General features: G+C 38.8%; 1 protein-coding gene across 1 annotated transcript; it reads right to left on the bottom strand.

The window, feature by feature from the left end:
• Positions 1-2663: 2663 nt before the first annotated feature.
• Positions 2664-109056, bottom strand: CASQ2 (calsequestrin 2). The gene is made up of 11 exons (XM_072644453.1): positions 108560-109056; positions 68812-68896; positions 62232-62332; positions 59617-59728; positions 56247-56320; positions 50200-50330; positions 39643-39688; positions 29931-29985; positions 10145-10245; positions 6192-6266; positions 2664-5036 (listed from the first exon to the last, which is right to left on the bottom strand). The coding sequence occupies exons 1-11, from the start codon at positions 108791-108793 to the stop codon at positions 4821-4823; spliced, it is 1230 nt and encodes a 409-aa protein (XP_072500554.1). The 5' UTR covers positions 108794-109056; the 3' UTR covers positions 2664-4820.
• Positions 109057-144179: the final 35123 nt, after the last annotated feature.

Raw genomic sequence — 144179 nt, forward strand, 5'->3', positions numbered from 1 at the left:
GAAGGACCCAGGTATCCTGTCCTGTAATTCTGATATAAGTTCTCCCAACAGTACTGGAGACATTTCTCTAGATCCCTATAGAATCTAGTGGATAGTGTTTGTAGGGCTTTCAAATGTGATGGTTTTCTCTCTTATACATCGGTCTTATGCGTAGGATACTCTAGAGATCCCTTATTTACCCCACCAAAAATAGAGCCTGGATACTTAGCACTGTTCCCCAATGGTAGTGCCAGCTTGTTTTAAAAGCACTAAGCCCTACAGATAATTACACAAGTTGTGTTTATATGATAAAGGATCCAGAAAAACTCAAATTTAAGAGATCCTCTTTCTTATTTCTTCCCTATCTCCATCTTAAAGACCTCTGTAGTTCCCATAAGCTGCAGTATTAGCCTGAGAACTGCTTCTTAGTGGAGCTAAATCTAGGGAAAAGGTCAGAATTTGTTTTTACTCATTGCTCACTGCTCTAGAAAGGTATCCACCCTCGCATAGCTTCTGTCTTCTGTTGCTGGCAACCAAACTAGTTACTAGTTGGAACTAGTCTCTTTCCACCTTCTACTTTGGGACAAATGAGCCAGATTATGGAAATGGCTCCAGGCTACTCCTTGAGGAAAGGAAACAAGTCAGAAGTAGGTTCAAGGCTGGTAAATGTGACTTCTATGGTGAGAGGCAAACCCTGGTCAGGAAGGTTCAAGTTCCCACAACAAAAATGGAAAAGGACAGTCTTTGCATTCAGAAAGCTTCCAGTGCAATGTGAGGACACTGAACCATAAGGTAGAACATGATGTGGCCTATAAAATTCAGAAGAGCTGGAATCACATTGTTGGGGTGGGGGTAGGGGATCAGGGAAGCCTGTGGCATGGGAGTTGGATCTTGAAGGAGAGGTTCACTGCACCAGTTAGGGGAGAATTAAAAGATAGACAATGCAGCTGCAGAGATGTGCTAGAGGAGAAAGGTGTCCTACGCTTGGGTCTTTTCACAAGGCTCATTGGTGGGGGATGTTGTAGGTGGGTTTAGTTTTGATGACTGGGATGTTTACATTGGGAAAAGCTGAAGGCAAACTGCTCCATCAAGGAAGCTCACCTATTCCCCATGCTTACCTTGCACGCCTACAGTTCTTATCTACTGATCATTTTATGTCTGCGATGCAGACAACAGACAAGCAGATTCCTTCTTAGCAAGGGTTAGGACCAGAGAAAGCACTTCATTAACATTTAAGTACTCTTTTCTATAGTTCTTGAAATTTGTAAAATGCTTTCTTCACAGCAACCCTGAGAAGTGGGTAATGTTAGCATTTATTATCCTTATGGCACAGATAAGGATCCTGAGGTTCAGAGAGGATGGGATTTATGTTTGTTTACACTGTGATGTGAGTCTCACCTAAGGCACTTATTAGATATGTGACCTTGTTAAAGCCAATTAGCCTCTGGGGGAGGCGACCTTATCTGATAATACAGTTGATGGAGCTTTAGGCCCAGAGTTAGAAAGACCTGAGTTCAAATCCAACCTCAGATCCTTACTAGGTATGTGACCTTGAAGAAGTCACTTAACCTCTGTCTACCTCCGTTTCCTCCGTTGTAAAATGGGAATAATATTAGCACCTACTTCTTAGAGTTGCTGTGATGATTAAATGAGATAGTCTTTATAAAAATGGCTTAGCACAATGCCTGACACATAGTGGGTTTTATATAAATGCTAATTCCTTTCTCCTTCCCTTTCCTCAGTTTCCTTATCTGTAAAATAAAGGGCTTGACCTTGATGGCCTCGGAGGTCCCTTTCAGCTCTGAATCTATGCTCAATGTCTGATACAGGATTTGAACCCATGTTTCTCTCCTGCCTTGTAGCATGTCACCTCTCAGATAGCTTTATGGAGAAAGTTCTTCATAGAAACAAATCACTACTACCAAAAGGTATCTCTTGGGCCAGATAAATATCATTATTCCACAGAACCTACTTTGTAGTAGGGAGTATTCGTATGGTCTTTATATGTGACCGTTTTTTCTCTTATACCTAGGTTGGACACTTCTCTGACAGGGCCACCAGCATTCAGGAAGGGTTCATGTGAATTTATTGGGCTATTATTCAAAGAAGAAAGAAGTATATTTGAGGGTGACATTGAGGAAAGAAACTGCCATGCTTTCCCACCAAATGCTCCAGGAGCTCAGATCAGAAACAGAATCCTTTAATGGAAGGTCTTACCCAGCGCCATTTCTAGGCAGAGCTAAAGATATGTCAGTGACTAACATGACTCCAAACAATATGAATTACTTCATAAATGGATCCCACGGGGAATAAAATTCCAGTAAGAAAACTGCAACAAGAGGGGCAACCTGTACCTAAAGGGTTTTATGTTCAAGTGAGCAATAGGCTTGTCTCTTTTTGTTTGTTTTCCTAAAAAACAAAAACAATAGCTTAAGTATGATTATTCTCATTTTATAGACGAGGAGACTAAATCATAGGGCAGGCCACAGGTACACAGAAGGTATCAGAGATGATATTAAAATCCAGGATATCTGCCTCCAAATCCAATCTTTTCCCATTACACCACAAGTAAGTGTGTAATTAACACTCCCTTAATGATTTCAGCTAAAAGATGACCTCAGCGATTCAAAGAAAATGAAGTAATGATCAAAGCATAGTCTCAGAACAAAAATGACAAAAGTCAATTTAAAGTTTTAAAATAGGATTATTATTCTTACAGACAAGTTTAAAAGTTTTACCCATTCTTGACAATAAAACAATGAACCATTTTCCAAAAAGTGATGGGTAGCCCTATCTTCCTAATGCTTATCATCCTGGCTATCTCTTCCAAAAGGAGACTAGAGGAATCACACTGATCTAGGCTGCACTGGGTGAAATAGGTGGGAAAAAAATTACTGGAACCCCATCCCTGAACACAGACATACTATAAGGGACAATAGGAAGAAAATTGCCTTGCTTTGATTGAAAAGCTTTTACACTCAGCCCTTGAGAATAATCAGGACTAATTATTGATCTGAGGTCCCAACAGAAGACAAAACAAAACAAAAAAGAATTGGGACATGACTTTGTTGATCCTTTGATGGGTCCATGAGCTCACCAATGCAGATTACAACCCCTCCATGTCTTTGTATCCTGTGAAATTCTCTTCCCTAAATCTTCCAAAAAGGATCCACTCAATGGCCTGGAAGTCATTCTTTGATTCTTTTCATGTCCACGAGGCACACAAATGGTCCTTTCCCAGTCATACATGTACTGGATGCTACTTTTTATATCATTCTCACTTGTTCCTCCTCAGTCATCTTACAAGCCCCAGAATTCTGACACAGTGATGCAATTAAAAGGTGCTATGTTTATGGAGGGGTCCACAGCTTAACAGATCCTCTTGAAAATTAAAGTCCAAGGATCAAGAGTAGCCAGTATCATCTTGGACATAGGGACCAAATAGGCCCATGGACCAAAGCCCAGTTAGAAATAACAGCTTCAACAACTACTTTGTTGATTCATTTCCCAAGGGGTCCAAGTGACATTCTGTTGACAGTCAGATAGTTTTAGAAGCCTCCCAGGATGCCCAAACTACATTGAAAATGTACCTTGAAAAGTATCCACATCGTATTGTGGGACAGTTCACCAGAATCATATATAGCAGAGAAGTGTATAAGAAAATAGGGCTAACTCTGTTTTCCCAGAATCATTGGGTAAGGAACAACTCTCATTAGTAAGATATTTTGGCTAGTAGTCTTCATGTATGCGTTGCTGATGCTCAAAGAATTAGAAGAGGCTTAAAACACACAACACTACAACTATACTGAACATAATTTAAGCTTTCTTTGATGATTCAGAAGGTACTTCAGGATCTCACAGTGTTTCAGGGACATGATTATAAATCTTGATTCTAATTGCACTAGAGATGTGTAGAAGTGTTAATTAATGGAAAGTTCAGTTTGATAAGATGTCAAAAAAAAAAAACTCAGCTTTTTCCATGAAGGCAAAAATATGGATGGAGAAGAAACTACAGGCATATAAAGGTACATTATTTGCCATAAGATTATATCTGGTTAATCCACAGAGCTTTTGAATTGAGAGGAAAGACATAGAAAAGGGGGTGGGATGAGGAAAGTGGCAATATTGCTATTTGATAAAGTAGATGGTTTGATATTGAAAAAAGAACTATCATAAATTAATTATTTAGCAAAGTTACAAGTTTAAGGGTTTCACCCATTTCCATGAGCATATACTATACTGGGCCTGTCTTGAGTTTGGATTCTAAATTAATAGAGAGTATTTCTCTAATTTAGGAGTATACTCCTAAATTAATTAAGGAATATTTCCCAAGGCATCTGATTTTAAAATTACTCTGGATTGGTGGTTTTTTCAAAACCTGATTTCTGTTGCTGTCATAGTCAACTAATAAAAAGTACAATTAAGAATAGATATGAGAGGATCATTTTTCTCAAGATAGCCAGATGTTGGCACTGTCATGATCCCTGCATTTTGGGGATAAGAGAAACAAGTTGCTAACTGCTGTAAGATGTGAGTGGTTTTTCTTGTCTTATTGGGACATCTGGTCTTAAGACATGAGTTAGGACATTAAAACCAGACATATTCCCTATCCTCCCCTTTCTCACTCTCTTGTTCCCAACCTATATCTACCAGCAACCCTTCACATTATATTAGGAAGGAATTGCTGAGATTTTTTATTCTTGGTAATAAGGAAGTAGAAAAGGAGATCTTAAAAATAAAGAAAGGAACTCTTTGGGGACTGCCTGCTCCTATCTCCCATTCTGTCTTTAAAGGATAATGAAAAAAATGGTTTGGTGTCTGTGAGAATTTCAGCATGAGAACTAATCATCTTCATCGTCACTGTCATCATCATCATTGTCGTCATCTTCTTCAGAGTTGTCATCATCATCCTCGTCATCATCATCATCATCCTCAGCATCATTGTCATCATCCTCTGTATTTATTTTCCCAGAAAGTACATCTTCTATCCAATCTTCTAGCTCTTCAGGTGTAGGTAAGTCATCATCATCTCTTATGTTCATCCAGATACTGTCTGCCTACAATAGAGAAATAATGGGAGTTAATGGATAGTAGAGTGGAAGCTACTGAGGACAGACTGGGCTAAGTGGTCCTGGTCCAGAGAATAGAAAACATATTCAAGGAAGATATCTGAAGCTTCTGGCTAACTAAATACCATCTCCTCTGGCAGATGGTAAGAGAATTAGATAATCTCGGAGTCTGTTGGAACATCAGAAGACTTCTAGTCCAACCTATATCTGTCCATGAATCTCTTTTACAATACTCTTGAAAAGAGTCATCCAACCTCTTCTTGGAGCATCAAGTTACCCCAACTCACAAGGCTACTGCCTCAAAAAAGGTCCATTCTGTCTGTATCCTTTTCAATAACTATCAACTTTAATTCTTTGGGCCTCTTGTAACTTTGTCTGTGCTTCCATACTTCCAGTGAATACTCTTTCTGCTTTCCAGACTTTCTTTTTCTTTGTTTCTGTGATTCACTTAAAAGTGTTTGTGAGTTTTTCAAGAGACCTGAATTATCCAGATGATTTCCCTCATCTTACACTTGGAAGAGGAGCTTTGTACATTTGAAGACTCAGGGTTTTCCAAACCATCCAGATCATAATTCATACAAGAAGGATTTGAATTATGGATAATTTCTGGGCCCAGAAGAGCAGAATTATGCTTCCCACCTGCTCCAGGGGGAAGAGTGAATAGGGGAAGGTCCCTTCCCCCTGTCTCAGCTATTTCTATTTAGTTTAAGGCAGAAAAGACAACATTCTCTTGGGGATCAAGACTGCATTTACACCCACTGGTGCTGCTGATGCTAGAAAGGAAAGTTTAGCCAGGTACAAGTGGTATGACCCAGGGAGTTCTGGTACTGGGGAGGAGGGAGAAAAAGCAGTAATGATTCCATCTGTCTCTGTCTCTCTCTGTCTCTGATTCTCTCTCTGTCTCTCTCTTTCTTTCTCTCCTCTTTCCTTATCTGCCAAAGCTTAAATTCAAATTCTACCTTATTAGCTGAATGATCCAGGGCAAGTCAAAATGTAGAGTCTATAGTCAATGGCCTCTAAGGTCCTTTTCAGTTCTAACTCTATGCTATATGATCTCTGGACCAAACTTCTCCAGGCAACATCCAGATACAGAACAATATAAGCAGGAGGTTCTTACATTGTCCTCTGGTGTATGGTACTTACATCTGTTACATTCACTACTCCAATCTGTGGCTTGAACAGGTCGATCTTAAAAGTCTTCTCCCAGTAGGCAATGAGCTGTGACAACAAAGAATACACTTAGGGAACAGAATAAATTTCCCATCACCAAAACCACCCAACATAGCTAAACAAGTCTGCTGTTCTCAAGTTCTTCTCATATGGTTTCCCAGTAACCAGTTAAACCCATTCAAAGATTCTCTCCCACCAACTCTGGGTATAAATGGAATAGTCAAAGGAGATACATGACACAATTCCAGCCCTTGAGGCATTTCTACTATATGAGGAAATGGGAGGAACATATTTAAAAGTATAAGTATACATGTAATACAGGAACAGATTAATATAATTATGGTATATAGTTGACATAGCCCAATGTTCATTCATGTGGGATATGTGGCACTGAGAATTAAAGGATAGTGAAAAGAGATATGTGTCTCTGTCTCTTCTTTAATGTGACATTTGAAAGTTCCTTATTCTATATATAGGGAAATAACAAAAGTTCAGTATCCAGAGAAATTGGCAGCGTTTCGGCATGAAAGAAGCTAAAAGAGAAAATCTGGGTCCCTTAGACTAGCTTTGGGGAAATACTTGTTTGCTTGCTTTATTTGCAGTCTAGTGGTAGAATATGGGAATCGGGAAACGATAGGAGATGAGGGAACAGAGGAAGAAGCAGGATCTGAAGGGAGAGTCAAGGCCACTCTGTGTGACTCACAGATTTTAAGTTCATGCATAACACTGGACTAGAACGGTGCTATGAAAATGCATGAAAATGTGAATGGCTTAGAAAGATGTCTCGGAACCATCCCCTGTTGAGTACTGACCAAATCTGGAATGTGAGTATTGCTGAAGAGGGGTGACCTCCAGACAGAACAGTTCAGTTATACCAGAACTAGAACTAAAAGTAGTTAAATAAAATTTTATTGCATTTGGAAGAAAAGAGTGTTTTTATACATATATATATATACATATACTATATATATATATATTTTATATTAATCATGATTAATACCCATCACCAGGTCACTGATGTCAAGACTCTGAAAACTCTCTCTCTGGAGGCCTCTTGGTGTTGCCAGCAATTGTCCCTTTCTGTTTGCTTCTGCTTCTTTTTAAATCAACTTGACCAAATGAACTTTGGATCTAGCTATTGTTCAGACTTGGAAGAATGAACTAAATTTGTTAGCACCCTTCAAGACTTGCTGTTTTTAATATCTCAAGTGCATGGGGGACACACCCAGGGAAAGAGAAAACCCAACCTACTCATTACTAGATTGAATGTTAGCCAGCAAAGCTGGCTGCTGTTACAGTAGTCAGTATTTGCACTAGGGCTGTGACTTACACTCCAATACACAGAGAGGCAAAGATATAGGCCCTCCTGTTCTAGGCTGAAGGCTTCTTATAATTTGTTTGCAGTCTCCTCTCTGTCTAAGGCAAAGGTACTAGAGGTGCTAGAAATAGTGGAGTTGACTCATATAGAACCTGGGTGCTTTTGCTAACTCTGGTATGGCCATGTCCTCTAGAGTCTCCCTACTCTTTCACCAGAGGAGAAAAAGAACCTGGGGAATGGAAAAGGGGGAGGTAGCAAGAGAAAATGTCAGGTGTTGGCCTATCATGGTGGGGTACTTATTCTACTTTTCATGGTGAGAAAGCAGAGAATAGGGTGAAAGGACCACTGGAAAGGTTTTCCTTTGTATCCATCCTGGTTGGACAAGGCTGAAGGATGAATAGGATGAGGAGGGAGAAAGAAGGCAGTGAGACTCAATTATCCACAGGGGAAAGAATGCAGGATTTAGAGACAGAGGAGGACCTGGGTTTAAGTCCCAGACATTGGGGTTACACAGTAACAATGACAACATTAAGTAGCATTAATATAGCATTTCAAGATTTGCAAAATACATTTAATCCTCACAACAAACCTTTATTCAGCTATCATTATCCTCATTTTACAGATGAAACAGAGGGTAAGGGTTAAATGACTTACATAGGGCCACACAACTAAACAACCATGGATTCTGACAAGGCAATTAACCTCCCTGTGCTTCAGTTTCTTTTTTTTTGAAAATATATTTTTATTTGTTTCATAAAATATTTTCCAACTACATTAGAAATGAGAAAATCAGACATTTTAAATGTCTATTTAAAATTAAAATTTCTATTTGCATTTTAAATTTCTGCTTAAAATTGAAATTAGAAAAATTTTAGCATTCATTTTTAAAATTTTTGAGTTTCAAATTCCCTGTCCCTTGTCTGCCCCTCCCTGACACTGGAGACTGCAAGCAATCTGATATCAGTTATACGTGTGAAGTCATGCAAAACCTATTTCCATATTAGACATGTTGCAAAAGAAAAAAAAACAAAAATAAAGAAAGTGAAGAAAGTCAGTTTCATTCCTTCAGTTTCCTCTTCTGTAAAATGAAGAACCTGAACCAAATGGCCTTTGAGGTCCTCCCAGGGCTGAATCTAAAAATCTTGTAAACCTCACTTCACAGACAATTCTTATTCCCTAGGTTTCATGACTAAAGTTTCTCTGTGGGCCTAGGAGGTCAGCTGCCTAGAAAGGATGACCCCAAAGGAACTCTAGTTCTCCCTTTCCCATCCCCCCACTCTCCAGATTCCACTGAAAGGTAGCTAGGAGGAAATAACACCCCAGCCTATTGTGTCTGGGATGGAAGTGGGAGTGGGGGAAATTGGGTGGAGACCATAAGGCCCCAGGGATAATGATGGAAAGCTGTGGCTGCTACCTCAGACTCCCCCGTTCCATATCTGACTTGGCAGGTCTCTTTTCACACAGATACTTAGTAGGGACGCTGAAAAAGACTTTCAAGTTAATGACAAAACGCTCTGATGTCTGTTCCTAAGAACAATTGTCTAGAACAGTATCTCTGTTCCCCCTCACTCACCTGCTCAGTTTGCCTCAGTGTGAGACAATTCTACTCAAAAAATAATTTTGAAAAGAATCCCTGAGCTGCTGGGGAAAATGATTGTCTATCTGGTCTCTCTCCTCTGTCCCTGCCTTTCAAACTTATTCTTTAGGGTGGTAGGGACTGGGAGTCCCCAAGACCCTTTCAGAAGATCCTTAAGGTCAAAAGTATTTTCATAATAGTATTATTTACTATAATAACAAAACTATTTTCATCATAATTTCATAATAGTTTCATCTTGAATATGGTTAATTTCAACGGATATAACCCATACAAACAAAAGCTCTTGGAGGAGCAGTAGGTCTTTAATTAATTTTTAAGAGGTCCTGGAACTAAAAAGAAAAATTGAGATCTGCCACTTTACAGGCATAAAGTGTATCTCTAAGCTTCTGACATCCAGGAGTGTGAATGTTTCTGCCAACTCAATTTCTTGTGTTTCTGCAAGGTACTGAATTCAGAATTGTCCTGGATAACTAAGACACCACTCCATCTCAGGTTATCTGAGATCCAACAGTCCCATTCAAGTCTACACAAATGATCTTTCTTGTTTTACTCTCCTTATGCTTCATGTTTGTGTACCCCTTCTCCCCTTACCCACTAAGAAAAAGAACTGTAACTAAGGCAGGGTAACAAGGGTCTTGCCAGGGACACCAAAATTTAGAGAGTACTCATAACCTGTATACTCTTAAAGCAGAAGTGTAGGGAAAAAAACAACTAAATTTAGCAACTAGTTAACAAGACTAATTAGTTAAAATAGGAAGCAATTAGTTGATATGCTTCCTCACCACAGGTGAGTTTCTCCTGAGCCCTGCCCTTCCCTCTTACCCTCTCACCCCACAATTTCCCATGCCTAGTAGCTGCCTCATAGTGTCCTGGAGTCTTGCCTACTCCTCCACCCCTACCAATTGAAGTTCTCTTTTAAAATTTTTATTTGAGGGTGTATTTCATGGCACTTGCCTCAGGCACCAAAATTGCTAAGAAATATTTAACTACAAAGGAGAATAAAGGTCTTACCATTGGGAAATCATCTGGGTCAATCCATACTATACTCAGGTCAGGATTGTTGGTATTGTCCCGGGCAACTTCTTTCAGGATCTCCAGGAACTCAAAGCCATCTGAAACAATGTTTATAACATTAAGTAGCACATCTATCCATGCTGCTTCTAAGATGAAAGCAAGAGAAGGGAAACCCACAGGCATAGATGTATTTCAAAGACCACTGGGCAAATGGTACAAATTGTAGGATATTCATGTAAAATTCTACCAAAATTCAGTTATTTGGGAACCATAGTCATGCAACAGCAGCTCTACACTTTGATGAACATGTAATATTAATGTAGCTACTCCATCCATTTGCGAAAATGGGTTCCATTCATGCCTTTTCTCTGTGATTCTTGACTATGTCCTCCAATTGATCTCCTAGAGTAAATTAGATACTTTTCTCTAAGTCAGGGCTTCTTAACTTGTTTTTTTGCATCATAAAGCCCTTTGCTAGTTTCATGAAGCCTACAGATGCTTTCTCAGGAAAATGTCTTGAAATTCATAAAGCAAAATACTATTACAAAGGCAACCAATGATATTGAAATATAGTTGTCAATATATACACATACACATACATATATGCATATTTGTATACATATATACATACACACATACATATATGTATATATACTTTTGTGATACATATATACACATATACATACATGTATATTTTAAACATATATATTATATATATATATATATATATATATATATATATATATATATATATATACATGTTCAAAAATTTGCAGACCCAGTTGCAGCTAAGTGGCATAGTGGATAGAAAGCACTGGCCTTGAAGACACAAGGATCTGAATTCAAATAGAGTCTCAAACACTTACTAGATTTGTGGCCCTGGACAAGTCACTTAACTCCAATTGCCTCAAAAAAAAAAAAAAGGGTTACAGACCCCCAAGTAAATAACCCCTGCTCTAAGTCTTTAAGAGACTAGCATAGTGCAACTGGATAGAGTACTGTGTTTGGAGTATGCGAGACTTGTGCTCCACCCCAGCCTCTGACACTCATTGTGTGACCCAGGTGTTCAAGGCACATAATCTCTTTGCCTCTCAGTTTTCTTTTTGGTAAAATGAAGGGATTGGACACAGTAACCTCTGAAGTCCCTCCCAGTTCTAAAACTATAATTCTTGAAGAAAGTTCTTAGCCAGAGTTATAAACAACACTGAAGAATCCATACATCAGAACTTAAAAAAACAAAACAAAACAAAGCCTAATTCAACAACCACTTATTGAGTGACTACCACATGCCTACCACAGTGCTAGGTATTGATTCATAGAAGAGAAACATTCAGCCACGGGTCCATCCTAGATACGAGGTAGGTAACGATGAGTTTGCTCCAACTTACACAAGGACAATACTCTGCTATTGAGAAGCTACCTAAAGTTAGTTGGACCAGCCTGAGGGCACAGGGACCACCATTATTTTTCTCCCTACCCCCACCCCCTCCACCCCATCTTGTTTCTGCTGTAATACTTAGCCAGATACCTTGGTGCCTTTTCTATCTAGAAAGAAAGCTCTCTACTCAGATGGAAGCTGACCTTGAACTTTTTAATTTGGGCAACTGGATATCCTGTGAGACCAGTTCAACAGCTCCAACTCTACTTTGCTATGTAAAGTTGAGAGTCCTATTCAAATTGCTTTACCTTCAGGTCCTGAGGGGGTGAGAAACTGACTAGCTCATAAGCATTTAGATGAGAATCTCTTAGAAGACTGCAATTAAAACTTGAACTGTAACTTGAAGGGAGAGTGGATCTAAGTATCAGTCAGGATGACAGTCCCTCGGACCATCTATCACAGCATCACAAAATCACAGCATAACGAGATCTTAGAAGTCATCTTGACTGGTCTCTACCTAGAACATGAATCCCTTGCCAATTATCCCTAAAAGATGGTCTTCCAACCAGAGCTCTAGGGCTGAGAAATTCATTAACTCCCAAGGTAGCCTATTTCATTTTGGGGTACTGGGCAAATTAGAAAGTTCTTTATTGTAATCATGGAAATACAGTGAAGGAATTTTGCTATCATGTTCTGCCATGCACTATTTATTTGTGTATAATTTTTCTGCCTCCTAATGGATTATAAAACTCTTTGAAGGCCGGAATATGCCTTGTATAACTTTGTAATCTTCAGCGTGTTTGCATTTCTCTGTACTGTGTGTTCTTTGTACTCACAGTGCTTAATTCAGTCCATATCACAGGGGCTTAATATTTGTTTAATGAATGAATGAACCTCCAGAGATCATCTGGCTCAATCCTCTATCTTACAAAGTAGACATACAGGCAGGTGAATGTTTAATCCAGGGATGGGAAACCTGGAGTCCTCTAGGTCCTTGGGAGCGGCCTTTTGATTGAGTCTGAATTTTACAGAATAAATCCTTCTATTAAAGAGATTTTCTCTGTCAAGTTTGGATTCAGTCAAAGGGTGGCACCCGAGGACCTAGAGGGCCATATGTGACCTCAAGGTTACAGGTTCCCCACCCTGGTCTAACTATTATTGACTGGTGACCATTCTTAAAATTTTCAAGTGATTGATACCACTTGGGATAATAATGGAAGAAAACTGTCTATCAACATTCCTGCCTCATTTTCTGCTCCTCCATCTTCACAGATAGGAATGAGATATTCAGGTAGACATCTTCTACCTTCTACTGTTGCTGCCCTATTCCCCTCTACCTCCCACCCCCTAGCCCCACAGACTCTTCCTTCAGTAAGGTATACATGCAAGGTCTATGGAGAATATGACCACGCTCATAGCTTCCTTCCAGTAGCTCATTCTTTCACGTTTCCCTGACAATCAACAAACTATTCCCTATATCAGTTGAAACTCTTTCATTAATTTCTGGTTAGTCTCTGCTTTTAGCTCCCACTCTCCTCTTCTTTCATTCCCTACCTACCTTTATTGCACACATGATACAGTCTTCAGCTAAACGATTATTACTGGAAGTCAGTTAAACCATTTCATAGCTTTCTCTTCTAAAAGCTAAATAATCTCATTTCCTTAAACTTTTTCTGATAGAATTATTTTTTTTTATTGTTGCTGTCTTCTTTCTGTATCCATCTGCTCCTCTTTACATACCCCATTCTCTAGAAGCTCTTGAGTAGAGTCATATATTCTTTTAAAGTTTTGTGATTGAGATAAGACATAATATAATGCTCTTTCTGGTTTGACAGGATTACTTCTCCATCATTATATATCATGTTCTTTTAAAATATTTTTTTAATTGAACATTTTCTCTACTTCCTCTACTTCCTCCTTACATTGAAAGAAAAAAAAATCTAGTAACAAATATGCATAGACAAGCTATCACGTTTTTGTTTAGCAGACAAATCAATATCATGATTGTTTTCTTTTCTATGATACTGATTGCTAACTTGTGGTTCACTATGATCTCTAGGTCTTTTCCCTTTGTAGTTGTGTCTATGCTTTCCTGATCTCATACACAAATGAGGTTTTAGGTTTTTTTTGGCGTTATTGTTCACTCTCTGTATCACCTTGTACCCATCTTCTTGAATCTACTTCATTTTTTAAATTTATTTTTAAAATTATTTATTTATTTTTAGTTTTCAATTCACTTCCATGAGATTTCTGAGTTCTAAATTTTGTCCCCCTCTCTCTCTTCCCCCTTCCCCAAGGAAGCATGCAATCTGATATAGGCTCTACATAGGGTTGGTTGGTTGTTGTCTTTTGTCTTCAAAGAGGACCAAAATGACATCAAGATGATAAAGTGAAATTTTAGTGTGTCCAATTGTGGCTGATCAGACCAATACGAGCTTGGAATGCTCTGCCACAGGTTGGGCACAGATAGTCTGTGTGAATATTTGGGGTGGATATCCCAAATTTGTGCATCCTGCATTTACTTTGTGCTGTCTGAATTCTGCTTTGCTCAAAGAGTACAGTACCCTTTCTGATGTGGGCATGCCATGCTGAGCGGTCCTGTGCCAGTGTCTCCCATGTTGCACAATCAAATCCATCGTTCTTGAGAGAGACCTTGAGAGTGTCCTTGTATCGTTTCTTCTGGCCACTATATGATAGCCTGACCCATGTGAGTTCTCCATAAAATAGTCTTTTTGGCAAGCGAACATTTTGCATTTGAACAACATGGCCAGCCCATCAGAGTTGCTCTCTCTGAAGAATACTTGGAACACTTAAATACTTGGCAGTTCAGCTTGAGCAAGGACTTCAGGGTCTGGTACTTTATCCTTCCAGGTGATCCTCAGAATCTTCCTAAGACAGTTCAAATGGAAGCGATTCAGTTTCTTGACATGGCACTGGTAGACTGTTCATGTTTCACAAACATATAACAGTGAGGTCAGCACAATGGCTCTGTAGACCTTCAGTTTGGTAGTCAGTGTAATACCTCTTCTCTCCCAAATTTTTCTCCAGAACCTCCCAAACATTGAGCTAGCTCTGGCAATGTGAGCATCAACCTCATTGTCAATGTGTACATCCCTGGAAAGTACACTGCCAAGGTAAGTGAACTTATCTACAGCATTCAAAACTTCTTCATTTGTTGTAACTGATGGTTCCACATATGGATGGTGTGGTGGTGGCTGATGGAGCACCTGTGTTTTCTTGGTGTTAATTATTAGGCCAAAATTAGCACAGGCAGCAGAGAATTGATCCATACGTTGCTGCATCACAGCTTCAGAGGCTGCATTAAGTGCACAATCATCTGCAAACAGAAAATCATGCACCAGTGCTCCCTCCACTTTGGTCTTGGCTTGTAGCCTTTTCAAATTGAAGAACTTACCATCAGTATGGTAGTTGACCTTGATGCTGTGTTCATCCTCATTGAAAGCATTTGTCAACATGACTGAAAACATCATGCTAAAAATCATGGGAGCAAGCACACAGCCCTGTTTCCACTCCATTGGTGACTGGGAAGGCACAAGAGCATTGTCCATTATCCAGAACCTGGGCAAGCATGCCATCATGAAATTGACATACAATATTGATGAACTTCTCCGGGCAACCAAATTTTGACATAATTTTCCATAAGCTGTCATGACTAACAGTGTCAAAGGCCTTGGTCAGGTCTACAAATGCTATGTACTGTTCTGCTCCTGGCATTTCTCCTGGAGTTGTTAGGCAGCAAACACCATATTTACTGTTCCTCGGCTCTTTCTGAAGCCACACTGGCTCTCAGGTATATGACCATCAGTCTGTTACGGAGGACTCTAGCAAAAACTTTGCCAGCAATGACTAAGAGAGAGATTTCCCTGTGATTGTCATGGGACAATCTATTCCCTTTACCCTTACAGAAATGGACAATGGAGGCATCCTTGAACTCTTGGGAAATAACCTCCTCTTGCCATATAACCTGGAATATTTCAGTCAGCTTTTGTATGAGCAATAGTCCCCCTACCTTGTAAATCTCAGCTGGAATAGAATCAGCACCAAGTACTTTGCCACATGAAAGGAGTTTAATGGCCCTCAAAATCTCTTCCTCAGTTGAAAGTTCAGCTAAGGAGGGATTGACTTCAACCTGAGGTAAATGATCAATGGCCTCAGCATTGATTGATGATGGTCTGTTGAGAACACTATGGAAGTGTTCAGCCTATCTCTCTAGGATCATATCCTTATCTTTAATCAATGTGGCTCCATCAGCACTAAGTAGTTGTGATGCACCATAGGTTTTTGGTCCATAAATAGCTTTCAGGGAATCATAAAAGTGCTTTGGATTGTTACTATCAGCTGGCAAATTAAGGCCAGCTTACTGAAGCTGGAGCTGGATACACCTTTTCCTGGAGTGGGCGCAGTGAAGGGGAGTGCCGTGAAGCTGGTGTGGGTTTTGCAATCAAAACTAATTTAATCAGCAAGCTGGTATGCCTGCCAAAAGGAGTGAATGACAGGCTCATGACAATGCGATTACCACTCACAGGAAAATGCCATGCCACCATCATCAGTGCCTATACTCCCACCATGACAAACCCTGATGAAATCAAAGAAAAATTTTATGAAGACCTAGAGACCCTTATCGTCAAGATGCCAAAAGAGGATAAGCTTATAATTCTGGGTGATTTTAATGCTAGGGTAGGCTCAGACTACCAGACTTGGCAGGGAATCCTAGGGAGGAATGGACTTGGAAACAGCAACAGCAATGGTCATTTACTGCTGAAGATTTGTGCATCACATGACCTTCTCATCACCAGCACTGTCTTCTGCTTACTTAAATGCAATAAAATTTCATGGATGCACCCTCCCAGCAAACATTGGGATCTAATAGACTATGTGATTGTAAGGAGAAGACACAGACAAGATGTGAGAGTGACAAAGGCAATGTGTGATGCAGAGTGCTGGACTGATCATAGACTTATCCTTTCCAAGCTAAATATTCACATTCATCAAAAGCACCACCCCCAAGGCAAAATGACTACCAGAAGAATTAATGTCAACAAATTTGAGCTCTTCTCTGAGCATGAACAGTTTGTTGCTGACTTGGAGGGAAAGTTGAGCTAACATACAGTTAGCAACAGTGGAGCAGAAAAGGAGTGGGCATGTATAGCACTGCATTTGCTCATCTGGGTCAGAACACTCACAAACACCAAGACTGGTTTGATGAAAATGATGGGGAAATTCAGAAGCTGCTAAAATGAAAAATGAGAACTCCACAGGATTTACCAACAGGATAGTTCATCCATATCTAAGAAGGCAGCATTGAATTCCATCAAAAGCAAAGTACAAACAAAGCTTAGAGAGATGCAGGATTCCTGGCTCAGTAAGAAGTTGGATGAAATTCAGTTTTTAGGCTCTACATACACATTCATATTAAACATATTCTCACATTAGTCATGTTGTAAAGAAGAATTGGAACCAATGGGAGAAACCACAAGAAAGAAGAAAGAAACAAAAAGAGAGAGCTAATAGTATGCTTTGATCTGCATTCAGACTCCATCTTTTTTTCTGAATGTGGATAGCATTTTCCATCGTGAGTCTTTTGGAGTTGTCTTAGATCCTTGCATTCATTTTTAATAGTGGTGTTTCCTAATTTGGTAGAGACATTTTTGAATTTGACTCTTATTATACAGAATGACTTTGTCTGAGTTAATGTAGGTGTGCAGTGGCTAGAGCTCTGGACTTGGAATCAAGAGCACCTCAATCCAAATCTGTCTTCAGACCCTTACTAGTTGTGTGACCCTGAGCAAGTCACTTGTCTCAGTTTCCTCAATTGTAAAAATGGTGATAAGAATAGAAGGTGATAATAATAGGAGGTCCCAGGGATGTTGTGAGGATCAAATGAAATGGTACCTGTAAGGCACTTAGAGCAGTGCCTGGCACATAGTAGACACTATAAAAATGTTTGCTATTATTATTAAATATCATTGCTTGTTTCTTTATGGGTTGTAAGCAGTATCCAAATGAGTTGTGAAGGAATCCTCTCCTGTGATATTTGTGTTGTGCTACCTAAATCCTTGGGCTATTCAGGTCAGGGCAGCAACACCCTCTGATGTCCTCTGTCCTGTATGGAAGCTGTCCTGTTCCAGCTGTGTTTTCTGAACCTGAGTGACAGGTAACAAACAGTCATAGGGAGCAGCTACTGTACCACCATCAATGAGAAGGGAAACAGTACAGGTAATTCTAGAGGAATGACCTGCCACTCACATGTAGATATGCTCCAAAGATCACCCTTCACCTCCCACCCCATTAAAGGCAGTGCTAAATTAACAAATGACAAAGTACCCCATGCTATTAGACTCTCACACCTTTCATGTAATCTGACATGTACGATGTTTAGAAGCAAACATGGAAAAGTCACCTGGGTGATGCCTGCATTTCCTGCGAAGGGATGTGGCATGTAAAGGAAGGACTATTCTTTCTCCTAGTGATCTGTCTGAGTTCCAATCCACAGAACAAAGAGGACTTTTATTTTTGGAATATTTTTTCCCCAGAGGCCCCAAATATAAACCTCCTTTGCTGCTTTTCCCAGAATCAAGGGGGTACTAAAAAGACCACTTGTCTCATCGGTGATTTTAGAGTGATGAGGAAGTACAGAGAGCACCTTTTACATGTTGGCAAAAACAGCAAAACTACAGTTATCCCACCAACAGAGTGGAGGAGCTTCGTGAATAGAAAGAGAAGAAAGGGAATCAGGCTCAGTGAGATTGGGGGCAAATTCAAAGGCACTTTTTGAAACTAGGGAGCTATCCCTCTAAATTCTGAGTAATTGTTTGCAAAGGATGGAGATAGGGCCTCTGAAACTAAATGTAGATCTCTTATTCACTTTTCAGGCGTTTTTGAATCAAGTCTGACCCTTCGTGACCCCATTTTGGGTTTTCTTGGCAAAGATACTGGAGTGGTTTGCCATTTCCTTCTCAGATTAATTTTACAGTTGAGGAAACTGGGGCAAGCAGGGTTAAGTGACTTGCCCAGGATCACCCTGCTAGTAAGTCTCTGAGACCAGATTTGAACTCAGGAAGATGAATCTTCCTGACTCCAGGCCTGACACCCTAATTGCTCACTTCGCTTCATATTTTTCAGATCTCAGAGAGGCAGAGCATCTAAAAATACCCAGGCAGGCATCCCTTGGGCAAGAGTTTTCCCCTTTATCATTAGGTCCCACAGAGCAGGGATAAAATGAAAAAGGACAGATCTCAAAAGATCTTTATTTCCCATGACACACTGAGGCACTTCTGGCCTCAGGCAGGGACCCAGACTTTCAGTCTTGGAATCTCTGTAGCCAAGATTAAATGATGAGCACCCAACAAGGTGATTATTCCACTTGGCTACTACTTCTCCAGAACAAGCAAGTGGTTAGAGGTCTCCTTGGGAACTGGACTCCTCATGAAAAAGTAAACATATGATTACGGCCACAATGTGCCAAGGCAGAAGCTGGTGAGACTGAGGCTGTGTCAGTTTCCTGGGGACCTGTGCTGGGACAGCCTCATTCACTTCAGCAGAAGTCGAGGCCTCACTCGGCCAAGGAATGTCTGAGAAGCTGGCAGCCAGCCGAAAGCACAAACACACCTACAAAGCCTCAGCCGTCTTCCCCCCGCCCCCCCGCCCCCTGCATTCTTGCTTCACTTTTACCCTCTGTAAAAGCGAAGTGAGATCTCCCAGGGAAACTGTGCATGCTCATTATCTTAGTGTATAAGAAATGCCAGAGAAACAGCCTAGCTGGGTTTAAGTGACTTAATCTGACTTAATCTTGTTCTTCTGCCTTCTCTGAGACTGGGTTTTTTCTCCTCTTCCAAGTCATACCGTAGTTTAACCTTGATGCTGCTTGTTTGCATCTGCTTAGCTCAGTTAAGTTTGTAGACAAGCAAGAATCACACCTACTGGAGATTGTGTTTGGAGATTTGTTCTGCAAATCATCCGGTAGCCGGAGTATCCAGGAAGACTGCAGAAACTCTCAGAGAGAGTGACGCACTGACTGAATTCTGTTCTCTTTCTCCTCCCTCTCTTTCTAGCCAACCATTCCTCTTACACACTGCCCCCTTTTTAGTTTGCACTTAGGACCATAGATTTCTAGCCAGAAGGGAGTTCATGGTCTTTGAGTCTGACCCCCTTAATTTAAAAGGTGAGTAAACTGAAGCCCAGAGGCTGAATGGCTTGCCCAGGGTCACTCAGCAAGCAAATATCTGTGGTCCTACATTTTTGTGCTTCCAAGTCCAGGGCCCTACCCTGGACACCATACTGCCTTTTCAAGTATTGACTAACTAACTAACTAACTAATGTGTGCATACATATATATGTGTATATATATATATATGTATATATATGTACATATATACACACATACAAATTCATGTATATAAACACATATATACATGCATATACAATATAGTTATGCATATGTGCATTATATAGGATATACATACACATGTGTATATATAAGTATGTGTGCATGTATATTGTACATATACATTCACACACATATAAATGTGAACATATACATAAATATATGTATGTATATATGTGTGTATGTATGCATGGATCATTGAATATATGTATATATATGTGTGTGCATTGGGTATAAATGTGTGTATGTGTGTATATGTATACATGCATACATATCCCTATCTATCTATCTGTCTACCTATCTATCTATCTGTCTGTCTGTCTGTCTGTCCGTCCATCCATCCATCCATCCATCCATCCATCCATCCATCCATCCATCTATCTACCTACCTATCTACATTTTCCAGGATTAGATCAGGGTGCTATATAAGGATGTGGTGAGTCTCAAATGAGATAATATGTGTAAAACACTCTGTAAACCTTAAAGCACTGTCTAAATGCATGTGATTATAGTTATCGCTAGCTTTCAGTCAGCAGTCCCCCAGTCTGGTGATTCCTTCGTTCCCTGAGCCTTCTCCTGCATTTCTGCAGAGCCCAAACAGTGTTCAGAGAGCAAAGAAGGATATGCTGATAAATGTTGAACAATTGGGCTCTCTGGGGCGGGGGAGGGGGGGGAAGAAGGAGGGAAACAGGCACACACTCTTTAAAGTTTGAACCGCATTGATTTCTTAAGACTGAACAATCAACAAAGCAATAAATCAAGCTGATTTATAGGGCTCATAGATTTCTGAGCTGTAAATACTTTCAGATTTTAATAATTTTTGCCAACTCATTAGAGTTGGAACATAGCCCTGATGGTAGGGCCATAGACTTCACTGTTCCCATCTATAAAATGAATTGTCAGCTCCTAAAATCATGCAATTTCACAGTTGGAAGGGCCCTCAGGGAGCATCTAGTCCAACCAAAATCAAAACAAGAAGCCTGTGTACAACACGTCTGAGAAGCGGTTGTCAGCCTTTTTTTGAAACCATCCAAAGAGGAGGAGACCTTCTACCTCCTGAGGCAGCACGTTCACTATTAGCACAGTGCCAATTGTTAGCAATTTTTTTCCTAACATCCATCCCAAACCTGCATCTTTCCACTATTCATTCCTTGCTCCTTGTCCTGTCTTCTAAGGTCAGAGAGAACAATTATAATCTATCTTCCACATGACAACCGTTTAAATACTTGCAGACAGTTCTCGAGTCTCCCTCCCTCAAGTCTTAACTCCTTCAGGCTTTCTATGCTCAATTCCTTAAAGAGAACCTCCATATGACATGAGCTTGAGGCCTTCCACTACCATGGTGGTTGACATTCTCCAGTTTGTCAACAGCCTTTCTTTTGCAATCAATGTTGCTCAGAACTGAATAGAAGCCTGCAGATGTAATCTGGCCAGGGCAGAGTCCAAAGAAACCCTTACCTCCTCACTCATACAGCTTTTCCCCTTGATGCAGCCCAAGATCTCATTAGTCTCTTTGACTGTCATGTGACTCTGTTGCCCCATTTTGAGCTTGTGATCTACTAATACCCCTAGATTTTTTTTCCAGACAAAGGTATGCAGCTCCCAAAACAAAGATCACAATGGCCAACCCTGGCTTTTGGGAAGCTCTGAAGCACTACCATGGATTTCCTTATCTCTCAACCTCTCCTCACCCTCACCCCTTGGTTTGGGTTTCCAGTCACATGAGCTAGAACTGGTTTTATGGCAAATATTGCCTCTTCTAGTACTTTCAACTTCTGACTATCTTTTTATGCAGATATTTGAATAAAGGAGTTTACTGATGTGTCTTTTTCAGTCTTGGTCATCACTCAGTCTGATGCCTTTTTGAGATCATTGCTACAGTATATGTGGCAAAACAGGACTCCTTTCTAATGCTTCCATCTTAACCAGAAGTCCTTGAAGGATCTTAGTGCATAGATGAGGGACATTTTGCTTTACAAGAGCTTTACCAAATCAGTTTTTTTTGGCAATCAATCAACAATAAGTCATAGTTAGTGGGGTTTTATATTCTTTCAATTCATTGAAAGATCATAAAGATGGGGGCTATTGTTGATTATCACTTGGGAAAGCCTATTCCTTACTAAAACTCCCATCAAAGATGCGATAGTTTTGTGTGCAGATGACTCTCATAAACACTGTGTTTAGTTGGGTGAATTTAAGTTGTAATCATTAATGTTCTTTCAAGGAACTTTTTTTTTGCCATTATAGAAGTCTGAGATTTTTCCATGCCTTTAATATCTTACCATCCTTCAGATCCTTCAATGATTTAGCAGTTGTATCACTTCAAAGAGAAACCTCCTCTATCCATACATGATCCATTCTCCTTTCTTTAGCCATCTTTGCTCTCTTTCTAGCCATTTCTCTCTCCTCTATAAGCCTCCTTGGAGGAAATGATGTTAGAGTCTAAGTGTGGCCTCAGACACTTACCAGCTGGGTGACCCTGTGCATATGTCTTGCCTCTCTGTGCCTCAGTTTCTACGGTGATGATAATAACACCTAACCTTAGGCTCATTGCCAGGACCAAATGAAATAATATTTGTAAAGCACTTTCCAAAATTTAAAGGGCTATATGAGTGCTAGCTATTATTAGTGATGGAAAAAGTAGTTTGTTAATAATAACTTCTGCAGATCTTTTTCATATCTCTTCTGTTTGTCAGTCCTTCCATTTTCCTCCTTGGATGCTTTCGGGATGAATTTGTTTAATTGGATATCTTGTCACGCTTTTTTGTTTGGTTGGGTTTTTTTCGGGGTGGGGGGCAAACAATGTTAAGTAACTTGTCTAGGGTCACACAATTAGTAAGGGAGGGAGGCGGAATTTGAACTCAAATCCTGCTGACTCCAGGGCCAGTGCTCTTTCCACTGTACCACCCAGCCATCTCCACATTTTGTTTAAACTGGTCTTATCCTCCATTGTTTCTCTCTTCTTTATGAAGTGATCTAATCGTAAATGTCAGTTAATTAGCATTGATTAATCACCTACTATATTCCAGGCACTGGAGATACAAAGAAAGGCAAAAGATGGTTCCTGCTTCCAATCACCCATCATCCTTATTTTTAAGACTTTTTAGAGACATGTTTAGATTTTGACCTAGGTTGCCTCTGAAAATTATTTCTCTCCATTTGGCAATGAAGTGAGGTGTTTGCTGTCTGAGATGCTTCCTGGGTTTCACTCATCTTCCTGTTCTGGTAATTCGTATACACTAGCTAAACTTCTAGATGAAATAATTATAATTGATGCTGACATCAGCACTGAGCCTCAAATCAGGAAGACCTGACTTCAAATCCAGCCTCAGACACTAACCAGCTGGGTGACCCTGGATAGGTCACTTAAACCTGCCACTTCCCTCATCTGTAAAATGAGCTGGAGAAGGAAATGGCAAACTACTGCAGCATCTTTGCCAAGAAAACCCCAAATGGGGTCATGAAGAGCCTGAAGCGACTCAAACAACTGAACAACAGCACTCAATCCTGTCATCTATTTCCCACTTTTTACTTTTAATTATTTGTTTAAATGATTAAATTTTCAATCATTTTAATTGCTCATCATAGGTTTTATCTCAGAATTATTAATATAGTAGTCCTTAGAGAGCTATATAAATGTCAGTCATCATCATCATCATCATTAATTAGCTTAGAGGACTTATGAGGATTGATGGTGCCTCACTCTGCTGGGGTAGTGGGTAAAAGACCATGTGACTTGATTTGTGCTAGGAAACTCTACTGATGCAGATTTGTACCCGATCTGCAACTTCCAGTCTCAGAGATTTACCTGGGGCACCAGAAGATTAAATACTCCCAGCGTCACACAGTCAGTTTATATCAGCCATGGGACCCGAACCTAGGTCATCTCTATTCTGCCTCTCACACGTTTATAGCACTTTCAAGTTTACAAAGCTCCTTTTTTACAGCCTTCTCAGATAAGGGATATAAGTATTGTCATCAGCATTTTGCATTTAGGAAATTAGGCTTGGGTTGGGGAATCGACTCATCCCCCATCACAAGTTAATGTTGGGTCTATGTTTCAAGCCCCAGGCTTCTGGTTCGAAGTCTACACCTTTTTACAGATGCCATGCAAACAAGATAATGGATGCAAGTGTTTTGAAAAGTAGAAAGTTCTGTAAAAACGTAAGGCATTGTTAAGTTTGTGCTGAGAAACCAAACAATCATTAGCATTTGGATTTATCTTTGCAGTTTATCTCAAAAATAAATTAAAATTCCAGAAGCAGCAGCAGTTGCTCTGGTGGTACAGGTTTAGACATTCACCACTTATAGGCTCCTCACTTAATCTATGCTAGATATAGAGACTGGTGCATCTTTCCATTTCAAGATTGTTAGCACTCACATTCTGTGTTCCCAAGGAGGATATCCATCTAGGGGGCACTCATGTAGAAACACTACTTTGCAAAACCTTTCATCAAGTCCTATAAAGAAGATGTCAAATTTATTCAGACACATCTGGGGGTCGGCAGAGAAGAGATGCATTCATTTTCAAACCTGTCAAATGAGCGGCTATCCAAGCTGGCTCTTTAAGCAACCACACAGAAAACCAGAGAAGAGGGCTGGGGGGAGATCACTGGAGAAGAAACACAAGGCAGCTCAACCAGGAAATCTGGAAAAGTATCCAGAGACCTGGGAAAATATCCTTTCCTGGCTAGACCTTCTGGGGAGCTGGCAGAAGAAGATCCTATTAGCCAAAGATTTAGACCATCTTAGTACAACAAAGGTCCCTCGGAGCAATAGAAAATATTTCTCTAGCCTGGAAAGGGTTGAGGTAAACTGTGTTCTTGAATTACTGGAGGTCACTGGTAGGATTGGAATAGTAACAGCTTGCATTTATCAGGTCATTTCATATTTGTTATCTCATTTGAGTCTCCCAAAACCCTGTGGGGTGGGGAGAACCAGTATTATTATACCCATTTTACAGGTGAAGAAATTGGGGCTCAGAGAGTTGATATGATTCTCCTAAGATTCTATAACTGAGACTTGGACCAAAGTTTCTGATTCCAGTGTGGTTTCTTCTATATTCTCTAGGGAGGGTTGGGAGCCAGACTGATGGAGTTTATAGCACAAATACCATGTTTAAATAGCACTTGAAGGTTTTCAGAATTCTTCACATATATCATCCCATCCCTTTCTCAGGAAGATTCCATGAGACAGGAACTAGCTCTTATTTCCACCATTTTACAAGTTAGGAAACTGACTCTGAGGTTGCACACCTACTTAGTGCTGAGGTGGGATTTGAACCCATCTTCCCGACTACAGGGTTTTCCAGGCAGGATGGGAGAAGTGGAAGAAGCAAGGAAAATCCCAACTCTGCTGCTTAGTACTTGTGTGACTTTGGGACTCAATGTCCTCTTCTATAAAATGAAGGGATTGTGCTCTATGAAGGACTCTGTAAGCCTTTTTAGCTTTAAAGTTCAGGGCTTTTAAGACAAATTACTGCCAGCTAGAAGGCTTGAAGTTCTTCTCATCTAAGCAGAGAATCCACATCCTGAAAAGGGTTGAGGTGAGGAGACAGGAGAGAGGGAGTTCAATCATCTTTCCAAACTGAGATTGACTGGAAGCGCCCATGGTCTGTCTCCATGGAAAGATATCTTCTTGCTCCTTTGGTATCTTTGTTTACCTCATTCTCCCTTCTCCCTGGCCATTGCCTCTCTTCCATCTGGGTGTACTTAGATAGTATTTGTTTTTTCCAAGGAATCACACTGGGAAGGCTGTGAAATTGACCCCTGAATTGGGCATTGGGAGTCCTGGATTCTAGTTCTGCCACCAGCTAATTAGCTATGTGTGACCTTAAGGCATTTTGACTTTTCTGAACCTTGTCTGTCAAAAGAGAAGGTTAGATTAAATGACCCCCCAGATTCCCTCCAGCTTGAAAATTCTGTGATGGCATTGTGTTAGGCTGCTTTCCCAGATGCTCCTCCTCGGCCCCACTTCTGACCATGGTCTTTCTGTTTCAGAAGAGCTTACACATGCCTCTTTGTGTGAGTATGTGTGTGTGTGTGTGTGTGTGTGTGTGTGTGTGTGTGTGTGTGTGTGTGTGTGTGTGTGTGTGTGTGTGAAGCAGGCTGCTTGGGGGAGGGGGATCAGACCTACTAGCAGTAGTACTTAGCATTTCTTCAAGACCAACAAGACACACTGGGAAGGGGGAGGATGCATTGACAGAAAGGGGTCTTTCTGCCACCCACCTCCCTCGCAAGGAGAGAAATCACCAAATGTTGATGTCAATGATTGGCCAGTCTTGTAGCCAGCGTCTCCCCCAGAAAATCCTTTCTATTTCTAAACCAGAATCACTTCTTCCAATGTAGGGAGGGGCAGCCCGCCTTGCCAGCTGCCCCCATTCTAAGGCTAGCCTGCCCTGGCCCTGCCCTGGGCCCTCTTGGGAGCAGGCAGAATCTGGGCCCAGGGATATTTGTGTAGGGAGGTGAAAGGCGTTTCTCAGGAGCTTGATTCATTATAGCCCCAATCTCGGTCAAACAGGTTAGTGCAACTTTCTGGGAGGCCTCTCTGTTCTATTGTTCTAGGAGAGGAGGGCAGGCTCAGTCACAAACCTGGGAGGGGGGCTGGTGTGAGGGGCGGGGAGGGGGAGGGGGAGGGCATCCAGAGGAGGAAGTAGGAGCCTGCTGGAGACTGGCCAGGTGGCTGCTGTGAATTATGATTTCATCCCTGTTCACACAACACTAGGAGCCTCATTCTCTTTGGATATAGCTTGTAAACCTCAGGCAATTGGCTTCTTATGCTATTTTTCTCTTTCTTGGCCTAGAACAGTGCAAAGAACACCTAATAGGGAATTTTAGAGTAATTAGATTTGTCCCAGTCCATCCTTAACTCAGCTTCCAAAGACTTTTTCCTGAAGCTCTGGTCTGACCAAGTCACTTCCAGAATCAATAAAATCCAGTGGCTCCCTATTACCTCCAGGATCAAATACAAAATTCTGTTTGGCTTTTAAAGCCTTCCACAGCCTGACCCCTTCCTACCTTCCCAGGCTTCTGACATTTCATTTTTCCTTAAAAGTACTCTGCAATCCAGACGCTAACTGCTATTCGCAGGCATTTTCTCTGGCTGTCCCCAGTCCTCATCTCTACCTCCTGGCTTCTGACTTCCTTCAAGTCTCAGCTAAAATGTCACCTTCTGTAAGAAACCTTGCCTGGTCCCTTTTGACATGTGTGCCTTCCCAAAGTTTAGGCTTACCTCCAATTCACTTTGTCCATAGCTTACTTGTACATAGGTGTTGACCCATTGTCTCCCTCATTAGACTGAGCTCTTTGAGAGAAGGGGATGTTTTCGTATGTTTCTATCCCTAGTGCTTACAGTACCTGGCACGCAGTAGGTGCTAAATAAGTGTGCATTGACTGACTAATCCTTGACCTCTATAAACCCCAGCTTTCTCTTCTTTAAAAATCATCTTTGCACTAGGTAGTGTCTTGGCTTCCTTTCATTTCTAACTCTATAAGCCTAAAACCCTGTGCAGTCTCTGAGGTCCACAGCCTGTGGACAGAGACTGGAATCTCTCTGACATTTCATTACAACATCTGAGTTAATTTACTTAGAGCTTTGGTTGCCAGCTTGTCTAGATCAAGTGACATTGTTCCTTCCTCCCTCTTTTCTTAAATTATAACAACTCTCCTCTGAACCTGTCTTTAACACTTACTCATAACTGAAAGCAACCGAGATTTATAAAGAGCTCAGTGTGTGCCTGGCACTGTGGAAAATACAGAGGATTAAGGAAGTTTCTGCCCTCGTGAAGTTCTATGTTACTAGCATCTTCACTTACATTTTCCCACGTAAGATACCACACAAGTATCTCATAGGGTCAAGGAATTTAGAATGGGAAGGGATCTGAGAGATAATCAAGTCTAGTCCTCACATTATGCAAATGAAGAAACTGAGGCAGGATTTGAACTCAGGTCCTCTGATCTCAAATATAGGGCTTTTCTCCTACTACACAATACTGCTGCTCTTGGCACAAGTCTTGGCAAAGAGAAGGCCCTACAATTAATTCTTTCTGAATCTCTCTCTCTCTCTCTCTCTCTCTCTCTCTCTCTCTCTCTCTCTCTCTCGTCTCTCCTTTCCATTGCTATGCCACTTAAACACAAGTGAAATCAACATACCACTGGTTGGCTATGAAAATACCACTCATCTAACAGTAACTGATAGCCTAGGGATAAGTTGTACTGCCCATTTTCCATCCAATTTGGGGGCTAGATTAGATTTCTCCCCAGTCAACTTCCTAAGCAGAAAAAATACTTTATGTCGTAAATAGATATGCCCATCCAGTAAACTGCCACATTTAATATAAGCTACTCCATACAAATGATTTAATCAGACCACCATTTTAATGTCATTGTCAAAGACCCATGATTTTGTCATTGTGGATGTTTCTTTCACTGGTGCAGATTACAACCCCTCTGTGACTTATTAGATGCTCTTTGTGATTTGCTAAAGCCCCAAAGACTACATATCCCTGTAGCCACCTTTGTGAGAACCTCTTTGACTTAGGCAGGTTGTCAGAGCAACACACAGCTTTGACAGCTTGGAAGGACCTGCCAGAGGTAGTGAGCTGCTGAGAGGCTGACATTTGTGTCTGATGAGCCATCAGAATAGATTGTTAGTGGAGGGTTTAATGTTTTTCTTTTCTTCCTTACCCATGATTCCATTTGTAGAGAAAACTCCCTCTACAAGTGCAGGGGAGAACCCACTTTTCAACTTCTAGTTTGAAAGAGGCACCAGAAGCCACTATCTTAGTAACTTCTTAAAATTCTTGAATTGTAGATTTAGAGCTTGGATCATAGATTTAGGACTCAAACTCTTTCTAGTTATCCTTTTCACTATAATGGCAGGGCAACTGACATACTGGGAGATTTAATGATTTGCCCAGTGTCTAGGTGGTACAGTGGATAGAGACCTAGGCCTGGAGTTAGGAAGAACTATGTTCAAATCTAGACTCAGCCACTTACTAACTATGTGACCCTGGAGAAGTCTTTGCCTCACTTCCCTCAACTGTGAAATAATAATGACAGCATCTCCTTCACAAGATTGTCTTGAGGATCCAATGAGATAGCATTTGGAAAGTGTCTTGAACATAGTAGGTGCTTAACAAACGCTTGTCATTCCCCTTCCCCTCTAGCACACACAAATATAGTAAGGCTCAGAGCCCAGGTCACCTGACTCCAGAGCTAGATGAGTCACACAATGAATGTGCAACAGACAGGATCTGAATACAGGTCTTCTTGATTTTTTATCTGCTATGGCGCAGTGACTCTCTTTAATGCTCCATGGGACAGAGAACCCACACTTTTGTTGTCAATTCATGGGAATACCTGGATAAGTAAACTGCCTCTACTAATGTAGAAGGAGCACTTTCTCTGAAATTTATAGCCTCAGAGAGTAGCCTATTACACCGAGAAGGTAAATAACCAGCCCAGGCTCACACAGCCAGGAAGAAATAACAGAAGCAGAGTTTGAGCCCAGGTCTTCCTGGCTTGGAGGTCAGCCCCCTTTCCACTTCCCCAAGCTGTAATATATGTTAACATTAGTATAACAAAAATGATGAGTGGGGCCACACACACCCATTTTATCCTCTATGCTGGATTCTCAGTATCTCTCCCCATACATTTGGGTAGTTGAATATGTCATGTATTTTGATCAGCCATGGCTATGTCCCCTTTGCTGACACAGATCATTGAAAACTGACTCTATTTCAACTGCATGATCACTAGGGATATCTGGTATCTCCTAGATTTACTTCAGATACAGGGAGGGAGGGATAAGAAGAGCAGTCTTCATCTGGACTCCTGGAATTGACAGATTGCCTCTTCCCTGCCCCAACCCCTGCTCCTCATTGCCCACGTGCTTTGTGTTGAGAAGGCAACCCTTGGGGGGAGGATTCCCAGACTAAACCAAATCAACTGTTATGGAAGGTGGGATGCACACAGACCCCAGGGAGAAAGAAAGGCTCCTACCAGGGTCACTCTTCTCTGCAAAGGCCACGATGTGGATTCCATTCAGATCATCTTCCTGTAGACAACAAGAGTCAAGGATTATGCTCCAAACTGGACAGAAATAAAGAATATTCAATAAATAGAGAAAAGAATCAGAAATAGGAATTTTAAGGAAATGGGAATATGATGGATATGGGAAGGGGAGGGGCAGGAAAGAAAAGAAAATATTAGGATTTAAGCTCCAGGAGGACAGTTACTGTCTTTGATATTTCTATCTCTAGTATAGTGTCTGGTTCATAGCAGAAGATTAAGAATCTCTTCCTTCCCTCCCTCCCTCCTTCCTTCCTTCCTTCCTTTTTCTTTCTTCTCTCATTTTCTTTCTTTCTTTCTTTCACGCTTTCTTCCTTTCTTTCTTTCTTTTGTAATTCCTTTGTTCTTTCTTTCTCCCTTCCTTCTTTCTTTCCTTCCTTCCTCCCTCCTTCCTTCCCCTTCTTTTTTCTTCTGAACTTGATATATCAGCTTAGTTCACTTCAGTTCAGAACTCCTGAACTCAAGAGATCCACCAGTCTCAGTCTCCCCACTTGTATGGCTTGCAGGTGTGTACCATCATGCCTTTCTGGTGGTCTGAGATAATGAATTCAATTTAATTCAACAAACATCTTATTTAGTGTCTGTGCATCCAAGTGCTGGGGATACAAGGAGAAAACAAAAGCTGGTCCCTGCCATCAAGGAGTTAAAGTTCTTCTGGAAGGTTTAGATAACTCAGTTTGGTGGAGAAAGTCTAGGTGAGGAAACCTGAAAAGATGACTTCAGAGGAAGGCAATTGGATAAATGAATTGGTTAGATGGGGCAGCACCATTAAAGTACAAATTGATTGTCACTATTTTGTACTCGGACCAACCAGCTGAATTTATGAAAACAAACAGCTGAGGTCACATGAAATTGATCACAAATTTGGCTTAAATGTGCTGTTAAGCCATATTGGGCCTGAATCTCTCCAAAAAAATGATCTGTATGGGAATTAGAAATGATTGTTTCTGATAACATTTCATTATCAATTTCTACTTATAACTGTAATCATTATTATTAACACTTCTCTTTGTTATTGTCAATGATAATGGCATCTTTATAGTGTATACAAGTATTACAAAGAACTTTATGTAAATGATCTTGTTTGATTTTCTCCATTCTCCATTTTGCAGGTAGTACATGTATTCCCTGAATTTTACAGATGAGAAAACTAAGGCTCAGATAAGTTAAGTGACTTGCCCAAGGCACCATAGATACTAAATGGGAGAGTTATGGTCTTTTGATTCCAACTCCAAGGCTCTTCCTATAATGCCATACTGCTTTGCAATGGACTTTATGGGACCACAGGTAGAAACCTTAAAATTAGAATCAAAGGATTTAAAGTTGGAGGGGAACTTATGGGGTCCTATGTTCCAATTCTGTCGTTTTATGGAGGAGAAATCAGACCAGAAAAGAAAAGTGATTGGCCTTAGGTAGTGACTGAACTGGTATTCAAACCCAGGTCCTCTGGCTCTGAATCCAGGCCTCTTTTCCACTGTACCCTGCTTATCCATATATATGATCAGTGGTGCATGGCATTATAAACGTTTTAATGTCAGCCTTTAATTCACCCTCTCTCTCCTGGGAGAAGTCGGGACATGGAGGCTTGGTATGGCAACTTGGTCTATGAACTTGGAAAGATGGCTTACTCAGCAAAAAGACTGTGTATAACAAAAGTTTCTGCACTACCAAGTAAACACAGGTGTGATTAGTCAACACTTAGGAATGGAGGTAAGGGGACAAAGTTATAGCCAAGATGAAAAGAAAAGAAAATTCCTTCCTTAGATATCTGATCTCAGTTTGATGCCTCCTCCAGGGCCTAGGACAGTGCCCTGCATACAGTAAGTGCTTAATAATGGCTTTTCCCTGTTGTTCATCACTCTGGTTTGTCCTGCATTGCCTTGTGTCCTTTCTCCTAGCAATAAAAGTTACCAAAATGATTCCTGGTCAGCTAGTAAAATAAATTCATCAAATGGTTACCTCCTTTATCTTTACAAGTTTTAGTTAATAGAGACAACAGATGCAAAAGCAGCATCTTGTGGAGCCTTTACAAGTTTAGGAAAATGTCCTAGGAATCTTCCTTTTGGTATTAGCAAAAACTGCACAACCAGTTGGGAACCAAGATAGCATCCCCCTGCTTTGAGTTCTAGGATGCTCTCTTGGAACTCCATTAGATTCTTCACTCATCTTGCCATTCCACCCTCTAATCCTCCCCTCCAAGCCCCCTGACCCCAACCTTGCAGGAGACATTGAGAGATAGCTACTCAGGGCAGTACATTGAACAGAACACTGAAAAAGTGACGAGAGCACCTGGGTTTTAATCCCACCTCCAATATTATCTGTGTTATTTTGGGCCAGCCAGTCCCTCTTCTGGCCAAGCCAACCTCTCAGGGCCTTGGTTTTCTCATCTGTAAAATGAGACAGTTAGACCTCACAATTTCATTCTAGCTTTAAATCTCCTCCACTAAATCCTCATCCCTATGAGAAATCTTGGGTTATTGACCTACTGCCAAAAGGTTCCTAAAAGGTCACCTGGTCCAGAGGTATCGAATATGTGCGCCATTGTGCATCCTGACCTAGATAAAAATGTACCTGGGAAATATATACAAAACAAATTTTAAAAAGCAAGAGGGAGATAATATTATCACTGATTTTCTAAGTTAGTATGTATCTTACAGGGATTGTTAGACTTGTTTTAGTGGTCCCTGCTTCTATCTTGAATCCCCTGATTTAATAGATGAGGAAAGTGAGGACCATAGATGAGAAGGGACGGGCTTAAGGTCACATAGGCAGTACATGGCACAGCTATAATTTGAACCCAGGACTTTTTAACATAACAACAACAGTGACGATGACAAAAACCAAAACCAATAATGTATAATAACAACTAGTATGCATATGTAGCACTTTAAGGCTTATGTAGTATTTAAAAAATATTCTCCTTTTATCTTCACAACAATCCCTGAAGGTAGATACTATTACTATTCTCATTTTATAGATGAGACAAATGAGGCAGACAGAGGTGAAATGACTTGCCCAGGGTCACACAGCTACTAAGTGTCTGAGGTTGGATTTGAACAGAGGTCTTTCTGATGCCAGGCTGGGCACTCTGTGCAATATGGTGCCAGCTGCCTAACCTAGTGCTCTTTCCATAGGAAGATCCTGAGTTGAAGGGACCTTAAAGGCCATCTCTCTAGTCCAACACTACTCCTCTCCACCCAGTCTTACAGATAAGGAAATGATGACCCCAAAAGGTTAATTCCCTTGGTCAGAGATAGGATTTGAATACAGATCCTCCACCTCCAGATATCTTAGCGGTACATCCCTGAGATTGAGATTAAATTCAATTCACTTTTAAAAGCACTGTGCTAGGCTCTGGAGATATTAGGATGAAAAAACTGAAACAGCCTCTGCCTTCTCTCCTGAGAGACAGAGATCTAGGAAGCTCCAGGGAAGAGAGAGAAACTGAGGGGAAGGGGAAGGCAGAGGATTTCCTTGTAAAGCATGGCTCCATCTGTGAAGGATATGGTTGGGGTGGGGAGAGTAGAGGCTGGGGAGGGGGGGAATGAGGCAGAGAAGCCAGGGAGGGCATCTCCCCTCCGGAAGGCAAGGTTCATTTCATCTTGCATATCTTGAACAGAATCCAGAAAGGTGTTAGCATCTGCATTTATTAATGTTAGTGGTGAAGAGAGAAGAAAGCTTCAAGTGGACAGTATCATAAAAAATGTGTGCCTCAAGGGACTGACGGGGGCTCCGGTGTGAAAGCCCCGCACCCAGGGGACTGAGGAGAAAAAGGCAGAATGAATACTGATCACTGTTGACACTGGAAGACGTGTTCATTGGGCAACCTGAATGTCACAGCAGAATCAGTCTGTGGGGGGAAAAAAAGAAGGAAAAGAAAGAAAAAACTCCCAGAGCCTCAGCCCTCCCATGATTCCTGTTTCCATTTCAATTGATTTTTAATGTAGCACAATCCTATCTAAATGCTAATTTTTCCTTTGAGTTTGGAAGGGACAAAACTGCCAAAAATTCTAAAAGAGATTAAATGGAAAATATTATTATTAAAAACAAGAGGGTAGGTATGGCCTTGACCAGCTTCTCTGGGGAATTGAATTTTGACAGGGGCATTTGTTTTGGGTGCAGAATTATTATACAAATCAGACAGCAAACAGAAGGAAAGAGTGTGGAGTTTCACTCTTTTACATTTGCTATTATTGCTAGGCAGAATACCCTGATCAGATCTCATTAGGCCGCCTGGTTCTCTGTCTCCTGCCATCTATCACATACTGAAGTGAGAGGCATTAACCCCTGACAGCCTGGCTTCCTTTCTCTCTGCCATTTGGGAATGCACTCTGATATGAGTTTTAGAATCCTCCTGGATCCAAATCTTACTCCCTAATGGAGAGGAGAGGAGCAAAGTGCAGTGAAAAATAAAAAGCATGCCTGTCTATGTGGGCATATGTACATATACACATATGACCACAAACGTGTCTATTAGTCACATGTGTGTGGTCATGGATATGCATGTGTGCAATGGATGTGTCTTGGGCCACATGGAATGCATTTTATGTGTATGTATATGCACATAGACATGCATGCATTGTGTATGTGTCTATCTATATATGTGTGTTGTGTAGGCATATGTTGTATGGATTGTATCATGTGTCTATGCATGCATATATGTGTATGCGTATACATGTATACAGGTGCATATGTGCATACACATGTGCCTGTATGTGAGTAGGTATCCATGTGTGTCTGTGCATATGTATTTGTAGGTAGGCATTATATATGTGTGTGTATATATATATATATATACATGTACATATGCATGTGGGTATATATGTTGATGTGCATTGTATGCATTTGTATGTGTGTATATATGTGCATATATATGTGCTATGTGAGTACACTGAGGATGCATGTGTGTTTGTGTGTCTGTATCTCTGTGTGTCTGGGCATGTGTGCATGTTTGTATGTGTATATATTTGTATGTATATCACCTACCGTGTGCAAAAAGATTTGCTTGGTCCTCGGAGAGAAGCAAAGCATAGGTAAGCCATGCAGGGGAGCATGCCTCTGCCTGTTGCTTTCTTTTTGATTCCTAGGCTGTAAATCTCTCTCATCTCCCCTTTTTGCCAAGTCCTGAGTTGCTTCTGTTATCCTCCCTCCCCAGTATTGGGAAAGACCCCTGGATGAACTCAAGGCAAGCACTGAGGGAAGAGTATAGACCCTTTATGTGTCTCTGGGAAGGTGTTTTCCTTTCTCATGAGCCAACCCCATAGGCAGGTGTGTGTGTGTGTGTGTGTGTGTGTGTGTGTGTGTGTGTATGGGGGTGTCTAACCATGAAATCTATCTTCTACCCAGCCCTGTTACTGGTGAGGATGAACAAAGCCCACCCACTGAACCTTGGATGGACCCTAGCCATGGAGAACTTGCCCTCCTCCATGTCTACAGCACACTTAATCTCTCTATTGCTCATGTGGGACTTAGCACATGACTTTGTTCATTACGTCTTCTTGATACTTAATGTGGTTTTGGGAGAAGAGTTCTGGGCCTGGATTGGCAAAGATAGATTCAAATCTAGCCTCTGATACTTGTTAGCTGTGTGGCGCTGGACAAGTTACCTAACTTCTCTCAGACTATTTTAAATCCTTCATAAATTGGAGATGGTAACACCTATCTTCCAGAGGGATGAGTATCAAATGGAATTTCCTGCTCAAACTGGTGTTCAAACTTAAGAACATGATACATGTCATTTATTATTATTATTACTATTGCTATTATTATCATTATTATGATTATTCTTCCAACTAGATTGTAGACCTCTTGAAGGCTCTTTCATATGCATCTCTTATAAGGAATTGGGGGGGATGGCACTGGCAAGCCTTGATGTGTTCACTCATTGCCCAGTTCTGTATCTTATCTTCTGTTTCCTGAGTCCTTTCCAGGAAGTTAGATACAACTGCTCCATGAGGGTTTGAAATTAGAAGAAGAAGAAGGAGGAGGAGGAGGAGGAGGAGGAGGAGGAGGAGGAGGAGGAGGAGGAGGAGGAGGAGGAGGAGAAGAAGAAGAAGAAGAAGAAGAAGAAGAAGAAGAAGAAGAAGAAGAAGAAGAAGAAGAAGGAGGAGGAGGAGGAGGAGGAGGAGGAGGAGGAGGAGGAGGAGGAGGAGGAGGAGGAGGAGGAGGAGGAGGAGGAGGAGAAGGAGAAGGAGAAGGAGAAGGAGAAGGAGAAGGAGAAGAAGGAGAATAAGAACTAATTCTCAGTGGGAATTTGGATAAATGGGGGTTACTTTGCTGAACAAGGTCCTTCACAATCTGGCACCATCCAGCCTTTCCATATTTCTCTCAAGTTATTGCCTCCATGTACTCAAACCAAACTGCTTTTTGAGCCCTAAGTTCTCACAGTCTGGTGCTTCTGTTTGGATTGTTTCCAGTTCCTGGAATGTACTGCCTCCCCTTCTTCAACCATTGAATTTCCTCTCCTCTTTTAAAACTCAATAAATCTATCTCATTTCAAATGTCACCTCTTCCATGAAGCCTTCTGTGGACCTCACAGTTGGTCATGACCTTCCCTTTTAGATCTCACATAGCACTTTGTTTTATATTGTTCTGATATACCTTTAAGGATCTTTTACTTGGACCTTAGAGGTCATTAAATCCAACCTTTCCATTTTACAGATAAGAAAACTGAGGCCCAGAGAGGTTAAGTGACAACATTTATATTGAGTTACATTATGTACTATACATATGTATCCCATCCCATACTGTGGTGGGATGTGATTCCAGAACTTTGTGACTACAAGTCCTGTCCATATCACTATACCATGCTGTAATCTGGGTATTATAGCTACTTTCCATCTACTTTGTATGTATCTAGTATATACCTGTCTATGTACATGTTGACTTCTCCATAAAAATGTAAACTCCTTGAGTGCAGGGATTACATTTCATCCCCTCTGCCCCAACTTTATTCTTTATCTCTCCAGCACTCAGCACAGTGCCTGCCTAATACCTAATAAATAGTTATCCCTTCTACATCTTGACTTTCCCCATTGCAGTTTTAATATATTGCAGGTTGGCATAAGAAATTAAATGAGAATTTTGGAGGAGTTTTGTGGAAACTGCAAATAAAGGCCAGAATGTTACACACAGCCTATGACCAATTACTAAACTAAAATTTTACAATAAGGTATTGTAAACATGCCATAAAAGAAAAAGAAAGAAATTGAGATTTCTCTGGTATGAAGGGAGGGCCAAGAAATTTTACACAGACTTTCCAGATCATGGGGGTCACTATGCCCCTAACCCCCATAATGTAGAAGGAATAACTATGCATAATAAATATTGATTGTTTGAATGAATAAGTATAGGTATCTGCAGTCATGCCATCCCTCTAGGATACTGTAAACTCCATGACAGCAGAGATCATGCAGTATGTAAACACACAGTAGGTATGCTTAACAAATGTTTATTGAATGGATGAATAAATGGATAAATGAACAAATGAGTGAAAGAGTACTGTCGTAAAGCTAATGCATTGTATGACAAATGCTGGAGAGCATGTGAGAAAACAGACACACTCATGCACTCATGCACCACACTCATGGTGGAGCTGTGAACTAAGCATTCTGTAAAGTAACATGGAACCATGCCATATTAAATTGTGTTTATCTTTTGAACTAGCAATACTGTTACTAGGGCTATACCTTAAGAAGATCAAAGAAAAATGAAGAATATACCTATATACAAAAGTTTTATAGCAACTCTTTTTGTGGTGGCAAGGAATTGAAAACTGAGGAGACGTTCATAAATTGAGGAATGTGTGAATAAATTATGGTGTGTGAATGCAAAGGAATACTACTGTGCTGTAAGAAATGAGGAAGGGTATAGTTTCAGAAAAACCTGAGAAGACCCCAGCGAACCCATGCAAAGTGAAATGAGGGGAACCAGAAGAATAATCTACATAGTAACAGCAACATTGTCAAGATAATAAACTGTGAAAGACTTAGTAATTGAGCAATACAGTGATCCACCACAATTCCAAGGATTCATGATGAAAAATTCTATCCCCCTAGATGGATAACAGATGGACTGAGAGTGTAGACTGAATATTTTTTCCTTCCTTCCTTTTCATTCTTCCTTCCTTCCTTCCTTCCTTCTTTCATTCTCTCTCTTTCTGTCTATCTCTCCCTCTCAAAAATGCATAATACAGAAATTTGTTTTGCATGACTATACAAATTTATGATAGGGAAAAAAGGAAACAAAAACAAATGGATTTTAGTTCAATCTAACAGACTCCTTGAGTTATTGTCAAAGAAAGTCCTGGTGTTCCTTCTTGCTGTTAGCATGCCTTTCTGTGGAGCTATTTCTACTCTTTTAACCAAGACAGGAATCTTTTTTTTTCTTAAGAATGAACCAATCAAAGTCTCTCTGGACTTCTGCCCAGGGTTCTGGCTGGCTACTCTCCTGCGTGGTGTGTATGTTTTCAGGGTGGAGTCACCAGGGTGATGACAAGTCAGCGCTGACCCTGAACTACCCTCTTCCCCTGTACATTCTTTGAATATTCTCCTTCAAAGCTACAGGACTCAAATGCACCAAATATTTCCAGCAAATCATTAACTTTGCCAGTATTGGTATAGGATTTGGTGTGCGCAGAAAATTTTTTTTTAAAAAAAATTGAAAACTAAGTCTCTAGCTTATTCCAGTGTAGCTTTAAATTTTATTTTTATTATTATTATTATTTTTTTTTTACAGATATAGCCTGGTGGAGTTATCTTCCCTAATAGAATACAATCTCTTTGAAGGCAGGGACTTTGTATTGTATTACCAGCACTTAGCACAATGCCTGACACATTGGGCTGATAAATACTTTTTCATTTGGAGTCAGGTAGATTTTGGATTCACATTCTACTTTTGAAATTACCAGCTGTGTGGTCCTGGGCAATTTTCTGAGCCCCAGCTTTTGTTCATTTGTTGTTCTGTGTATCCAACTCTTCATGACTCCATTGAGGGTTTTCTTGGCAAATATATTGGAGTGATTTGCCATCTCCTTCTCCAGCTCATCTTATAGATGAGGAAACTGAGGCAAACAGGGTTAAGTGACTTGTCTGGGGTCACACAGCTAGTAAGTGTCAGAGGCCACATTTGAACTCAGGTCTCCCTAACTCCAAGCCCAGCACTCTAATCCACTGTACCCTCTAGCTGCCTTTCCCTTAAATTAGCTGAACACCAAACGCCACTTAGCTTGGAGCCTGAAAGTTATCGAGTCCTCCAAACATAGATATTGCTTAGTTTTTCAGAGAATCATGAAGTTTATGGAACCCACCCACAAGACCATCCAATCCCATGCTCTCATCATATAGTTTCTAATTGCCTAGAGAAGTTTATAGCATGGACTTTGGCAAGGCATATTAACCTCCCTGGCCTTAGTTTTCTCATTTATATAATAGGGAGATTGGGAGAAGATTTCTAAGGCCTCTTTTGGCCCATGCAGTGAGTAACTGAACCAGAATTAGAAGCCAAGTACTCTGACTCCATGTCCAGTACTCTTGCTACACTATGGATAGCAAGATGTGGGTGATTAGAATCTGAGGTTAAAGGCTTTTCTCTTTAGCAGGTATGCCCACCTCTAACAAGAATAAGGAATTTTTCATTTTCTTACCCAGGTTTCAAACATATCTTCTGGGCGCAGCCTGCGTAGTGTGGGTCTGCAGGGAAAGAAAAACATTTTACTTAGAGCTCCTGTTTCCAACATCCCAGCCTCATCCCATTAACATGTTTGGAAAAAGTATATGGCCACAATAGGTTTCCAGTTGGGTTCTGCTCCAAGGACCAAAACAGTAAGGGAAGCCTGCCTCCCATCTACTCCTTCCAACATGCTCCAAGGGAGATGAGCTGAGGTACATCATGCAAGGAACTCTGTCTCTATACACTCAGACCCTCCAGCTTTACCTTAAGACTTTCTCCCTGCTCCCACCTCCTTCCATAGGACATTTCCACCCAAAGCTTCATAAAGAATTTTATACACATTGGGACAGATCAAGATGCTTGTCTATGCCTCCATAATTTAACAACCTCTTCTTCTTTAAAGTTTACACTGATTATATTACCTTTAACAGATCCTTCTTGTTGGCATTTTTAACAGTAGTGATGAACATATATGAGGCTTCCAAGTTAGCAAAGTGTTTTTCAAATATTATTTTATTTGGCCTCACAACCATCCTTCTATTTAGGTACACTAGGTATTATTACCCTCATTTTACAGATGAATAAACTGAGGCCCAGAGCTATGAAGAGACTTGCCCATGGCTGCACAACTAGTAAGTATTAGGAATAAGATTCAAATCCATCTCTTCTCGGCTTTAATTCAACGCTTTATTTTTTACATTTTCTGCTTTTCTGTTCTGCCAAAGGTACTAAAGACCCAGAAAACAAAGTTTTTGATGGAGTTTCTGTACTGTCAAATGGTTAAACATTAGAAACTAATATTTTAAATGGAAATATCACTGAAAAACATTAATTATCATCTGCTTTGTTGCAGCACCCTAAGGACCGTGGAGTCTTCCCATTGACTTGCAGATGAAATCTGCTATATATGTTGTGGCCCAATTAGAATGTGAACTCCCTGAAAGCAGGGATTATTTTGCCTTTTAATTTGTATTTATTTTTTGATTTCTATGTTTATTTTTACTTGTACTGGTTATTGTAATGATTTTCAAGTAAATACTTCAATGCGTTTTCATTCATTCATTCATCTATCCATCATTCACCCATCTATTCATTCATAGCAACCTCTAAGCAGGTGGGCTGATAAATGTTTAACAGCTAGCTCTCTTAAATTACATGCAATCTACATTTATTAACATTTTCTCCATCATTTTCTTAAGTGTAGACAATTAAAAAAATAAATCAAGACCTGGTTTGTAGTTTGTTGATCTCTGAGATATAAGTGCTTACACCACAAATTTAACAATCAGCCCTGGCAAGCCAGTACAAGCAGACTCTAGCATCCCCCTGTCTCTAGGTCATACCCCTATTTCTTCAATCACCTTGATTTTTCTCTCCTCGTCTCCCCAGCTCTGGCTCTTCGTTATCCTTGGTGACTTCCATATTCTCATAAATGACCCTTTTAACATCATGGCATCCCCAGATCACACAACTCTTCAGCTTCCATCTCTACTACACCTTAAACACCCACAGGTATTGTCTCTCTTTATGGTTTACCGTCATCTCAAAATATTCCCACTACTAGGCCTGAATGCCCCATAGGTACCTCAAACTTAACATATTCAAAATGGAAGTCATCATTTCTTCCTTTCTCTCCACCCTACCCCCACCCCTGGCCACAACCTACTGCTCTTCTTATCTTTCCTACTCCTTTGAGGGCCTCTGTAAACTTTTCAGTCTTCTAGGTTCATAATCTTAGAGTCATTGTTTCATTCTCTTGCCCCTCCTACCCAGTCCTCTCGCTCTATAGGCAATCAGTTGCCATCCTGTATTGCTCTCCCTTCTGCAACATCTAGTTCTCACTTAATAATTGCTTACTGAATTGAATCAAGGTGAATATAGACCTATTAAATTCCCCTATCTCATGACAGTGGTGTAGCCTTCCATGTTCCTTAACTTCTACTCTTCCACCTTCCTCCTGAACATTCTCTTTCCCTTTATCATGACCCTTGGTCCTTTGTGGATAAAGCTTTGGACCTAGAGTCCTAAATATTATTCCCTGAGTCTACCAATCTTGCATGGGATTCACAATTCTCCCTTCATAGTGCCATTAGAAAAGCAGCTTAGCAGTTCATTAGCTCCCACTTTTTTGTACTTCTTTTGTACTTAGACTTTTAGAAACTTAGAATTTGATAGTTGGAAGGGACTTCAGAGTACATCAAGCTCACCACATAAACAATACTGGTTCTGATTATAACATACCTGATAAGTACTCATCCAGTGTCTACTTGGAGTTATCCAACTAGGGTGTACCCAGATTGAGGCACCTTGGGGCACTCTTGAGACACCCCATCTCCTATTCCTACTCTTTTAATCTCCAACTCTGGTATATCCACACCATCTTCTACCATCCTTCTTCTCTGCACATATGCCTGGACTCCTAATACTTCTAGAGGAAGTCATTAAATCATAAAATTCTTGCTATACTTCAACTGGGTCTTTACTGCTGCTGGCAATACTTATATTTATCTCTGATAAATATACTACTAATAATAGCTTGTATTTATATGTTAAGGTTTGCAAATATTATCTCATATTATCCTTAGAATAACTCTAGAGGGCAGATGTTTTATTATTCCCGTCTTTATAAGAGAAAACTGAGGCAGACAAAGGTTTAAGTAGCATGTCCAGGAACACACAACTAGTATCTAAGAAAGGATTCTCCAAGGCAACTGGTTCAAACTTTCTCTTATTTCTTGGTTCCCCCAGCTCCATGCACCTTTACTCCCTCACTGGAGGACCCTCTATTTTACTGAGAGGACTGAAGGCATCCATCATCATTTTCCACATTTCCCTCTATGCTTCATAATGTCTCCATTTCTTCCCTTATATTGTCCTCTTTCAGTCTCAGCGAGTGAAGTGGTCCTTCTTGCCAAAGCTATCTTCTCAGCTTGGGCCCAGCACCTCTCCAGGGTATTGTGGGAGTCTGCTGCATTGTTTGTTTCCTTTATCATTCCTTTAGTCTTCCCCTATCTGTTTCATCCTTCCCTGATGCTGGCAGAAGGACAAGACCTCAACCATCCAGAGAAACTATTTCCTTGTCCTTATTTCCCTCAAAAGTATCATCTTACCTCTCCTCTCTTCTTTACTGCTAAACTTCTAGACACAGTGGTTGAGATTTTGTCTCCACTTTAGCACTCACTCACTCCTCAACCCCCTACAGTCTGACTTTCATCTCCAGCAGTCTTGAAAACATTCTCCTCAAGGCCAGCAATGAATGATCTCCTAAATGCTAAGTCCAACATTCATTTCTCAATTCTTCTCCTCTCCCTGCTTGGATTTGATACTGTTGACCACCCTTTCCTTGACACTCATCTTCCTCCATTGACTTTCTGTTTTTCCCCTTCCCCCAACTCTTTGACTGCTCATCTTCTGTCTCCCTCTCTTATTTATTGCCTTATTTCCATTCAAGAAGTATAGATAACCCCAAGGATCCACCTTCAATTCTCTTCTCTCTCTCTACACTTTTTTCCTTTCTTTAAAAAAAATATTTATTTATTTTTAGTTTTCAATATTCATTTTCACAAGATTTTGAGTTCCAAATTTTCTCCCCATCTCTCCCCTCCCCCAATCTGCCCTCCCTTCTATCACATCCTCCCTTTCCCTTATCTCCATCTTCTCTCTTTTCTTGTAGGGCAAGATAGATTTCTATATCCCATTACCTGTATTTCTTATTTCCTAGCTGTATGCAAAAACAATTCTCAACATTCATTCTTTAAACTTTGAGTTCCAACTTCTTTCCTTTCCTCCCTCCCCACACATCCCCACTTAGATAAAAGCTATTCAATATAGGCTATACATGTGTAGTTTTGCTAAAGACTTCCATAATAGTCATGTTGTGAAAGATTACCTATATTTCCATCTATCCTATCTTGCCCCCTATTTATTCTATTCTTTCTTTAGACCTTGTCCCTCCCCTAAAGCATTTATTTCTAATTACTCTCTCCTCTCATTTGCCCTCCCTTCTATCAACCCCCCGCATCACTTATCCCCTTCTCCCCTACTTTTCTGTAGTGTAAAAGAGATTTTCATGCCAAATTGAATGTACAGGTTATTCCCTCCTTAAGTCAAATGTGATGAGAGTAAGCTTCACTTTTTGCCTCTCACCACCCCCCCTTTTCCCCTCCATTGAAAAAGCTTTTTCTTGCCTCTTTTATGAGTGATAATTTACCCCATTCCATTTCTTCCTTTCTCCTCCCAATGTATTCCTCTCTCACCCCTTAATTTTATTTTTTTAGATATCATCCCTTCCTATTCAATTCACTATATGCCTTCTGTCTATGTGTGTGTGTGTGTATAATCCCTCCAAATACCCAATTACTGAGAAAAGTTTCAAGAGTTACAAATATTATCTTTTCATGTAGGTATGTAGACAGTTCAACTTTAGTAAGTGCCTTATAGTTTCTCTTACCTGTTTACCTTTTCATGCTTCCCTTGATTCTTGTGTTTGAAAGTCAGATTTTCTACTCAGCTCTGGTCTTTTCATCAAGAATGCTTGAAAGTCCTCTATTTCATTGAATGACCATTTTTTTCCCCTGAAGTATTATACTCAGCTTTTCTGGGTAGGTGATTCTTGGTTTTAATCCTAGTTCCTTTGACTTCTGGAATATCATATTCCAAGTCCTTCAAACTCCTAATGTAGAGGCTGCTAGATCTTGTGTTATCTTGATTGCATTTCCACAATTGTTTCTTTTTGACTGCTTGCAATATTTTCTCCTTGACCTGGGAACTCTGGAATTTGGCTACGATATTCATAGGAGGTTCTCTTTTTGGATCTCTTTCAGGAGGTGATTGGTGGATTCTTTCAATATTTATTTTGCCCTCTGGTTCTAGAGTATCAGGACAATTTTCCTTGATAATTTCATGAAAGATGATGTCTAGGCTCTTTTTGTGATCATGGCTTTCAGGTAGTCTCATAATTTTTAAATGATCTCTCCTGGATCTATTTTCCAGGTCAATTGTTTTTCCAATGAGATATTTTACATTGTCTTCTATTTTTTCATTCTTTTGGTTTTGCTTTGTAATTTCTTGGTTTCTCATAAAGTCATTAATTTCCATCTGTTCCATTCTAATTTTTAAAGAACTCTTTTCTTCAGTGAATTTTTCAACCCCCTTTTCCATTTGACTAATTCTGCTTTTGAAAGCATTCTTCTCCTCATTGGCTTTTTGGGCCTCCTGTGCTATTTGAATTAGTCTATTTTTAAAGGTGTTATTTTCTCCAGCACTTTCCTTTAGCAAGTTATTGATTTGCTTTTCATGATTTTCTTGCATCACTCTCATTTCTCTTCCCAATTTTTCCTCCATTGCTCTTACTTGATTTTCAAAATCCCTTTTGAGCTCTTCCTTTGCGTGAGACCATTGCATGTTTATTTTGGAGATTTTGGATACAGAATCCTTGACTTTGATGTCAAGGTATGCATTGTTCTTCCTCCTCGAAAGGATGGAAGACAATACCTGTTCACCAATAACTTATTTTTTCTTCTATATGGTCTTATTTTTTCCCCTTTTTTGGACATTTTCCCAGCCAGTTACTTGACTTTTGAGTCCTTTGTCAAGAGAAGGGTATACTCTGGGGATCTGTAAGTTCTCAGTTCCTCCAAGGTGGCACAATCAAAGGAGAGGAGTTTCCTCCTCTCCTGGCCTGTGCTCTGGTCTGGGAGCTATGGCAAGTTTTTCTGCCCAGGATCTGTGAATAGAATTTCCTCTCCAGAGCCTCCACCAGCTCCATCAGACTAGCGCTCCTTCTCACCACAGGGCCACCACTCAGGGCTGAGACCTAGATCAGCAGCTCTATTCCCCCAGGGGCTTTAGACTGAGGGCTCCAAAAATGGATGCTGCTGCCACCTGGGGCCCCCTGGGGCTGGGGCTAGGGCAGAAGGACCCTGCTCCCTTCTCACCCAGGTGAAAGAGATTTCTCACTGACCTTTGAAGCTGTCCCTGGCATTCTGGGAACCACAGCTGCTGCTGGTGGCACCCTGAAGCCTGTTCCAGTCCTGTTTTTGCCACGTGGCTCAGCCGAGGTTGTGCTCTGCTCTGAGCCCCATGCGATATAACTTTCCTGTTGGCCTTCCAGGCTGCCTTGGGTTGGAAATCTCTTTCACTCTGTCATTTTGTGTCTTCTGCTGCTCCAGAATTTGTTTAGAGTCATTTTTTACAGGTATTTTATGAGCTGTGTGGGGAAAGCTCTACTCTGCCATCTTTCTACAATCTTTTTTAAGGGTGATTTCATTCAGTCTTGTGACTTAATTTATCATGTTTAAGCAGATAACTCCAAATCCAAATGTAAATTCTCAGCTTCATTTTCTCTCCTGAACATCAGTCCTACATTTTCTCTGTTGTTTCCTAACAGCTCTTCAAATCTAATGTATCCAAAATTTGAGACATTCCCTTTCCATGAAACCTATGGTCCTTCCAACATCTCTATATCAGATACTACTGTTATCTCAGTTACCCAGGTTCAAATCCTCAGTCATTTTTGATCCTTGACTTTTTTTCATCCCCCCAAAGCCAATAAATCAGTTGTCAAGCCCTATCAGTTCTGGTTTTTCTCATTTCTATCATTCTATTTCTCCATACTCATAGAATCACCCTCCAATCCCCTCCTTCCCATCCAGTTTCAGGCCTCATTGACTCTCATATGATTTGATGTAATAGCTTCCTAGTTGATCTCTTTGCCTCCAGTGTCTCCCCTCTCTGATGTATCTTTCTTAATGGTGCCAAAATACTCTTCCTAATTCATAGATATGAAGAAGTCATGCCGTCTCTCCAGATACCTTCAGTGGCTTCCATTGTCCATAGGATACAATACAAAATTGTTAGCCTGCCAGCTAAGGTCCTCCACAACCTTACATTGACTTACCTTTCCAGTCTTATTTCATTCGATACCCTTACATGCATTTCAGTCAAAGTGAACTATAGGCTATTCCCTGATCTTGTCCTGGCTTTTCCTGCCTCCCTTCATTTGCACACCTTGTCTGGACCCAATCTCTAGATCTCAGTTCCATCTTTTCCTGATTCCTCTACCTTCCCTAGATTCTTCACAATTTCTAAGAGAACTGTCTTATGGATCTTGTCTTTATCACAATCTATCTTTTAAAATATATTCTAACGTTAGAAGAAAATTGATATACTTTGTTGTTGTATTGCTTTTGCCATCCTCTGCTTCCCTGCCTAGAGAAACATGTATATAACAAAGAATACAAAAGAAGGAAAAGACAAAAACAGTTCAGTCAAACTAGTCAGCATATCAATGGAGTCCGACAGTGTATGTGATGTTCCACACTCAGAGTGCCCCACCTCTATCACAGCCTACCTTGTATCTCTCCTATTCTTTCATGGACAACAGACTTCTCATGTTACAGGATCACAGACTTAAAACTGGAAGAAAACTTAGAGATGATCTATAACTGTCTAGATATACAGATAAAGAGAATAAGTCCCACAGAGGTTAAGCAGTTTTTCCTAGGGCCACATAGGTAGTAACAGAGTTGGGGATGACTCTGAGTTGACCCCATTTTCATTTTTATCTTTGCATTCTGAGCACCCAGCATAGTGTCTTGCCCATCATAGGCATTTAAATGTTTGCTAAATCCAGTGGAATTGAACTGAGTATCTGGCTCAAGAAAGCCTTCTTCTTCTACCACAAAGGCATAAATTCAACCAGGTTTAGGAACAAGATGGAAAGGAGAGATTAGTCTATCTGAATATCTTGTTCTCGTTGTTTAGGTTGGAGATAGCTAGATGAATAGAGTGGATAGAGTGTGTTAGACCTGGAGTCAGGAAGATCTGAGTTCAAATTCAGCCTCAGACCCTTACTAACTGTGTGGGCAAGTCATTGAACCTCTGCTTACTTCATTTTCCTCAGCTATAAAATGGAGGATAATAACAACACCTATCAGGGTTTTTGTTGTGAGGATCAAATAAGATAATATTATATTAATATATGTAATAAAATTATATTAACATATATAAATATTAATATAATATTATGATACTATAAAGCACTTAGTACAGGACCTGGCACATACTAGGTATTATATAAATGTTTATTCCTTTCCTTTGCCTTTATTAGAAGACTGCCCCTCCCCTTTGCTGGTCATACTTTTCCTGAATGTCTTTGACTTCCCCTATAGAATTTTAGTCCACAGAAATCTACTTGTCATTATTCTGAATCCTTTGAAAACAGCTTTTCCAACATCTAGAGTATGTGTCTGAGTATACCCAAATATCTTCTCCTTTTCCGTCACAAACTCTAGGGGAGACTCATCCTTTCCTCCCAGTATTCTCATCATTTACACTTCAACAAATTCCTCCCTGTTAGTGACAATCAGACACAGAGTAGAATTTCCCATTGCTGGTCCCTCCACCTTTTGGAAGATGAATTTAACACCAAGGCAAGTCAAGAAGTTATTAGTTGCTCTGCTTTTGGCAGAACCCTCCAACAGATGTCTAGATAACTGAAGTCCCCAAACACTACTATATCATGTCTGGGTCTGGCTTGTGATCTGTTTCCTAAACTCCTCACCTATTTTCTCTTTCTGTCCAAATGGTCCATATGGTATATCCCAATGACAAAATATTTTTTGTTTCTCCCTCCATTCACCTTCACCCAGATTCTCCCCACTATACTTTTTTACCTCCCCCACTGCCATGCACCTGGATTTCCTCATATGGCAGATTTTTATAGTTGAGAAAATAGAAGCCCAAAGGGACTGAGGGATTTGCCCAAGATCAAATAGATAATGGCAAAGACAGTATTTAAATCCAGGTTTTCTGATTTCAAATCCAGTTCTTTTTCCACTGTTCTGTTCAATTTATAGCCTGGAAACATGGTAATATTCCTCCTGATTGCATTCAGGTATTTGCCTGGTGGTCTGTATTTGTATAGCTGGAAGAACAATGATCCACTTCTGTACTTTTTCCCAAAGGTACTCTAAATGGCAACACCCAGGATTCTTCACCTTGTGAATCCATTTCTGGAAAGGCCACACTCCCCACCCCCAGACAAAGATCTCAGTAATAAGGACCATTTCTTAGAATCCCTGGAATTGTTGATTCATCATGGGACTTTCCTAACCAAGTTTTCCCCTGCCTTTCTGCCAGAATGCTGATGGCCCCTCCCTCTCTCTCTTTACAGAGGTGGGGGATTATAAATTGGGAAGACTGCATGTACAAAGTCAGGTTTGGGTTTTTTGGTTTTTTTCTTTGCTATGTCATTTAGTTTTGCTGAACTGTTCCCTGAACAATACCCCCATGCACTTTTTAATATTTTATTTTTAAAAATGCTCACTGGGAGGGAGGGAGGAGAGGAATACTTTGGGATATGTAGATTAAAAACAAAAGATTCTAATACATTTTTTTTTAAAAAAGGAACTCCCACCATTACAGAGCTAATGTTTAGGGATAAGGCTTTCTTTCTCCATGGTGTTAAATGAAAGTATGTACTTTAAGGAGTAATATATTAACCCATTCACAATCACTAACATCTTAACATATATTTTGTTTATCAGGTTAGTTGCTACCTGGGAGAATGTGAGAAAACTGCCCATAACTTCTCTTTAAAATTGTTCTTTTAGGATCAGTTGTACTTTACAATATTGAGAAATTTTCCTTGGTCTCTGATGGCAAAGGCTCAGTCTTATTAGGGCTCAGAGGTCATGACTAACTGGACAAGTTTTCAAGAGGAGAAGGGCTTTAGGAATTGCTCATAGCATGGGGTGCCATCTAAGTGGAAGGCGGTATGAGACTACTGTGGGGGGAAATCCTCAAGAGGACAGAAGGAGAATCAAAAGGACCGGAGAGGGACTCACAATTAACAAGTTTTGCAATTGGGGCAAGGAATTTGAAATGTCTGGGGCAGTCATCGTGCCTTCATATCAAGTCTTTTTGGTTTTTTTGAGGCAATTGGGGTTGCGGTTTGTCCAGGGTCACACAGCTAGTAAGTATCTAAAGCTGGATTATGAACTCAGGTCTTCCTCACTCTCTAAGCTCAATGTTCTATATATTGCACCACCTAGGTGCAAACTTTAGCACAGACACAAATGTGCTTAGGGTTGACTCTGCCTGCACGTGGCATTATGGGAGTTCGTCTCCTGGGTGGAATAATCTGACCTAACCTGTAAGGGTTTCCCACATGCAGATGTCATAGGATATCTAATATATGTATACACATATATATATACATGTATGTATATACACACACATATAAATATACACATACATAATATATATACACACATACATACATACATACATACATATATATATATATATATATATATATATATATATATATATATATACACATATATATACCTAGTACATACATAGTATATCTAAGAGACCTAGAAATAAGCAAGCCCCAAAAGATCATTTCCAAATTTTTGGCTCCTGGTTGTATAGCCTCAGTGTGCATTGATACCAGAAAGGCCCTATCCTATTCCCAAGGCCTTGGGTATCCCTGGACCTCGAAGAATGACCCTTGGTAAGATACCTTTGGTGCTCCTTCACAAACTCCACAATCTCTTCCTCAGTGTAAGGTTTATCTGGGATTGGAGTGGGTTCATTCATAAAGGGTTCATAGAAATCAACCTCATTCATCTTCAGGGTTAGCTTCTTTGCAACCTGTGGAAATGGGGAAAAAAATAAGATATAGCAGAACAGTTGCCCTGAGCACTTGTCTACCGGTTTGTTTCTCTGAGGGAAGGGTTTGTGTTCTCAGAAGTTACATTGGCAGGGAAGGGGAGGACAAGGTGGGAGGAGGAGATAAAAAGGCAAAGCTGACAGTCTGGTGAAGGCTTTATGTTTCTTTATGGGATCAAATCTGGCCTCTCAATCTTAGCTTTGTGACTGTGGGCAAGTAGGCAAGCCTCTCTATGTCTCAGTTTCCTCATTTATAAAGTGAGGATAATAATAGCTTCCATTTCATAGGATCATAGATAGTTAGAAGGAGCTTGAGAAACCATCTAACCAAGCCCTCTAATTATTTAAAAGGGGGACACTGAGGCCATACAAGTGATAAACAACAGAATTGGGATTTCAACCCTCTCAATTCTGAGCCAGGAGGATCAAATGGGATAAGAAATGCAAAATACTTTGTAAAATTGATATCGGCAATCATTATTATATAGAATTAAAGAGCAGCTGGAATTAAAATTTGACCAACTCAATCATTTTCAGGAGAGGTAGAGTAGTATGGAGGCAGGAAAACTTAGGTCCATATCCTACCTGGGACCAGTCCTAGCTATGTAGTTACAGTTAAGTCACTTTAGTGCTCTGTGACTCAGTTTCCTTATAGGTAAAATAGGGATTATTCCAATGTAATACCTACATTGGAAGGTTGTTATGAGAATCAAATGAGTGAAGAAGACCTGAGTGCAAGTCCTAACTTTGACATATACTTGGATATATGACTTGGTCGAGGCCTCCTTTTCCCCCATTTTCAAGTCTGTAAGTTATATAACAGTAGCTGATCTGATTTCAATATAGTTTCCTTATGCAGAGTTTCCCAAGTCAATGAAATCACCTGCTTAGATCTCCTCTCTTCACAAAAAAAGCACTTTGAAGATTTTAAAGTGTTAAATAAATGTAATTTATTATTACTCTTACTCCCATAATTTTATTTTTCACCATTACTGCCATTTTATTTGGAAGACATTGGAGAAGGATGGAGAAAACAGAGAAAGTTGAAAACAATGTTCTGAAATGTGAGGGTGTGTGATTGACCGACCCTCTGGAGACTCACTTGGTTAACAATGATCAGCCAACAATCCTTCCCCTGAGTGAACTCTTTAGCCTCCTGGCTATTTGAGTGGGAGGGCCAGCCTGGAGAATTATATCTCACAGTGCCAAGTTCCACTCTCTTCTCTCCATCTCTTCTGTGACCCAGATCATTAGCTGAATGTCTCCTGGCACCAGATGAAAAGCATGGGGGACCAGCCAATGGTCTGGGTGACATTTCATCCCTCCCAAACCCTCACTTGCATGTTTGCCTCAAGAGTCCCTGCCCTCAGGATATCTGATGCCTCCTTTGTGAAGGGACTGGAGAGGCTGAGAGTGTGAAAAGCTCTAAAGAAAAACCCAAGTGATTCCTTCCCTTTCGTCCAGTGCTGGTGCGTGAAAGAAAATACCTGAGCCACTAGTAACTATGGGGAGGTGCCTAGGCCAGCTGGCTGCCCCCTCATGGTGGTCACTGTTCATTATACCAATTGGATTTGGATGCACAAGTGGTGGGGAGTGTTACAGGGAGTTCCAATCAGAAGACCTTGGGAAACCCCAGCATTTTGGCATCACTTTTGATGGACTCCTGGCTTCCCAAGTCCCAGTAGAATCAATTGTTCTGTTCTGTTTTGTTTTGTTTTTAATAAGCACTTTGCCGGCCTCCACCCAGTACCTTTTGTTAAAAGCAACTCAATTGACTCAGGAGTAAAAAGTGGAGAGAGCTGGGAAAAGAAGAGGAGGAAGGAGATTAAATTGTCATGTCTGTTAAGAGGGGCAGGAGGCTGGGGTGGAGTTCCTGCTCCAAATACCTCTTCAGAGTTTCAGAGATTTAGAGCTAGAAGGAGCCTCAGAGATCATCTGTTCAAACCCCTCCGCCCCCCTTTCTAGATGAGAAACTGAGGCTTGGGTTACTGAAGTAACCATGGATGTCATACAGGTAATAAGCAGTTAAACCAGAATTTCAACCCACATCTTCTGAGTTCAAATCCAGCATTTGGCTAACTATACTACATTGTTTTCTGCCTCCCTCTCTCTGTCTCCGTTTCTCTGTCTTTCTGTCTCTCTTCTTGGTCTCTGTCTCCCTCTGTCTGTCTTTCTGTCTCTTCTCTCTGTCTTTCTATCTCTCTGTCTTTCTCTGTTTCTGTCTCTCTGCCTCTCTTTGCGTCTCTGTCTCTGACTGTCTGTAGCTGGATATTGACACTAGCCCCTGACTTTCTGGATGCACTTACATCAGGGCCTAGATGGTAGAAATAGTAACCACTCATGGAGGGGGAAAGGAGGGGAAAAATGAAGCAGAGGGAAATACTGAAGTACACATTTCTTGGATTCTTTTCATGTGTGTTTTCTTTGGAATTTGGATCCATCTCCTCTCAGAGACAATATTCTCATTGATGCTGTCAAAGAAGTTACTACTGTGTCTTCCCTTAAGCTATTACTATATTCATGAAGATGTAGGACTTCTCCTGGGGGGTGGGAGTGGGCTAGGCTAGTGGATAAGTGATGATGGTACACTCAAAAAAGATTTTTAATAAAACATTTTATTAAATACACAGAAGAAGAAACATGCAGAAGGGCATATAAAAAGAACAGTTTTGTCACTGCCTTGTTAAATGAAAAATAAATGTGTGTGTGTGTGTATGTGTGTATTCATAAATACCCCAGATATGGACTGCAGAGGCTATCTGACCCAACACTTTATTTCAGGGATGAGGGACTTTATTAATTTGAGAAAAAAAGAAATAAGGTATCATCCTTGTCTTCATAGGGCTTGGGACCCTACCCCAAGACCCACAATTTGGATAGGCTTCCTTTTGTTTCCAGGAATGCCCACTTACAGATTGTCGTTGATTGGTCAGGAGATGAGGCATACCTCATTCAAGAAGAGTCTGTAACTAGGGCTTCTTGGAAGCAAGAGGAAGTCTGTCCGAATTGTGGGTCTCAAATATAATCAGAAGTGATGATACTTCTTATATACACATATGTGTGCACAGCATGTGTGTGCTCTGAACTTATGCCTGGGCCAATAGGTTTTACGGCACAAATGTAGAGTTTGGGTAGAAAGTCCAGATGATATATAAATTCTAGGTTCTCTGAGCAAAGATTTTCCAAGGCTTCTCTTGCCTCCTACTAGCCCTGCAAATGCTTTTCTGGCATCCCTTGGGAAATCCCTGCTTTCATGCTTCCTGCTAGCTGTGGATGCAAAGAAATTGAATTCACTCTTTACCTGAAGTGGAGCTCATTCATTCTTTTGACAAATATTTGTTGAGAGTCTACTGTGAGCTGGGCTCTGTGCAAGGCTCTGATCTGACTCCTTAGTGTTTTTACACTGTTTGAGAATGCTATGTTAAGAGCTGAATAGGCCCTCTGGTGACCATATAACTGAGTAGTTTAGCCACTTATTTATTTTAATGGTAGCAATGGATTTTACCAGAGGGGAAGAAAGCACTAAGATGTTTATATGGTGATTACGCGAGGGCAGACAGCAATGCCAATGCATACTCCAAAAGTGGTCAGACTATATAGCCTATGAGTATGTTTAGGCACCATTTCCATGGATGAAAAGTGAAACCAGCTTAGAACAATTTGTAACGTGCTTCAGAGCTTGGAAGTAAAGATTTCTCAACATTGACCTTCTTTATTAACTTTGCTTTGTTAGTTTGGAGCCTCCTCCTTTCCAAAGGTCTCCTCTATTCAGTGGGTCACAAAGTCCTCCAGCTAAGTCATCCTCTGCCGTACCTTTCCTTTCCCTCATCACTATAGCAGCTTTCTAATGTTTTTGATAAACATTTGCTCTTAATATTTCCCTGTTCTAATTCACACTGTTGGCGTTCACTCTCTCAAAAACCATTTTTATCAAGTCACTTCGATATATACAAGAACCTAGTGACTCACTATTTGGAGCACTCATAAAACCATCCTAGCTCATCTCCCTGCTTCCCCTACTTTTCCCTGCCAATCCATCTTTGAAAGAACTAAAGCATTTCCCTCAAATATGATCTCATCATTCCTGTGATCAAAAACCTTTTGATCAGGGCTCTCTGGTGCCCATAGGATGGCATTCAAACTCTGCACCATTGAGTACATGCCTGGCTTTTCAGCCTTATTTCCTTCTATTCCCAGTATATATTCTGCACCCCAACCAAAATGGCTTGTTGCCTATAGCCAGAATTTATCCTTCATGACTATTTTCAGAACTTATCCTGTCCTCTCTTGCCTTTATGAGTTCACACGGGCTATTCCCTATGTCCAGAATGTATTCCCTACTCCTCTCAAACTACTCTTCCTCCAAGGTTCAGTTCAGGTACTAAAACTTCTTTGAAAAATTCCATAACCATACCCTACCTCCAATTGTCACCACCAGATGAAAGTGGTCTCTCCTTCTAAGCGTTATCTCAAAGCTCTTTTCTTTCTTTTTCAAGAATATCCTCTTTCATTCTCTAATCATATTCTCTTTTATACAACTTTGGGTGTATACATGCGCTATCCTTTCTCCTAGACATTAGGTCCTTAAAGGCAGACGCCATGTTGTTTTTCTTCTTTGCATCCTCCACATCCATCATAGTGCTAGTCACAGATGATGAAGAAATACTTGTTGAATTGAATTAAATCGTATAAAATCTAATCTCTTGTATTCCAGCTTCAAAATAAATTCTTAGCCTTCTATCTCATTATTCATTTCACACACACACACACACACACACACACACACACACACACACACACACCACACTATGGAGACAACAGATGGAACACCATTTATTCTCTATCCATGATTTTCCATCCTCATCATTTGTTATTCCTTAACATTGCCCTTCAGCTGCAGCCAAATTAATCTATTTTCTTCCCTTTACTTTTAAACACATATATATTGCTTGCTTTTTCCTGCCTCCATGCATATATGCACATACCAATCCCCCCTCCAGTGGTCTCCTACATCCTTTCTACAAGTATCTATCTATTATCCCCTTTGAAAATCATCTAAAAACTTACCTCCTCGTGAAAGCTCCTGAGATTAACCCCACGTTACTTTGGCCCTTCCTATAGATTTTCCTCAGGTATTGTTTGTGTCCTGCCTTCTCCATCAAGTTGAGGACAACCTTCTAGGACAATGTTTTAATTCTTTAGGATATGCTAAGAGCAATACGAGGGGCATCAAAAATGCCTTCTGGCTGCCAACTACTTTTAATTATGCTGAGCACAGAGTTTTTATGTGTAGTATTCCTTTCCTTTTCCCTGCTGTAGGAACACCTGCCATGTTTGTAGGGATTGGGAGAAGGCCTAGTTCTTACAGAATCCAGAAAATTTCTTGGGCTTATAATAAGTTCTAGGAAAATCCTGGGGAATAGGACAACTCCTTCTCTGACCAGAAATCTAATGTAGAGTACTCAAAACCACCTTGCCTACTTTGGAAACTTTCCTAACTTCAGCTCATAGTGGGTACCATTTGGGATGATCCTATGGAATCTTGGGACTCCCTAGGATTTGGGGTTCCTCTAGGCCAAGGGCACTTTGGACTTTAAAGGGACCCTTTATCCTTGCTGTGTTTTACTTCTTGAAAGTATGATGGTAACAGGATGGTTAGGCACTTCTTAAAGTAAGCCATTTTTAAGAGCCCTCTTTAATTCAGTTGTCACTTATTTCCTATGACTGGTTTTTTGGGAAATAGATAATAAGATTGAAGGGTAATGGGAAAGGAAAGGAAAGGAAAGGAAAGGAAAGGAAAGGAAAGGAAAGGAAAGGAAAGGAAAGGAAAGGAAAGGAAAGGAAACAGAAAGGAAGCATTTGTAGCTCAATGCCTCATTCTTACAGATGTCTACTTACCCCTTTATCAAAAGTGGCGAAGAATTTGATGTAGGGCTGGAAATGCTCAGCTGCTTCTTCAAATGCTTTGTAATCTAATGAAGATAAAGATGAAAGGAAAGGAATTTTCAATATCTAGGCTCTAGAAATTTCTTTTCCTTTTAAAAAAAATGTTTTAGTGATATTGGAGTATCAATCAATCACTCAACACATACTTACTAAATATCTGCTATTTCTAGGCATAAAAACAGAAAACATACTCTCTCTCCTCAAGGAGCTCATATCTTATTTTAGAATAAGAAAGGTATTTACATAGCAAGAAAGGGACAAGATCTGTGATTTCATTGATATGGGGGAATCCTATGAATACAGGTCAATCTGCTCTCTGAAACTTAGATTTTTCAAGAGTTTCCTAGGACTGTGAGAAATAAAGTGATTTGCCCAAGGTAATACAGCTAACATGAGTCAGAATCAGGACTTGAACCCAGTTCTTCCTGGTTTTGAAGTCAGCACTCTATTGCCATCACCATCCTCTTCATATAGGATAACACCTTCTATCCTATACTATAATATTCTCTATTTTCCTATACTATGAGGATATTAATATATCAATATTTAAATGTACATAATGATTTTCAATGGTATTAAATCAATCCATCAACAGTATTTATTAAAGGTCAATTATATGGCAGGCATTGTGCCAGATTCTAGGGACACAAAGTCAGAAATAAAACTCATAGAGCCCTCATGGAGCATTCCAATCAATTGAAATTTCTTGGGGAAAACTAAGACTCTTTATCACTCTTCTTTAAGGCAGGCAGATAGAAAAGAGGTAGCAGGAAGGAGCTAGGAAAGAGAAATAAGAGGAGATTTTAATAATTACAACAAAAATCCCTCAAATCGAAACTCCGACTGCTACATCTGTGGTTCTATGAGGGATGTAGCTAGTAGGGTGAGGCCTGAAAAGTTCACCTTACTCATTACAGTAACTTATTGCCAAATTAATTAATGATGATTGTTCTTGTTGTTGAGTTGTGTTCAATTCTTTTTGACCCTATGGATCCATAGACCATACTGTCCATGGGGTTTTCTTGGCAAAGATAGTGGAGTGGTTTGCTATTTTCTTCTCCAGTAGATTAAGGCAAACAGATGTTAAGTGACTTGCCCAGGGTCATACAGCTAAGTAAGTATTTGAGGCTGGATTTGAACCTAGAACTCTACTAACTGAGCTATCTAGGTGCCATGTAATTAAGTGGTCACACATCAGTAATTAAAACTTCTTAGTCCTTTGGAGTTTATTGCCCCCTTCTGGAAGATTCTACTCTGTTCTCTTTCTTTTTCTTGCCCTAGTACCAACATTGTTTTTTTTTCTCTTTCTTTGACCTGATCTCTTATGAGGGTATTTTGAAATGAAATCATACTTAAGCTTTTCTATGGCCCTGAACTTCCGTCAGAACTTTCAGGTGACTAATATGTGGTATATTGAGTTACAATCACTTTTCTTAAGAGAAAATTTGTTCATTCAGAATTGGTATTTCTATTATCTTCCACTAGAAAGTATAGCTGTTGATAGATATTCTCTATGCATCATCACTTGGAGGACAGAGGAATCAAATTAGGAAAAAAATTTCCGTAGAATACTCAGACACACAAATAAACACACTCAAATACACATTCAAAAAAATTGATGAGAGGCTGTTTTGTTGATTGAGAAGAAAGATAGGGAAGGTGGGAGAAAGTAGAGGCTAGATAAGAAAAACTGAGTAGGTGGAAAATCAGTAGAATGGTAGGTAGGATGGAGGAAGTCATTGAAGCAACTCCAGGTTTATTAAAGCCAAATATATGTATTTATCAATCCATTCATGCCTAAAAACAGTTTGGTGCAGAGCTCCAAAGTCCTTATTGAACGAATGACGAATCAAATTATATTGAAGGATAGGAATCTAAGGAAGTTTCATCTCTTGGATCATGCAGACCCTTTTAGACTAACCCAGATCTTTTTATGCTGTCCAGGCCTCCAGCCTTCGATAATTATTTACTACAAACCATGAATATCTTAATCATCCCTTCTGGTTTCTTTTCAGGGTCAGCTTGGTGGCTCAATGCGTAGGGCTTCAGGCCTAGAGTCTGGAAGGCTCATCTTCCTGAGTTTAAATCTGGCCACAGACATTTGCTAGCTATGTGACCCTTGACAAGCTACTTAACCTTGTTTGCCTCAGTTTCCTTATCTGTAAAATGAACTGGAGTAGGAAATGGCAAACTACTCCAGTATCTTTGCCAAGAAAACCCTAAATGGGGTCATGGAGAGTTGGACTCGACTGAAAAATGACCTAACAACAAAAATTTCTTCACTGTCTTCCCATTTTCTTAATTTCAAAGAAAAGTTTGGAATCCTTAGTGTTCTCAAAGTGAACATGTTCTCTGACATTACTTCCTCATTTCCTTTATCTCTTAGTTGGTGATCCAAGGGCACTGAGGCTAAAGATGAGGCTAGGGTGTGGCAGGGGGGAGAATGACAGGCAATTTTCTAGGTTATATTTCTCATATTCCTTGCCCTCAGCTTAAAGAGTCCTCTAGTAGTTTGATAATGACATAGGAAAGATCCATGTTAGTCCATCCTCTGCTTTGCTACCAAAGTGATGGTTCCAAAGCAGGGGTCTGACCATTTCACAGCCCAAACCCCACTCAGTAAACTCCAGTGGCTCCCTATCATTTCCAAGATCACATAGAAAATCCTCTTTTTGACATTCAAAGCCCTGCATAACCTGGCCCCTTCCTACTCTTCCAGTCTTCTTACAATTTATGCCTCTCTCTAGAGTCTACAATAGAGCAACAATGGTCTTGTTCTTTGTGTGTGATACTCCATCATCTTACTTGGTGTTTCCCCTGGAATACTCTCCTTCCTTACCACTGCCTCTTAGCTTCTCTGGCTTCCTCATTCAAGGATCAGCTCAAATCACATTTTTTGCAAGAGGTCTTTCTCTATTTGGCATTCAAAACACATTATAATCTAGAACTCCTTTTCCCCTACCTTTCTAATCTTCTTTTATATTATACTGCCCCTAGTATTATACCTAGTACTATTAGCCATCATAGTATATTACCTATTATAGTAAAATAACTAGCAGTATAAAGGAGAAGGCCTGGGTGTATCACTACCTATATTTTTTAGAGGGAAGACCTACATTGATGGGATCTATGGAAAAATGAAAATGCTTCTATGGGTACAATGCTTGTCCCTTCCCAAGGACTGTCTCAACTCGTTGCGTGCTTTTCTCCATGTCAGGTGAATACATCATTTTGGAGAAGTCCCTCATGTTTTCCTTTCCCTGTTCCCAGTGTGAAAAGTCACTTTCTCAGGCTCATAGGCTGAAATCCATAGATGACTTACGTTCTGAGTCTTCATTCTTGAAGAAGCCAATGAGTTTGATATAGTCATCAATGCGCTCAAAGGCTTGGACTTCTAGTTTGCTATTGATGATCTCCACTGGGTCTTCAATTAGCTGCAACAACAAATATATTTTTTATGGAAGATGGGTCAGTGCAGTGAAAAGAGAACCAGATTTAAAGTTAGAGAACTTGGATTTGAATACAAAGCCAGACACATTATTTGTGTGACTTTGGGCAAATCACAACCTTTCTTGACCTCACTTCCTCCTCTCTAAAATGAGAGGGTTGCAAGTATCTGATGGTGTCTGAGGTTGCTTCCAACTCCAAATTCTATATATAATCCTAGTTGGACTATTGCTTTTCCAGAGGGCAATCAAACATTTGTCTAGTCACATGGATTGGTTGGGGTGGAGTTGGGGTGGGCTAATTACCCTACTCTATACAGATTTTTTTATAAGAAAGGGATTGGATAAGAAGTGGATATTGCCCAGGTCTACTTTGGAAGGTAGTCCGGTTACACCATTTCAGAGAAGTCCAGTTCTTTTGGAAATCTTGGGGTTTGAGAGTATGGAATAAAGAGGGGTTACTGTACAGATATGCTATGAGTATTTGTATCACATTGAAAGGGGGTGTTGTCTGCCTGTCACTGTAGTACTGGGCTCTGTATCAGTAGGGGAAGCAACAGAGAACTTGACCACCTTTTAGAAAAGTATTCAATGGTCAGGATGGTCATTGTGAAGCTGTGTTGTTTTATGTGTAAATTTGGATGCACAGAGAAGCAATATAATACAGTGAAACATAAAAGATTTGTAATTGAAAATCTGGGTTTGAGTCTTATAGAATTCTGGGTAAAACACCGAACCTGTTTGTACCTTAGTTTTCTCACTTGTAAAATGGAAATAATAACATACTACCTACCTCACAGAGTAGTTGTAAGGAAAGTGCTTGGTGAACCTTAACATGCCACGCAAATATGTTAGTAATATTAACTGTGGGTATGCAACTAAATTGTGCTGTATTGTGTATATGTATACACAAAATATTGTATATACATATATGCACACAATATAACACATTGTTGTATATTGTGGTTTGCACAGATATATTTCTCTGGATCAGTAGTTAGGCATGTGTGTAATTCTGTGGGTGAACATTAGTGTGGGAGTGAATATATATATATATGAGTAAAGCTCATGTACATGCTTTATAAGGCTCATGCACATGCTATATACATTTATCTCTTTATATAAATGTATGTATGTATGTATTTGCACATATCTATATGTTCACACAAACACAAATGTATTTGGAATATGAAGTAGTTAGTGACTCAGTCTTGAAACTGAGAACTGGGTTCGTGTATTTCCTTTGATACTTATTGATTACATCTTCTAGTCACTTAACCTTTCAGTGTCCTCAGACATTTCTAAGATTACAAGCAGAGAAAATACTGATCTGAATTGGTAGAGGGAGTTTACACATTTGGAATTCTCCTCTATGAAATCAAAGATCCAAGTCTTCCTTCCTTCCTTCCTTCCTTCCTTCCTTCCTTCCTTCCTTTCTTTCTTCTTTCCTTCCTTACTTCTTCCCTCCCTCCTCCCTCCCTCTTTTCCTCCTTCCCTCCTTCTTTCCTTCCTTCCTTCTTTTCTCTTTGTCATCTGATAATATATGTGTGTATATTCATGATTTATATATACATATACTGATGTACACATATATACATATGTGTGTGTTTGCCCACACATATGCATTGTATATACCCATGCATGCACACACACAAACACTAGACTATGAGGGCTGCATTCCATAGTAGAGGTGACTTACATGATTCTGTCCCATTTACAATTATAGGATCATGGTATGTAAAAAGAGGTGGAATCTAGTCCGGCTCCCTCATTTTACAGATAAGGACAATAAGTACCCGAGAGGTAAAGAAGGATACCTAACGTTCAATAGGTTGATCACAAACCAGCCCTAGAACCTAACTCTCCTTACTTTCAGTCCAGTGCAGGAGGTTATCTGGTTCTGTTTCTTCTTGATACTTTTTTTTTCTGCATTAAGAGCAGTAAAAACCCCCGGCTGGTTACCCTCCCCTTCCTCCCACTATACTTCTTGTGTTCCTTCTCTGCAGTCTTCTCCCCAGCAACATTAGAAGGATGCAGTAACTGAATCGATGAATTATCAGTGGGAAACAATCAGTTGGCAATGGATGGATGGACATAGAAATACTTTAAAGAATTATAACAGACAGACAAACATAAATAGAATAGCTTTCAAATGTAACAAGATTGAGACATAAGCTTCCCAGGAGGAATAAGATTCTGTTTAACAGAGGAGAAAAGCCCAAAATAACATAAACATTTTTTGGTTGTTGTTCAGCCATTTCAGTCATAGGCAACTCTTCGTGATGCCATTTGTGGTTTTCTTGGCAAAGATACTAGAGTGGTTTTTCGTTCCCTTCTCCAGCTCATTTTACAGATGAGGAAAGTGAGGTCAAAATAAATATAATAAATATTGTTAACAGTTAGCAAGTTCTCAATTCCTTGAAAGTTTTGCCCCAGGCTATATTCCAGCCAAAAATAGCTCCATTCAGGGTTAATGTGAGTTCATGCTTACATCTAAAAGGAATTCCACCAAAACATCAGCAGCCAATTCTCCATCAAACTCGATAGTGCGGTCACCCTTAAGGATATACAGGCTTCCTTCTTCATCAAAACCTAGAAGAAATAAAGAGATAAGGAAGAAAGGTAACCTTTCCATGGGAAATCCATTTGAATCAGTTTTTTTCCTTAGTCAGCTTCAGACTCGCTTCCTTCATGAAGCCTTCTCAGACAAATCTTACTTTGCTCCCCACCCTTCCTTCTTCTGTTTACTCTGTAGTGTAAAGACTACAGGATCAAATCAAATGAAATGAGACTTTATGCACACACACACACACACATGTATATATGCGTGCTTTGCAAACCTCAAGGGCTATATAAATGTTAAGTATTATTGTCATTATTGCTACTTGTGTTCTATAATTATCTACTTTATGTCTTGCCTCCCCAACAAATAATAATAGCCTTGACATAGTGTTTAAGTTTTGGAAAGTGCTGTACAATTATTGTCTCATTAGATTCTCAGAATAACCTCGGGAGACAAATGCTATTATGATCCCTGTTTTAGTTATGGGGAAACTGAGGCAGACAAAGGATAAATAATTTGCTTAGGGTTACACAGCTAGGAAGTGTCTGAGATCAGATTTTAACTCAGGTTCCCTGACTCTGTGGCAGCTAGGTGGCATCATATTGTATAGTGCTGGTCCTGGAATCAGAAAGACTCATCTTCCTGAGTTCAAATGTAGCCTCAAACTTACTAGCTATGTGAACCTGGACAAGTCACTTACCCCTATTTGCCTCAGTTTCCTCATCTGTCAAATGAGCTGGAGAAGGAAATGGCAAACTACTCCAATATCTTTACCAAGAAAATCCCAAATGGTGTCATTGTGCCCCCAAGCTGCCTGTATTCTAGCCTGTAAACTCCTTGAGGACAGGGATTATATCTGATAGACATAAATTTAGAACTTGAGAGGACTTTAGAGGTCATTTAGTCCCATCTCCTTATTTTACAGTTGAGAAAACTGAGGCCCAGGGAGCATAAGTTACTCCCTCAAGGTCACACTGGAGCTAGGTCATATGACTCTAAATCTGCCACTTTTTTCACTGTATCCCATTGTCTCCTCTAATCTGGGAGTCAGGACACCTAGGCTTGAATCCCAGATCTACCCCTAAATACAGTGGAAGAGGTTTAGGCAAATCCTTTCACTTTTCTGGGCTTTGGGATCCTCATCTGTAAAATGATCCAGTGGCATTAGAGACATTGTAGCATAATGAAAAAAGGTTACATTTGGAGTCAGAATAGACCTGGCTGCAAATTCTGCCCTTGGCACTTTTTCTCTCTGTGACAGCAGACTAGTTGTTCAGCCTACCACCCAAACCTCAGTTACTTTATCTGTCAAATAGTCAATATATATTTATTAAGTCTCCACTCTGTGACAAACCCTGTGCCAAATGCTTGGAATACATAAAGAAAAAAGAAAGTTCCTTTCCTCAAGGAACTTGTAATCTAATGGTGGGGGGGCGGGGGTTAGCAACACACAATAAGTATTATAATCGGAAGATCTGTAGTACCACCTCACAAGGACATTGGGATAATAACAAGGAGATGCTCTGCCAACCACAAAGTGTTCTATGGAGATTAGCTGTGACTGACTCTAAGTAACCTTCTCCCTACCTTAGACTCCCCCCAACTCGAAAAACCCATGACTTTGTAAAGTATCTTCTACTTACCATGGCAGCTACTATACTATATATAAAACACAATCATATATATTATACATAATAAACATACCATCAATTGTTCTGTTCACAGAAGGTTCTAAATAGATGTCTAACGACAAACTGCATATTGCCTGGGAGGGATAAATAACTGGAGTCATCACTTAGTCTACCTGCACATATTCTCATCTCCTTAGGTCTTTATTCACTGTTAAAATATGTAAAACTCTTTGCAAAACCTTAAAGGACTATATAAATATGTTATTAATGAGATAATAATCATGTTATATAATGGAAGAAAGGAAACAAATCTTATTAAGTGCCTACTATGCGCCGGGCACTGTGCTAAGTGCTTTATCAATATTATTTCATTTGATCCTTATAACAACCCTGGGAGGTAGGTAGGAAGGATTACCATCCTCATTTTACAGATGAAGAAATGGAGGCAGACAGAGGTTTTAGTGATTTGCCCATGTTCACACAGCTAGGGAGTGTCTGAGGCCAGAATCTGAACTCACATCTTTCTGGTTCAGTGCTCTATCCAGTGCAGAATCTCATAATATAATCATATGATAACGCGAACACTGTTACTGTTGTTGTTCAGTTGTATTTGACTCTTTGTGACCCCATTTGGGATTTTCTTGGCAAAGAGGCTAGAGAAGTTTACCATTTCCTTCTCCAGTTTATATTACAGATGAGGAAATTGATGCAGGCAGGATCATGTGATTTGCCCAGGGTCACACAGCTAGTATGTATATGAGGCTAGATTTGAACTCAGATCTTCCTGACTCCAAGCCTGGCACTCTCTATCTGCTGTACCACCTAGCTGTCCTAATAAATACTGTAATTAGGACATCAGTATTTAAAAAAAAATAAAGTAAAAGCAAACATTTTTTAATTATTTTGCATACCAAAGTATGGTATATTATTTTAATAAGATTTAAATGATTTTTCTTTTTATATGTAATCATATCCAGACATAGTACCCTATGAGAAAATATGCATTGAATGCTTATTTGTAAAAGAAAAAAGTAGTCAAGCAAATTGAATGGATACAGATACCACAACTGAAAATGTATACAACTTTCTATGCCCCTGACTTCTATACTGAAGGACTAAGGCATGGTCTTCGTAGTTATTGTCATTTGGGATCAAGATTCTTCATTGCAATTATTTATAATTTGACTTCCTTCGAGTGTTTGGGTGTTTTGTGTGAAATTTGCATCATTATCGTCACTGTGTGTATTGTTCTCCTGGTTCTCATGACTTCATTTTATACAATTCTCCTTATGTTTCTCTGAATTCCTCTTATTCCAAACATTTTAAATAATCAGTTTTTCTTATTTGTGTCTTCCCTTAATACTTCCCATGGTGTCTTTCTCATCCTAGGTAGGTGCTTAAATATATTTAGGACCATTAATCTTAAAGGACATTCAGCTCACTGACTCCCAGTACAAGAAACAAAGCAGCCTGCAGCATAGCAGAGTCAAGGTGCTGTAGAGTGTTCTTTGGATTTAATGTTAGAACACCTGGGCTCAAATCTTATTTCTTCCACTTGCTGTCTGTGTGACCCTGGGCAAGACATATAAGTGTCCTTATGTGAACATGAAAAATTTGAACTAGGTAATCTCTAAAGTTCCTAAACTAGCCTCCTTGTCTGACATCCATGATACTTTCTGTCCCACCAATGTGCCTTTGTGTTGGTTGTGCCCCATGCCTGGGATGCCTTCCTTTCTTACCTCTCTCTCTCTCTCTCTCTCTCTCTCTCTCTCTCTCTCTCTCTCTCTCTCTCTCTCTCTCTCTCTCTCTCTCTCTCTCAGAGTCCCTCAAGCTCATGGGCCACCTTCTCCATGAAACCTTCCCTGATGCCCCAGCTGCTAGTGCCTTCCTTGCCATCTCCTAAATCACCTTATATCTACTTTGTATATTCAGAGGTGAAAGAGCCAATTGTTCAATTTTTAGTGTAAGTATTTAAACTTCAGAAATTGACAAATGCTTGATTTACTATTTTGCTGATTGTCCAGAAGAAAGTGATGGGGAAAATTTTAGTAAGACATATGTAACTTAAAAGTGTTGCTTGTACATTTTTTTCCAGAGTTGGTTGTCAAATATTTACCAGCACATCACTAAATGCACACATACATGTACATATACACCCATCTATGTATATATTTATATGTGTGTGTCTTTATGTATTTATATATACATGTACATCCCCACATTTGTTTTTGTATTGCCAGTGCCTAGCTCAGTATGTGGAACATGGTGGAGGTGCTTAATAAATACTGCTCAATGGATCAATTGATCTAAACTTTGTGATCCTATATTCCTTGCTCCATTCCTTAATACTGATAAAATGTTATGGCTGGCACAAATAGGGGGAGCTCAGTAAGCTGCAGATATAGGATCAAAGAGCCAGAAGGAATATCCCACTCAGTCTAGACACGTATGCCTTTACGGAGTCCAGTCAGCCCCCAAATGTCCCCACCTGCCAGCAATACTTCTAATATCACATGAACTCATAGTTTACAGCATTTTAAGTGTTTACTTCTCTCATAACAATTCTGTAAGGTACATCCTCTGGCCCTGTCCACTTTATAAACATAAGCACCAATTCTTTCATTCTGTACTGCCTTGTGAGTACCCGAGACCCTCCTACAACAACAAGTCCTCAAGCAAAGGAAAAGAAAAGAAAGTAGGGTGAGGATATGACTTGCTGTGGGGAAAGATGAAGGCAGCCTTTATTAGAATGCTTTTAGGCACCAGGGAAAGAGGACAGATGGTCATTTGTCTGTTAACCTAATTTGTTCCTTTGCCCTTGGGAAAGACTGCATTTATGAATTCCACATAGTTGGGTGCCTGCCATAAATGGTCTCCAGGGAAGAAGATGACACCGTCTGTTTTCATGACCTATTTGTATCACCTAATTCCAAGTTCTTCTGGATGTCTAACCTAAATATATCTTGCTACAGTCTTAACCTTTTTTTTGTATCTGGCTACAGCCTCCATGAAAACAGAACACAGCTGTTTGTTATCATCAGAATGATGAAAATTCATGTACCTGAAGACCACCCATATGAATATTTTTCTATGTTTTTCCAAATCCAATTAACCTTTCTGCAAAGGTTCTATTTTAAAATCCCTTCCTAAAATGACTTTCCTTTACTGGCCAAGCAGAAAAGCTGACTGGACAGCAACTCTCTCTCTCTCTCTCTCTCTCTCTCTCTCTCTCTCTCTCTCTCTCTCTCTCTCTCTCTCTTGTGTTGCAGTGGGAAACCAGACCAAACCAAACCAAAACACTGTAGGATTTGGAGCATGATGGTCCTGAGGTCAAGCCCCAGTTCTGTCACTATTTGACCTTGGAAAAGTCTTTTCCCCTTCTTTGCTCTTGGTTTCCTCATTTGTAAATTGAGAGGGTTGAACTAGAGGTGTTGGATGTGGAGATAAGAATATTTGAGTTCAAATTCTGCCTCAGACACTTCATAGGTGCTTGATTCTGTGTAAGACATTTAACCTGTCTATGCCTCAGTTTCCTCATCTGTGAAATGAGGGAATTAGACCTGATGGACTATGAAGTCCATTCCAACCTTAACATTCAAGTATACCCTGTATAAGGGGAGGAAGTTGCCTGAGTGCAAAATGTACGTCTTCCATGTACATTTTTAGGAGTAAAATTGTCTGCACATCAGCATGCTAGGTCTACATGGGTGGAGGTGGTGTCAAATCTTCTCCTCCAGTGATTTCACCAAATCTGACCTAAGCAAGCACTCTCCATGCTAATGAGTGCACACAGCTGTGAAGGCTTGGGCTCAGAACCCACAGTGACTCACAGAACCATCATTAGGAGAGCCCCTAATGGTACCCTTCCTTGAAAAGTCTAACCAAGAGACCAAGAAGACCACAGGATGAATTTGAAAGTTGATTTTCCAGCCTGCCCTGGGAGACACCTCAGTATACATTTCTCCAGAAATCCAGACCTTTGCTGCTGATATCAAGCAAGGAGGGTGGAAGGATGTTACTTAAGACAGAAAAGGACAACATTTGATGTTTGTTTTATGGAATCTCTTCAGGGGTATGCTGAAGTCAGCCTATATGAGTTGTAAACCAATTACTCAAATTTTCAATGTGAGCATTTATACTTCAGTAATAGGGAAATGTTACAAATCTGGGATTGATTTATTGTTTTGCTGATTGTTTAGATTTAAGAAAGTAAGGGAGAAAATATTAATAATGAAGACTAAATTAAAAAATTGGTCATATATACTTTTTTATTTTTTTGAGAGCTGGTTGTTAAACGTTTACTAGCACATTCCTGAATCTATTCAGGGTGAGTCAGAAGTCTTTATGTTGTTGAGGAATGAAATAATGTAGGCATTGAGGTAGGAGAGCATATAGAGTTCTGGACTTGGAAACAGGAAGCCCTAGGTTTGACTCTTACCTCTGATACTTTACTAACCTCCTCTGTAAAATGAAGATATTAATAAGTGCAATAATAGTTTCTACACTTGTTATAAGGATCAAATACGATAACATAGGTAAAGTACTTTGAAAACCATAGAGTACTGTGTAAATGTTAGCTATTATTAAATGAGTTGTCCTCAGATGTTATATAAATGCCATTTGTTGTGCATGTCCATAGTTTATTTTAATCAGGCTTTTTTCTATAATGTGGAGGTTTGCATAATTTCTGATTAAATTTATGATTATGGAAAAAGTCATGTTAATACTTATGACAGACTTCCCCCCCTTTGCAAAATGTATCAAAGTTATATATTTTGTTCCATTTTGTTTAAAAGTGATCAGAATCTCATATGGAAAAATTACAAATGTTCAAGAATTTGTTTCTCCCCTTGGTGTCTTCTGAAAATCACACTTACCTAGTTTTTTAGCAAGTTTGGCTTCTTTCTTGGAGTCCACCGTGGCGAAACCTATATCTTTGTGTTCCAGGACCTGGGCCGCCAGCTGAAGGAAATAGAAAGATGAGGGCAAATTAAAATAACTCTGAGGTGTGTGTCTCATGCTCAACAAATTGGCAGAGATGACCAAAGATGAAAATAGTCAGTGTTGGAAGAGTTGAAAAAAGATTAGCGTGCTGGTGTGCCTTGGCTGGAGCTGTGAACTGGTCTAAGAGTTCTGCAAAGTAATTTGGAATTCTGTAAGAAAAACTGTTACTTAAATTGTGCAGACATTTTGACCCAGAGACACTTGGGCACATAGTCCAAGGAGGTTGAAGGCAGAAAGAAAAATTCCATATATTTATAGCAACACTTTTTTGTGGTAGTGAGAAAAATGACTATTTCTCTCATATTATTGGTCACATTAACGACCAATTAATATTGTGGGGTAGCGGAGGGAGATCCAAGTTGTTTTTTTTCCTTTTCTGTTTCCTCATTTAAAAATGCCTCAAGGGCATTTCTGATATTGACCAAAAATTTATCCCATCTAGACCTTATCCAGTGTAATTCTTACCCTACAGTTGCTCATTGTTCACCGAGTGGGTAAAAGATAGAACCTATTATATAGGTTGCCCATAGTAGGGCTGGTATGACTTCAGATGGGTTTCTCTTTGTCCATGAGTGACACAAGCAGAATTACTTACCCAGCTCCTTATTAGAATAGGCCCACCTGTAGATCTAAATAATTGGAAAAACATCAGTTGCTCATGGGTAGGCCAAGAAAATATAATAAAAATGACAATTCTACCTAAATTAATTTACTTATTCAGTGCCAAATAAATCAAACTACCAAAAATTATTTTATAGGGCTAGAAAAAATTGTATCAAAATTCATCTGGAAGAACAAAAAGCCCAGAATATCAAGGGAATTGATGAAAAGAAATGCTAGAGAATGCGGCCTAGCCCTACCAGATCTCAAATTGTATTATGAAGCAGCAATCATTAAAATCACTTGGTACTGGCTAAGAAAAGATCAGTGGAATAAATTAGGTACTCCAGACACAGTAGTCAATGTAACAGTCTACTGTTTCATAAATCCAATGACCCCAGCTTCTGGAATAAGAACTCACTGACAAAAACTGCTGGGAAAATTAGAAAATAGTCTGGTGGAAAGTGGGCATAGACTAACACCTGACACTGTGTACCAGAATAAAGCCTAAATGGGTATGACAATCTAGGTATAAAGGCTGATACTATGAACAAATTAGGGGAGCAAGGAATAGTTTATTTGTCAGATTTATGGAGAATGGATGAATTTATGATCAGACAAGAGATAGAGAACATTATGAAATGGAAAATGGATAATTTTGATTACATTAAATTGAAAAGCTTTTGTACAAACAAAACCAACGCAACCAAGATTAGGAGGGAAGCAGAAAACTGGAAAAGAATTTTTACGACTGCTGTCTGTGATAAAGGCTTCATTTCTAAAATATAGAGAGAACTGAGTCAAATTACAAGAATACAAGTCATTCTCCAATTGATAAATGGTCAAAAGATATGAACAGACAGTTTTCAGAGGAAGAAATTAAAGATATCTATAGTCATATGAAAAAATGCTCTAAATCACTATTGGTTAAAGAGATGCTGGTCAAAATGACTCTGAGGTACCACATCATACCTATCAGACTGGCTAACATGACAAAACAGGAAAATGATAAATGTTGGAGAAGATATGGGAGAACTGAAACACTAATTCCTGGTTGGTGGAGCTGTGAGCTGATCCAACCATTCTGGAGAGCAGTTTGGAACTATGCTGAAAGGGCTATAAAAATATGCATTCCCTTTGACCCAGGAATATTGATTCTGGGACTGTATCTCAAAGAGATCATAAAAATGAGAACATGTACCACATGTACAAAAATATTCATAGCAGCTCTGTTTGGGGAGACTAAGAACTGGAAATCGAGGGGATGCCCATCAGTTGGGGAATGGCTGAACAAGCTGTGATATATGAATGTAATAGAATACTATTGTGCTATAAGAAACAATGAAGAGGTGGACTTCAGAAAAATGTGAAAAGAATTGTATGAACTGATGCAGAGTGAAGTGAACAGAACCAGAAGAATATTATACATTCACAGTAACAGACACAGTGTGCAAGGACTGATTTTAATAGATAGCCCTTCTCAGCAATGCAAGGACATAAAACATTTCCAAAGGACTTTTGCTGCAAAATACCATCCACATCCACAGAAAGAACTATGGAGTTGGAATGCAGAATGAAGCAGACTATTTTCTCTTTTATTATGTCATGTTTTGTTTTTCTCATGGTCTCTCCCATTCACTATAATTCTTCTATGCAACATGACTAATGTGAAAATATGTTTAATAGGAATATATGTTTAGAGGCCATAAAAGATTGCATGCTGTCTTAGGAAAGGAGCGGGGTGGGGGGGATGGAGAGGGAGAAGATTTAAAACTTATGGAAGTGAATGTTGAAAACTGAAAACAAATAAATTGATAAATTTTGAAAAAAAAAGAACAGGCCCACCTCTCATCATAAAATCCATCCTCTCATTAATTGTTAACCAATCAGAGATGATTTCTACCTGTTGGGGACACCCACTCATCCAAGGGTATACAAGCATTGATTGACCTTCATGATTTGGTTTATGAGAGAAAGCCAAATGGCCATTTTATTAATTATCTGCTAGCCATAATTAATAAAATTATTAATCACACAGAAACTGTTTCTCAAACTTTTCATACGTCACAGTAGCAAAATAGATGGAAACCAAATGAGTACCCTTTGATTTATGAATGGCTCAAGCAGTTATTCTATATATAATATTAGAATTCATTCAGAGAATTCAGAGAAATATGAGAAGACTTATCTGAACTGATACAAAGCAGAGGGATTAGAAACAGGAAAACAATATACAGAATAATAACCATAATTGAAATAACACTAAAAGGAAAGTATGTTCTATATAATTGTAGACACCTGTCTTGGTCCAGGAGAAATGAAGCACATTGAGGTGATGGATTGTAGAGAACAGAGCACTGTATTTGAATTAAGGAAGATCCTGGTTCAAATGCTACATGATCCTCAGAAAGTCACTTACCTCTCTATACTCTAGTTTCCTCATTTATAAAATAAAGGGATTGCACTTAAATGTTTCTAAGGTCCCTACCATCTCCAAATCTATGTTCCTATAAGGAAATGAATCTTCCCTCTTTCATTGGAGGAGTGGGAGACTATGAGTACAAAATGTTTCATACACCATCAGATATGTCTACTGCATCGGTTGGTTTTGTTTGTTTTTAATTTGTAATAAGGAGATACTCTCTGTTTTAGGTTTGGGTGGTAGGTTTAAAACTGGGGAAAAAAATCCCAGATTTAAAAAAACCAATGCAACATTTTCCCCCCAAACACACACAAATATGATGGTAAATGGGCCAAAAGAAGAAAGAAGGGAACCAGTAAGTAGATCTCAAGAATGAGGGTACAATCACTGGAGAACTGTGCTTAGTATAGTGCCTGGGACATAGTAGCTTCTTAATAAATGTCAGTTAATCAATTGATTGATGATGTTTGGATCCATCTTAGGCAATAGTACATGGATATTGATATATGCTTCCAATTTACTTCATCATAGGACTTCTTGGATCTCCACTGCGGTGGGGTGAAAAAAAATGCTGGATTTGGAATTGGAGGACATGAGAAGGAATGGTTAGAGATGACAGAAGTCATATCAACAGTCATGGTTGACTTTTTTCCTTTTATGATACAGGGCATACTGTCTAACTTGTATCTGTAAATGGTAACTGGATGTTCACTTATTAATGTAATCCTGTTTTTGACTGGATGCATCTTTGATTAGTCAAATTTACTTTGATTCACATTCTTATTTTTCTCTGTTAGCCATTCTGTCCAGCTAAGAGCCATCACAAACTTAACCAAAACATACTTTATGCTTTATCCAAGGCATATAAGACCAGACTCAGGCTTCTCTCCTATAGGACACAAGAGTGGGTCTTTTTAAACTTTAAAACACTATAAAATGTGTTATTATAGTTGCCCATTCTTAGGGTATGAACCTCTAATGCATTACGTATCCAGCCAACAGTAACAAGGTCCAGATCAGTATTTTTCGAAATGTGGTCCATTGGCCACTGATGAATATTCTTTGTCCTTAGTGTATTTCCTTCATTTCAGGTGCAGTTTAGGTCAGTATGTCACATAAGTCATGGGCAAGGTATGGTTCAATATTAGTGTTTTGGACTACCCAAGATGACAGAGGAATAAATAAGAGGAAAAAGACAAAAGGGGAAAATACTTAATTTGAAAATGTCCCATGAATGTTTTACTACACCTACTACAATTATAAATACCATTATCTACCACTAGCTGGCATTTACATAACACTTGAAGGTTTGCAAAGCAGTTCACATTTGTCATCCCATTTGACCTTCACAACAACCCTGAGATGTAGGTGCTATTATTAGTTCCGTTTTACAGGGAAGAAACTGAAGATGAGGGGGGTTAAATAACTTATCCAGAGTCACAGAGCTATGTAGTGTCTGAGGTAGGATTTGAATTCAGGTCTTCCTGACTCAAAGTCCAACTGCTCTGTTCCCTGAGCCATATAATTGCCCTTATACTACAGCGCACATTTATTGTTGTTGTTGTTGGGTTTTCAGTAATGTCCTACTCGTTGTAACCCCATTTTGGGTTTTCTTGGCAAAGATACTGGAATGTTTTGCCATTTCCTTCTCCAGCTCATTTTGATAGATGAGTAAACTGAGACCAATAGGGATAAGTGACTCGCCCAGGGTTATACAGCTAGTAAGTGTTTGAGGTTGGATTTGAACTCATGAAGATGAGTCTTCCTGACTCCAGGTCTGGAGCCCTACCCACTGCGCCACTGTAGTGTATATTTAAGTCTATGCAAAAACCAAGACAAACAAAAATTAAGTACAAGCAGGTAAATGTACCATAGCCCTCTGAACTATTTCACCCATATTCATGGGTCAGGTTATTCTTTCGTCTCGTTTGTGTCTTGGCATTTTCCCATTTCCCTATAGACAACCAATTACTCTCCTTTGTCATGGATGGATAGGTAAGACCAGATCAGAGATTAGCCAGAGAATTCAGTTTTAGCTAAGATTCAACCCAATCTTAGTATTTGCTGGGATTTCAAAAATTTCCTCTCACCTTTCACTATGCCTAGACCTAATGCCCTCCTATTCCAATTCTGGAATTTGACCTCGGCTCTCCTGCTTCTAAATCCAGTGCTCCTTTCATTGCACCACACTACCTCCTTTCAGATCCAGTACCGACCCATTGCAGAGGAAGCAGCTCCCTCCCTGGAGCCCTATGATCACACTAAGCAGACAGGGAGGTTGAACTGTGAGGACCCAAAGGCCATACCTATTGCTAATGACTGAAGTGTGCACCAGCCTCTGCTCCCCATCCCCTGAAGGTAGCAGGTTCAAAAGCAAACCAATCAACAATGAAAGTACGAGTAGTGACCTGGGCTTCTTTGCAGACGCTTCAAGGATGGTCTTTTATCTGAACATTTTCGTCATTGTGGAGATAGTTGATTCTGAAGAAGGCAGAGGGAGCCAGGTGAGAGCTCTTTCTTGTGCTCAGCAGATCAGTACAATCCCCCAAATACAGATGACACATAAGCTGTAGAATTGCTCCACATTTTTACCCTAGGTACACGGAGGACCAACCACTACCCTCTGTTAGGGTCAGATAGGGATGCGATCTGACTCCTCCTGAGCTCTTCCGACTCCTCTCCTGAGGCTGGTGTTCCATCGCTGCCCCTTCACCCAGGAGGGCCCCCAAGTATGGGTCGAACAGAAGGGATGGGGAGTTGTCGACTATGTTCTCAGGTATGAATCGTGTAGGGAGTGCCAAAGATGGCATTCTTTCCACTACACCAAACTGACTCCCAACAAGCCTGTTGTATATTTGATATCTTGTTAGTCTCGGTGTTTATATTCTTCCAAATGTCCTTTTTATATAAATGCAAATATTAATATAAATACAAAATTTATATAAATGCAAATATTATTGTGCCTATTTTACAGACGAGGAAACTGAGATTCATAAAGCCTTGTATCTAATAATAATGATGATGATGGCACATAATAACTAGCATTTATGTAACACTTATTACGTGCCAGACACCACAGCTATGGAGTGTCAGAGCTAGGACGCAGATTCAGGTCTTCTGACTCTAAAACTTGTGCTCTCACCCCATTGTCTCTCTCATACCACATTGCCAACTCACATAGCTTTTGCTGGCTCTGAAAAGAGGCAGTGTGGTATGGTGGAAGGGGCACTGGATTTGGAAGCAGGAGAGCTGAGGTCAAATTCCCTCTCTGCCATTCTCCTCTTGAGTTGTGGGCAGGCCATTTAAAGTCTTAGATCTCCATTTCCCAGCCTGTAAAATTAGGTGGTTCGACTAGATGACCTCAAAGGTCGCTGTTAGCTCTAAATCTATGGTACTGTGAACTCTTCAGAGGGAAACTCAATGCAAATATTACAATACAAAGAAACATTTACCAAGTATTTGTCTTATGCAAGGCACTGCTGGTGATGTAAAAATGAGCAAGACACAGTCCCTCTTCTCGAGGTGCATAAAGTCTAGTAGGAGAGATGAACCAGATGCAAAAGAGACTCTCCTAGCAAGAAGAACAGATGCTAAGTGTTCAAGAGAGATACAATCGATGAAGAGGAAGAGACCATTTCTAAGGGGCATGGGGGTGGGGGTGTTAAACAGGTCAAGGAATGTGCCATCAGAGGTAGGTCTTGAGGATTGGGTTGAGAAAAAAAGTAACCATTTTAATCCTAGTGTAATAACAACAATAATTACAAATCAACTACTGATAAATATTGTTATTACTATTCATATTTGTATGGCACTACAAGTCAGATTGTGACAAGAAATCCCATTATAATAAAGATTTTGATTCCAGAACCCCAATGGGAAACTGCTTATTTCATACTTGTTCACCCTAAATGATGTCCTCTCAGCCAAAGAATGTAAATAGTCCCTTTAGACCTGACTGTATTGTAATAAGAATTATCATGTAGCACATCCATCCCGGAACCCAATGCCATAAAGAAAGAAGCTAGGGCATGGGCTGCCTTCTTCCAAAGGGATGGACCCTCTTCCCTTTTATTGATGCTCAGCTCCCCCACAGAGCCAAGCACTTTGCTTTTCAATCACTGAATCTTGTAAAACTGGAGGGTCTGTGACAGGATTGATTAGGTCAGACATGTGACCGGTTTTATAGTTGTATTTGCATTGCAAAGATCTGGGAAAGTAATTTCGGCCATGGGTTGGGGATGGGGTGGGGAAAGGGGGAGTCTTTATAGGAGAGACTAGAAACATATTCAGAAAAGAAGTAGCTAGAAAATGAACAACTATTTAGTCTCTTAAAGGTATATTCTATATTCCTAGGAATACTTCTTAAAAAGAGTGAAAAACTGGAGACCAAGTATACTCCCATCTACGAATGAAAGGCTAACCATGCGGCACATGAAAATAAGGGAAAAAGAAATGCACATTCTATAAGAGATTAATATGAAGAATTCAGAGAAACGTAAGAAGACTCAAATGAACTGATGGAAGACCACAATAACCATGAAAACATCTATATTACAGCTAGAACAATATAAATGGAAAGGCACCCCTCAGCTCCACCCAAAAGCCCCACAACCCAACAACCGTGACGTGTAATTGTAACAACCAAGAAACTTGGCCCTGATGAAGAACTAAGAAAATGTGTGTGTGTGTGTGTGTGTGTGTGTGTGTGTGTGTTTTAAGAGGGGAAAATACAATAACAACCAAGAAATTTGGTCCTGAAGAATTGAGAAAATGTACCTCCCTGTGTGTGTATGTTTGTGTATATGTGTGTGTGTGTCTGTGTTTTAAGAGGGGGGAAGTACAAGGGTTAGAACATGGTCAGATTTAGTTCACATATTGGTAAAATTTTAGAGATGCAGAAGGAAATGGCAAATGATTCCAGTGTCTTTGCCAAGAAAACCCCAAATGGGGTCAAACAAAGTTGGACAAGACTGAAAAATAACCGAACAACAGCAAATTTTTCAGAAAGGCTTCCCCTTCCCCATTTTGTTTTTTGATCCCAAGGTTGGTTCATAAAAATGAGGAGTGGGAAACAAATATAGTGATAAGTCACCTAGAGATGGAAGGGATCTTTAAGGCTATCTAGTCTAACCCTCTCATTTTACATCTGGGAAACTGAGAAGCATAGGTAGTGTAGGGACTTGCGCAAGGACATACAAGAAGTAAGTGTCAGAAGTGGCCTCTCAACCCTCTGGCTCCAGGGAGAATGCTATTTCCAGTTTAGAGGAGGAAACCAAGGCTCACATCTCTAAGCAACTTGCCCAGAGTCATCTGCTAGATGTTAGATATCAGGTTTGATCCCAATCTTTCTTAGACACTGAATCTAGTGTGCTATCTGCTACACCTGGACATGTTATTAACCCTGCCTCATTTGAAATGACAAAATACTCAGCAAGAGGGTCAATCTGGGGAGAGTTATATCTGTTCCACATCCATGATGGAATCTGACCTGCTTTCAGTCATCATGTCACTGATCCATAAATGGGCTGGTAAATGTTTAACAACTGACTTTCCCCCTAAAAATAGACTCAATACACTTTCTTTATTTTTTCTTTAAGATTGCTATTATTGTTGCTATTATTACTATCATTATTATTATTTGACAAAATAGAGACCTTTATCAAAAGAATATAACATTCTTAAAATATATTTTGACATAATTTTTAATTTAATTTACTTTTTATTACTCCTTAACTGTTCTTTATTTTTAATTTTTTTAAAATTTGTTTTAAATTTATGGGACAAAACAAGCATTTCCATAACATGGTATCAGGTTTAATTGATATTATTCACATTTCTCCATCACTTTCTTAAGTACAGACAATCAACAAAACAATAAATAAAGGCCTGATTTGTAGCACTTACCAATTTCCCAAGTGTAAATGTTTATGTTGAAATTTTAACAATCAGCTCTTGTGAGCCCTTGAGCAAGCCTTTGATGGATCTCTGGGGACCTTTTAGTGTTATACTCCATCTAAGTAACAGGGAATCTTTGATTTCCTGGTAATCAGTCTTCAAATATTTTTAAGCACCTACCAGATGCAGCTGCAACATATTTTGATGGAACATGGAAATATTTAAGACCCTGTTTGCACCCTCATGATAGAGTTTATAATCCACATGGAGTACAACAACTTGCAAGTTGTTGAATAACCATCTATAGATACAGCTTCAAAAGCAAATTCAGACTAAACAAGCTCCTGATCTGTGTGAAATACATTAACTACATTCTTTCTTGAAAGAAGTGTAGTTTGATCAAAGTACATATAGTGACTCCAACCAAAATGGGAGAGGATTGCCAGGGAGCTCTTCTTAGACTTCCTTAAATAAATAGATAATAACAATTTTTAATTCCCAGAATGACAGAATCTCAGCACTGGAAGGCTGTCTCATACAGCTCACTCCAGAATCAGAGTGCATTCTACAATGTACCCAACAAATGGTGTCATTTTTGCTTCAGGCCTTCTAGTGTGGGGAAATCCAAGGTGGAAATTCATTGTTATTATTCTTTCTTTTTTCTTCAAGAGGATCGATTACATCAGGAGGATGATGTCTTGACTTGCAAGTAAATTGGATTTAAGTGAGGCAGAACTGTGCAAAGTCATCAACCTTACTCTCTTCTCTAGAGTCACTGGGGTCCAGTGGCAAGATGTAAGTCAGGACAATTGGCTAAGGTCCCAGGGGAAACTCTCTTTTCCAGGCAACACCTTTCACTTTTGGGTTGTTCTTATTGTTATGCAAGTTTTACTTAAATCAAACTCTCTCTTTGAAATGTTTTCGCTGACTCTGCCCTTTGGGATGAAATAGAGCATGACTAGAATTTCTTCCCAGTGATGGCCCTTTAAATTCTCAAGGATGTCTAACATACTCCGATTTTCCCATAGAGGAATCTCTTATTCAGGCAAAACATCTTCTTCATGGCATATGATACAATCTCATCATGCTTAAAAAGGCAGTTTGCTATAGTAGAGAGAACGCTGAATTTGGAATCAAGAACCTAAGTTTGAATCCTGGATCTATCTGCCCTTTACTAAATGACCTTGGGATTGGAACTATATTGGGATCCAAGTTTTAGAGTTGAAAGGGAGGCCATCAGTCCCAGCCCACTTATTTTACACATGAGGAAACTGAGTCTGAGAGGTTTAAGTAATGACAGTAATAATAAGATTAGCTAGCACTTTAAGGTTTGCAAAGTGCTTTATGAACATCTCAGTTTATCCTCAACAACAATCCTGGGAGATAAGAGTTATTATTATCACCTTTTTTTTTTGAACAGATTAGGAAACTGAAGCAGAAAAAGGTTAAGTGAATTGCTTGGAATCACACAGTGTATGTCAGAGGTAGATCTTGAACCTAGGTCTTCCTAGTCCCACACCTGGTTCCTGCTATATACATATACATACACATATATATGCACATACACGTATTATATCTATGTACGCACACATTCATGTGTAAATATACGTAGATTTATGTGTATGTATATATACATATACATGCATGCATGCATGCATACATACATACATACATACACACATATGGAATTTAAAGGAATTTTGGACCATAACGCAGATAAAAGTTTAGAATGAGCAACTCAGATCAGCATCAAGAGAAAAGGAATTCAAAAGACTGATGACTGCTTAGGATCCCATAACAAAAGAACCAATTACAGAGCTGGAATTTATGTATAAACCAAAGAACTGGGAGTCTCTCCCCCTAGACCAAAAGACTGGTTGCAGCATGTGACCAGATGGTGGCAGCAAAGAGCAGTAGAAATAATCCTGAAGATGAAGACAGCAGCCAAAAGGAACATCTGACAATCAACAGATGACTGTGGAGAGTAACAGCGCAGGCAAAATGTGCCTTAGAGAGTGGAGATACCCAGCAGATGTCAGCAGAGAGCAATCTGAGGAAACAAAGTTATGAGTTTCCCTATCCCTATGTATACTCTGATGATCCTACTGTTCTCTATACATATATCTGACTGGGAATATTTCCTGGCTATGCATGATCCCTATAGTGTGTCCCCCTGTTAGTATTCTATGATATATGTTCCTGTTAAATGCCCTCTCTCCCATTGGTGGTATGGTAATCCATGGGAGGGTGTACTCCTGTGTATCTGAGGAAAATTTTTTCACTTATTTTGCTGTTTGATTAAATATCTTTTGCTTTGAACCGATATGTCCTCTGGTTGACCCAGTAAAAGAAAGCACATTGATGGGGGCTCACAAGCTATAGTCTTGAGTGTATGTGGACTAGGGAAGATTTTTATTTGTTTGTTTTGGTTGGAGGAAGTGGTTTGGTTTTATATTAGAAAGAATCTGGATACTATAGCTATGAAACAGAAGAGAAAGTGATATGTAAAAAAGATATGTACAAAGAGTCATGAGAGATCAGAGGGAGGAATTTCTAATTTCTAACTTCATGGAGGAAGTGGACATTTGAGTAGTTCTTATAATAGTCAATAAATGTTTGTAGAATTGAACTGAATGCTTCTCTATGACACTGAGAAATAACAAAAGACCAAATCATAGGCATTGCCAAGATCAAGACCAAGTAGGCATTCCCAAAGTTTCCAAAGAAAACCTAATCTATGATACTTTCCTGTTCTAAATCTCACTACTTGGGGGCACTTTTTACTCAGAGGCTACAACTTCCAACTTTAGCAGTCTTATTCATGAAAATAAATGCCATCCAATAGGACCTCCAACCCAACCCCCTCCTTTTCAGCCCCCCACGGAAACATCACATGCCATTTTTTCCAGCTATACATAGCCCAAGGTCTAATTTGAGGGTGGTTAAAAGTGACAGAAGATTACTGAAGACAAATGTCAGTTCATTTGAACTTGCTTTGCTCTCATTTCTAAGGAGCACAAGCAATTGTATTGTTTGACAAGTTGCCAGGCACCATGAGAGACTGAGCGGTTGAAGCAGTCATTTGGTTCATAGCTTACACAGGAAGGAAGGGCAGGAACACAGCCAGGATATTTTTAATGGTCAGAGTAAGGGACATTTAATTTGAGCAAAAGATCACGGTGACATTCCTCATGGTGACCCCCACTTTTCACTTTGAAGTTACTAGGATTCCTATAGGAACTCCCCTGCCTTCCTTCACCTGAATATTTACTTCTTTCTCCCTTCTACACCCCAACTTCCTATGGAAAAGGGGCCCAGGAGCCTCAAAGGTGGAATCTGACCACATGTGACAGTAATTTTCCTTTCTATCTCTTCCCTGGCTGAGTCTGACAGGACTATGATAAGTTGTTGCCAAAGGGCGTGGCATGAAGGACTTATGTGGTACAGCTGTTGGAGAGAAATCAGTGAGTCCTTTCAGAGGCTGGGCATCTATAGAACTGTGTGGAGGGCTTAGAGGAGAGAGGGAGCAGATTACTGTACTTGCTGTTCTCAGTCCTTGGGGTGTTTGAGGTGCTGTCCTTTGTTGCCAAATAAAGGAGTAGACACGTAGCTCAATGAATCTGTACCTCACCTAAGCAGAATGCTGGATCTGGAGTCAGGAATAGCTGAGTTCAAATCTTGCCTCATATTTACTAGATGTGTGACCCTGGGAAAATCACTTAACCTCCATGTTTCCTTATCTGTAAATGGGAAATAATAATAGTAGCTATATCACAGGGTTGCTATGAGGAACAAATGAAAAAAAAAAGCACATGTAAAGAGCCTTGTTAACCTTAAAACACCCCAGAAATGCTACCTGTTATTATTATCTACTATCTTATTTTAACTCTTCCTTTAAAATTTCTTGAACTGGGGAACTATAAACCAACATGTCATTTTCTTAGTACCCATACACTTCTTATTGCCTTGTAACTGAATTTCTTTCCCACTATTCTAATTCAGTCCAATAAATATGTATTAAGTTCCTCCCACATGCTAGGCAGTGTGCTAAGCTTTGAGGATACAATTAATAAAGACAGTCCCCTCTCTCAGGCAGATGTCAATCTAAAGGGGAGAGAAGATACCAGGCAATTGCATCTTTTGTCTCTCTCACTGTGACTTCCCCACTTCTTTTTCATTGATAAAAGACAAATCGTTCATGACAAGTGGCAGCACAGAGTAATGGAAAAAGTAGAAAATTTGCAGAGACATCCAAGATGTTAGTGCTATATAAACATGAATTATTATCATTAGAGAATGGTTGTACTTTTGATATGAATAGGAAAATTAGGAAGAAGACCTGACTGGGGAAGAAAGGTAATGAATTAGACTTTAGGTGAGGGTTTCTACTTTAATTTTTTTTATTATCTTTTACTTTTAAATAATCTACATTTTTGCATTGATTCCTCTTCCTTTCCCACCCAGAGAATCATTTCTCATAACAAAGTGTTTTTGTTTTTAAGCAAGTGAACAAAACAGTTCAGCAAAACTAACCACATTCATAGCTTTGAGATGTTCAATGAACCTGAAGAAAGCCTCTTTCAGAGTGTTGATCAGATCTGTTATGGAGAATTTAGAGAAAGATGGGGCACACGATCACACAGGTGAACTTATTAATTCATCACACAGGTGAACTTATTAATTTAATATGGGACTGAACCAGGAAATAGACCCAGATCTCCTGACCCATTGCTCTTTCTTCTCTACATTTCTTCTCCTAGTCATGTAACCTCGAAGACTTGGATTCACCTTTAACTCCTTTGTTTCTTTCATTTCTAATCAATTACCAAGTCCTATTGACTCTGCCTATGTCATGTCTCTTCCCTCTGTTCCTTCTTTTCTATCACACTGACAGTATTGTGTTCAGGACTTGTTGAATCTTGACTAGCTTACTGCAGTAACTTTCTTACAGGTCTCATTGACTCCACACTATCTCATTTCCAAAGAACTGACCACCTTATGTTAATTGTTCTAAAACACCATATATATATATATATCCCACTACATCCCTTCTCAGAAACTTCTCCAGTAAGCCCAATCTCCTTGTATTCAATATCCCTTATGAGACAGCTAGAATCATCCATCCCAAGTCTTTCCCTATGGTGGCTGGGAAGACCAAGAGAAACTCAGAATACAATAATGTTAAAACAACTATAAGCAAAGCCTCAAAAAGAAATGCTAATTGGACCCAAACCCAACAAGAGTTCCTGGAAACATTAATGAAGAAGATAAGAGCAGTAGAGTAAAAAATAGGAAAAGAAATTAGAGTAATACAAGAAAATTATGAAAAGAAAATTAACAGCTTGGTAAAAGAGGTACGAAAAGTGCTGAAGAAAATAACACCTTAAAAACAGAATTGACCTAATGGTAAAAAAGACACAAAAATTCTTGGGAAAAAAAATCTCTTTAAAAAGCAGAATTGGCCAAATGAGAAAAGATGTACAATAGTTCACTGAAGAAAATAATTCCTTTACAATTAGAATTGGGCAAGTAGACACTAGTGACTCCATAAGACATCAAGAAGCAGTCAATCAAAAACAAATGAATGAATAAAATAAAATATGAACTATCTCAGGAGAAAAACAACTGCCTTGAAAAACAGATCAAGGAGAAATCATCTAAGAATTATTGGGCTAACTGAAAGTCATGATTAAAAAAAAAAGTCTAGACATCACCTTTCAAGAAATTATCAAGGAAAACTGCCTTGATATTCTAGAAGCATAGGGTAAAATATAAATTAAAAGAACCCACTGATCGCCTCCTGAAAGAGATACCAAAATGAAAATTCCCAGGAATATTATAGACAAATACCAGAGCTCCCACATCAAGGAGAAAATATGGCCAGCAGCCAGAAACAAACAGTTTAAATATCATGGAGCCACAGTCAGGATCACAAAAGATTTAGTAGCTTTCACATTAAAGGATTGAAGGTCTTAGAATATGATATTCCAGAAGGCAAAGGAGCTAGAATTACAACCAAGAATAACTTGCCCAGTGAAACTGAGTATAATTCTTCAGGGGAGGAAATGAATATTTAATGAAATAGAGGACTTTCAAGCACTCCTGGTGAAAAGACTGGAGTTGAACAGAAAATTTCACATTCCAACACAAGACTCAAAGAAAGCTGTGAAAAGGAAAGGAAAATATGAAAGAGAAATCATAAGAACTTTATCATTATTAGGACAGTTACAAGAAGGATATGTAGACGGCACAGGTGTGAGTTTTGTATTATGAGATGATATCCAAAAAAATGGAATTAAGGGTGAGAAAGAGGGATGTACTGAGAGAAGGGGGAAGGGAGAGATAGAGTGGAGTAAATTATCTCAGATAAAGAAGGTATGAAAGAGTTCAGTGGAAGGGAAGATAGGGGGATGGGTAATGCTTGAACCTTACTCTCATCAGAACTGACTCAAAGAGGGAATAGCTTCCACACTCAGTTAGGTATAGAAATCTATCTTACCCTATAGGGAAGTAAGGGGAGAGGGGGGTATGAGGAAGGGAGGAACTGATAGAGGGGAAGTGGTGATTAGGAGGAGGGACAGGGTGAAACGAGAGAGAGAGTGAGTGAGAGAGAGAGAGAGAGAGAGAGAGAGAGAGAGAGAGAGAGAGAGAGAGAGAGAGAGATGGGGGAAAACAGTAATCATAACTGAATGTGAATGGAAAGAACTCACTCATAAAACACAAGTGGATAGCAGAGTGGATTAAAACCAGAATCCTGCAATAGATTGTTTACAAGAAACACACTTGAAGCAAAGAGACACACACAGAGTGAAAATAATACCATGGAGTAGAATCTATTATTCTTCAGCTGAAGTAAAAAGAATCAGGGGCAATAATCATGCTCTCAAACAAAGTAAAAGCCAAAATAGATTTAATTTAAAAAGATTATCAAGGAAACTTCATTTTGCTAAAAAGTATAACAGACAATAAAGTTATATCAACACTAAACATATATGTACCAAATAGTATAACATCCAGATTCTTAAAGGAAAAGATAAATGAGTTACAGGAGAAAATACACAGTAAAATTATACTAGTGGGGGACCTCAACTCTACCCTCTCAGAACTAGATAAATGTAACCCAAAATAAATGAGAAAGAAGTAAAGGAGATTAATAGGATCTGAGAAAAGTTAGATATGCTAGACCTCTGGAGAAAATGGAGCGGGAATGGAAAGGAATATACTTTTTTCGTAGTTGTACATGACAACTACATAAGAATTGATCATGTTTTAGGGCATAAAAACCTCACATCTACATGCAGAAAAGCAGAAATATTAAATGCGTCCTTTTCAGCTCATAGTGAAATAAAAATGTCACTTAATAAAGAGCTATGAAAATTTAGATTAAAAATTGATTAGAAACTAAATAATCTAATACTAAAGCATGAATAGAAAAAAGAACAAATTATAGAAACGATCGGTAATTTCATTAAAGAGAATGATAACAATGAGACAAAATGTCAAAGTTTATGAAATTTAGCCAAAGTAGTGCTTAAGGGAAATTTTTACATCTCTAAATGCTTACAGCAATAAAATAGAGGAAGAGCAGGTCAATAAATTGGACTGAAACTAAAAAAAAACTATAAAAAGACAAATTAAAAATCCCCAATTAAACACCTAACAGGAAATTGTGAAAATGAAAGGGGAGATTAATACAACTGAAAATAAGAAAACCATTGAAATAATAAATAAAACAAGGAGTTATTTTTATGAAAACAAAGAAAATAGATAAACCATTGGTTATTTTGATTTTTTAAAGAAGAAAACCAAATTACTAGTATCAAAAATTATTTTGGGTGAATTCATCACCAATAAGAAGAAATTAAAGCAATTATTAGGAGCTATTTTACCCTATTACATGTCAATAAATCTAACAATCTAACTAAATGGAAGAATATTTACAAAAATATAAATCACCCAGATTAAGAGAAGAGGAAATAGAATACTTAAATAAGACTTTCTTAGATAAAGAAGTTGAACAAGCTATCAGTGACCTCCCTAAGAAAAAAAATCACCAAACATTTAAAAAATAATAATTTCTACTATTATATAAATTCTTTGGAAAAATAAGCACAGAAAGAATCTCACTAATTTCCTTTTACAGTATAAACATAGTCCTGATTATTTAAACCAGGAAGAGCAAAAGAAGAGAAAGAAAACGATAGATCAATTTCCCCCAATGAATACTGATGCAAAAATTTTAAATAAAATACTAGTAAGGAGATTACAGAAATATATCACAAAGCTGTGACTAGGTGGGATTTCAGGAATTAGGTTCAGTATTAGTTCAGTATTAGGAAAACTATCAGCATAATTGACCATATCAGTAACAAAACCAATAGATGCCATATAGATTATCTCACCAGATGCAGAAAAAGGTTTTGATAAAAAAAATCATCATTTCTTTTAAAAATACTAGATAGTGATGTAATCAATGAAACTTTCCTTATAATGTTAAGTAGTATCTGTCTAAAACCATCAGCAAGCATAATCTGTAATGGGGATAAACTAGAAGCCTTGCCAATAAGATCAGAAGTGAAGCAAAGATGCCCATTGTCACCACTACTATTCAAATCATGTACTAGAAAGTCTAGCTATAGTAATAGGAGAAGAAAAAGAAATTGAAAGGATTAGCATAGGCAATGAGGAAACAAAACCATTACTCTTTGCAGATGATATGATGGTATACTTGGAGAATCCCAGAAAAATCAACTAAGAAACTAGTTGAAATAATTATTTATAAGTAAAATTTATCAAAATTGCAGGATATAAAACACATCTACACAAATCATCAGCATTTCCACATATTACCAACAAAGTTCAGCAGTAATAGATAGAAGGAGAAATTCCATTTAAAATATCTGTAGACAGTACAAAATACTTGGAAGTCTACCTGCCAAGGAAAACCCGGAAACTACAGGAACACAATTACAAGAAACTTTTCACACAAATAAAGTCAGATCTAAACAAATGGAAAAATATTAATTGCTGATGAGTAGGCTGAGCCAATATAACAAAAATGGCAATTCTACATAATTTATTTATTCAGTGTCATAGCAATCAAACTACAAAAAATTATTTTATAGGACTAGAAGAAATAATAACAAAATTCATCTGAAAGAACAGAAGGTCAATTATATTAGGGGAATCAATGAAAACAAAATGCAAAGGAAGGTAGCTTAACCATACCAGATCTCAAATCATATCACAAAGTGTTAATCATCAAAACAACCTGGTACTGGCTAAGTAATGGAGTGGTAGGTAGATCAGTGGAATAGATTAAGCACACAATGTTGTTCAGTCGTTTTTCAGTTATGGCCAATTCTTCATAACAGGCAAAGATACAGATGAAGAAACTGAAGCAAAACAAGGTTAAGTGACTAGGTCTGACACTATCCACTGCACCTAGGTACACAATAAATGACCTTAGCAATCTAGTATTTGAGAAACCTAAAGGTCCAGTTTTGGGACAAGAACTCATTTTTTGACAAAAACCTAATGAAAAACTGGAAAGCAGTTTGACAGAAACTAGGTATAGACCAAGATCTTACACTGTATACCAAGATAAGATCAAAATGGGTAAATGATTTTGACATTAAGGGTGATCCCATAAGCAAGTTAGGGGAGTATGGAATAGTTTACCTGTCAGCTCTATGGACAAAGGAGGAATTTGTGATCAAAAGAGATAAAATACATTACAGGAAGTAAAATAGTTTTGATTACATCAAATTAAAAAAGTTTTGCACAAACAAAACCAATGCAGTTAGAAGGAAAGTAGAAAACGAGGGGGAAATTTTTTACAACAAATTTTTTCTGTAAAGGAAAACAGAATCAACTTTATAAGAATACCTGTCATTCCTCAATTGATAAATGATCAAAGAATATGAATAGGTGGTTTGCACATGAAGAAATCAAAGCTATTTATAATTGTATAAAATTCTTTTAATCACTATTGATTAGAGAAATGCAATTAAAGTAATTGCTGCCTCATACTCATGAGATTGATTAATATGACAGAGAAGATGTGGGAAAATAGGGACACTAATGCAGTGTTGGTAGAGTTGTGAAATGATTCAACTATTTTGAAGAGCAATTTGGAACCATGCTGAAAAAGCTATAAAACTGTGGATACCCTTTGACCCAACAATAGTACTACAAGATCTGTATCCCAAAGAGACTTAAAAAAAGAAAACAGAGGACCTATATATACAAAAATATTTATAGCAGTTCTTTTTGTGGTGGGAAAGACTTGAAAATTGAGGAGGTGTCTATCAACTGGAGAATGGCTAAACAAGTTGTGGTATATGCTTGAGATGGAATACTATTTTGCTGTAAGAAATGACAAATAGGATGATTTCAGAAAAACCTGGAAAAGACTTTCAGGAACCGATGCAAAATGAAATGAGCAGAACAAGGGAACATTTTACACAATAACAGCAATATTGTACAATAATTATCCATGGATATCTAAGTTATTCTGAGCAATACAATGAGCTAAGACAATTCAGAAGGACTCATGATTAAAAATGCTATTTAAATTCAGGGAAAAAACTGATGGATTCTAAATATAATTAAAAGTATGCTTTTGAAATTTTTCTTTCTTTTTCTTTTTTTGTTTTTTTCTTTTACAACATGACTAAAATGGAAATATGTTTTGCATAATTGCACCTGTATAATCTTTATCAAATTACTTTCCTTCTTAGTGAGGGAGGATGGAGGGAGAAAAGGAGAGAATTTGGAACTCAAAAATTTATTTAATTTTTTAATGTTATTTTTTACATGTACTTAGAAAAAATGAAATATTTGAGGATTTATTTTTATTATGTTAATACATTATTTACTATTATCACTTTAAATTTTTTTATTTTTTATCTATTTACTTATTTAAACATCCAGTATAGGAAGAAGATACATGGAACTCTTAAGAACTTGATCATTTTTAGGGCAGTTGGAGTCTTGGACAGAGAACATGAGTGAGAATATGCACATGTACATAAAGAGGTGAGAAAGAGTCAGAAGGGGTAAGAAAGAGGGATGCCCTGAGAGAAGGGAGTCTCAGTTGCTGGTAAGAGTAACCTGACAAGAAAGCTGCTGGTCAAACTCTTAAAATTCTTATTGCTCTTTGTAGAAGAAGCTCAAAGTAGGATAGATACTAGTTGATATAATAATGCCTGTATTATGTGTCTCTAGTAACTATTACCCATTATGGCAGTTCAACATTGTGAATAAATTTCTGAATCTTAAGACAGGAAAACTTGGGCTTAACTCTAACTACAGATACTATCTATTTGATCTTGGACCAATCAATTAATCTTTCTCAGTCTCAGTTTTCTCATCTGTACAATGGGAAAATATCTTTTAGTACTCTGCCTGGACACTTCCAATGAGATCTTCTTTAATACCCAGTACCTCCTAAGTTGGCCCATTCTACCCTTGGATAGCTCCAATTGTCTGGAAGCTTTTATTGACGTTGTCTCAATTTGTCTTTGTATCTCTTCCTCCCTCCTTATTTCTCCTAGCTCTGTCTTTTGGGCACAAATAGAATAAGATGCACCCTCTTTCCATAGATCAGCTCTTTTAAATATTTGAAGACATCAATTATATCCCATTGAATCTTCTTTAGACTGAACATCATTAACTCAATGCTTTTTGCCATTTTGAATGCCCTACTCCAGACATTCCCCATCAATGTCTTTCCTAAAATGTGGTGTTTAGGACTGATCGCAGTATTCCTCATGTGCTCTAATCAGGGCATAGTACAGGATTGAGCTACTGGCTTCTTATTCCTGAAAGCTACACCTCTCAGTGTGGATTAGTAGAAAATTAACTTTCCCCCCATATCACATTATTGACTCATATTGAATGTTAATATCTCTAGTTATTCTTCAGGTGGCCTGATTGCTAACTATTCTTCCCTGATTTTATACTTGAGAAACTGACTTTTTAAACTCAGTATAAGCCTACCACTATTAAATTTCATCTCAGTCTATTCAACCCAACAATGATAACTTCACATGATTGTTGGGAAGACCTAGTAAGTGTCTGTCTGTCTGTCTGCCCTCTCCCCTGCACACATCTTCTATATCCCTTTTTAAGATGTTATTGTCTAATGATAACATTAATACTGGCAATAAAATGTCAGCTGAACAGGCTGATCTGTGATATGTCTCCTACAAAGTGTATGTCTCCTACAAAGAAATAAGTCCAGCTCCAAAAGATCCACCATACACCCCAACAGCATTGAGATTAATGCCTATCTAGGGGAAGAAAAGACAAATCACAGGTCAGATTGATTCTGGGGTAGACTTCTCTGTGGCATAGATATTGCTCAGACCTAGATAAGAAAGTGGGCTAAACAACAAGTCAAACTGATACAGTCTCAAGGCCTATATTGGGGATAGCTGAAGATAATTCCCATTTTTTATGTGTGGAAAAGGAGTCTTACAGAGGTTAATGACTTCTCCAAAGTCACTATGTTATGAGTGAAGGAGCCAGGATTCAAACTGAGGTCTTCTGAACCCCCGAAGTCCATTGCTCTATTAGCTATGCCAAGTTGTTAGGATGATCTGGGGATTAGGGTGGGAGGAGGTGCAGTATGGGAATTTCAGGATCCCTGGTCAGGTAAGGACTGTTATCAGCTGAAAAGGAGCAGAAGAGTTTGCGTGGCCCATTAGAGTGAGTTGGGTGGAGCTGTCTTCCAAAACTGGGCACCTTGCTGCCTGGGGTCGCTTCATACCTCCCCTACTGCATGATTGATAATAGGGGTCCTTCTACTAACCAGTTGATTATATTGCTTCTTATTGGAAGAAGGGATTGTATGTAATGTTACTAAAACTCAGTAATACTAATACTCTATATTCAAATAGTGTTTTATGCTTTTCAATGAAATTTTATTTTCATGATATCATTCCATTCTCATGGAATCCTTTTCCAATGAGTGTTTTATACTCACCTTTCCCTAAATGCCCTCCACAATACCCCCCACCTCCCCATCAAAGTGATATGTGGCATGTTTGTCTCTACTGACAATTTTGTGTGGTCTTAAGGGGAGAATGCTGACTGATTATATCTGTGAAGCAGTGATGGGTGAGTCAGAAGAGTACCTGTTGGCTCAGGTGGCCCTGAGTGCAGAACAGAACAGATGGACAACAGAGGCCCCAGCTGAGAGAGGGAGCCCAAGCAACAGCAGGGAGCTCCTGGCAGGGAGCCTCTCCAGCCTGGCTAGCTTATTAATGACTTTGGCTGGGCCTACATAGCTTATAAGGCAAAACAGAGGTCTGGCAATTTCTCTCTTAATTTGGCCACATAGAGACAGCTTGATTGAATGATTTAGCACTCCCTCTCCTGCCAAGTCTAGCCTATAGGTTAGATAGGCTTTGGAGCACATTTAGCATATTGGTCCATGTAGATGTTTGGGGGTTCCATGGCCTACTCTTGGGTTGTTAGTTTGACACAGAAGTTTTAGAGAGCCTGAGCTATGGAACAGACATAATAACCCAACTCCTTAGAATCGCTGTCCTCTAAGCGATTCCACCTGGGATAGTGGTGATGGTGATGATAATAAAAATAGTTACCAGAATAATGATGATGCTCATATCAATGACTATGGTAAAAATGATGATGACAAAATGAAGATAATTATGATGATAATGATAATGACAATGCTAATAATAAAATGATGATAATAATTATAATGATAACTGATGATAATGATAAAATCATTATCACAATGATGATAATAATAATTATGATAATGATAATAATGGATAATGAAGACAATGATGATGGTGATAATTATAATAAAATGATAATAGTGATAATTACAATGATAATGATATAATGATGATGATAAAATAATTATGATAATAACAATGATACTAATGATGCTGACAACAATGATAATGAAGATGATAATAATGACAATGATGATAATGATAATAATGATGGTGATAACAATGATTGTGAAGATTATAATGAAATATCAATGATAATGATGATAACAGTAATGATAACAATGGTAATAATTGTGATAATGATGATAAAGATGATGATGATGATGATGATGATAATGATTGTGAAGATTATAATAAAATATCAATGATAATGATGATAACAGTAATGATAACAATGGTAATAATGGTCATGATGATAAAGATGATAATGATGATGGTGATAATTATAATAAAATGATAATAGTGATAATTACATTGATAATGATAAAATGATGATGATAAGAATGATTACTATAATAACAATGATACTAATGATGCTGACAACAATGATAATGAAGATGATAATAATGACAATGATGATAATGATAATAATGATGGTGATAACAATGATTGTGAAGATTATAATGAAATATCAATGATAATGATGATAACAGTAATGATAGCAACAATGGTCATAATGGTGATGATGATAAAGACGATGATGATGATGATGCAGTCATGATGACACTAACAAGGATAATGATGATGGTGGTAGCATTTATCTATCATAATAAGGGCTAGATGTATTTTGCCAAGTACTTTATATTTGTACTTTCTCATTTGATTCTCAAAAAAGTCCTGGGAGGTAGGTGCCACTATCATCCCTATTTAACAAATGGGGAAAATGAGGCACACAGAGGTTAAGGGACTTGCCCAGGATCATGCAGCTAGTAAGAATCTGAGGCAGGATTTGAAATTCAGGCTCTAAATCTAGAACTCTATCCATTATACCAATTAGTTGGACACGCTATCTCCAAATAAAGATGGAAAGTGACCAAAAGGACAATACAGAGTGGACAAATTTCTGTGGATTGGTGGTCTAGAACATAGGAGAAATTCATTCGGGAAGGGAGTGGATAGTTGGTAGGTGGTGGGGAGCAGCAATACAGAGGATAGTCTGGCCATGACTGCAGCTAACCCTAACCCTAAATGCTGGAAGAGAAAGTAAACTGTTACTTAGAGAATCCGATCAATGTCCTAAATGGGGAAAGAAAGGAGAGAACAAGCATCTATTAAGCACCTACTATGTGTTAGGCACTATGCAAGTGTTTTACAAATAATAATTTGTTTGATCCTTGCAAAATCTTAGGAAGTAGGTGCTATTATCATGCCAATTCTACAGTTGAAGAAACTGAGGCAAATAGGTTAAATGACTTTCCTAGGGTCACACAGGTAGGATGTGTCTAAAGCTGGATTGGAAGTCAGATCTTCTTCACACTAGACCAGCTATGCTATCTGCTGAGCCATATAGCCACCAAGGAGTTTGGGGAAAAGTTAGGGACTTGGATAAGCGACACCATACTGGTAGGACCCTGAGAGTGTCAGCCCAAAGAGGTCACAGGACTATACCACAGATCAATAAAAGACTGCAAGGTGAGGGTATGGGAACAGTACTCTTTGTTGGGAAGAACATCCCTGAAAGATACTTGTTCTCTGGGGCAAAACCCCAGCCATTCCATATTAATGACAGCTCTGCATGCTGGATGTAAGGCTATTGCCTATGAGAAGTGACATTTAAAGGACATTTCCAAAGAATGATCAGAAAAGAAATTGGGTTGTTTATGTAAGGGGAACTATGTCATAGGTGTAACAGATGGTCAGTAAATACAAAATATTAAAAGGTCCAGAGGAAAGCCCCACTGCATTGGATAAATCTGCTATGGGGGAATAATTCAAAAACATAGACAAGAAAGCACAGAGAAGGTGTCATTAACAAGCCAATAAAAGTATTGGAAAAATGATTAGTTACTAATACCAACCTAATAGTCAGAAAAATCTCACCCCACCCAAATGAACTGGCAATATCAGGACTACTGTTTTTCTTTCCTTTTTATAAAATTAGAAATGGAATGGACTTTGTAAATCTTCCAGTTCAACCCCTTCTTTTCTTCCTTCCTTCCTTCTTTCCTTCCTCCCTCCCTCCCTCCCTCCCTCCCTTCCTTCCTTCCTTCCTTCCTTCTTTCCTTCCTTCCTTCCTTCCTTCCTTCCTTCCTTCCTTCCTTCCTTCTTTCCTTCCTTCTTCCTCCCTTCTTCCCTCCTTTCCTCCTTTCCTTTCTTTCCTTTCTCTCTTTCTTCCTTCCTTCCTCACTTCCTTTCTCCTTTTCTCCTTCCCTCTCTCCCTCCCTCCTTTTCTTCCTTCCTTCCTTCCTTCGCTATTTAGTTGTCTATTTATTCATTTCCTATTGATTTCTCAAGAACTATGATAAATTTTTCCCCTAAAATGTTTGTTTCATTTCATTTTCATCCCACTGCTTTTCTATGCCCAAGATTTCCTAAAAATATAGACCTTTGATTTCATGCATTTTGGGAAGTCCCAGAATGGAATGTCCCTCCATTGAAGTAGATTGGTAACCATTCTGTAGTTTATAGCCTTAGAAAGTTGCTTGAAGTGCTGGAAAGTTAAGTGAGGTGACCATGTCCTCAGCAATTTGTGGAGGTGACTCCAGGTTCTTGTGAGCTCTATCACAGGAGCACAAGCTCAGGCAGGTTTTACTAAACAGAGGCAGATACAGGAGCACCATAGTGCACAGAACACTAGACCAAGAGTCAGGAAGACCTGAGTTCAAATGTCACCTTAGACTTTTACTAGCTGCGTGACTCTGGTCAAATCATTTAACCTCTCCATTTGCCTCAGTTTCTTCATCTGTAAAATGTGCTAACACCTGAGGTTGTTATATAGATCAAATGAGATATTATTTGTGAAGTGCTTTGTAGACCTTAAAGTGATATATAAATGCTAGCTATTATTATTAAGCTAGAAAGGCTTCTAGCGAAACTTGGTGATAGACTACACCTGTCATCTAAAGAACAGACTAAATGTGGGGAAGTGTGTCATCAGAAGGTTACCCATCAGGTAATGATTTTTTCCAGCCACTGCAGCTCCTGTTAACCACCTCCCTATATGCCATCTGCACCAAGAGGGAGGAAATCACAGATCTTTGATAAGGGGCAATTTCTATTTATGCTCCCCCCATTTTCTGAACCTTGTATCCTTTTCTATTTGCTAAATTAATCTCAGTTCTAACAGTAATTCTCTGGCTTCTCCTCCTTCTTACTTAAGCAGCAGTTTGAACCATTTCAAGGTCCATGACAAAAATACACACAAACTGTTTCTATCTGTCTGTCTGTCTCTCTCTCTATCTCTCTCTCTGTCTCTCTGTCTCTGTCTCTGTCTCTGTGTCTCTGTCTCTCTCTCTCTCTGTCTCTCTCTCTCTCTCTCTCACACACACACACACACACACACACACACACACACACACACACACACACACACATAGTTCAGTGACACCCCAGCAGGACTGAGAGATACAAATGAAGTGTGAGTAACTCCTTCTGAAAGTTCATTGGCAGGACTCGAGGATGAAGTCACTTGGCCAATCCAAAATAAGCCTGACCTCATCTGGGAGCAGGTGTGAGTTTGGTGAATACCATTTTTGGAGAGTGGACAATTTGGAAATACCTGGGATCCCATTTATGCTGCTCTGCTCTGCTCTCATTACTCAAACTGGGAATTCCATTGAATCCAATAGCTTCCCTTTGTCTTAAGGTTTAGGAATGCAATTGCTCTCTTTTTTGTTAGAGCATCGTTTGGGGAATGACTGAATAAATTATGTTATGTGAGTGTAATGAAATACTATTGGACCATAAGAAATGATGAAAAGAATGGTTTCAGAGAAACATGAGAAGGTTTGTATGAACTGATGCAGAGAGAAATTAGAAGACCAAGCAAATGATTTATACAACAGCAACAACACTGTAAAGAACATTTTGAAAGAGAAAAAATGATGCAATATCCTCCCTGCCTCCTGACAGAGAGATGATAGACTCAAGATGCAGAATAAGACACATTTTGAGTATGGCTAATGTTGGAATCTATTTCTCTTGAATGAGAATATTTGCTATGAGTAATTGAGAGGTTGGGATGGGGGGGGCGCTAAAGATGGGGTTACCAAAAGAAAAGAGAATACCTGAAGGACAAAAGGAAGGCTAGAAAGAATCAGACAAGCAGCTTTGAAAATTACATGTTGATTTTATTATATATTTTAGAAAAAAGCCAAATTGTACATAGTAGATATTCACTTTCATATTCAATACTTTTTTTCCCCTGTTCTACTATTAATATGGAAATTCTTGTTTAACTTAGTGTTTTTAGTTTAAAATTTAAAAAGCAAATATAAATATTAAATATTAAAAAATAAAATCTAGTTGATCATGATAGTAGCTGTGTTACACATTGTTGAGCCTCTCCACCCTAAATAACTGACCAGACTATAATTTAAAGATGAGTTGTTAATTTGCATTTGTAAAGGGAGTGTCCATACCAGAAGTATCCTGTTTTGAGGAAATGACAGGTTCAGCGTCCCTTCCCCACCCAATAAGATAATAACTCACACCTGAAGGTGTACAAAACACTTAACATAACAACCTTCACTCAAACAATTAATTAGCAGTTAACTTCATGGGGGTGGATAACACACACAAAAAAATGCCTATTTTATGGATGAGGAAAAGTAGGTTCAGAGATGGCTCATTCAAGAACATGCAACAATTAACTGGAAGACCTAGAAATCAATTCTGTTTTGGCACAGTTTGTTGTTGTTCAATTGTTTTTTAGTCATGTCTGAATCTTTGTGACCTCATTTGGAGTTTTCTTGTAACAGATATTGGAGTGGTTTGCCATTTCCTTCTGCATCTCATTTTACAAATGAGAAAACTGAAGCAAACAGAATTAAATGACTTACCCAGGGTCACAGAGCCAGTAAGTGTCTGAGGTCAGATTTTAATTTAGGAAGATGAGTCTCCTTTACTCAAGACACAGCTCTCTTATCTACTGCACTAAGTAGCCCAGGGGTTTTGTTTGAACAACACACCACATATTCCCATTCTAGAGCTTAATTCTGGATCCATAGTTGATGATCTTGGGTCTTCTTGTGAAATACAAGAGTAAGAAAATTCAAATACTTGTAGAACCACCAATACACTATAAATCCAAAAGCCTTTGTTCATATGAACAAGAAGCTTGGGCAACATTATACAAAACAGGACATAGTCTGTGTCCTCAAAGGGTCTTCGCATTACTGGGTCAACTGAAATGTGTAAGCCTGTCTGGTAAGGTAATAAGAGTAGAGACTATGTCTTCTTCTGTGATACTATACATACTGTTATTGACTGGCTGAAAAAGTAATTAATTTGGAGTCTCCTAGGAGATCTAGCTTATTCACGGAATGAACCCCAACCCCTGGCATGGTCCTAAAATCAACTCAGCTTCCTGGGAAGCATCCACATGGGCCATTATGACTTAATTTATTCAACACATTCATACCTGAGGATAAAACAAGAGACAACATGATCCTGGTCACTTGGAAAACTCTGTTTACCTAATAGACTAAGAGTATTATCTAAAGATGAAGGGACAGTCAGCTGGGAATTGCTACGTGATAATGGGCTGTATTTGTGAAGGGCATGCAAGAAAACATTTCCATGATGATGGATCATTTTGCAGAGTGAACAGTTCTTTGGGCTGATGATAGGTCAGAAGAAGACTGAGGTAATGCCCTAGCCTGCAGAGAGCACCATACATAGCCAAAATTTCATTTAGACAGATAAAATGCTAAAAATAGTACTTGAATTTTGCCAGGTAGGCAGCATACTTTTTATTTACCAAGTAAGAAAATCAAAAAAATGATTCAGCAAGGTTGCTAACATGGCATCAGACACCAGTTCAAACTGGAGTTTTATAAAAGAGAAGGCTCTGAGGGTAGGCTGTGTTTTTACAGTTTCACCATTCCCTACCCAGTCTTAAACAACGGGTCAAAATTAGCAGCAAAAGGGGCTTAGAATCAAACTCATAACTAGGGTAGAGTGACTGGGGCTTTGCTTCAAGGCAAGAAAAAAATTAGAGAACAATGACAACATATATTCCCTCCAGCAACAAATAAACAAGTTAGCATGAGCATTTGAGCTTAGCATCTAGTTAGTGTCAGATATTTTAAGTTGGAATGGACTTTAGAAGACATATAGTAGTACACTATTATTCTACTTTTTTTCATTTTACAACTGAGGAAAACGAAGCTCAGGAAAGTAAAGTCATTTGCTTCCTACAGGTAGCAAGTATCAGAGATGGAATTTGGAACTTGGTTTTCTGACTCCAGCGTCATTTTGTGATCCATGCCCAGGTGTGACTAACTAGTGTCCCCCAAAAGAAGGAGGGTATTTCTAAGGGTGGGAAGGAGAAGGGCAGACATTTTACCTAACCTCAACAGTAACTGGGCTCTGCCAAAGGACCTGGAAGAGGGTCATAGAGGGGCCTATAGTGAGCTCAAGTCCCTGGATTTTCTTTTGTTTCAGAGGGTCATGGAAGCCACAGAGTGGGAAGCTGATGAAGGAAGCATAATTTTCAGTGATTACATCAACCAGGGTTCCTCAGAGACCCAGAAAGTCATTTTTGTTCCCAGTAGGCCCTGGATCCTGGACAATTCCCCAGCGGCAAAAAGGCTGCTGGTTCATTAGAGTGTTCCTGGGCATACTGAACACATATTATAGGCATGCCTATGGAAAGAGTGATGATTTGGGAGTTAGATGACCCGGATTCACTTATTCTTTCTATTTTATGCCTATGAATGCCTGCGTGGTGACTTTGGGTCTCTGTTTCTTATCTGTAAAATGAGAAGATTAGATTGAATGTTCCCTTTGTTCTTTCTGAGCTCTATGTCTACATTCCTATTCCTACATAATAGGAAGCAGGTGAAGGTTTGTGATCAGGGCAGTGGCATGGCCAGACCTGTACATTAGGAAGATTATTGAAGTCACTGTGCGAAGGATGGATTCAAGAAGAAAGAGTACAGATACAAATAGGCTGAGGAAGAGGCTGTTTGTTACAGGAGCATAAACAAGAAGTGATTAAGACTTGAACTTGAATGGTGGCCATTGAGTGGAGAGAGATTGGGAGGATACTGTGAAGGTGAAATTGGCAGGACCTGGCAATTGTTTGGAGGTCAGAGTTAAAGGAGATAGAATAATAAAAGACAACTCTAATGTTTCAATCTGAGAAAATGGGGAGAGGAGATTCAAATTTTAGGGAGAAAATGCTAAGTGCTGCTTTTTTTTAATGTTTGTTTTCTGTCTTATCTGTCCAGTGGCCATTGAATCTTGTTAATATTTGTACAAGGTTCATTTCTACACCACATCTGCAAAGTGGTCTTCGGATATGAAATTGAAGACTTCAAGACAGGGGAACCTACCGCCTTCTGGCAGATCATTCCACTTTGGGACACGTCTATTTTTTGCAGGTTTCTTTTCTTTCCCAAAATTCATTATTTGGGACTTTTCCAACTTATTTAGGTCATTTCAAATTCATACCTTGTGCCCCATCTCCAGTTCTTTTGTCTCAATTTCATAGACTCAGACTCTGAGGTACCTGTGAGGTCATCTAGTCCAGCCTGTACTTGTAACATCTTCAATATCCAAGACATATTGTCATTATGAAGACCTGTTGGAAGGTCTCCAGTGAAGGGGAACTTATTACCTCCTGAGACAATCTATTTCATTTCTGGATAGTTGTAACACATTGGGCTACATTCCTTACAATGGGTTAGAATTTGTCTTTGCAAACTCCACTCACTACTCCTAGTTTTGCCCTTGAGAGTAGGGCAGAAAAATCCCTTTTCCATGCAACAGTCCTTCCATTGCTTAGACAGAGCTATCATATCATATATAGGATTATAGGATTTAGAGGAACAAGTATCCTTAGAGATAATATAGTACAGCTCCATTATTTTATAGATAAGGAAACTGAGACCCAAGGAGGTCAAATGGTTTTGTTACTGGGATTCAAGCCTAGCTCCTTCGATGCTAAATTAGGGGCTTCCCCACCATACCAAATTGCCTCCTTCAACTCTTCTCTTTTTTTAGTTGAACTGGGGGTTTCTTTAGTTGACCCTTAAATGGCATGATCTGGTAATTCCTACTGTGAATGTGTTACAACTTATCAACGTTTTCCCAACGATATGCCTAGAATTGAGCCCAGTACCACAGACAGGGTCTGATTAGGGCAGAGTACAGCATGAATATTGCTTCAGTTTTCCTGGATGTTCTACCTTTCTTAATTCAGCCTAAAATTGCATTAGCTTTTGGGATTGCCTATTTTTGGGTAACACTATTAACTCATATTTACTCTGTACCCCACTAAAAGCTCCAGAACCATTTTATATGAACTGTTATCTACCAAAAAAGATGAGGAACAATATTTAATATTTAGCTGGTACTTTAACGTTTGTAAAGGGCTTTACTTGGTGAGGGAGGTACTATTATTATCCTTATTTTGTACATGAGGAAACTGAGTCACAAGCTAATAAATATCTGAGACCAAATTTGAACTCAGGTCTTCCTGACTCCAAGTCTAGAACTCTATCTACTGTACCATCTAGTTGTTTTTATGTGACTTACCCAGTAATAAAGCTGATTAACAACAAAGTGAGGATTAGAATCCAAGTCTCCTAGTTTTCAAGATCACATGGAATACTACAATTATCTTAAGAGATCAAAGTTGTAAGTGACTTCCAAAAAAATGGAAATAAATATGTTAAATGTAAGTAGGTTTTGTGGTGAATTGTGTGTAAGGATCTTGAGAAAAGATACCACCAAAGATATGCATGACTAGAAGTGGTGGGGAGTCATATGGCCAGAATGAGGTTTAACAAATGGGTGTCCTGAACATTGTGTTGTTACCCACAAACCATTAAAAGACACAGACAGAATATTCCAATAAATGGCCTAGATCTCTCAGAGAGATTTATGGAAGGATACTGATGAGAATTACACAGAATGAGTGAGTGAATGAAAATTAATATATCCCCTCCCCCTTCTGTCAAAGCACTTGTTTAGTGCTTGTGATGTGCCAGTCACTGTGCTAAGCACAGTGGAGAAACAAAGGAAAAGCAAGATAGATCTTGCCCTCAAGGACTTTATGTTCCAATAACGTGATAAAAAGATTTATATGGGTTGTAAACTGTATCAGAGTGGGTAATGTCAACATTGATGAGATAATGGAACCATCCAAGTAACGCTAAGCTCAGATCTTATGTAACAAATCACTTACCCATCCAGCTATTTATTCATTCATCCATACAATCAGTATTTATTTTGAAAGAACCACGTGCAGAGTCCTGTTATTAGTTATATGCTCCCAGGTGAAATCATAACTATTCACTGATCTAATTATAATATATTAGTTAACTAATTCATTCACAGGAAATAAACAAACCTTTCTTAAGCAATGCATGGACTCTGTGATGCATTGTGCTCAAGGCAGGGAGAAATATTAGGACAAATAAGCTATGATACTTGCCTTCAATATAATTATAATTGATTCAGGGTGAAAAGACATGTCAGAAAAAGAATGTAATATAGATTAAAACATTTAACAATAGGAGGAGATAAAAGTGCCATGAACATCAGGTGACAAAAAGATAACTTTCTGGTGGCTTCTACAAAATGCTGGAGGTGATAGATTTAGATACTTTGAAATCACATTTAGGATCCATAGTAGAAATAATAATTGTTAACATTCATAGAGCACCTTAAGATTTGCAAAATGCTTTTACAAATATTATTTCATGTGATCCTAGCAACAACCCAGTGGTAACTTTTATTTGACGGATCATATTTCTATCATATATCATATATCTAAAGCTAGTAGGAATGAATCCACTTTACAGATGAGGAAACTGAGGCCCAGGGAGGTAGATGAGAAACTGATCCTCAGAGAGGTTATTTATTTTGCATGTAGTCACACAGCTCTTTAGCCTCAGAAACAGGGTTCAAACTCAGGTTTAGGTTGTTTCAAAGTCCAGTGTTCTTTTCACTATCATGGTGTGTATCCATAATTTTGAGGCATGTCTGATTAGAATGAATGATAAGAATATTGGAAGAGCACCTGCTGATGATACTTAGGTAGGGTAGATCCCCCAATGGGGATGGGATCCTGAACGTTAGAGTTAAGATAGTGTGTTTAATCTGGAAAGTAGCCCCATTGTAGGACTTTTATAAGTTGCATATCTGAAGAATGAGGTAAGTGGACATTCTGGAGGAAAAAAAAGGAATTAGGAAACAAAAGAGGCAAAGAGAAATTGTATCCTTTGCCATATCCTCTTCTAGGATTCCATGCTTCCACAATGATAGTGGGATTTGGCCACTCTAATGTTTCTAAACTTATCATCTTGGCTGAAGCTACTACTGGTCATGCAAGAATTCTCTTCATTTGAGAATTCCCAGATCTTTGTTATGAGGAGGTTACTTTTTGAGAGATATATAAATGCAAATCTAGGTGATGTAAAAATTAATTATATTAAAGAAAATCTATTAAAAAAATAGAAAACTCACATCCTTGGAAACATTAGGGTCCCTAGGCCCTATCACTGTGTAGCTTAGGGAGAGGAAGAGGAAGGAGGAGGAAAGAAGGAGGAGGGGAAACAAGAAGGAGAAGAAGACACAAAGAGAGAAGAGAGATAGAGACAGAGGAAAGAGAGAAAGAGAAAGAAAGGCAGAGAGGAGAGAAAGAAAGGGAGAGAGAGAAAAAGAGAGAGAGAAAGAGAAAGAGAGAGAGAGAGAGAGAGAGAGAGAGAGAGAGAGAGAGAGAGAGAAAGAGAGAGATTGGTGTGGGCAAATGGGAAACTCATCAGTCAATTAAGAATTTAAATGGAATGGACAAAGTTGGAACCAATGGAGAATGAATAGAAAAGCATGATTATGGCTCTCTGAGAATACTGACAGGAGTATTAAAGTTCAAAATTAGGTGAGGTTTGTGAAGAGTAAGAAAAGATTTTAATGGTTATGTTAAGGAGAAGAGAAGCATGAAAGAAAAGACTGGATCAGTGTTCAAATAGAGGGGATCATGATAATGGAGAAAATATCAGATCACAAATTTCAAGCTGGAAGATAGAGGTCATCTTGTCCCATCCCCTGTTTCACAGATAGGAAGCTAAGACCCAGAGTGACTAAAGGATTTGCTCAAAGTCATATAGCAAGATAGTAGCATAAGAGGGAGTCCAATCCAGGACCTCCAACTTCAAGTATTCTTTCTACTTGTCCTCCATTCAGGAATAGAATATTCAGTCAGGTAGGGAATAGCAGACAATACTTGGGTGCTCTCAGAAGAAGAAGGTCCTTTAGGGTCCTTGGCAAGGAAATTTGGGGAATTATGGACTGCAGGTAGAGCGCTTTCAAATTTTTGCTTGGGTATGGAGATTGTTGGCTCAGATACCTGCACCTTGGCCTTGGCCATAGGGGATGATTCCTCTTAAAATCTACACTGATTATGGACCAGACAATGGCAGAAAGCTTAGAATTTCCTTCCCAATCAGGTTGTCTTTATGCATCCTGAACAATGAGAGAATTTATTTCTCTTCTCTGTAGAATCCAAGGAGTCCATTCAATTCAATCTACAAGTATTTATTAAACACTACAATATTCCAGGCATAGAGCCAGAGGGCAAAAATAAAATCGTCCCTGCTTTCAACTATCTTACATTTTACTGGGAAGTGGGGTTGGAATGGGAATCAGTATGCATATAGACAAGTATAAACAAAATATATGCTAAATTAAAAAAAAAAAACTAGTTGAGGCCAGAGGAGAGTACTAATAATTATGATGGAACAGGGAAACCTTTAAGTAGGAGGTAGGAGGTTGAATTGGAGCCCTGAATGCCCTATCTAGGGAACATGAAATAGTCCAGTTTGATTGGAACATGGAGTAATAGAAAATGAGTCTAGAAAGATAGGTTGGAGCAAGATTTTCAAATAAATATTAACCAGAAGAGTTCATATTTTTTTCTTAGAAACGTTAGGGAGCTTCTTAATCAGTATATGGCAAGGTCAGCCCTGTGTTTTAGGAATATCGGTTTGGAAGCTGTGTGGAAGATGGATCAGAGAGTAGAGGAATGAAGCAGGGAGACAACGGTAGTTAGATGATGAAGTGGATAGGGCAGCTGATATGAAGTTGGTAAGACCCGAGTTTAAGTCTGGCCTCAGATATTTACTAGCTGTGTGACCCTGAGCAAGTGACTTATCTTTTGTTTGCCTCAGTTTCCTCATCTTCCTGCATTAATCTAAGATAAAAGTGGTAAGTTCCCAAACTACCGGAATAAGCCATGTGAGAAGAAAGAAAGGGACAGATTCAAGAGATAAGGACTTGGTACATTTATGAGGTATAGGTGATGGAGAGTGAAGGGTCAGGAACGATGCCCAAGTGGTAAACTTGGGAAATTGGAAGGATGATGTGTCCTTGTTGGGAACAGGGGAGTTAAGAAGAAGGATATGTTTTCTGGGGGAGATGAGTTTCTTTTTGAGGAGAGGAAGTATTTGAGATACATTTAAAAAAACCCAGGAATTCTTATAGTAAGTCATTCTGGTGATGAATATATTAAGTTAAATATAATGGTAGATTCCTCAGTAGGTAGAAGACACTGTTATAATTATATTAAGCTTGAGAACATTATAGTCTCCTCAATGAAATTCACAGCTACTCAAAAAGAGTTCAGCCTAACTCTTTGCAAAGGAAAAGCCAAGTGGATGACAAATGCCTATTACCTGGACTATGACATGCAGTTGGATTGGAAGTCCAAAGAACCCATTAATCAGTGGGGATGTAACACACTATGAGAACCAAAAGTGAATATAGGCTATATTTTTTTGGGGAAATTGTATGACCCTTTTACTCAATCAATAAATCAGATGATCCCAACCTTTTCCATGACACAAAATCCCACTTTATAAGACCAATATTTTTCTGTATAACTGCAAATTATGGAATTTAACAATATCTACAGAATTAAAACTATGAGTGACTGAAAGGGCAGGGTAAAGAAAGACACATGGTGGATGGACATAAATAGGTCATCATATATTGGCACTTAGGAACTGTGAGTAAGAAATAGAATAAAATAATAAGATAAATAAAGAGAATGTTAAAGGATAGCATTATAAAACTATGTGACCAGAAAAGGAGGGTAAATCAAATAAGAAGGAGTAAGGAGAATAATCATTTATTAACACCTTCTATATGCCAGACATTGTGCTAAGTGCTTTACAAGTGTTATCTCATTTGATCCTCACAATAAACTAATGAAGTAGGCACTATTATTATCCTCATTTTACAGTTGAAGAAACTGGAGCAGAGGTTAAGTGACTTGCCCAGGGTCACACAGATAGTGAATGTCTGAGTTTGGATTTGAACTCAGGTCTTGACTTCAGGCAGAGTGTCCATCCAGCTGCATGTCCAGATAGATGTATACCACATGAACCACTTCCTTCCTCTTCAGGATATACTCAAGACCTCTATTCTCCTCTTTTCAACTTTCTTTTATGTTCTGTCTTCTTATTTGAAAACAAGGACTGTCTTCCTACTTATATAAGTATTCTTAACCCTTAGCGTAACGCTCAGCATGTAGCAAAAATTAATAAATTCTATCTAACTGACTTCCTGCCTCACCACCTGAATTCTATACTATTCCTCAGGAAATTTTAAGAGAGACAGAGGAAGGAATTCCAAATATATTGTGACCTTCCTGGAGAGGATTTACAGGTGCACAGGGATCAGCCATGCAGCAGTACAAGTCAAAGATGGATCATGATCTATACCACTGGAGGGAGTGCTGGCTTCAAGATTGCAGAAGATTCCATACAAATATGGGGGGAAATGGTGTAATCAATCAATTAAAAAGGATGGCTTATCCAAACACATTGTGCCTAATTTAAATTTCTGCATCTAAATGCCTTGCATGTAGTAGGCTCTTTATAAATGTATGGAGCTGAATTAGAGATGCTTTAATCAAACCCTTTCATTTCATATATGAGAACATTGAGACCCAGAGTGCTCAAAATCTTTGATCAAGATTTTCTCAGTTAATAAATGACAGAACAATTCCCAACATTAGAATTTTTGAGTGCCATCTACACTGCACTGTGAGGCTGCTCTAGCTATTGACTGGCATGGTAGTGCGGTGACATGGAATCAGGGAGATCTGAGTTCAGATCCTGCCTCAGATACTTATTAACTGTGTGACTCTTTGAATCAATCATCCAGTCATGAGCCCAGACTTCTCTTTGAAAGAGATTCCCAAGTCACTTGACCTTCTTGGGCTTCTATGTACTCCTTTGTAAAGAGAGGCAGTTGGACATGGAGATCTCTAAGATCCCTCCCAACTCTAAATCTCCATCCTGTCAGTGAAATGGCAATGGATGCTCACATGCAGAGGCAGAGTGGCCTATGGTGCTGTGAGTACTGGCACTGATAATAATAGATGCCACTCCCCGGACCCACAACAGTGAGGTCAACAACATGAGGTCAGATCTGTGAAGCATTTTGCAAACCTTAAAACACTATTTAAATACTAGCTATTATCATTATTTATTATTATTATTATCAATATTATCTCAAGACCTCAGGAACTATGAGTAAGAAATGAAATAAAAGATATCATTACAAAAATATATGACCAAAAAAGGAGGGTCCGAGATATAACAAGGGGGAAGAAGGGGAATTAGCATTTATTAAGCACTTACTATGTTCTAGGCATTGTGCTAAGTGCTTTATATAATCTCATTAGATAGACCTTCACAACAAACCTGTGAGGTAGATGCTTATTATCCCCGTTTTACAGCCAAGGAAACTGAGGCAAAGGTTAAGTGGATTTAGAGCTGGCAGGGACCTTAGAAATGATGTAATCCAACTCTCATTTTATCAGTGAGAAAACCACAATCTGGAAGTTATTTGCCTGAGGTCACACAGATAGCAAGCACCAGAGTTAGAACTTGAATTCAGGTCTTCTAACTCTAAATTCAGGGTTCATTTCCCATTCCAGCTGCTTGTTCTTAAACCACATAGTTAGAGGCGGATAAGTGTCCCAGAGGGTTGGAATGCTGAATCTGGAGTCAGAAGGACATGAGTTCAATTCCAGCCTCAGATACTTAGTTGCTGTGCAGGTCACTTAACCTCATTTGCATCAGTTTCCTCATCTGTAAAGTAGATATAATAAAAATTTAACAACCAGGGTTTTGTGGGAGGATCAAATGAGATATATTTGTAAAGCACTTAGCATAATACTGGGACACATCATAAGTATTTAAAAACATATTTTTCTTTTGTGTAATGGGAAGCATATTAGAGCTGGTGTCAGATGACCATTCTGGTTCTTTACTTGTTATGCAACTCTGGACAACACATGTGAGCCTCATTTTCCACTTCTGAAAAATAAAGATAATAAAGATATCTTTATTTTTATTAAAATATTTTTTAAAAAATATTTTATTTTAAAATAAATTTAAATTTTATTATTAAATACTTGAAACATTTATTAAAATATTTATTAGAGATATAATATCTTTAATAAAGATATTACTTTGCAAGCTTGCCATAAGCCAAGTACTTCATAAATCTTAGACTGCTAGGTAAAATGTATTATTTTAGACATAACCCTAACACCCTGCAAGGTCTTTAGTTTCTGAATTCTCAGAGACCATCTATAGTCAGCTTAGTTTTGTTCTTGTATGCTCTTATTATATTTTAATTCTTTGAAAGCTGATGATCAGTGTGTTCTATAAATGGTAACTTTATCATTATCCAAAGATCTGGCTATTCTTGGATTAACTAGAACACTCTGAGTAAATCAGATAATAGAGAGACTACCCTAATCTCCAACTGGTATTTTCCACGTGGACAAGGCTGTGCTAGGTAGTCACGTTAAGAAGGAGAGCATAGCTTTGACTGAAAAGAAATCTAAGAGCCTCCTAGAATGCCTGGCACTTGTGGGTACTGGCAATTACAGAGATCTTAAGATGTCTAGATGGCCTCTAAAGGACAAACCCTCCACACATTCACAGTAGATTGCACACTTGGCACCATGCCAGGCTATAAACAGCCCATATGAACCAGATGAAATGAGAGCTGTCTTCTACCAGTGTCTTTTCCCAACTAACAGACTTTTATGAGAAAAAACTCTTTGAGTTAATCTCTACTCATGTAGATTTGAGCCAAATTATGAGATTGAAAATGACTAAACAACAATAACAAAATGAGATAGAACAAGACTCATTTTGTATTGTTTTCCCACCTTATCAATGGATAGAGCAAAGGTCAGTGTCTAGTTCTGGAGGACCAAGGACCAGTGAATAAGACACACGGGTAATCCCCAAATCTCACTACATCTCATTATATTGCGTAAATCTTTTGCTCAACCTTTTGCCAGAACCCATGGGCAAACTACTGGATGTCAACTCCTTGCTTTTATTTTTCCCTACATGGCCTCCAGTGGAAGCCTTACCCCAAGATGAGGGAATCAAAGACTGCCAAAGGGATAAGAGATTTGGGGAAAACAACTCCTGGAAAACCAAAGACAGCTCACACATGAGTGCTGTACATCATTCCTATGTGGGGCCATGTTTCTGAATGTTGCTTCTTGGTCAGGTGGCTCGTTCTGTGACCCAATTGGTACTGTAGAGACATATTTGGACTGAAATAGATGTGAGATCAAGGCACCACTAGATATTAATGTACTCTACTCACATGCTCCCACCACAGATTCCCCTGAGTAAACACACACATACACATACATCCCTAAACATACACACAAATGTCCATATACTCATTTGGACAACTTTTGCAGGCATGTTGTCCACTTACCTCTAGGACAATTTCTTTCATTTGGAACTGCTTTTGGGAGACTTTATCAGAAGACACTGGCTCATGGTAGAAGAGGCAGAGCAGGTCATATTTCTTCAGAAGTTGCTTGTAGTTCTTCTCATTGAGACTTATTACCCGGTCCTTCCCATCATAACTGGGGAAGTTCAGTCCCTCTTCTGTCCTACAAGAAGGCAGCAGGTAAAAACCCACTAGTAAAAGAGAAGCTACCTTCATTGAGGATGACCCTCTCTGCCTGTCCTTCCCTAGAAATAATCCAGTGCAGTAAAGAAGAAAAGGCTACTTGGGTCGTGTTGGAGCCAAGGGCTAGAACCAGTTTATATGGAATTTGCCTTTCTTTTGCCCTTCTGTTGTTTGATCCAAACTCTTCCAGCCCAGTTAACTTTGCAGTTATGGGACTCAGGACAAAGAGCCCCAGACGGTCTCACACACATGTGCGTGTACAAAGAGAGACAGGCAGGGGAAGCTGTCAAGCCAAAGCCGAGATACCTTACATAGCTTGGCCCAACTCCTGTGTTGTGAGGAACTCCATTTTTAGGATGCAGTTGTTTCAGGCTAAAAATAAACCCTGCAATGAATAAAAAGGACAGATATGACACTATTGAGGGATTCGCTGACACTATGGAGGTGGGTGGAGGGGGGAGAAGAGAATGCAGAAATCAGTGAGATGGCTATAAAGGACACAGAAAGAAGAGAGGAGAAAAGAGATAAGGTTCAAGGGCTCCAATTAGCTAATGGATATTTTGAAAAAGGATCACAATATACCCCACAGGTATGGAATCTTTGGGTTGGACAGGGTCTTGAAAGGTAATTCAGTTAATTAGTAGAATTATAGAATTTAGAGTTGGAAAGGACCTTAGATCTCATCTAATTCTACTCCTTCATTTTACAAATGAAGAAACTGAGACCCCTAGAGGTTCAATGACTTGCCTAAGACCACACTAGTAGTAGGTGTGGGGGAGGAAAAGGAATTCAGTTTCACAAACTCTACAGCTGGTACCTTGACAGTGTCCTTGTATAGTTTCTTCTGGCCACCATGTGATCACCTGCCCCAACTATTTTATGGAGAACTTGCATGGGGCAGGCGATCACATGGTGGCCAGAAGAAACTATACAAGGACACTCTCAAGGTCTCTCTCAAGAACTTTGGATTTGACTGTGCAACATGGGAGACACTGGCACAGGACCACTTAGCATGGCATGCCCACATAAGAAAAGGTGCTGTGCTCTTTGAGCAAAGCAGAATTGAGACAGCACAAAGTAAATATAGGATGCACAAATTTGGGATATCCACCCCAAATATTCATGTGGACTCTCTGTGCCCAACTTGTGTTAGAGCATTCTGAGCTTGTATTGGTGTGATCAGCCACAGTAGGACACACTGAAATTTCACTTTACAATAGTGATGTCATTTTGGTCATCTTCGAAGATGAAGGACAACAATCAACCGACAGCCAGTACTCTTGCACAACAGTCTCCTAATTTTACCTTCAAGCAACTCATGCACAGGTCCTCATTCCAGCTACCATTGGTGTATTTTGTGCAACGATGGAAAGAAAGTGGGAAGAATTCTTTGTAAATGTTTTACCAGTGCTTTAAAAAAAACAGCATTGACTTCAAATCCCATTAACTGTCTTACCCCAGTAGATTGTTCCTTTTTTTATTTTAAACAAAGGAGTACAGTTGGGAAAATCCAACTGCCAAATGGAATATGTTAGACAATGTATGCCTTATTATACAATCATGGTGCCCCCACTTGACTACTGAGAGAAGAAATTCATGTTTGAGCATCAGTCATCTGGAGTCACAATGAGGCATTATATTGATCTGAATATTGATGTCCCTTTAGAATTGTTTTCTTCACATTATTGTAGTCATTGTATATATTTTATCAGGGGTTTTACAGATTTTGCTTCATAGCAATTCAAACAAGTTGTTCTCATCCCTCAGTCTTTATTTCATATGAGACAATAATATTCTATTATATTCAAATGCCATATCACAATTTGTTCAGTCATTTCCAAACCTATGACCACCTACCTTGTTTCCAGTTTTTTTTTCTGGTTTGCTTGTTTATTTTGCTGCTTCCCCAAAAGTACTGATATTACTGTCTTGATATATATATATATATATATATATATATATATATATATATATATATATATATATATATATATATATATATATATATATATATATATATATATATGTGTGTGTGTGTGTGTGTGTATATGTATATATATATATATATATACATATATACTTATGTATGACTTTTCCCTCCATCTTTGACCTACTTAGGGTATATGACCAGTAACATGGCTCTAAATTGTATTCCACGTTGGACCAGTTCACAATTATTGCTAGTATTTTGGGGAAAGCTTGCAATGTACTCTGAGCTCTTCATCTATAGATTTATTGCTTCCCACTGTATCACTTATATATTATATCATATCATATAGTATAACATCATACAATATAATGTAGAAGTTATATTATATATTATATCACATATTATATATTCCTTATCCTTAAATACTTTGACCACATAATGAGAAGATGGGACTCATTGGAAAAGACTCTGATGTTGGGGAAGATTGAAGGCAAAAGGAAAAGGGGATGACAAAGAATGAGAAGTTAGTGTCATGGAAACAATGAACATGAGCTTAAACAGATCTGGAAGTGTCTGGAAGTGTCCAGAAGGACCTGGATTGTGATGGCCCAGGGGGTCATGAAGAGTTAATCGCAGCTGAAAGACTGAAGAACAACGGTTTCCCCACTGCCCTCCAGCCTGGGCTTTGCTAGGACACCAAATGAAAACACTTACTGCTCCTCCTCATGAAGAGGGGGAGGATATTCCTCTTCTAAGATGTGGAATGATGAAAATGGGGGATATTCTTTCCCTCTCACTCCTATATATGTATGTATTGACTCACATGCCTGGGGGCTTCATCTGTAACCTTCTGCTATCTTGGGGACATTCAAACCATCCAATATTACATGTGACTCTACACTGACTTAATGAATAAACCAATAAGAGCAACACCACAAAATGAGATTCCACAGAAACTGTCAGAAACTCTGAGTACTGTCTTACTCCCTTATTGCCAGAAATTCCATATTTCTATCCCACTTCTGCCACTGACTCTGAGCAAAGCATATAAGATCTGTCTCTCTGTCTTAATTTCCTTATGTGTAAAATGGGAGAGAAAGACTAGATAATCTCTAAAGTGCTTTTCAGGTCTAAAGCTATGGTTTTGTGAGCCCTCATTCTGTCATTTTAGCCCATTTCCTGTTTTTCTCTTGTTCTCAGAGATAATGAACTCATCATCTGCAAAGTAATATTTCATATATATTTATAATATATGCATACACATATATACATCTGTAGATATATGTATGTATATATGTGTGTGCATATGTACACATATACATATATATGAAAGGTTGCATTACTATTACTGATACACACACACACACATACCTATTTATACTGTACCTGTAATTACATTAGCTTAGGGAACTCAAGATTAAAAAAATTCCTCTGCCAATGCAGGTTTGTAATTATATCACAACTTGGAGCTGAAGAGATTTACCTGGGGCATTGAGAGCTGCCCAAGATCACACAGTCAGTGTATGTGCAAGTCAGGCCTTAAACTCAGGTCTTCCTTGTTTATTCTCTCATTAAGTCTCTTCCTGGATTTAAAAAGCAGTCTAAGGTATGAAGAAGCTCTGAAATATTACTAAAATTTCAGAAATTCTCTTTAATTGCTTCATCAGTCCCCACCCCAGCCTCTTTTGGGGGAAAAATTTGTTCCTTTCAATTAGCTCCCCATGTTTCAGTCTCAAACTGTGCACTTAATAGACTTGAAATAAAATCATGGTAAATGACTATATTTTCATAGCAACTGCAAATAGTATAGAAACACAGACAGGAATTAAAGTACAGCATGTTGGAACGTGATTTGCAGTTTTAGGAGGATGTTGAATTTCTTTCTACTCCTTCCTCCTCCCTTTCCTCATCCCCTCTTTTCCTCAGAGGGAGATCCAGGAAGAAACAGGTTAATGCTGGACAAGTTAAACTTCCTTGGGCAGTGTTCTGGGAAAGTAAGTAGACAGAGGAGACTGTGGACTTCACTTCAGTCCACTTTGGATGCCAAACTCATCTGATCTTATTAGTACTTTGCTTCTGTTTCTGATCTGATCTGGTCTACATTCCCTCCTGTTTTCAAATGCAAGTGTGCTAGGCCCTGACCTCTTTATCTGCCAGTTCAGCAGGAGAACTCAAATTTTTGGCTTCTCTCCATTTTGACCATATGGCTTCCCCCCAGAAGGAAGGTTTTTCCAAGACCACCCAAAACTATAAAGGATCCAAGCCTTTCTTGTATGGTGTGTGGTCTTCCCTATCTTGGTAATGATGACTCTGGGGAAAGAGTCACACACATACACACACACTCACACACACATACACACACACACTGCTTCTTTATTGATTGATATTAGCTGCTCATGTACATGAAGAAACAATTGTTCACATTGTTTTTTTAAAAAATTTATTTAATTTTAGTTTTTAACATTCATTTCCACAAGATTTTGAGTTACACATTTTCTCCCCATCTCTCCCCTCCTCCCACCTCAAGACACTCAGCATTCTGATTACCCCTTCCCCCAATCTGCCCTCCCTTCTATCACACCCCTCCCTTCCCTTATCTTCTCTATTTTCTTGTAGGGCAAGATAGATTTCTATATCCCATTATCTGTATTTCTTATTTCCTAGCTGCAAGCAAAAACAATTCTCAACATTCGTTCCCAAAACTTTAAGTTCCAACTTCTCTCCCTTTCTCCCTCCCCACCTATCCCCACTGAGAAGGCAAGCAATTCAATATAGGCTGTACATATGTATGTGTGCAAAAGACTTCCATAATAGTCATGTTGTAATAGACTATATTTCCCTCCATCCTAACCTGCCCCCCCTTTATTCTATTCTCTCATTTGACCTTGTCACTCCCCAAAGGTGTTTACTTTTAATTATTCCTTCCTCCCATTTGCCCTCCCTGCTACTCTACTTATCCCTTTCTCCCCTACCTTCCTATAGTGTAAGATAGATTTTCATACCAAATTGAGTGAGCATGTTATTTCCTCCTTAAGCCAAATGAGAGTAAGCTTCACTTTTTGCCTCTCACCTCTCCCCTTTTCCCCTCCATTGCAAAAGCTTTTTCTTGCCTCTTTTATGGGAGATAATTTGCCCCATTCTGTTTCTCCCTTTCTCTTCCCAATATATTCCTCTCTCAGTCCTTAATTTTATTTTTTAGATATTATCCCTTCCTATTCAACTCAACCTGTGCTTTCTGTCTATATGTGTGTAATGTTTCCAACTACCCAAATACTGAGAAAAGTCTCAAGAGTTACAGATATGATCTTTTCATGTAGTAATGTAAACAGTTCAACTTTAGTAAGTGCTTTATGGTTTCTCTTACCTGTTTACCTTTTCATGCTTCTCTTGGTTCTTGTATTTGAAAGTAAAATTTTCTATTCAGCTCTGGTCTTTTCATCAAGAATGCTTGAAAGTCCTCTATTTCATTGAATGACCATTTCCCCCCTGTAGTATTATATACTCAGTTTTGCTGAGTAGGTGATTATTGGTTTTAATCCTAGCTCTTTTGAATTCTGGAATATCATATTCCAAGCCCTTCAATCCCTTAATGTAAAAGCTGCTAAATCTTGTGTTATCCTGATTGTATTTCCACAAAATTGTTTCTTTCTGGCTGCTTATAACATTTTCTCCTTGACCTGGGAACTCTGGAATTTGGCTACAATTTTCCTAGGAGTGTTTCTTTGGGAATCTCTTTCAGGAGGTGATTGGTGGATTCTTTCAATATTTATTTTACCCTCTGGTTCTAGAATATCAGGGCAGTTTTCCTTGATAATTTCTTGAAAGATGATGTCTAGGCTCTTTTTTTGATCACGGCTTTCAGGTAGTCCCATAATTTTTAAATTGTCTCTCCCAGACCTTTCCAGGTCAGTTGTTTTTCCACTGAGATATTTCACATTATCTTTTATGTTTTCATCCTTTTGGTTTTGTTTTGTAATTTCTTGGTTTCTCATAAAGTCATTAGCTTCCATCTCCTCCATTCTAATTTTTAAAGAACTATTTTCTTCACTGAGCTTTTGAACCTCCTTTTCAATTTGGCTAACTCTGCTTTTTAAAGTGTTCTTCTCCTCATTGACTTTTTGGACCTCTTTTGTCATTTGGGTTAGTCTATTTTTAAAGGTGTTATTTTTTTCAGCATTTTTTTGGATCTTCTTTAGCAAGCTGTTGACTTGCTTTTCATGATTTTCTTGCATCACTCTCATTTCTCTTTCGAATTTTTCCTCCACCTCTCTTACTTGATTTTCAAAATCCTTTTGGAGCTCTTCCATAGGCTGAGAGATCATTGCATATTTTTTTTGGAGGTTTTCAATGTGGAAGCCTTGGTTTTTATGTCTCCCTCTGATGGTATACTTTGTTCTTCCTCATCGAAAAGGATGGAAGAAAATACCTGTTCACCAAGAAAGTAACCTTCTATAGTCTTATTTTTTCCCTTTTCCTAGCCAGTTACTTGACTTTTGAGTCCTTTGTCAAGTTAAGGGTATACTCTAGGGACTTGTAAGTTTTCAGTTCCTCCGAGGTGGCACAATCAAGGGAGAGGAGTTTGCTCCTCTCTTGGCCTGTGCTCTGGTCTGTGAGCAACCACAAGTATTTCTTTCTGTCCAGGGTCTATGAGCAGGGTTCCTTCTCCACCATCACCACCAGCTCCACCAGGCTAGTGCTATTCCTCACCCCAGGGCCACTCCTAAGGACTGAGACCTAAATCAGCTGCTCGATTCCCTCAGGGTTTTTAGACTGAGGGCTCCATAAGTGGACGCTGCTGCTGCAGTGACTGCCACTGCCCTGAAGTTGGGGCTGAGGCAGGAGCCTGCTTCCTTCTCACCCAGGTGAAAGTGCTTTCTGTCTTTGGCATTTGTGGGTTGAGAAATCTGGGAAACGCAGCTACTACCTGTGATTCCATGCCCTGAAGCCTGCTGTAGTCCTGTTCTTGCTACTCGGCCAAAGCTGAACTGCACTCCACTCTGAGCCTGGTGAGATAGACCTTTCCTGTCAGCCTTCCAGGCTGTCTTGGGCTGGAAATCTCTTTCACTGTGTCATTTTGTGGCTTCTGCTGCTCTAGAGCTAATTTAGAGTCATTTTTTACAGGTATTTTATGGGTTATGGGGATAAAGCTAGAGCAGGTCCATCCTTCTATTCTGCCATCTTGGTTCAGCCCCCTGGTCACATCATTTTTAACAGATTTCTTCTCTAAGTTGTCCAGTTGTTGTTGTTCAGTCATTTTTTCAGTCATGTCTGACTCTCTGTGACCCCATTTGGGGATTTCTTGGCAAAGATGCTGGAGTGGTTTGCCATTCCCTTTTCCAGTTCATTATATAGATGAGGAAACTTAAGCAAACGATGTTAGGTGACTTGACTGGTATCACACAGTAAGTGTCTGAGGTCAGATTTGAATTCATAAAATGAGTTTTTAAATTTAATTTAATTTAAAAATATTTTAGTCAAAAATAAGTCCTGACTGTTGACCTGGAACTCTATCCACTGCACCACTCAGCTCCAGAGGTGGATTCAAAATTAAGGTCATTGCTTAACATCAAAAAGGTTTCTACTTTCCTAAGAACTGTCAAGAGAGATTTAAGAATGAGGCAGTTTGGGTCTCACTGTTTTGAGGACAGGTTTCCAAAACTGTCCTGAATTACCTCATCAGGTCACCTTGATTTAGAATATGATCCACTTAACAGACTTTCTAAGACAGGAACACTGCTCTGATATAACAGGAGAGCTGGAATTAGAGTGGGAATGAGAAATTCTTTCTTTCACCTGAAGCATGAAAACAGGGCAGGGGTCAGGCAGAAAATAATCTGACCATAGACAGAATCATCCTGGCACATGGGGAAGTCTCTTTCCTCCTAAAAGTCTGGACCACTTTCCCACTGGGGATTAGAGGGAAGGTAGGATTGAGGAGAAGAGGCACCATGGCTATGGAATGGTGGGGGGGGAATGGATTGCCTAAGGCTTGCAAGGGAGCCCCATGGGAGCTGTGCAGTCTAGGCCACCCGAAGACCAAGGGGTTCAGATAGTTGTAGTCTCTAATCCCGCCCTTTCCCCACACCCCATACACTAACAGTGACCTATGACAAAGTCCCAGCTGCCTTGTTCTAGTTAGGGCTATGACTAAACGTGAGTCTTAATTTCTCAGTTATTACCAGCAAAAGGGCTATAGGAATGCCAGGCAAATTGAGAAAGCATCAGGAAAATACTTTTTCAAAATTTTGTCTCAGAACTTAAGTTGCAACTGACTGATAATGAACCGAACCACAAAATGTCTTGATTTTGGAGGAGTCCTGAGTAGTGACTCTCTTTCTATATCCCAGTTCCATTTGAGGTCTCAAAGACTAGAATTTTTATCAGCTTACCTAATCATGCATGACTTCTAATGTTCCCAGAACAAAAAGAATAGCAGGACAGACATTATACTTAAAATTTTTTATATTTTTTATTTCTCACATCATCATAGTATTCCATGTGTCTCTTCCCCTTCTCCAAGAGCCATTCCACATGACAAATAGTATTTTTTGGAGGGAAAAGTCAACTCAATTGATCAATACTTTGAGAAAGTCTCTAAATAAGAGCAACTCCATGAAGGGGTAGGTTGGGGGAATCTTCTATCTCTTAATTTGAGTCCTGCTTGATCTTAATAATTTTGTTATTCTTACTGTTTTTGGTGTGTCATTGTCAGTTCCATTTATATTGCTGCAATTATTGTGTATAGTTTTCTTGACTCTGTTCATTTCACTTCGCGTAAGTTCATATAGATCTGTACATGCTTCTCTGTATTCATCATATATGCCATTTCTTATAGTACAGTGAAGCTCCATTACATTCATATACCACAATTTATTTATTCAGTTCCCAAGTGATGAGTATCTACTTTGATTCCATTTCTTTGCTATTTACAAAAGTGCTTCTATAAATATGATGGGGTATATGGGGACTTTAAAAAAAATCCGTGGCTTCATTGAGGTAAGCCCAGTAATACAGACTTTGATTCAAATGGTATGAATAGTTTAATAACTTTACTTGCATAATTTCAAATTGTTTTTCAAAATGGTTGTACCATTTCATAGCTCCACCAACAATGTATCAGTGTGCCTATGGTCCCACACCCCTTCCAACATTGACTCTTGCCATTGTTTGCCAATTTGCAGGGTATGAGATGAAGCTTCAGGGTTGTTTTGATTTGTATTTCTTGTATTATTAGTGATAAAGATCACATTTTATGGGGTGGTGAATATTCAGTTCTTTTGAGAACCGTTTGTTCATATCTTTTGACCATTTACCTAGGGGGGAATGGATATGTGTATATACATATACGTATATACATACACACATATGCATATATACAAACATGTATACATACATATTACACATATATTTTATATATGTATATATGTGTGGTGAAAAAGAAAGAGAGAGGAACAGTTTATGTATCTCAGATGGCAAATCTATATCAGAGAAATTTGATACAAATATTTTTTTCCCATTCAACCACTTCCCTTCTTATTCTAGATATTTAATATTGTCTATGGAGAAGCTTTTCAGTTTCGACTAATTAAAGTTATCTATTTTATCTTTTGTAATTACCTCTTTGTCTTTTTTATTTAAGAATATATCCCCTACCCACAGCTATGAGAGGTACATGATCTGTTTCTCTTCTAATTATTTTATAGCATGATATTTTATGTTAAATTCATGTATCCATTGAGAACATATTATGGAGCATGGTATGAGGTGTTGGTTTGAGTTTGATCTCTGCTAGATCACTTTTCAGTTTTCCTAGCTATTTTTATCAGAGAGGGAGTTTTTCACTAGGTAACTTGTGTTTTCCCTTTATCAAACACTGGGTTATTAAATTCTATTGTTTCTGAATTTCCCTTGTCTAATCTGTTCCAATGATTTATCTCTCTGTTCTTTAACCAATACCAGTTGGCTTTGATGACTACTGCTCTATATTATAATTTAATGTCTGGAAGTGCTCTTCTTCCTATGTCTTTACTTCTTTTCATCATTTCCCTAAATGAATCTTGTTATTATTTTATTAAGCTCCGTAAAGCATCCTCTTGGTAATTTTATTGTTATAGCATTAAAAATATAAATTAATTTTGGGAGTATTGTCATTTTTATTATATTGGTGTGGCATAGCCATGAACACTGAATATTCCTCCAGCTGGTTAGATTGCTCTTTAATTCTTAAAGAAGCACTTTGTAATTGAATCTATACAAGTCTTTTGTGAGCTTTGGGAGGCTGATCCCCAGATATTTTATGCATTTTGTTTTATTTAGAATGGGATTTCCCTTTCTACTTGTTGTTTCTTATGTTTTGTTAATATTAGATAGAAATGCTATTGATTTTTGAGGATTTATTTTGTTGCCTGCCGCTTTGCTGGATCTCCTACTTTTCTCAAATAGTATTTTTGCTAATTCCCTAGGATTTTCCAAGTAAACCATAACATCATCAGCAAACAGGGATAGTTTTATCTCCTTCTTACCTATGTTTGTTCCTTAATTCCTTTCTCTTGTCTTATTACTATTGCTTGCATTTCCAGAACTATATCAAATAATAATGGGAAGGGGGAAAGTGCTGCATTCCTGTATTTATTGGAAAAGGTTCTAGTGTAGATTTTTTAAGAACAATTGTTGGTTCTTCATTATAGATTGTGGGGAACTCTTAGACTCCACATCTTTCCACTGCCCCCTGCATTAAACCCGTCAAAATTATTCTGTTTACTCATCTTCATTTAAAACCTCCACCATTCAGTTATTATTTTTTTTTGGAGACATTCAGGGTTTAGTGACTTGCCTAGTCATTTAGTTTTAATAAAAATTAGTTCTGCATGCCACAGAAAGATTTACAAATGCTTTACATATGCAATAGCATTCATTCTTCTAAACAGTTCTGAGAGGAACATACTTTCAATATACTGATTATATAGATGGAGACATGGATAAGCTTAGTGATTAAATAGTTTTTGCTTTCAGTAAGTTCTAAAAAGGAGGATTCAAACCCAGGTCCCTCCTCATTCCACATCCAGTACTTTCTCTGTAATGCCACACTGGCTTTTTTATATATTAGTTTCCTCATCCATAAAATGGCAATATTAATAGCATTTACCTCCCAGGTAAATGCTATTTGAGGATCAAATGAGATAATATTTGTGAAGCACTTGACACAGCACAAATAGCAAGCATTAATTTAACTGTTAGCTATTTACATTATTATTCTATCTTTCTCTCAACATTCACTGCAATCCATCCATCCATCCATCCATCCATCCATCCATCCATCCATACATACATACATACATACATACATCTATCCATACATACATACATCTATCCACTCATCCATCCATCCATCCATATATACATACATACATACATACATCTATCCACTCATCCATCCATCCATTCATCCATCCATCCATACATACATACATACATACATACATACATACATACATACATCTATCCATTCATCCATCCAGGATCCACTTCCACTTTCCTTAATGACTCAAACTTGTATTTTTCCTTCCCACTTCAACTGGACTATTACAGGGTCATAATTTGGAAAGATACAGGGAAATGTGTCTCTAGGACCATACAATCCTAGGTACCTCTTACTCTCTTTGATATTTGCTGTCACTTTATAACTTTAATGGGTCAGATTTATGCTTCATTGGCTGCCATCTTTCAAAAAATGCAAGATATTCGATTATTCTGTCATGGGGGAGCATAGACCTGGTCATGGCGCAAGCACATTTTACCTCAAATCCCACGTAATACCTTTCACCTGGAGTCTACTTTAGCTGTGGATTTGCAACTCCAAAATGAAACAAAAATGATCCTCTATTAAAGCAGTCAAAATGAAATATTAAATAGTCATTATTTTGGAAGAGGCTATTTTATAGATTGTGCCTAAGGTATAATTTCGTACTATTTTCTCATTTAATATTTTCATTATAAACTCACCTTAATCTCAGCTTGCAGTCAAAAGTTCTCGAGGTAAGGGTCTGTCTCTTAGTTCAACTACTGATATCATCATTATGAGCCTGAGTGTTTGCTTTCCTGTTGCCATCTCTAACAGAGCAGCCTCCCAAGAGGGGCTTGACCTGGGACCTATTGTGGGCCAATCAATGAGAGCCACCGTGATTTGGGTTAAACTCATGGTCCATAAGACAGAAACCTAGCCTGTAAACCCAAGGCCTCCCACTATATCCTAGGCTATCTCCAGTCACCCTGATCTATATCTTGCCAGGGATGCAGATGGTTGAGGAGGAGAGAGTGAGGCTGGTGACTGCACAGCCCTGCCTCACTTAAATCCAATTTAATTGCAAGTCATGACATCACCTCCTGATGTTAGAGAACGAAGGAAAACATTGAAGCAGCCTCCCATTCAAGAAGAGGCAGAGGTGAATTGAAGCCAGCCCTAGAGGCATCCTGTGCGTGGGCAACATCCCTAATTTAAAAGCTCACAGGCATTTTTGGCTCTCTGAGCATGACAAATAAGCCACGTCTTTGAATAATCTCAGAAGTTTCCTTTGATCTGATTCCTACTGTGTTTTATTTTGACTTGTGCTTCTACTTTACCATGGGAAAACTCATCGATCTCTCTGAGTGAGAGTTTACTCATCTGTAAAATGGGGATAATAACACCTACATTGCCTCACCCACAAAGTTGTTTGTGAGGAAAATGTTTTGTGAACTTTAGAAGGCTCTATAAAGTTAACCTAGTAGATTTTGTCTTCACTCTTGGATCCCACTCCTTTCATTCCACTAATCAATTTGCTGCATATATGGGCATATCCCTTTGCCTCTGGCTGTTTGGGAGTTCTGCACTGAGAACCAAATATTGATATATTACTACTTCAGATTATACAAAGCCTGTCCTTCATGTATGGTCTATTATGAACCTTGTTTCACCATTCTTTCAGCTGATTGCTTTATCTGGCCTCAGAACCACAACAACGCTAAAGAGAGATTGATAGTTGCCAGGGAAGACTCCCTGCTACCTCACTCATGTAGTCTTGCTTCTGGTTCAAGCATTAATACTAGTGTCACGTTAAACTGGACACTATCAACGACCAGCTACCCAACTCCTCTTTGTGTAAGAAGCAGGCAGGAAGTCCATCTGAGGAGAGTATGGTGCAGGGACTGTGGAGTCAAAGAAGCTGGGCTCAAATCTTTCCTCCAACATTTGCTACCTGTGTGACCTTGGGCAAATTATTATTTTTTTAGAACTATTTACATTTTTATTAGAAAAATAATAACATCCATTTGAGTAAAGTAAGAATGATAATATAGTCTTTATATAAATTTTAATGTCATTTTCTGCTTTCTGGAGACTTTTTTTGTTGTTTAGTCATTTTGGCCATGTCCAGCTCCTTGTGGACATTTGAAGTTTTCTTGGCAAAGATACTAGAGTGGTTTGCCATTTCCATTTTACAGATAAGGAAACTGAGGCAAACTGGGTTAAGTGATTTGTCCAGGGTCACACAAGTATGTCACCTTTTGCGGTTTGACTCAATGGAGTGATCACCACAGTGAGAATTTCAGGTACCGTGGAAGGCTGGTTGGGGAGGATAGTTTCAGAGGCTCAGGTCTTTGGTTTCCATCAAGGCAAACCACAAAAACCAGCCCCCTACTTGTGCTACACCTAGACTGGGCCTTGGCTGTATCTATACCAGTTCAGTTGAAACAGTTAGTTCAGTTGAGTCAGCATTTCCAGGTAAACAAAACTGTGGTTTAATTTTTCTAGTTAGTGTTTTATTTTTCCCTTGAACAATTTTTCCTTACTTAACCAGCCTTATCTATAAAATGATGTGTAGGGACATTTGGTCTCTGTGGTCTATTCAGCTTGAGATCTTTAAAATGATTTCTGAGGTTCCTTTCAGCTCTAGCTCTCTGGTCAGGTTGTTCAAGTTAAGCATAGGAAAGGACTTAGTTTGACTTTTTAGTTTCTGAACTCTGAGTTCTAAAGTCTACTTCAACTCAACTGAAGACAAAGTGACACAATGCAACTCAACTCAGTGCAATTCAATTCCATTCAGCAAATATTTTTCTAATCACCTTCTGCACAGGGGACACTAGACTAGGTGTCATCAATACACAAGTGAAAAATGGTGCCATCCCTTCTCTAATATATGATCAAAGAGAGAGAAAATGACTTCAGGGACGAAATTCCTCTAGGGCCATTGCCCCCTTATTCCTTGACCTTTCCCCAATCAGAAGAAAGTCACTGTCTAGCTTTCTCTATTATATTACATCTCTCAGAATAGTTTCAAATTTTATCTCTGCTTAATATTTACTTATTTCACTAACAGCCTCCAGGTGGGTAAGGTGGCAGGGCTGATGTAGCATCTACAGTACCTAGGGCAGTTAGGTGGTACAATGGGTGTAGCACTGGAATCTGGAAGACCTGAATTCAAATGTGGCCTCAGACTAGCTGTGTGATCCTGGGCAAATCACTTGGACTCTATTCCTCAGTTTCTTCACCTGTAAAATGGGAATGATAATAGCACCTACATCCCAGGGTTATTGTGAGGTGAGAAACAAAGGGGATAATAATAACAAAGTATAATATACATGTTAACTATTTAAATTCATGATGAGAAGGTGAGTGGAGAGAAGAAAATCGAGATTTTGACAAAAGTCATTGGCCTAGATAGTGGGAGGGGAATTAGGAGCAATGCTACTGCACACCAGTTTTAGGGTAGGGCATGTGCACACTCTCTGGCCTTGACCTCCCCCTTGTTTAAAATGCCAATGAGCCCCAGAGAGCGGGGCCTGGTGACAGCTGTCACACTGTTGTCAACCAGTCTGAGTAAACTGATTGACTCACACTTTTGTGATGTGCCAGAGCTTGAAGCCATTGGAGGGGGAGGATGCTATTTCACTAATAATTTTATTTTTATATTTTTTTCTTAAAATTAGTTCATGTCAAATGAAAAATGGGGGAAGGTATAAAAAAGACGCATGTTATTGTCTATATTTACTGTCTGTATTCCAGGGACCTGGCATTTTATTTAATAGCTACTATTCATCAAGAACTAGTATTCTTATCTAGTCATCTAGCATTCAAAAAAGTTGAAAATGCACATTTTCTCCAATGTTTCCTCTCCTCTGGGCAGGTCTCAGTCTGGAGACAGTGTCAGGTCCCTAGTAAGCATATCCTCCAATTCTGAGTCCACTGAACCTGCAGGCACAAAGTCATTTTGGGCTTCATCTGACAGGCGTGCCTGAACTCTGGAGTGTTTGTTCTTCTGGCTGGGTTCCCACAAAGCTCAGTACATCAGTAAAGCACAGTAAGACATTCAGAGAAGGGTTAACATGCCCAGGGCCCCAGGTAATCGAAGTCAGGCTCTCTTTCCATAAACAGAGTTCTCCTACCTATATCTTTTCCACATTTAACGGTTCTCTTCAACAGTCATCTATAAAGGGTTAGTCTCTCACATGTCAGCAAGAACTGCTTAAATATCTAGGCTAAATGCAGCTCTGCATGGGTGGAAATGCTGAAGGAGTCTCCTGACACAAATAGCTTCCACCTGCTCCCTTCCTGCCTCCATGTTTCCATTGCATTGCCTCTCCCACTGTGCTAACAGCATCCCCCACTAGGATCATAGCTCTAGAGCTGGAAGGGACCTCAGAGGCCATGAAGTTCAATCTCCTCATCATACAGATGAGGAAACTGAGGCAGTAAGCATCAGAAGAAGGATGTTAAGAGCTAGTGCTTTCCCAACATTATCTCAAGATGCCTTTTAGGACTCTTTCATCTAGCATTCTCCCAATTCTTCTTCATGTTGGGAGTGGGATGGGAGATGGGGAGGTTTGGCTGGTCTTTTTCTGGCTCTGTTGATAAACTTGGCTCCCTAGGAGGGCAGGATGGATTTCAGCCCCAGTCCCATTTTATATCTATGACCACAGAGGTCTGTTATGCCACTTGAGCTCTGCTATATAAGCATTCCTCCTCAATAGATGTGGCAGATTTCCATGGATTGGTCAAATGATCATCTACCAATTTTATGGACTTTTATCACATGCTTATTTCAGCACTCCTTTTCAGAACTACATTTTCCTAAATCTAGTGTAGTGTAATAGAGATAGGCAGAAAGAATCAATTAGATTTGGAATCAGAGACCCTTGGTTTGAATCCTGGCTCTGGCATTTATTAGAATGGCTATAACGAACAACTGTATTGTGAACTTTCAAATTTGCAAAGCATTTTACACATGCACACATGCTCTCATTTGAGCCTCCCAATAGAGTTGTAGAATAAATGTTAAATTTAAAAAATGCTTTTTTCAGCTAACAAGTAGTTCCCCCCAGCCCCTTATCCCCCCCAAAATCTTAAGTATTTAAGAGAAGTGATTGGAAAGAAATAGGAGTGCCTTATCTACTCCCGAATAGATTAAGAGGAGTGCTTCCTTAGGTGGTGGATGCCTTTCTTGAGTATCATGGGAAAAGACTTCAAAATTTGTAGTCATCCTATCTGGGCTAAATGTGGTTCATCATGGGTGAAACATTTGAAGTTAGTAGAAGTCAGAAAAATGGGTTTTCTGAGAGATAAAGTGAACTCCAAAGGTCTTCCCTTCTATGTTGGCAAAGACTCCTCCCAATGACTGGAAAGCTATGAATCTTCAGGGAAAGGGAAAGGAACTAGCATTTATTAAGCACCTGCTTTGTACCAGGCATTGTGCTAAATGCTCTCATTTGATCCATCCCTCTATAGACGGTTTTGGTGCCTAAGGGTAATAACTGGTATTGGTAGCTAGTGAGCAAAGTGGAAAGTGGAGGATCCCAAAGCTAGAATAGTGCCTAGTGCCCTCTGCTGATATTGACGTGAAACTGCAGGATAGGCAATGTTGGATGACACCAGTGAACTGCAAGAAGACTTAACTATTTTGTACTGCAAGTGGCCAAGAATTGATGTAGATATTTGGGAAGAAATCTTCTCATTGGAGTATATTTCTTTTCCAGTGATTCTATTTGAGTTTTCATTTTATTGTCCACACTTTCTCAATATTTTTTCTTTAATTTTGTGAGTTTTGTGTTTGCAAGGGAAAGAGTTTGTCATACAGAGTGATGTCAGATGGTGATTTTTCTAATTTTTTTTTTTTTTAGCCAGAGAAATGGGAAGTTCCTTAAAGTATATCTGTGCAAGACTTACATGAACTGATGCAAAGTGAAGTAAGCAGAACCAGGCGAACATTGTACACAGTAACAACAAGATTGCAACAATGATCAACTGGGGATGACTTAGCTATTCTTAACAATGCAATGATCTAAGAGAATTCCAAAAGACTTCTAATGAAAAATGTTATCCACCTCCACGAAAAGAACTGATGGAGTCCAAATGCAGATCAAAGCAGACTATTTTTCACTTTTTTATTTCTCCCTTTAAATCTGTGTCTTCTTTCACAACCTGAGTAATATGGAAATATGTTTTGCATAATGGCATGTGTATAGCCTATATCAAAATGTTTATTGTCTCAAGGAAGGGGGAAAGTGAGGAAAAGAGGGAGAATATTTGAAACTCAAAATTTTTAAAAAGGAATGTTAAAAATTGTCTTTAAATGTAATTGGGGGAAATAAACTATTATTAAAAATAAAATATATCTGGGCCTTTTGTGTTATGAGTCTCTAACACAAGGCTTACACGTATATAAGACACAGGTCATTTTTAACACTAGTTGGGGAGTCACCCTTCCCTTTCTCCACCACCTGTCTCCCTGAGTCACTGTCCAAGCATCAGCATTTCAGAGTGGGAGGGGTATGGAGGTTAATACCAGCCCAGTTCCCAGTTATTACCAATTCATCATACCACAGGAATGACCTTGGCTTCCAGTAAATAGGCTTTTGTCAAAAACCAGATCTTTTTATTATAGCTCCCAAGATTCAAGCCAGGTCACGATTTCCAATTGCTAACAGGGGCCCTTCTGAAGGTCATGGAAAGGAATAGTAGATTTCCAAGAGAATTCTGCCAAGATCTCTGTTCCTTTCTTTCTTGCTTTCTCATCAGCCCAGTTCCTGACACATATTTAGTAGGCATATAATAAATATTTGTTCCTCACTAGGGAGATCTGTTGGAAAGGAATAACCATTTTAAATTTATGCTGCTGCTAATCTCTCAAGGTGTTTGATGAATGGGAATAAAGTTATCCTTGTGTTTTACAAGGTTAAGTGTTTCTGTAAGTCATTTTCACATGTGGGAAAACGGGGAGAAAAGGGAAATACTGAGGAGTAGAATATAACACTGGGGACTCTGCAAGGTGGTGGGGTTGCTGAGGAGCAGAGGCTTGAAGAGGGAGAAGGGAGAGGATTTGGTCTAGTTATTTAGATGAAAAGGTAGATTGGGCCACGGTCGTCACCTGGTGCAGTGAGGATAGAGGGACCAATGTATCAGTTAAGAAATGTTGATACTCAAAGTAATTTGGTCTCTTACTCAAGAAGTAAAATAATGTACCCAGTTCTCACTAGTTAAGGACTTTCTAGGGTCATAGACGTAGAGATGGAACAAGCCTTAGAGGTCATAGAGTCTAATTCTTCATTTTACAAATAAGGAAACTGAAGCCTAAAGAAGTGAAATAGTTTTCTCAGGGTTAAACAGCTAGTGAATTCAACCCAGGTCTTCCAAGATCCAACACCAGCACTCTATCCACTGCACCAAACTGTCTCTCCTTGTTTGCAAAGGACAATAGCATTGCATACAAGGACATACTCAGCACAGCCAGAAGCTTGTGAGTAGCTCTGGGTCTCTCAGAACCTCAGCATTAGAAGGCCAATTAGTTCAACCTGAACCTGTACAAGATTCTTCTTCTTCTTTTTTTCTTCTCCATCATCATCATCATCATCATCATCATCATCATCATCATCATCATCATCATCATCACAGTTAGCACTCATATGGCACCTTCAGGTATGTAAGACATCTCACACATATTATCTCATTTTCTATTCACAACAATCCTGGGAGGTAGATGGTATTATTACTCCCATTTTACAGATGAGAAAACTGAAGCAGAACATTACCTAGGATCATACAACTTGTAAGAGTCTGAGACCAAATTTGAACTCAGGTATTCCTGACTCCAGGGTCCTCTATTCACTTTACCACCTAGCTGCCTCTAATTATTATATTATTTATTTATATGACACATTACTTCAAGAACATTTATAGATATATTTATTATTTTGTTATAGATATGCATTTATTATTGTAAGCATAATAATTATTATTGCCAATAAAAATGGATGAGTTTAAAAATATTCAGAAATCTATTTCAAATCATATTATCTTCCTTCCTGTTTCATCTCCAAATGCATCAGATGCAGCTGAATGAGATGGCCTCCTTCCATATAAAATGGCTGGGTCTCATCTGTGTCACTGAGCTCTTGGGCATGTGTAGAAATTGCAGAAAGACAGATTTTGGCTCAATGTAAGGAAAAACTTGCTAACAAGTCATCCAACTTCTACTTGAAGGTCTTCAGTGAATGAGATTCGATTGCCTCCTACACAGCCCACCCCATACTTGGATAGTTCCAATTATTTCCCTTCTCTAAAGCCACAGACAGGGAGTACTCCCCTTCTATACCTCCTTAGTGAAATTGCATAGGCATGCATGAAAATGTACCATGGAAGGTTCTAGGAGCAGAAGATTCCAGAAAAGCAAGAGAAGGGACCTGTCTGGAGAAGAATCAGCCTATTGTAAGAAAGATTGCTTCCAAAATTCAGTTTTTGTGGTCTACCACAAAAACATTCTGTCACCATAAAGCCCAACATAAGGTTTCTTTGTTCTCAAGCAAAATTGGGATGACTATGCCTGGTTTGTTATTATGAGTATTGACATGCATAAACTACACATCATGTATTATATATTAATGTGTATTCACTATTAAATATAATGATTACATGTTATAACGCAAGAGAACCTTGGGATAGAACTGTGGAGTAAAAATGCTAGAGTTGGCCAAGTTTTTAATAGTCTAATCCATATTTTAAATATGAATCCCCTTTCCAATATTCCTGACAAATTCATCCACTTCTACATAGCTGAAGTGTGTCATAAATATAATTTCAGACTCTTCTGTCAGCTTAGCTCAAGTACAAAGTATTCCATCTCACCACAGCCACCACAGGGAAGGGCATAGATTTTCAAATACCAAATAGAACCTTCCAGCCATCTGGGAAATATTTGTGGATGATGGAATTTCCACCCTTCCTAAATTTCCTGTAGGTAATATCTACTTTATAACCCTTGTGGTAATGATTCTTTTGGCTAATTCAGCATGCACAGACACACAGACACACACACACACACACACACACACTCTCCAGGCTAGGAGTTCTTAACCATTTTCGAGTCATGAAACCCTTTAACAGTCTGATAAAATTTATGGACAGCTTATCAGAATAATGTTTTTAAATGTATAAAATAAAATACAGGATTACCTATATTTATTAGTCTGTTTATTATCTCTTATTTACTAATTTATCATTACTAATGATATTGTCCAAATATTGAAGAAACAAGTTCAAGAACCCAAATTAAGGAACTTTCTCTCTAATCCTGCTTAGTTTTGTTTTCTGGTCAATGGAAGAGTAATATACAGTTACCCCTTCCACATCATGTAGGTTAAGAGCATGGCCCTCTCTGCAATCTGGAATATACAGGTAAAATCTTTTGGTCCTCCGTGCCAGAGAAGAATTCTAAAGAGTTATGGTATTGAGATAAAATATGCTGATATTGTACAATACTATACATACAATACATACATACATACATACATATATATATATTTCATGCCTTTCTGAGTTTCTAAACTTTTTCAGTGTCATCTGCTGATCTTTTGCGTGGCATCTATGGTTTCCCCCAAATTCGCCCCAAATTCGCATTTAATTTCTTATGCTACCCTGTGATATATTGAAACTGTAATGGCAAAAGTTGTGATGTGGAGGGGATAATTTTAGTATTTCTGTATTTTAGTCCAAGTCCACCTTTTGGTTTTGTATTATCAATCAGCCTCACCAATTTGAAAGCTGTTTTTCTCATTAATTTTGCTAATGTCCTTTGCAGTGACTCTAGGAAATTCTGTGTTCCCAGTATTTCCCCCTCTCTCTTATAGAAAGAACCCTGATATCTTTTTCCATCATGATCTAGCAGCTTTCTCACCCTGAAAAAATCACCACTTCCCTGTGACCCCTTCCTCTAATTGGTCAGTTCTTATTGAAATCTCCATTTTAAGAAAAGTACCCAAGCTGGTCAGGTTCACTCCTTCATTCAACTCTAGGCTCTGCTCCTAACTCTGCTGACTTTTCTCTCTCCCTCCCTCTCTCCCCCCCTCCCCCTCCTCCTCCCACCTAACCACCTTCTCCTTCCCTCCCTTCCTTTCAGGTTTCTTTTATGCACTGTCTTTCTTCATTAGAATGTGAGGTCTCTGAGGTCAAGGACTCTTTCTTTCTTGTATTTTATTCCCAGTGCTTAGCAGGTACATAGGAAGAGCTTAATAAAGGTTTGTTGATTCACTATCTTCAATTAAATAACGAGAATATTTTTTTAATACTTCAAGAGATCTATTGAAACAACATGACTAATACTGAAATATGTTTTACGTGATTTTACATATGTAACCAATATCAGATTGCTTACCATTGAGGGGAGGGGAAGGAGGGAGAGAGGGAGAAAATTTGGACCTCAGTTGAAAAAAACAGATGTTAAAAATTGTCTTTACATGTAATTGGAAAAGATAAAATACTGTTTAAAAAAAGAAAGGTCTGTGATACCATTCATGTGCCATACTGCCACAGCTCCCAACACCCATTCCCACGTGCATTAGCAGAGGCTAAATGAGTTACTGCACCCCCCAAAACAAAACAAAACAACAAACCTTTACCTGCTCTTCAACAGTGTGATAATCCTTTTCGTGCTTAGCTAGGCTTATCCTCCACTGACAGACACACACCCCACACCTCAGGAGGTAGTCTACATAAGTTACCATGGTAAACACACACACACACACACACACACACACACACACACACACACACACACACTTTTCAACCATGGCCAACATGGTGATAATCCTCTCTGTGCTTGCCTAGGCTGCTCCTCTAATTACAGACATGGCCCATCACCAGACTCATCTTGAGGTCTTCCCAACTTGGCAGGAACTTCCACAAGTTCATTTGATTATTGAACATTCAGTTCAATTTCCAGTCGTGTCCTTCTTTCTGGCTCTCCTAGCTAACTCGAATCTCTTCTTCTATGCTCTGGTCTTTCCATCTTGATTTTCTACATTTCCCTTCCCGAAGAGATGAGAAGAGAAGAGAAGAGAAAGGAGGGAGGACATAGACCAAAGTAGGACAACTTGGAAGGTTACATGTTAAATTTATTAAATACTTAAAATTATAAAAACAAACGATATGTAGTAGAAATAGTCAGTTTCGTGTACAATTCATTCTTTAGGTTCTACTTCCTATGTGGAAATGCTTATTTTACTTGTTTTTTAATAACTGAAATTTAAATACACAATGAGAAAAGAAAAAATTATAAACTTAAATATTGAAACTTAAATACATAATAAGAAAAGGGAAAAAAGCATGTCATGTGCGCAGCAGAACGTGAGAGGATTCAAAATATACAAGAATGAATTTCCATTTCAAGAAAGCCTACATAATAAATACAAAGCCCAGATAAATACCACGTGTTGTGTTGAGAGTTTTTCTTTGCTTCCTTGTTATTATTTGATATTTTTTAAAAGTTCATCTTTGGACCATCCTTATCATCTTTCTCTGGATCTTCTTATCCAGCTTTTCAATGTTCTTCCTAAAATGTGGTACCCAGGACTAAGAAAAAATCATCATAGACATACACAGAATATCCAGCCTTATTTCTATTCATGCCTGTAATAATACTCCAGATATCATTTAATCAGGGCAAAATATGGTAGACCTTCCCTTGCTCCAGGCACAATGCTTCAACAGGAAACTTAAGCTTAAACTAGGGATTTTTGGTCTTGCTTTTTGGATTTTTTTTTATTTTTGTTTGTTTGTTTTTTGCTACCTTTACCCTATCTTTTCCACATGAACTGCTGCTAGTCATGTCTCGTCTATCATACTGGACATTTTTAAAAGTTTTTTTGAAAGACCAATTGTAGGACTTCCTATTTATCCCTAGTCATTTTTATCAGTGGCATGGTGTTGTGGATAAAGAACAGGCCACAGGGGCAAGGAGAGCTGAGTTAGAATGCTACCTCGTACACATCCTGGCTGTGTGACCATGGGCAAGCCTCTTAACTTCTTAAAGCGGCTCACGCAACTCTCTAAGGCTATGCTATACTGCAGCTGCTGATTTGTTCTGCTGATGTGTCATATCAATTAATATCTTATAAATAATTCTGTCACCTCCCCCTCACTAAATCAATTCTATTTGATTAGCTCCCTGATTTTAGCTGGTTAAAATCTTTTTTGTCATCTAATTCTGACATCTAATGCATTAGCTACAGCTATCTCTCCCAGAAAAGTTGAGATCAGTAACATATATGTGTACTTACATCATATATATTACTTATATAATAACATATTTTATATTTACGTATTCTGTGTATGAGTTATAAACTTCCATTTGGCAATTATGGTTGTGATTTTGGGGGTTATAAATAGCAATTTTTCCATTGCTGAGTAGGTATAGACTGTGTAGAGGATAGGAGGATGAATGGGCATAGCAACAGTCTAGACAAGGGGAGGAGAAAGTGAAAGAACCTCTAAAAGTGATTTATTTTTAAAGTAATAGGTAGAAGATCAAATTTATAGACAGAATCCCATGGGTTATTAGTGTTTCTTTCTTTCTGTTTCTAGCTCATCTACCCATGGACAGATACCACTCGCTGAGGCTGAGGGGGAGTGATGGGGATGGTAATATTATGGCGACTGCTACTTTATAACAAAACAAAAATAAGGACTCTTTTTCCCTCCCACCCATTTTTGTTATTGAGCTATTTCGGCTGTATCCAACTCTTCGTTACCCCATGTGAGGTTTTCTTCGCAAGGATACTGGAGTAGTTTTCCATGTTCTTCTCCCATTTTACAGATGAGAAAACTCTTATTTTACAGATGAGGAAACTGAGACAAATAAGGTTAAATGACTTGCCTTCTCAGGAAGATGAGTATTCTTGATTTCAGGCACAATACTCTATCCACTGTACCACCTAATTGCCCCTCCCACTTGTACCGCCTTAAAAAATAGAGCAGCAGCTACATTAGCAGATGTACGAGATATTGAATTTGTCTTGAATGAATCTATAAGGCAACATTGTCCACCAGAAAGCACCCTGGACAGGTTATCAAACATCTGTTTTCTACTCTTCAATCTGCTGCTAATTAAATATATAATCATGAGAAAATCATTTGATAGTTTTGGACCTCAGTTTCAACATCTGTGGAAATGGAATAGATGATCTGTAAGGACCTCCCCACTCTGACATTTCATGGTTGGGTACCTAGGATGATGTTATCAATTATGGATATGGTGCCCTCCAGTCTCATGTATAATTTACCTTGTGCCTGGTATAGCTCTATGATTGTAACTCAGCAAAGGTCATCGGATAAGGAAAAATATCATGATGGTCGAAGGGGAAAATTCTTTCCAACCAGAAACTATTCTCCTTTCCAAGCTAAATAGCTCATACCTGGATGTGGATGTGATGGCAGACTTCAGAGGTCTTTTCTTTAGCTAAAATGCTCCACCCAGTGGACAAGATGGAAAATGGTCCCTTTGTCTATTGACCATGAGTTTTAGATACATTCACTTCTGCGGCAAACCAGCCCAGCTTGGGGACTGGGAAACAGAGAGTTTTGCCATCCATAAGAGGGAACAAGAAAAGTGTTAATGTGTATCATTGGATGGTGATACTACACAGAACACCAGTACTCGCTCTGAGAAGCCAATGAAATTGATTTGTTTTTAATTCCTAGTCTTCCTGGCCATAAAGGCATAGAACCCTGAGTTTGAGAGTTCTAAGGAATTCTGAGAGATCATTAGATGAAGCATTGGCAAGCATTTTTAATTATGCATCCCTCTCAATTAAAAAAATTGGGCACAGTCCCCTAAAATGTGTATCTTTATAAATTATGTTCATGTCCTACTATAATAATAACAATGTATATTATTAAATTTGGAGGGAAATAGGAATTTTTAAATTGAAATATTTTCTCCTAGGATCCATAGGGAGTTACTAGAAGATTTTTGAGTTGGATGAGCACATTAAGAAAATCACTTTGGTAATTATGGCAACAGAAGGAGCAGTGGACTTGGAGCCTTGGACTTGGAGTCAAGATGATTTGAGTTCATATCTAGCCTCAGACATTTGCTAGCTGTGCATTCCTGGGCAAATCACTTAACTTCTGTCTGCCTCATTTTCCTCACCTGTCAAATGGGGATGAGAACAGCACCTACCTCCCAGGGTTGTTATGAAAATCAAATGTAAAAAGTGCTTAGCACAGTACCTGGCACATAGTAGTTTCTCCTTGTCTCTCTATCAATTCAGCTATCTGGAAGATGGTTTGAAGTAGGGATAAATGAGGTGGGGGACAAATGAGAAGTTTATTGCAATAGTCCAAGCAAAGAATTATGAGGGACTGAACTAGAGTGGTATCTGTGTGAGCTATTGTGGAGGTAGAAATACTAGAATTTGAAAACTCATTGGATAGAATAAGGGAGAGAGATGAGAATGACACAAACTTCAAAGCTGGGTGACTGGAAGGATTATAGAGTCCTTAATGGCAACAAGGATTTTTGGAAAAGTGGAGAGTTTGGGTAGAACAGAGATACAGAACACAATCCAATGATGGCTATTGTTGTTTAGTCATTTCAATTGTGTCTGACTCTTTGTAACCCCATCTGAATTTTTCTTGGCAAAGATGCTGGAGTGGTTTGCTCATTTTACAGATGAGGAAACTGAGGGAAACAGGGTTAAGTGACTTGCGCAGGGTCACACAGCTAGTTATAGGCTAGATTTGAACTCAGGTCCTGCTGACTCCAGGCATGGCACTCTATCCACTGAAACACCTAACGATCAAAGCTTTTCTGCACCCAGGTTTTGGGGACGCCCTGTAGTTCTTTAAGGTCTTCAAAGTGTTTTATAGGGATCATCTCATTTGATCCTCACAACAACCCTGGGAGGAAACTGAGGCAGACAGAGGTCAAATGACTTGTTCAGGGTCATACAGCTAGTGTCTGAAGTAATATTTGAACTTAGCTCTTCCTGAATCCAAGTCCTGTGTCCTTTTCACAAAAATTATATTGCCTCTTAAAGTATAACTTTAAAGTATAACTATGAAGTAAAAGTATATATAAACTGTAAAGTATAACTGTCTAAACAAATGATTCCAGAGCACGGGGTGGACAGATTGTGGGGAGGAGGACGTAGGAAAGGAGTGAAAAGAGGGAAGACAAGAAGACTATGGCTAGTTTCCACCAAACTCATGCCAAGCTAAAGAACCCCCAGGGTAGAGGTGAAAAGTTGGGACTGTGTTTCCAGGCCACAGACATTGGGGGAGACTGTCTTACCTCAGGAGACAATAAGGCACATTGGCAAGGTATAGTGGAAAGGGTATTGACTTTGGGCTATGGAAGACCTGGTTTTGAATCCTGCCTCTCATGCTTACTATCTAGGTGACTAGACAAATCAGTTAACCTCTCTCAGGCTCAATTTCCTCATCTGTAAAATGAAAGCCTGTTGCCCAAGATCCAACCTAATCACTTCCAGAGAGGGCAAGCTACAGGCTGATCAGTTCTATATTATTTTATATATTTGCACTAATTATAAAGCATTATTGCTCATCATAATTTTTGAAAATTATCTACAAAATTCTAGAGAGGCTTGACTAGGACCTGTGTGAGTGGAGGGACTGCTCAGTTTGACAAAAACATGCATTCATGAAATATGGAAGCATTGAAGAAGTATATTTCAGTCAATCCATTACCAAGCTTTTATAAAGCATCTATTGTATGCCAGACACTAACAAGACAAACACAGTACCTGGTCTCAAGGAGGTCTCATTCTATTTGGGGGATTTGAGATGTAATTCACCAAGTACATATAAGGTATATTCAGAGAAGATGGACAGTCATCTCAAAGGGAAACACAATTACCCCTCTCACATCACAACTTTCCCCATCGAGGTTTCAATAGATTGTCAATAGCATAAGAAATTAAATAAGAATTTTTGGGGAGTTTTACAGAAGCCACAGATGACATGCAAAGGCCAGTATATGGCATAGAAAAAAATATATTTTTACTTAACATGGACCTTCATATAGTCTATGACCAAATACTTAATCCAAATTTTACAATAGGGCACCGTGTAGACACCTGATAAAAGAAAAAGAAAAAGAAACAGAAAAAAAATTGAGATTTCTTCTCCGGTACCAAAGGAAGGGCCAAAAAATTTTACACAGATTTTTCTGATTGTGGGGGTGCCACATTCCTAACTTTGCAATGTAGAAGGGATAACTGGCATGTAAATACCCAACTCATTCTATTGGCTCTCACTGTTCAATAATTCAAAATTTACTGGATTCTAGTCAGGAGTCAGATTTAATAACTGTACTGGGGCTAAGCAAAATCACTTCTCTTCTTTGAGATTCAGTTTTCTCATGTGTGAAAATGGGGATAATAATAGCAGCTATCTCATAGGATTTTCATGCAGATCAAATGAGATACTACATTTAAGAGTCTTTGTAGCTGCTTAAGGACTACAAGTAAATGTCAGCTATCATTAGTATCAGAATTAGCCTTAACCACTTAGAATGTCCATAGTAGCAGCCAAGCTGTCAAATTCACCAACTCTTTCTCTAGTTCAAGGCTTCTTAACCTTGGTTGTACATCATCGTTCCCTTTGGCGGTCTGGAGAAGCTTATGAACCCGTCTCAGAATTCTTTAAAAAAAAATGTATTAAATGAAATGCAGAGGATGACAAAAAAAGCCTTTGAAATAGTTACTGATTAACAAAACAAAACAAATTCACACCATATCTTAAGAACCACTGGTCTAGTCTGATATTGCTTTAACTACAGGTTTGTACAAGTTTTAAAGACCTTTGTCTTTATAACCATTGATAAATGAAAGTGTGTTTGAATATCTACAAATGTATTTGAATTTTAAGAAGTCTTGCATTTCACACCAGGACCTAAGCTCAACAGATAGGATTTCAGATGCTAACAAATCTATTGTGCCATCCAAATACGGTTCACACATTTTGCCTCTTGTGTTCCCCTCACTGAGGATATTAATGGTTGTTGCCTTGGCCAATGTTGTATTTCTGCCCATATTTGAAAATTGTTCTGTTGATGGTGGCTTTCTGCATATGTGAGAATGTGGTTGAACCACAAATATGGAACAAGAGATCTTTTCATGTTGGGCACATGTAAAGTCAGCCCTTTGTTTTGGGACTGTAGTTGCTTCCTATAAAATGTAACCTGGCCTCGTTGCCTCATGAGCTACAGACATGAGCTACTTTGCCCCAAGATAACTTCCCCACCTCCTGTGGCTGTCTGCCAAGCATTCCCAGAATCCCATAGATCTGCCACTCTCCTCCAAGTTATGCTTTGATGTGGTCCTTAGAGCAGGGTTTCTGCCCATCTTACATCAACAGTTCATGCTGGAAATTCTCTGGAATCCTCTTGTCATCCACCCTTTGCACATGTCTGACCTGATGGAGTTTTAAACATTTTGTCCTGCATGAACCTGGGAGACTGACAAGTGCGCATGCTAAGACAAATCTATACAGCAAATTTCATTTGTCATGACACTAGCTAAGATATATTAGGTATTTAAGAGCTTGAAAAGCATTATTGTCACAATAAACCTGTTAGGTAGGTAATACAAATATTATTTTACCAACGAGATAACTTGGGCTCTGAGATCACTTATTAAATAAATACACATTCATTCATTCAGAGATGATGTGACTTGTTCAAGCGCACTTATTAATATGTCATAAGATCATAGATTCAGACATGGAAGGGAGTTTAGGGATCATTTAGGCCAGTCCTTTCACAGAATCACACATCCACAACTGAAAGGAGCCCTGAACACTATTTAGTTCCACCTATACATGAGCAGATAAGTTTTCCCCTCAGGGTTATACAACTAATAGTATTAGAGATGAGATTAAAATCCAGGTCTATTTAAGTTTACAATGATTTTTTTATAAAAATTAAATTATTTTCAATATGTTTTATTGATGTTAACAATCTTTATATCATAGACATTCTCCACCCCATTCCTTCTAGTCAAATACTTTTTTAAAAAATGGTAACACAAGGACTAGAATCTATGATCTTCCTCTTCTACAAGGGAAAGATACACAAGGTGGGTGGAAAGTTCTCAAAGAATGAAATTATGATGTTACACACAATTTATTGTAATAAGGAAGAAAAGAGGGACCAATCTAAAAAAATCACCATGACTATATCCGGATATGACAGAACAACTTAGACTTTAAAGGGAAGGTAACTAAGGATGTGCCCTGGCACAGACTAGACTTGAGTAGGCCTGGAGGAGAAGGGGACTGAATCTCTGGCACCTGTGGTGGTTTCCAGATGTCATGACCCCAAAATGCCAAAGCAAATTGAAAGATGAGTAGAAAAAACCTGTGGGACCTGTGTGAGAGAATAGAGTGGTCTGGCTCCAGTCCCAGGACAGCAGCAGAGGGGGAAGAGGAATTTATGGCAGCAGGAGCAGGGGTAGAAGCAGTGGCAGCAGCAGTGGCTGTTTCTGGAGCTCTAGGTTCACAGATTGTGAGAGGATCCAGTGGTTGACAGTACACCCTCCCACCCCCACTGGAAGCAGAGAACTACCTTGACAAAGAGCTCAAAAGTCAAGTAAATGGCTGGAGAAATGAGCAAAAACCAGAAAAAGAATCAGACTATGGAATCTTACTTTGGTGACAAAGAAATATACAAACAGAAGAAGACAACAAAGTCAAAGCTCCTACCTCCAAAGTCTGCAAGAAAAGTAGGAATTGGTCTCAGGCCATGGAAGAGGCTTTTGAAAATCAAATAAGAAAAGTAGAGGAAAAATTCAGAAAAGAAATGAAAGTGATGTAAGAAAGTCATGAAAAATGAGTCGACTCCTTGCTAACGGAGATCCCCCAAAATGCTGAAGAAAATAATACTTTAAAAAATAGACTAACCCAAAAGAGATCCAAAAAGTCAATGAGGAGAAGAATGCCTTAAAAAGTAGAATTGACCAGATGGAAAAGGAGGTCCAAAAGCTCACTGAAGAAAATAATTCCTTAAAGATTAGAATGGAGCAGATGAAAGCTAATGACTTTATGAAAAATCAAGAAATTATAAAACAAAACCAAAGGAATGAAAAAATAGCAATGTGAAATTTCTCATTGGAGAAACAACTGACCTGGAAAATAGATCCAGGAAGGAAATTTAAAAATTATTGAACTACCTGAAAACCATGATCAAAAAAGATCCCAGACACCATCTTTCAAGAAATTATCAAGGAAAACTGTCCTGATATTCTAGAATCAGAGGGTAAAACAATTATTGAAAGAATCCACTCATAACCTCCTGAAAGAGAACCCAAAAGGAAAACTCCTAGGAATATTGTAGCCAAATTCCAGAGCTCCCAGATCAAGGAGAAAATATTGCAAGCAGCAATTCAAGTATTGTGGAAATACAATCAGGATAACACAAGATCTAGCAGCTTCTACTTTAAGTGGTTGGAAGGCTTGGAATATAATATTCCAGAGGTGAAAGGAGCTAGGCTTAAAACCAAGAATCACCTACCCAGCAAAACTGAGTATAATATTTCAGGGGAAAAATGGTCATTCAATAAAATAGAGGACTTTCAAGCATTCTTGATGAAAAGACCAGAGCTGAATAGAAAATTTGACTTTCAAACACAAGAATAAAGAGAAGCATGAAAAGAGAAACAGAAAAGAGAAATCATAAGGGACTTAGTAAAGTTGAATTGTTTACATTCCTACATGGAAAGAACATATTTGTAATTACTGAGACTTTTCTCAGTATTAGAGTAGGTAGAGGGATTACATACATATTGACAGAGGACACAGGGTGAGTTGAATAGAAAGGGATGATATCTAAAAAAATAAAATTAAGAAATGAGAGAAGACTATGTTGGAGGAGAAAGGGAAAAACAGAAGGGGGCAAATTATCTCTCACATAAAATAGATTATGAAAGAGTTTTTTCAGTGAAAGAGAAGAGGGGAGAGGTGAAAGGGAAAGAGTGAACCTTATTCTCATCTCATTTGGCTTAAGGAGGGAATAATAAGCACACTTACTTTGGTATGAAAATTTATCTTACACTATAGGAAAGTAAAGGGGAAGGGGATAAGCAGGAGGTGGTGAGGATGATAGAAGGGAGGGCAAATGGAAGGAGGGGGTAATTAGAAGTAAACACTTTTGAGGATGGATAGAGTCAAGAGAGAATAGAATAAATGAGGGTAGGATAGGATGGAGGAAAATATAATCTTTCACAACTTGACTGTTATGGAAGTGTTTTACATGACTACACATGTATAATCTATATCAAATTGCTTGCCTTCTCAGTGGGAATGGGGGGGGGAGGGAGGAAGGGAGAGAAGTTGGAACTCAAAGTTTTAAAAATGAGTGCTAAAAATTGTTTTATATGTGACTGGGAAATAAGTTATACAGGCAATGGGGTATAGAAATTTATCTTGTCCCACAAGAAAATAGAGAGGAAGGGGATAAGAAAAGGGAGGGATGTGATAGAAGAGAGGGCAGGGGGAAGGTATAATCAGAATGCATGGCATCTTGGGGTGGGAGAGGGGAGAGATGGGGAGAAATTTTGGAACTCAAAATCTCATGGAAATGAATGTTGAAAACTAAAAATAAATAAATCTTAAAAATCCTTCATCTAGAAAAAAAAAGAAAAGAGTTAAGAATACAAAGTCTCAGAAGAGATGAAGCTCACAATGATCCCTGATAGCCTTCCCACCCTGCAGAAGCTTAATCCTTTAGTTATGTTGGGAGTAAAAGGAAAATCACAGAAGAAATAATAATGCTCAGAATGGATGAATCTGTGATAATGGACAACAGAAGGGAGGTAGAAATACTTAGCTCCTGCTCTCCTTTTGTTTTCTGTTCAAAGTATCTGTACCAAGAGCTTTAGACTTTTAGGGACTGGATATGACATTTTATATTATACATTACACGTATATGTATTACATTATATATATTTTACATATGCCTATACATTATACACCCATTGGGGTATCAATTCCAATTAAGAAAGCACCTATCTATTCTCCATAAATTCATGTGTACTCAGTTCTGAAGAACTACATCATAGTTTATCAAATAGGATAAATGAAAGTGATTGCTGAAACACAGTCTAAAATGTCTTTTTTTAATGCGAAAAATAGGAGGGATAACACAAGATTGTAGGTAGGGAAATGTCCCAATTTTCAAAAAGGGGAGAAAGGTAAATTCTCAATGCTATATGTCAGCCTGCACGTGGTGGTACAATTTCATGTAGTGGTATAATTTCAGAAATTAAGAAGGCTAACAATGATGGCTTTCTTGAGTTTGGGAGTTCTGAGCTACAATGGGCTACACTGGTAGGGTTTCTATACTAAATTTAACATAAATATGGTGAACCTCTTAGAATAGAGGTACTCTTAGGTTGCCTGAGGGAAGCAAAGTGTCCAAATCAGAAATGGAGCATATCAAGGTTTCTGTCCCTATCAGAGTAGGACCAGCCTGGGTCAGTGAACTTGGTTTGCATTGGAGTTCTGACAAAATTCTGGAATGGATTCTTAAAGGAATTGTTTGTGAAAAATTGGAAGGAGCAGTGATCATTAAGAGCCAGTCAGAGATTGTGAACAGCATTAAGATTATGAAAAGTCATGCCAGACTAACTTCATTTCCTTTATCAACAGGATTGTTATAATGATAGATAAGGAAAATGTTGTAGACCTAGGATGTCTATTTGAATTTTAGTGAGACATTTGATAAGTAATTTCTTATTTTCTTATGGAAAAGATGGATGAAAGTAAGTTCCAACTTGCCCATAAGATTTGGAACCGGTTAAATGAATGGAGCTAATGAATAGTGATTGACAGATAGCTATCAACAGCACTGGGTTGATGAAGAGCAACTGGAAAGCCTCAGGGCAGTCCTTGGCCCTATTTTGGTCAACATTTTTTATTAGGGACTTCAAGTCAGAGATAGCACACTTATCAAATTTGTGGAGTATATAATGCCGGAAGGATGGCTGATCCAAAGCATGACAGAAACAAGACAAAAAATAATCTTGACAGTCTGAAACAAGAGCCAAATTGAATAATATGAAATGTAATTAGTAAAATATAAAGTCCTACAATCAGTTTAAAGCAATCAGCTGTACAGGTACAGGATGGGGAAATATAATGCTATGGATGGACAATAATTCATCTTGAAAAAGACCCAGGATTTTAGTGGCTAACAAGTTTAATAGGGATCAATAGTGTGATATGGTGACCAAAACCCCGACAACAACAACAAAACAAAACAAAACCTGATGCAACCTGCATTGATACAAGCACACTCCAGAATAATGGATATGATAGTCTCATTGTACTCTGCCCTGATCTAGTTAGATTTGGATGACTATGTTTATTTCTGCATACTACATTTTAGGGATTGAATTAAAGTGGGGCATATCCAGAAGGAATAACTATTGGTAATGTGGAGAAGATCCTGGAGAATAGGAACAGTACTGGAGAACTTGTAAATATCAGATATTCAGATTTCCAAGAAAGAAGTTGAGTGGAATCTATAAAATAAAGGCTAAGCAACTTGGCTTTGGTTTCTAGAATAAATATAGGGATGATTAATGAATATCTACAAAAGAACCCAGTAATCAAAAAGAACCCCTCTGCCATCAAGAGGAAGTCATGGCAAACTAACTATAATTTCTTTTGTGCCAGGATTAATACACCAGCAATTCAGGAGAATGCTGCAGGTCTAGTTTACTGAAACTTTCATAAAGTCTCTCAAGCTATTCTTGTGGACAAGATAGAAAGAATGCAGGCTGGACAATAGTTCTTGCTATTGTTCAGTCATTTTTTTCAATTGTGTCCAACTTTCCATGACCCCATCTGGAGTTTTCTTAACAAAATGCTTTGCCATTTCTGTCTACTGCCCATTTAAAGATGAGAAAACTGGGGCAAAGTTAAATGACTTGCCCAGGGTCGTACTGGGCACTAACTGTCTGAGGCTGGATTTGAACTCATGAAGATGAGTCTTCCTGACTTTAGGCCCAGTGCTTTAGCTACTGTGGCACCTAGCTGCCCTTGGACAATAGTACTGAGGTAGATTTACTACTAGTTGAATGTCTGAACAAAAAGAATATCCACTAATGATTCAATCACCCTTGGAAAAAGTCTCCAGAGGAGTAATCCAGGGATCTGTGCTTTACCCTGGACTATTTCACATTTTTATAAAGACTTGGATAAAGAAATTATGATCACACTAATCAAATTTGCAGGTACAAAACTAGTAGGGATATCAACACCCTGGATGACAGAGTTGGGAGCCTAAAAAAATCCTGAAAGACTTGAATGTAGCAGTGAATCTTCTAGCTAAATGAACACTTACCCCTATTAAACTTTCCTATTTGGGTTAAAAATCTCAACTTCATAAGTACAAGGTGGTGGGAAGTATGACTACATATTCATTTATTTGGAAAGGTAAGGGGTTTTTAGCAGAAAGCCTTCACTCATTAATGAGTTTCCTCTGAGGTCTCCTTTTTATGTAGGGTCCCAGGCCACCCAGTGCTCCAATCCTTTTCCATTTGTATTCTTGACTTGCTAGATTTCAAATCCATGCACCAAGACAAGTATCTTAACATCCCACACACACTTTTTCAGCTCTTCTTTGTGTTTGTCTTTGCCCGTTAGAATGTAAGTTCCTCAAGGTCAGGGACTATATTTCTTTTTGCTTGTATTTGTATATACAACACTTAGCACACTGCCTAGCACATGGAAAGAACTTAATACATGCTTCTTTCCTTGCCCTCTTGCAGAGCTTTGATTTAGGACTCCATGTGGACTCCATATTTTTAACGAATAAGTTTAACTAGGTCTAGATGTGATTCTATGAGATGCTGTGAAATTTTTGTTCTTTAGAAGGATTCATCAAGGAGACAGATCTATTGAAAAGAAAAATTTGGATTCTTACAAGCATATGTAAACTCAAAGAGTTTAATGTCTGGGAATATAAATGATGTAAAGTGAAAATGGCTAAAAATAAAGCAATGGTCAAACTTCTGGGCAGACTACGAAAGTTCCGGGTTCTTAGATAAACATAAACCATGTTGGAGCATTGTGGTCACTCTAGATGGTGCCTTCATATACCATACATATCACTGACTATAAATACGCTGGGATCTTATGATAAGTATGGACCATGATGGAGTGTT

This window comes from Notamacropus eugenii, chromosome 2, assembly GCF_028372415.1.
Source record: "Notamacropus eugenii isolate mMacEug1 chromosome 2, mMacEug1.pri_v2, whole genome shotgun sequence".
Lineage (NCBI taxonomy): Eukaryota > Metazoa > Chordata > Mammalia > Diprotodontia > Macropodidae > Notamacropus > Notamacropus eugenii.

Bases quoted from the DNA above. Each gene is read 5' to 3' on its own strand.
- CASQ2 (XM_072644453.1), bottom strand. From the start codon at position 108,793: ATGAAGGTAGCTTCTCTTTTACTAGTGGGTTTTTACCTGCTGCCTTCT. The intron at 59,729-62,231 runs GTAAGCATGAAC...TTGTTGTTGCAG, and splicing joins TGGTGGAATTCCTTTTAGAT to CTAATTGAAGACCCAGTGGA. The intron at 29,986-39,642 runs GTAAGAAAATGA...TGTTGTCTACAG, and splicing joins AAGATATGTTTGAAACCTGG to GAAGATGATCTGAATGGAAT.